At 32.8% G+C, this 144,179-nt stretch overlaps 1 protein-coding gene across 1 annotated transcript; it reads right to left on the bottom strand.

The window, feature by feature from the left end:
* Positions 1–40,885: 40,885 nt before the first annotated feature.
* Positions 40,886–93,004, bottom strand: LOC118190153 (homeobox protein SIX3-like). Its single transcript, XM_035360835.2, has 2 exons — positions 91,356–93,004; positions 40,886–49,864 (listed from the first exon to the last, which is right to left on the bottom strand). The coding sequence occupies exons 1-2, from the start codon at positions 92,288–92,290 to the stop codon at positions 49,528–49,530; spliced, it is 1,272 nt and encodes a 423-aa protein (XP_035216726.1). The 5' UTR covers positions 92,291–93,004; the 3' UTR covers positions 40,886–49,527.
* Positions 93,005–144,179: the final 51,175 nt, after the last annotated feature.

Genomic DNA, 144,179 nt, shown 5'->3' with positions numbered 1-144,179 from the left:
TTATTTCTAAGTTGTAATTCAAAGTTAGGCTAGGCATAACAAAAAATGAAATATATGACAGCGAAGCAGCATAATATGCATGTAATTTTATGAAGCAAAATTTACTGCAAATTAACCGAACACCTGATAGAGTCTTAAGAAAACTGTAGATGAATAAAAACAGGAAGGTATTGATTATGACTTTATTAAGGTTTGTTAATTTAAAACACGAAAAAGTACTGAAGAGTTATCTGCTTAAAGGGAGGGATGCCTTAGATGATCTTCTAAGAGAATTTATCTTCGTGTATAACTTCTGAGGGAATTTATCTCCGTGTGTATGAATACGACAAAGTATTCGTGTTACACTCTGAGAAAACCACAAAAACTCTCATGCAGCTAATCCATCAGCTCCCATCAGCCTGGATTTGAACTGGGGTTGAATTACCACTGCTCAACGATTTTACCGCCTTGCTGCTTGCTGGTGCGTATGATTTTTTTTTAACACGCTTTTAAAATGTTCCTCGCTACTTTGTCTATCATAAAATGTCGAGGGACCTAGTGAACTAAGCAGCGACTTATCACTGATATTTGAAGTACTTACAATGTATACTCGAGAAGGGTTAAAATACCCTTTCATTCACTTAAAGAAATAATCACAGTTGGCCCCCTTCTCGGGCTTACAGGAAAGCCTCCACTCTGGCTTTTAAATCAGGTTGAGAAAATAAGAAATTAATCTATTACTAACTAAAATAGACTTAGCCGAAGCTAGACACAAACGTCTAACGTAGCTGGCCCTTAATTGAAACTAGACGGTGATTATCAAAAGGCAGGTACAATACGGCCGAGCGTAATAGTTTCAAGAACTATGCAGCCAGAAGGCAAACACGCGCCACTAAGGACTCTTATGCACTCTTTTCCGAAGTAAGTTGAACTTCCTTTAAATACTACTTCTAACTCATTTGCATTCAACGCGATTCTAAACTAATTCTGGTAGGGAGTTATAAGTGGGAAGCAAGAATTGAAAGGAAATGGTTTCAAAATAACAGATGTAATCGTTATTGTGTGCCGATTTAATGCATCCCAAACACATTTGACTTGGACCTTGCTAACAGCAGCAGTTTCATCTAACAATTTTAACTAATTATTAATTAATTATTAATCTAACTAATTATTTCTGCATCAAGAAAAATCTATGATTAGAGCATTGTTCTGCATTAAGCGAAATACAGGGCCGGTTACTCTCTTGAGCAAATGAATGAGGGTGCCAGAACTTTTTAGCAGCAGTGAAAACGATGTTTGAATTTACAGAAAAGAGGTATAGATTGGTTAATTCCTTCCTCATCATGTTAACTCAAACTATAAAATATCCACTGCCCAATATCGGACTAAATTTGGGTTATACGGACAACTGTCTGGAGAATAAGTATTAAGTTTAATGGAGCACCAAATGTGCTAAAAGTTAATTTTAAAAAGTGTTCCTTGATGCTAATAATTCAAAAACTTCAAATACAGGAAAGCTAACAATTTATATAAAACTCTAGAAAACCTGTATTGTCAAAGGTACAAAGGTGCCTTGGCACTTACATCATCAGATGTGTGCAATTCTGATGGGCGATAGATGATAAAACGATGGATGATAAGTTCTTCTTAACGGACATGAATAATCTGAGAGAAGAAGACTTCACCACTGCTCCAGTCGTCAAGGTTTAGTTAAGGTTTCGGTTAGTTTAATTTTTGTATGGCAAAGCATGCTACGGCTATTTAGCCTAAGGGAAGGAATGCCTTCGTGGAGGACTTTCTAAGGAAATTGACTCGTTTTCATGTTACATATTGGAAAACCACAAAAACGTCCCTGCAACCAACTCATTCGCCTGGAATCGAACTGAAGTCCAACGACCTGTGTCCAGCAACTCTAGAAAATTTACTACACTGAAAGTTTGTTCAAGTACTATATATTCGTTCATCAGTTCCATTATGTCACAATTATTCATCATTTATCGCTTACATAAAATTTCGGAAATATGTTTGCTGTTTGTTTATTTAATTTTTTTTTTTATTCTTTAACACTTGATAAAATTAACTGCATTTTTAAAATTAATAAATTAGTTACGAAATAGCTAATTAAGTTACCTTTCTTAGTAATTTCAAATTGGTTTAAAATAAACTTTGCAAGGAAAGAACATGTTTTTCGTTTTGTAGCAAAGAATGTTGGCTAATTTTGAATTTTGTTGCCAAGTAATACAAAGTAATGTTTTTTAGCAATGTAAATGCACCTCATAAAAATTTAATCCTCCAATGGTGGAGTAATTAAAATCACTGAATACTGGTAATTCGACTTGAGTTCGAACCCAGGTAAACGGCTGGCTACATGGTTAGTTTCCTCCATGTGTAGCTTGAATACGAGCCAGTTTCCTTTAGAAATTCCTCCATGAAGGCATCCCTGCTTCAGACAGGTAACGACCCTGTGCGTTTTCATATTCAAAATAACCTAACCTATCTTTATCAAAACTGACTGAGAAACTTTATAGATTTTTCCTTATATGACGGGAAACTTCAGCTGTTTCTCCTAAAAAGTATCTTGCATAGGGTAAACTGCATTCGAATATCTCGTACTGGTGGCCCCAAAGCAATTTCATGCCGCCCAGTTATTAATTTTTCATTAATTATTTCATGTCGCCTAATTATGTAGTTATTGCTAATACAACACTTCAAAGATTTTAGTTATTTGAAGTCCTAGTTTACATTGATTTTAAAACCATTAAAAATGAACGCGTCAGAAAATCTATAAATGGACCAAATTAATTTACAGTGGGATATAAATCTTATTCAAGGATTTGAAGACGCAGAATGTATTAACCTTCCTTACTACTTGTGTCAAAAAAAAAAAAATACGTTCGTATACCAAATTAATCGCTTTACATTTGTGTGTGAACAGTCTATTTGCACAGTTGAAAAGGACCCTATTGACCGACAGCATTTACAATGAATGAGGAAGATAATTTTTAGTAATCTTTCACCAAGGCTATAAATTTTATGAGAACTGGAACGTTATCAAGTGTCAAGCCGTAGTAAGAAATAAAGAACTCGCATAGTTATTTACGTACAAACATATGTATTTTTAGTTATGCGTCAAAAAAAAAATTTCATAGATAAAAGAAGAGATTAAACTATCATTATTTATCCTCTCTGTCGAACAGGGAAAATTTTCTCCGAAAACTTAAAAAGTTTTCATAATTTGTTTATTTTTAGTTTCAATTAAAGTAAATTATTTAATGCTTAATTAAACTCGTTAAACAAATTTTAAATAAATGTCAGTCAGAAAATTTTGTATTTAGCTATCAATATGTTTGAATAACAAAGCTGTATGTAACAGAAATATCTTAAAGGTACAAAACTTCAGATTTCAGGCAGAGAACAAATGTAAATTCAATTTGTTTTTCTCCTTTGCGATGTTTTTATTATCGTTTATATATGTTTTGATAAATATTTAGTAAGCTGAATTTCAAATTTATTCAAAATATTTTTTATTTTGCTCATAAAAAAATTTTCATTTTGTTTTAAAAAAAATTAGCCCATCATTTGTTTTCAGATAGTGCAGTCCCCCTGCATGGCCACACTTAACCTCAGAAGAAAGTAAGCCATTAGTCAAACATATACTCCTACAAAATGAAAGGTCAACTACTGTTTGTCTATCATAAGAAAAGCTCTCGCCAGTTAGTCTGCAGCTGACTGTTGCCGTGGAAACGAGCCATGACCCATTTTCCGTACGGGTGTCTCGAAGACGAATAATAACTCTTTTTCCCCCTCAGCCAACAGTCGCCAAAAACAAAATAACAATAAAGCAAACCCTTGGTTCGCCCCTATTTGAAATATGCTAGCCTTGTTGCTATAGCGACCGCCATCCGCCAGACATAGTGCCGGGAGCTGTTCTTCTCGTAGACAGATAGTAGTGGCCGAACGAATAAGTTCTGAACGCTGGTAGTTTGACTCGGATTCACATTCTAGCCAGCCGATTAGTGGTAGAGTGGATAAGACCACTCCCAGTTTGTCCGAGTTTCGATCTTGCAGTCAGGAAAGGGTGCATAAGGTTTTCATTTTTTTCCTATGTATAACTTAAATTTGAAAAATCCTCTGACGTCCTCTGAAGATAATTTAGCCTTCCATCTGCTTTGTCTTTATTAGTTAATCCCCCTGACAAATCCCGATGAATAGGATAACTTGGCCGGACTTTTGTTTTTTGCCATCTGCGACATGACTACGAGCCAGTTCCTTTAGAAAGTTCTCCATAAATGCATTGAATCACTTCTCTTACGCAACAGATCCCGCATGCTTTGCTGTAATTAGTTAAATAAATGGCTCTTGGTTTCTTAGTTGATTATGACAAAGCATATTAGGGCTATTTGCCTAAAGTTAGGAATACCTTAGTGGAGGAAGTCTTACCTTTAGGTCTTACCTCTTTCTAAGAGAAACTGGCTCGTATACACGTTACACGTGGGTAAACCACGAAACTGTCCATGCAGCCAGCCTATTCACCCAGAATCGAAACCAAATCGGAACTACCAATGTTCAGCTATTTTACTCCTCGGCCGCTGGTGGGCACAGTTAAATAAATGAATCCACGGCATTAATAAAATACGAACTCTCTTTTGGGTGTATAATATAAATTTGAAATTTGCGTCAGGTATATTATTGTTCCCATTATTAAAGCGAGCTAGCTGTTCGTAAACGTTCTAATTATAGTTATATTGTTTCTTTACGTATAGGAGAAAATGTAAGGTAGAACTTTAAAATTTAGGGCTGATATGCACAAACATTCCTCTGATAAGATCATTTAGCGCACTGAAGTGTCTAATGTGCTTTAGGATGGATACCTTCGGGAAGGACCGGCCTGGACTTCAATCAATGGAAACTAGAGCTGTTTTAAGACTTTTAGAGGTCCTAAGCACATAAAAGATTATTGCACATGAAAGATTATTGCACATGCATTTAAAATATACCCTCTAAGGCTCACCAATAGTGGAGCGGTTAAGACTACTGGTGGTTCTATCCAGGTTCGAGTCTGGACGAATGGGCTGCCGAGAATTTTCCAACACTCTTTCCCTACCTCCAACCTCTCCAGAAGGCATTCGAAAGGTTGAAGAGAGTTGGGAGACCCTTGGATCGTCCCTGGGGTGTTCTACTTTAAAAATTAAGAAGCTTAGCAATTAACTAAGTACAGCCATACTTCAATCATCTGTGGTACTTACGTACATCTGTGGTACATCTGTGGTCGATATTATTTCCGCAAAAAATCACATCCAGACAGGGTAAACTATGATAAAAAAAAAAAAAAAAGTGTTATGTCGCAAAGCACTAACTTTACTTTCTCTTATAGAACAAGAGACAAAAACACGCACTCATAAACACATCTCATAAACGGAATGACGGGATAGTTCCTGATCGAAATGAATTGAAAATAAAATTATTGAATCTTCTCCTCTAAGGCTCAAATGGGAAAAAAAAAAGAAAAAAACTGTTAAGACTCTATTGGGCTCAATTGGCACAAAGCCGCAATTTCTATTGAACTTCAAAAGTTATGAGTCTGCGATCATCAGCCATAATCTTCTTTTTCTAGAATGATGATGAATTTCAAAGGATAAGCAAACGATTATTTTAAATGAAGTTTGGACCAGCGAAGAAAACGATCGAGGGAATTTCCCATGCAAAATGAGAGGTAAGGATGGGTATAAAATCGATTACTTCGTGTAAGTTCCCTTAACAATTTTACCATAATTGAGCAACCAATGGTAACCGGAGCCTGTCGTTTGATATTCTACACCTTGGCGAGAAATAACAGTCGCCAAGATAACCCTAAGCAGACTGCGAAGAGAACAACTTCCAATCTTTGGTAGTGAATGTTTTTTTTCTTCTCCCACCTTTTTTTCTATATTCCAGGTTTGACACCTTTTCTTCTACAGACACCCGTCTTTTCTTCTGTCTTCCTTTTCTCTGTATGAGTTCTCTTTGACAGAGGCACTTTTCCTATTCATTCTTGTTGAGATTTTTAAATCCGTCACTGCAAAAGTTGCATGTCCGGAGACGGGAAGAAAAATTTGGATGCATATGAACTCAAAATATAATCTGCAAGAGCGAAATAACGAAATTTTTATGAGCTGGCATGAAATAAAGAGTAATAATAATTTTTAGGGATGTTGTGATACTTTGCTGAAATTGCTCCCGTACTGTACATTTCTTTTTAAATTCGAATACATGGTTAAAAGTCTGTAAAAAATTACATTTCGGAATGTGAAAATCTTCGTAAGTTCCATACGAAAACGTTGATGAAAACATATCCTTGAATTGAAATTAGTATGACTGATGAATATTTCTTTAAATTTTATCCCTTTTACAACCATAGGCGACTGTCAGTCGTCGTTCGATGATTGAGACTGAGATTGTTCTAGTTTTCGTCAGGTACAGAAAATTAGGTGTTTTGCAGTAATGGTTAATGAACTATATGGTATATAGTATTATGTTAGTGGGAAAGCATAGCTTAAATTGCGCCGGAGCCTTGCTCTGGTACTTCAAATTTTTATGGTAAATATTTAAAAGCAACAGAGCCCTAAATAAAGGGGTTCCGGCACTTTTTTATGTAAGTGAAACACAGTTTCAGCAGACAGATTTCATTTTAATAATAAATTGACCTTAAAAATCAATTCTAACTTCTGAATGCATGCCTGTCTTTCCTCGGGGAAACAAATACTTTGACAGAGGTTTAGACTTTTAAGGAAAGAAAAGGCTCCACGTATATGTCAAAGGTTTGTTCGCGCCAGGAAGTGGAATGAATTTATGCCAGTGGACAAAATTGAAAATACTAACTGCCACTACATTGGCCATGCGCGTCCAGCGCTAGAGACCTTCCACTGCAGACTTCCTACAGACATTTGAACTATGCAACCAATTGAGGGAGACGAAAATTATAACTTGTGCAGAACTTACGATTGTTCTTATGTTGTTACAGATAGAATTCGGAAGTATTCCCCCCTAGTCGCATTCTCTTTGAGCTATAATTGCATAGGCAAAGTGTCGCGGTCAGAAAGCGTTGGATTCTTCTCTCTTTGTTTTCGAAGTTACGCTTCTCCATTAAAATTTCTTACCATACTCTCATACCGTTTGTAGCATTCTCTCTACTCTACTTAGCGACGCTTTAATTTTTTCCATTGGTATGCTGAGAAAGAATGAGTTTTTTCCTCTGATCTCTTGAAATAGTACATTACACCGTATATTCAAGGCTTATATTCAGCAGGAGGCCGATTGAGCTATTTCTCAGTTTTTTTTAATGAAATTCCAAGTCCAGCCGGAGCGCCAAATAAGACGAAGTTTTAAGTTTATTTCTTTTATTTAATTATTTATCACCAATTTAATAATTTGCTAAATCTTTATTTATATCTTTACATTTTATTGAATTTTAACTTAATTATTTTTAATTATTATTTAGTTTGTGATTTTATTAGTTATTTTATTTTTTCCCTTCTTCCTGACGGCGTTCCGTATGGCTCCAACACTTCCGATTTTAGAAATTAAGCTCATGACTTAGGCTTCCCAATAGCTTTTCAATCAAGCTTCATTTTTCATGAAGTTAATGAAAAAGGAGAAAATTATTAGATTACGTGTAGCCTTATGATTTTTATGCAGGCTATGAACAATTAAGTCACAGAGATATCTATGCAAGGATAGATTTACAGAAATTGGGGACTCGGAGCAGAAGATCTCACAACCCTCTCTCCTCCTTTAGAAGAATTTATTTAGAAGCAGGAGATATGAAATATGAGCAATGCCCTCCCCGGGTCTCGAAACTGTACCTCTCCAATACGCGTCGAGCGTGCTAACCGTTCCACCACGAAGACCTGCAGAAAGGAGGGAGATAATACTTTATATGTAACTGATGCGCATTATATAAAGTACTTGATAATAGACTCGGCTGTGAGCTATCGCACTTTCACTTGTAATTTGTAATAGGTCGCAATTCAATTTTTTTTTAATTGCCATTTAAAGCCAACAGATAGTTTAGTCAACATTTCTTACCATCGAAATTCGCTTCCATTCCTAATGTTGTAATTCTGAGGTTATATGAAAATGTTGCACTAATTTTAGTCCACTTCTGTGTGTTGATTTGATAGTGTTCACGATGGAAAAGATTGTCTTACAAATTAAGTACTTATAAAGCATTGCTTAGAGCCAGTTTTCTCAGTGACGTAGCTACAGAAATTAAGAAGTTTCTGAGGTTTCTGCTTCGCTATCAGTAACTGTAAATAAACTCCTCCTTTTATTATTTATTAATATTAATTATGATGATTAACAAAATACAGATTGACCTAAATGTCAGTAAGGCTCCGTTCAGATGGTGGTATAAATGTCATATATGGTTTAAGTGGAGCTTCGTTGCTGGGTAACCAAACCTTGCTACGTCACAAAAACCTAACATTTTTTTTTCATTAAAATTATTTAAAGTAAATAAATTATTTAAACAAAATTAAACGGAATTTTACCTTTACGCACACTTTTTTTTTTTTTTTTTTTTGTTGTTGTTGTTGTTTAAAGTTTATTTAAAATATAAGCTATTATATTTTAAATCGGGTTCTTGTTTTTTATGGGGGTGAAAGTGGAAAAATTAAAGAACTTAAAAATTCTTATTAATTACAAATCTTATTTAAGCCAAATTAATTCAGTGAAATTATTTATCGGTTTAATAATCGAGAGTATGATTATAGAGATGAAAAATCAGTTTTTTCTTATTGTGAAGTAGTCATTTCGTCTGTCGGTGTTTCCACCATGGAAAAAAACAATAACTTATATTTGCTTTAAAAATGGCAAAAATATACAGTAATTTAACAATATCGCTTCCCAATGACGATGTAAGGTAACAGCCTAGCTATGTTGCAAATATTGCTCTTGCCTCTAATTTTACCTCTTTAAAATTCCAAAACCAAAAAATAATTTAAAAAATTAATTTCATGTTTCAGAAATAATGCAGAAACATTTGGAAGCTTTCTGAAGGTAGAGATCTACAGTGCATGATCCCGTTCCCCCCATCTACAAATCAGACTCCGTATTTATATCAGATATTCTATCAGGATGTTCTTTTCCGCCTATTGTCAGTTCAAGTGGACTCCTTTTGAAGTGGCTGTCGTCAAGTAACGGGTTGAGATTTTCATTTCTACTTCTCGCTGCCAACATGTTGCTGATTCAGTGGCGTAGTTACAGAAATCAAGAAGTTTCTGACGTTTCTGCTTCGCTATCAGTAACTATAAATAAACTCATCCTTTTATTATTTATTAATATTAATTATAATGATTAACAAAATACAGATTGACCTAAATGTCAGTAAGGCTCCGTTCAGATGGTGGTATAAATGTCATATATGGTTTAAGTCGAGCTTCGTTGCTGGTAACCAAACCTTGCTACGTCACAAAAACTAGTTTAGGGGTTTTAGAATAAATTTCGAAGTTTCCAACTTTATGCTGACTTGGTATAAGAGTCCACCAATCAGAATGAACATGCAAAACCTACGCTCATAATAAGTTAATTCATTTGCAGATACTCCATAATGACATACCAACTTACTAGAAAATTGGCTCTAAGCAATGCTTTATAAGTACTTAATTTGTACGACAATCTTTTCCATCGTGAACACTATTAAATTGACACACAGAATTAAATCACTAAAAAAAAAAGTTGAATTACGACCTATTACAAATTACAATTGAAAGTGCGATAGTTCACAGCCGAGTCCATTATTAACAGAATGGATAAGAAAGCAGAACATAGGTGTTTTTCTAATTAGTTTTTCATCACTCCTTTCCCATTTCCGCATATGATTGAAACCGTACCGATTCATCCGTTGCTGTACCAATCCCCTTCATCAAAAACTCCAACTCACGGAATCTTTCCCATTTCATCCTCTTTTCAAAAGTCATTGCTGAGACAGGAACATTCAGTGATAAATGCTTGCTGGCTTTACAATTTACAGTTTGATGATTACGTCACTGTGAAATAAGTTTATAATGACGCAAATGAGTGAAAATGCACTTACGTTTTCAACCACCTGCCATTATTCTATATTTGCCATTTGATATTTTCATGCATGTTTGTTTAAAGCGTGATAATATATTTATTGAAATCAAATGTGGCTCATCCAGCACTGTAGATCATATACATTAAAAACAAATTTGTAAAATAAATTGTAGTATGAAATATAGGAAATTGGAAAATTAGCCAAAGTGATAGCAGTTAGGTCTACTCTTTTAACTCCTTAAGTAATTAAATAAGCCGCTTTGTTTGACGAACGAGGGGTTCGCTGTCTTAGAAGGTGACTTTTCGAAAAGAGGATGAAACAAGAAAAGGGTAATCTTTTGGGGGGGGCTTAAATGAATCGGCATAATTTTGAGCATAGGGTGAATCGTCTCTAAGCCATTTTGTCCTGAGGTGGATTCTGGATGTACATTTAATTGCAAAGATTTGCCCTATGTGTATCTTCGTTCCCTTAGAAATTCCAAACGAAAGTATCTCTTCTCAGGTAAATGCTATGTTTCCTAAAGTATTGTTTCCCCTATCTTTTCCGCACTAAGTTCTGAAAATTTTAAAAATATTTGTATAATTTTCCCCTTCTACCACTGTGCATAGTTTTTCTGTCCGAGGACTAATTTATCGGTAAATCTCGGATCTCGTAACATTTTCATGCTTAAGAATTTTCATGCTTTTCATGCTTAAGATTTTCATGCTTAAGAAACTAGGAGTAAGGGATTTCACCTTACTCCTATTATAGTTCCAGCTTGTTAAAAAACTTATCTAATGCTGATGGGCTCAATCTTTCGAAATCCGAGTTTTTTGTTCTCTTCTTCTGCTTTGTTCCTCCCATGTCCCTTTTGGAAACTGCTGTCACAACTCATTCATATGAGGTACTCCTGGGGCTTGACAAGGCCCCAAGGAGCTTGATACATCATGCTTGTCCAGGTCAGTTACTGTCAGATATCAGCTCAAATACGCTTCAAATACTGTTATGCTACTATTACTGCGTATACTTAGTGGGAAAAAGGTTTCTTTTCGAGAAATAACATTGCGATAATTACCAGTAATTTATCCATGACTACTTTTCATTTGTTATGCTCATAGTGTAACTGCATTCTCCGGAAATTAAATTATTCGCATAATTTTCTCTTTTCGATTTTCGGACGATAAAATTAGCTAAAAAAGGGTGGGGGGAATACTCGAGGAAATGCGATAACTCTCGCGTGCTTTATTCTGTTCAATTAAACAACCACTGAAATCTGAATAAAGTTATAAAGAATAATCAAAATCTGTGTTTTGGAAAACATAATTTCTGAAAAAGGCTCTAAAAACTTCTAAACATGCTCTACTGATGTTATTATTTATATATATTCCTGGCCTTGATCAGCTTTATTGGATCATCGTCAATTTAAAATGCTTTGGAAATAAATGAATCTGCATTGTTGGACCAATCGAAGCCAATTGTTTGCAAAGTTAAAATCTTTCTGTAGTTGTTGTAATGTTTTCACACACTCAGTGGTAACTGACATCAAGAAAAACGATAAGATACTTTAAAAAAAAATGCCTTATTGAAATCAATTTCATTTCTTGACACTTTACAGGAACATCGTGGTATCAAATGCCTTTATTAAATCCAAATTCCATATACTTTAAGCTCTAATCATAATGATCCGATCAATGTTTTTGCCGGTCTTTTATGGTCGTCCGGATGATTCTGAAGCAAGCTGGAGAGATTTCCGCGAGATGTGGTAATTTAGGGCTTCAAATTGGTTCGTTAGTCGTTCGAGGCAGGTGTCTTGTAACCTCCCTGCGGATCGGGATTCCCCATTCATTATCTCAATAGCAACACGATATCGGGGGCCTTCTGCATAGCTTACTTCTGAAAACATCCCACATAATGGGTTAGAGCTTTTCTGGATTGGGACAATTAGTTTGTCCGTCGTTGGTATCATTTGCAATTATTGGCAAAACGGAACCTTTAACTCTCGTCTTGAGCTCTGGAATGGATTTCGTACGCCATATATATAGTGTGGAGGTTGATTATTTAAACTTTTTCTTAATTAATGTACACTTCCTAATTTAATCAATAATATTGTTATATCTATATCTATATTATTATTCTTATTTAATCAATAATGTTATTATTAGTTCAAAGAGGAGTTAGCCCACAAAGGCTATTAGCCTCGAAATGGCATTTTGCGTTCGAACCATTGAAACTGTTGCATCACTTTCAAATTGTTGCCACCAGATATTATTACCCTGTACTACATTTACAAGAATTTTTTTTAATAAAATCTGAAAGCTTTCAGATTTTAAATTACCTCCTAAGGGGCGTTTTTTTAACATTTGTGTTACCTTTATTTATTAAATATCATGTTCTTCGCCCTTAAACCATAAAATTTGATTCAACAGTAATATAGCAAAATAATTTTAAGATAAACATATCTTTAGAATTTTCGATACACAGTATGGTACGCTGGAGATTTTTTTTTTTTTTTTTTAATGCAAAGTGTTGCCATTGTTCGCTTTGAAATCGTTGAGTTTGTTAATCAAAAATTCGTTAAAGTGTTACAAAATACGAAATCGATAATAAAACAAATTCCAAATTTGGGCTTCCAGATGCCCATATTCGCAGGAGGATTACGTCGTTCAAAATTTGATGGCTCGAGGTCAGTTGTTTTTTTCACAGTGCGAGAAACATTCATGCATTCAGGCAGATTCTTCATTATTTAGTTTCTTTAAATATAATACAGGGCGATAATATTGGGTGGCAACAGTTTGAAAAGTGAAACGGATATTGATGATGAACCAACGCAAAATCGCAAAACGAAAACAATAGTCCTTCAGGGACGAAGCCACTTTAGACTAATAAGTGATTATACAAATTTAGATGGTAAAGTCTATTTAAACACAGCGTTTAAAAACATATCCAAAAAGCCATATTATTTGGAATATTTATAGTTTTCATTAGTGGCTAAGGGATTCAACGCAAAATGCCAAATCATCAACGCAAAATGCCAAATCATCAATGCAAAATGCCAAAACGAAATTAATAACCCTTCTGGGCTAATGCCCTTTGGGCTAATAATGAAGAATCTGCATGAATGTATGTATGGTTCTGGCATTGTGAAAAAACAACGGCAGCTACAGCCATCAATTTTTGGATAACGTAATCCTCCACCTCAACATGGGCACCTGCAAGCCAAAATTTGGAATTTGTTTTAATGTCTATTTTATATTTTGTAAAACTTTAACGAATTTTTTATGAAAAAACTCAAAAATTTCAAAGCGAGCAGTGGCAACACTGTAAGGAATAAAAGAATCTCCATCTCGCGAGACTGTCTATGAGAAATTCTAAAGATACGCAGTTTTCAAATATTTTTAGCCCAAATGCTTTCGAAACGTGTATGCATGTAAATGGAAATAAACGCCCCTTTGGGAGTAAAATAAAATCTGAAATATCTATCTTATTATTCCAAAGGGGCAATTTGCCCAGAAGGACTATTAATTTCGTTTTGGCATTTTGCCTCGATTCAAGAAAAACGTTGCTTTTCAAATTATTGCCACCAAATATTATCGTCCTGTATTATATTTAAAGAAATTAAATAATGGGGAATTTGCATAAATTTATGTATGTTTCTCTCATTGTGATAATGTTATGTAACGAATATATTGTGTAACGCGATTATGTTTTTAATTATTATTTATATTATATTGTTATTTAATCGGTAATGTTATTATATTATTCATTAACTTAATTATTATTATTAAAATGATCGTTGTTATATTATTGATTAACTTACGTATTATTATTTTAATCAATAATGTTATTATTATTATTATTTAAACAATAATGTTACTTTAGTCACATATTTTAATGAATGAGGTTGTTTTTTCAATGTATTTGAAGGGGGTGAAGACTTCCATTTTGAACTTACTTTTTTGTAATACAAATAAAACTGTAAAATATTTCATGGTTGTCGTTTTAATTTTGTTGCCAGTAATATAAATTGTTAAATGTAGAAAAGGAAATGTTTTTATCAGTATCTATTACTAAAGAAGAACAAAATCAGGTATCCGATTTCAAACTGCTGCTTCTGATTAACTAACATACGACTTTAAAAACAAAAGCCCCGGAGTTATATTGATTACCAAAGTTGCAAATTAAGTAGTCAGACGAAAGCTGAAAAAGAAAGCATATATGAGAAAACAATACTGAAATATTTTACAAATGTGTTGCCAGAAAAGGTATGTTAAATTTTTGTAAAGTCTGTGTGTAACACACAATGAATAAAAGCAACTAAATTAAAACAAAATTATTAAAAAATTTTTTATTGTTATTTTTATTTTACTAAAAAATATTATTATTTTAGCGTAATTGAAATTTCCAAATTTTCTGTGCGACTTCGGAAACTAGAAAAGTGCATTTGTTGCCCGTTAGAAATGGAAAAAGAAGGAATCGCATAGACTGAGAAAAATGATGGAAAATATTTTAAAAAGAAACTGAAAAACTTCGAAAGTGACAAACGAACACCAAAGACTTCGAAAATCACAAAAGAGGTCTGAAGTATGCGAAAAAATTTACGATGCAACATATGTTCTTCAAGATGTTTCTAGTTGAGCTACTTCCCAGACAGCTAAATCCGGAGAAATGAGCAGAGATTTCACAATAACGGATTACCATTGGACAAACGTGTGGAGAATGTGAAAACTATGAAGAAAATGAATACTCGATAGGCCACTGCTGCTCTGTTTTTTTCAAACATGCTCTAAAGATATGTGTAGAAGAAAAAAAAGCGTTGCTTATTTATATTATTATAATATTGCAGTATTTCCTCGAGTATTTTCTTCCCTGTTTACTTCTTAGTGCTAAGTAAAGGAAGCATTGCAATACTGGAAAATTTGGGGTATCACATTTCAACGGAAATATATATTATAAATATATTTTGACTGTTCCCGAATGCATTTGGACGATTCTTTTACACCACGTCTGTAAGTACGGACAGAATAAAGGACTCTTGTTTCCAAAAGAGATTGCAAAATGGATTTAAAATAAATTTAAAATGGATTTTCTTTCGTAATGTCTATACTTGCGTATGTAGTTATGTATATCGCAGACTTCAAAAATGATTAGCCGTAGAACGTGAAATTATATGGGACTGCTATAACATCTAATTGCGCAGCTTTCTTTTTTATTGCAATCAGTACCAAACGTATATGTAGTACATGTGTATGTAAGATATAACAAAATAAATAGCGATCTCAAAATGAACATTCTAAATTTGGTGCTTTCCCTCCTAAATTCATCTGCTTTCCCAAATTCGAGATCTTTCTATGTTATGTAACGCTACTGGAAAAGGGCCCTTTTGTTTAACTAATGTTAGCTTGCCTCTACAATTACATCAGACTTAGTATAAATACTCTTGGAACAACAACTACGTCATTTTTCTGCTGTATTCCTTTCCTAGCTTCCATCATTGCAAACGTGTCTTCTTTGCTTTGCTTGTCCGTCTAAAATGATGTCGTCCCCATTAAGTGTAAATTGTATATAAGAAATTGTCGTAATTGTTATGATTAAAGAGTGCATTGTGTAGTAGTAGTAGTAGTAGTAACGGAGGACGTGGGCACCATCCCTCTACCATGACGGTTAATCGGTTCTGCCCACGTCCGCCCTTATCTAGTATTTATTAATAAATCAAAGGTTTTTACATTGCCATATAGTGTGCCATATAGTGCCATATTAAAAAATAAATAAAAATAAAAATCTTAAAGTTAGTATTTTATAGTCCTTCATGAAGTGTATCTTTGTAAGTAATTCTTAATAAAATGTCGAAATTTGTCCTTAGTAAAAAACGTTTGAAACTTATTCCCTCGTTCTTCTTCAAGAAGTTCTTCTCTTTCGCTCTTCTTCTTTTCTTCGTTCTTCTCTTTCCTTTAATCTTCCATTCATTTAATCTTCGTTAAATCTTCCTTTCTTCTATCTTAATTTCTTTCCTCCATTTTACATGTATTTTCTTCCTATATATTCTTTATCTTTTTTTTTATTATTTTAGTGTGTTTGGAAATTTGGAAATAAAAATTATAATTGGCTGAACTTAGTTTAGTATCAACTTCTTCCTCTCGCCCTACCACTCAGCCATCGCTATTGTGGTTCGAAATTATGACATGTATGTGTATATATATATGAGAATAAATAGTAAAGTTAAATTAAATAATTCTTAAATAATTCTCTTGTGCCACTGCTGCAAGGAATGAAATTTGAATTTAACAAATATTCTCTGTTCGTATAAAGCTATGTTAATTTAAGTTTATGAAATTTTAATTGCAGGCAAATAAAAGATTAATTATTACTGCGAACTAATTTACGATATCATTTCAATTCTGAGAGCATATGTAAGTTAAGAGCAAGTATCTAAAACCATGAAAAAATATATAATATTCCAAAAAATTAATCCCTCAAAATTTATAAAAAACATTTTTAAGACTAAATTAATTTGCATAAGTAATTAATTGTTGAGCAGGCAGGAGACAGATCTTATCAAGGCGAAGTTGCCCCCAATTCTAACTCTTCAATTACTCAATTCGTGTTTCGTGATCCATATAGGCATGGGTATAGTAATATTCAAAAGCAAAAGTAAAACCAAATGTAGTGAACTACTTAAAAAAGAAATTTAAACTAAAGGAATTTTGAGAAATTTAGAAAGCAAATTGACTGAGAATCAAAATATTAATTTAAAGTTAATTGCCAATGTAATAAGAGTAGAAAAACCAAAGTTTTTTAGAAAACCAATTTAGAAATTTGCCTATTTGAAAACTTCCCCGACACGAATTATGCATGTAAATCAAAAATAAACTGTATACAATCTATCAAAATCCAAAAATAATACTAAAAAGGCAACTAAATGGTAAGTTTTAATTTATAACTTACCTAGTAACTACACATTTGTATTCCAGAGAGTGGAGTAGCATTTGCTAAACTAAGTGAGATTGAGCAGTTTGTTAACTGTACAAATAGCGCTAATACAATGTAAAGTTGAGCGTAAAGCTGCCACCTGTGTGATCTATTATAAAAACCTATTCTGTAAATTCTTAAGTAATGTAAAATGCTTAACTGTGAATCATTCTAAAAATGTATAAAAAATTGAAAAAAATTGCTTAATTGTTACGGTATGTAAAAACTGGATGTTGTAAACTACTAAGGATTGTAAAATGTCAAAAAATGTTTTTGAAATAAAGTTCGATAAAAATTTTTTGAAGTAAAATTAAAAGTTGGAGTAAACATTTTAATTGAATTAATTTAATTTTAAAATTGAAAACTTTTTTATTTTTAAAAATTTTAAATCAAAAATTGAAATAAATAGAGAATGATTATGATAAGAAATTTTTTGTAAAAGACTGAATTTATTAAAACTGAAGTTCTACAAGTTTAATAAAAACTTTAACTAAATACTAGCCAAAACTAAGGAAAATTAGAAAAAGATAAAAATCTTCACTCAGGCTATAACTGAGCCTTTTGAAAAGAGTTGGCCCATCATTAGTAAAAGGAAAGAATCCAGTATTGATTAAGTATACATTTTTACAAATTGATTAATTAATATTTACAAGTATAATCCATTAATCTTCATAATCCTTCATTACCCTCTAGTTAAGGCTTAAGGTAATGTTATCATACCATATAAAGAGTTAAAAAATTAAAAAGAAAAGTTAATGCCTGCCTTTTTAATATAGAAATTAATAAATTGTGTTGGAACCTCGTTATTAACTTAAACATTAATTAGCTTTATTATTTCTTCCTTTAAATCTTCTATTTCAGTACATCGATCTATATTTTATTCTAATTATTTGGCTATAAAAAGTGTTACCTATTACTGTTTTATTCCAATTAATTAGTTTAATAGTTTCAAACTGGAAATTTCTCCTTTTGTCATATCTTATGCAAATTTGTTTAATCTTAATTTTTTTTTTTTTTTTTTTTTTTTTTTTTTTTTTTTTTTAAATTTTGGGGATTAATTTTTTGGAATATTATATATTTCTTCATGGTTTTAGATACTCGCACTTAATTTGCATATGCTCTCATAATTTAAATGATATTCTAAATTAGTTCGCAGCAATAATTAATCTTTTATTTGTATGCAATTAAAATTTCATAACTTAAAATTTAAATTTAAATTAACTTTAAATTAGCTTTACACGAATAGAGAATATTTGTTAAATTCAAATATGTAAGAAAAATAAAAAAATATGTAAAAGATTAAATTAGCAGCGTAAATTAATTTCCCTTCTCAATTCTAAAAATAGCAACATCTATTTGCACTGCGTTATTTCGAGAAAAATCTATGTCATATGTCTCTTACGTAATTCTGGTGATGTAAATTGAACTAAAACTCAAGCAGCTAACAATAATTTTACAGCAATACTAACTAGCCAATCAAAATGCTCTGAGAACCAAAACTAACTCAGTTTGACTTAAGTTTATTTGCTTCTTAACTCAGTTTGAACATTACGCATTTGCTTTCCACGCTTTGGCCTATCTGCACTACTGTCTGTCTGCTGCTGCTTTCTTGCTACAAAGTTATCAAAACTGTAAGCCTTTTGAAACAGTCACATTTAATGTGCCAACATGCATGTAGCTGAAAATAAAACTGAAGATTTAATCTACCTCCGCCTCCAAAATTTCTAGTCATTATCGATCAACACTTCTACGCTATCGAAATTCCTGCTCCTGAATATATTACAACTGAGTCGACAGGATACATGCCCTGTGCATTGGAATTCCAGTAGAAATGTCTGTAATAACCAACAATCTCTTCAAACTTCCATGTGAAACGGAAATTCATAATGGATAGCGAGTACCTGCAAGTCCAAAAGTGCTGCCTTCGCCCCCAATTTCCTAGTCATTATGGATCAACACTTCTACTCCATCAAAATTTTTGCTCCTGAATATATTACACACACACACACACACACACACACACACATATATATATATATATATATGCACCCATACCTTTACCCAGCTTAAAAGCCTTTACCTGGCCTTTATTTGGCAATCTTAGGTCTTTGTCACATGCTTCCAGTTACAGAAATGACGAAAATATTCATATTTTGACAATGTCAAATTGAAAAAAAAAAAATTAATTTTGGAGAAATAACGAAATCTAACTTTTCCTTTGGTCTCCCGGTGAAAAGTTTTATACTTGTTATGAAAAAATAAAATTATGAGAGGTTTGACTCCCATATATCAAAAATTGACTGGGATACTAAACTTCAGAATTTGCAGTTTGTGATGATATTTTCAGCTTCCATCGAGGGATCACTTATTTAAGTTAGAATAAATCAATTTAAATTAAGTGCAAGTAGCATAAAAATGAGAGTTCTGCGCCAGTGGCGCTGTGGAGCCAATGATGTCACACAGAGAGCGGGGCCAAGTGCAACGTCATCGTGACCATAATTTATTTGGTATTCGTAATTTTCAGTCAAAAGTTCTGCTCAAAATAAAAAAGATATAACAAGAGTATGTAGTTCTCGAAATCTCGTGGTAATTTCTCTACATACTTCATCCACAGCAAAAACTATATTTCTTTGCAATTTCATTCAGTATGTGGGGATACAGAATCGCATATTTCTTTACCAGCATCCATGATCCACATGCCTAAACCTCTGCACAAAATAATATTTTACGTGAAGAATGCCTCCTTCCCAGAATGTACCACACGGTCGGATTGCCCCCCTTAATTACGCCACTGGGTCTGCCCTCCACTGGATTAGACCTCTCGATTGCTAACCGGTAATGTTCTTTAATTACACCACAAAAGCAAGCGTTAAGATTAAAAAATTCTTTATAAATTCATTTTCATCAACAAATCATACGCTATTTGACTAACTTCGTGTGATAAATAGGGTTTAGAAAGCTACCCACTGTGCAGCTTTAATGAAAACTGCATGTTAAAGAACTTGAAAGCAAATCTTCATGTAGAAAAGAAAAAAGAAAAATATTACGAATCTACGCTAAACGCGGGAAAAGGGGGGATGGGAGTTACATAAAAGGCTATGAAACCGCGTATTATACTCGCTTCTAAATGGAGAAATCGCGATTGAAATCTCCCCATCTCTCTCTCTTTTTTTAAGAGAGCGGGACGGGCCAAGTAATTCGGTTTACACAGAACAGATGGACCCTCAATTCATAAAGATTATAAAACGAGATAAAATAATAAATGGTGACAGAAATGTGATGGATTACTTGATGATTTAGTCAAATTTTCCACTGCTTGTCAGAATAGCTTATATCTTCACTTGCTCAGCACTTTTAAAGGGGGGGGGAATTAACTGATCGACTTATTAGAGTTATCAGGAAATTCACCTGTTGTGGCATCGTACCGCTTTATGTATCTAACAAAGTTTATTTGTCTGTCTTTATAATTTTGCCATATGTAACAGAATTGCCATCTGCAGCTTTTGATTAGCTGCAAGAGAAATTATTCTCACTCTTTAGAGCCTCTTGCCGATTTGCATAAAAATTAAAAAAATTCCTATCGTGCTAATTTCGGATATAAATTTATATGTAGACCGCAAAAATGTGTTGGCAATAACACATTGCTTAAAAACTAAATGCTAGCTGATTCTGCAAATTATTTCTATTCCAAGCGGCATACGGATTTGATGTTAAAAATGTCAACTCCATTTTTCACCTCAAGCAGCGCTACATTTTGCAACGCAGCTTGTCAAGTATTGCAATTTCATGGCATAGCTTCTTTGATTTATAACCTGCTTCCAGTTTGCAACTGCTTAGTTTACAACTTCACAAATTACTTGTTTCCAGAGAAGTTGTCATTATACATAGCAAAATATTCTTAAACTGTTTTGAAAATTAAAACCTAATTGGTTTAACTATTTGAACAATTAAAAAACAAAATGCATTCCTAATAATTTATATCGCTATTTAATTTCTTAACTAATCACTTGCTCGGTTAGCATTCAGGCTTATTTCCAAAAACAGATACCTTGGCCGAAAAATTAAAATAAATAATGATAATAATAATAAATTAATGCTGATGCTGAAAAATAAAGAAAACATAAAAGTTTCCAACAGCATCGGAATTTCGAACATTTTAATTTATTAATTCCAATGACTGACATGCAAAATGTTTGTTCTCAATAGCGAGATGAGCATTACTGGCATCTTGTCAAAGAGAATAATTTATTTAAATAGATTGTAAGCACGTTTATTAAAATATCATTTTTAAAATATAGACATGGAACTAACATTATTCAAAATAAAAATGTCTTAGTTTAATGATGGCATATTTATATATTTGCACCCCTGTATTTGTATAATTAATAATTTAAACAAAACTTTAGCAGTTTTGCTCCACACCCATTTTGTGACTTATTTTCTAAAAACTGTAAAAATTCCGTTTTTGAAATGCATAAGTGTAACATTTTTCATTTGAAAGAATATTAAGTTTAGGCCTATAGTTTAGTATTATATAATATCTGAGATTGAATAATAACAAACTACTACTTCCGGGAGTGTAAAAAAGTTAAAAATTCATTAAATTGCCTCAATACGTAAAGTAAATGAAAACCAAATTCGAAATTCTGAATTCGGACTTGAAGGTCCACATGTTCGGATACAGAAATTAATGCGTTCTTAATTTGGCGGCTGTAGATACTATCATCTTTTTACAGTGCGGTGACTCACATATTCATTCACAGCCTCTTCATTTTATAACAATAGATAACAATATTGTTATAACTATAGATATTGTTATAACTTCATTTTATAACAATAGATATAACAATAGATTTTATAACAATAGATAACTTCATTTATAACAGATAGTTCGTCTAACTGAGAGCTCTTCTCATCCCAATGACACAAGACGCTGTGATGCGCTTGTGAGACACGAACTCAAGTTTCGGAGATATGTAATAAATGATTCAAAATTTAATCACAGAATCAACAGTATTGGTAAAATACCTTTTGGAACAAGGGAAAGATATTTGTGGGTAATAATTGTTATAATCACGTCTTTATGTTAGTATACAAATTCTTCTAAGTAATGACTGCATGAAAATGTTGTCGAAAGTTTGCACTGAGCATCTGTAGGATCCTTCATTGGATCAATAGCATTACAGGACAGTGCCTGTATCACCATAATGTCCTGGTATCTCGTATGCTTATTTTTGTCTTGTGCTCTCCTGCATCGACCCTTTTTAAATTTACAAAGCATTTTCTCACTTCTTTCTGTATGCCTTTGTGGTGTAACTGGAAGCACACTCGACATTTATTGGGAGGCCCAGAGTGCGAATTCCGGGGAGGATATTGCACATTTCCATTTTCCCGCATCGATAAAACCTAATGACTCTACAAAGGAATAATTTGCTTCATCACCCCACCCCTCATAGTCTAGTCAACGAGGGGTTTGTTGAAGAAAAAGTTTGAAAATTTTCTTTTCATCGGTTTTGTACGTCTTATGGGGCACTGAATTGGAATTTTAGGTCGTCTTCACAAAGAAAATTTAAAATAAAAAACTCAAGACTCACTTTTTTCAGCGTTTCACGTATGACTCGAAACCTAAGCGTTTTTCGAAGATGATCACTCTATGCAAAATTAAGTAGACAAATTTTCTAGGAACACTACTCCGCGGCTAAGATTCAGGAAAAGATTGGAAAAAGTAGTTTAATTCATATTGGAGACACCAGTCGAGGCATACTTTTCTCTTACTTGGTCAAATTCATGCAACTAGTTGTTTGCCCCTCTTCATCAACGTTATTTGCTTCACCATAAATCACTAATGATGAAACAGAATGTCCTTTTTGGAACTGTTACAGCCAATCAGCACCAAACAACTGAAATTTGAAATCTAAATTTTGTGTAATTTCATTTGCTTTTGAATGAATTATAGTTCCACTTAAAGGCACTTTGGAAGCGATTATTTTGATTACTATTTGATTCATTATTTTTTAATGAAGGAGTTAAGCAAACAAGAATTAGCGTAATATTAAAAAATTTACGGGACTATCTTTAAACATAGAACCTTCTTCTTCACATACGAAAATGAAAATGACGAAAGTGAAGCCAGTGATAAGATAAGGCTCTGAGTTCGCTCATACGATAGCAAATGTATTTATCTTCAGTTATGTATTTTCAATCAAAGCTCACTTTATATAGTCTGTCTTAACAAAAGCCCAAAAATATGCCCACAAAATTTCCACAAATATACTCTATTTTTTGAAAATGAAAATACTTTTATATATTTACAGCAGGCAAATCTTCCGATTTTAGAATCCTGAGTTTGAATTGACCTGACAAGACTAGCATTTATCAATGTCACTTCCTTGGAGCTTAGTGGACATGAAGTGCTACACATTTGCATTTAATTTGTGAAAACTCATTACAAAAATGGTGAGCGTTATGCACAGACTATTAAGAAGCATCGTGCAGTCTTTTGATGTGAAAATGCACCTAACAGAACAACAAATCGCAGATAAATAGAGAAATTTGAGGACACAGGTTCGACAGCAGACATTAAATCACCAGATTCTCGATGCAACCGGTTTGTTGAAGACATAGCTATTATGCATGAAATTGTTATTGCAAGTCCCAAAGAATCTGAACTTATAGAATAAACATAAAGAAACTAAAAGGAAAACTGATCGTTCCATTCATTAGTCACATCAACAAGCACTTAACCGCCCAACTGGTATAGAGGTTACGGTCGTTGACAGCTGTACCTAAGCGCCCGGTTTTGAATCCCAGAGAAGGTATGGATGTTTGTAAATGTATAGTGTCCGTGCGGCATGGGAGCACAAATATGCTGCGAACCGAAAGTCCTCTCGAGAGGTTGACGGTAGGGGAAGAGGGATGGGAGACTCTCGGACTCGTCTTCCCTGGGTCTCTCCATCAAAACTGGAGGGTGGGACGGAACTGATCTAAATCGCACTGTTACTTGCAAGGTGCTCAAAGCTGTTGCCAACGACAGCCGTAAACTTGCGCGTTCGTGGACTTAGGCTAACTATAGGTCAGACAAGTGAGCATTAATTAAGACACAATAACACGCCGATTTTGCGGTTTTGCAGCTGAAGATGGTGGTTCGGTAAAACCATCGAAACTAGTCCTGTGAAAATTTTCTAAATATAACGCTGATTTTTGTTGTTTGACTTCTGAAGTGAGCATTAGCAACAACAACAATAGGCACTTATGTGAGAAAGTGATTACGAATTTCATTGAGAGATTACGGTGTTGCTTCGTGGACTTAGGCTAACTATAGGTCAGACAAGTGAGCATTAGCAACAACAACAATAGGCACTTATGTGAGAAAGTGATTACGAATTTCATTGAGAGATTACGGTGTTGCTTCGTGGACTTAGGCTAACTATAGGTCAGACAAGTGAGCATTAGCAACAACAACAATAGGCACTTATGTGAGAAAGTGATTACGAATTTCATTGAGAGATTACGGTGTTGCTTCGTGGACTTAGGCTAACTATAGGTCAGACAAGTGAGCATTAGCAACAACAACAATAGGCACTTATGTGAGAAAGTGATTACAAATTTCCTTGAGAGATTACGGTGTTGCTTCGTGGACTTAGGCTAACTATAGGTCAGACAAGTGAGCATTAGCAACAACAACAATAGGCACTTATGTGAGAAAGTGATTACGAATTTCATTGAGAGATTACGGTGTTGCAGAACAAGTCGTAGAGGACATACGATAGACATTATTTTTCATTCTATTGGAACATTTGCCTGCTGTAAACATGTAAAAATACTTCCAATTATGTATTTTACTGGGCATTTTGAATCCGGCGCTTTTATTGGGACACCCTTTAAAAATAAAAGAAACTTTATAAGATGTCAGATTTGATAAGCAGGAGACATAAAGGAAAACCGCGAGTTTTATTTCTGCTCCAAAACATTCTTCTTTAAGACTTTACAGCTTGATATATTTCTCGCGATCAAGCAACCAGTTCAAACCCATTCAATACTAAAGACATCTGCATCAAATATACATATCATCTGCCTCGAAGTGTCACAATGGAAGGCCACATTGACAGTCTAATCCATAAGGATGAATTTTGAGCAAATAATATCATCGCATCGAAAAGAAATATTAGCATTTACTTACTTTCAATTCCTAAATAACCTTGTCTTGTCTGGCTTTGGCTTCATGTTCTCTCTTTGACTCAGAATATTTACAAATCAAACTTTTATATCCTCTTATGACCAGAAAAGACATTCAGATTGGATGGAATGAGACGCTAGACATTTTCTGATTAAAAGCTTTCCCTGAAGCATACCAGTTATTGTGCAAATGTTAGGATCAATAGATGCAGAAGGGACTTCTTTGAAGAGCCAAATTTACTTCAGTTAAGTATTCAAAATTGGCGTCCTTGTTATTTTTAACACCCGAAAATAGATATCAATATTTCCATTAAACGAATTTCATGTTCTGGAAAATTGAAATTGTTGCTGGCAATCTTTGTATAAGCCTTGTACGTAAGCAATCTAGGATAAAAACAATGCACAGCAGTGAATAATTTAGCCTTTTTTCATTAAAAATTCCGCAAAACTCTTCTTATGAAATTAATTATAATGAAGTTAATATCACGTTTTTTTTTTTTTTTTTTTTTTTTTTTTTTTTCCTTATCGATAGCATTGCTATTTCTAACAGATCGTTTTAAATATATGATATCGTGTAATTTACCTTGAATTTCTGGCTTATCGTGACTTTTTAGTTTAAAAGAACTTCGAGCGTTAAACTGGAATCAGAATGCGAAGATCAAACTGAATTTTCTGCTTCATTCTTTTATCCATGTAATATTCCCTAAATTTTATTACGACCCTTAGCATAATATTGCCTTAACATATCAACTGGTTGATATGCTGAACTATCGACTAGTAAAGTATTAAATTTCTATGTTGTTCATTGTTTGCTGCTCAGGAAAATAAAAATATAGGTTTTGAACTTATTATTATTATCATAATAGTGAAATAATAGTGAAAAACACTTCAGTGTTTAAAATTCAACATTTTTTAAAGCAATCTTATGTAGTGAATGTAGACCACTATGAAGACCAATATGAATATAGCGACTGTTAACTATCAATATAGTGAATCATCGTATGTATTATTCGCTTTATTATCTCTTCGCTGGTTTTATTCTTTTACTTTTGGAAACCAGTTGCGGTGCGTCTATGTCAGGTTTATCCGTCAAACAATGCGAAGATCAATCGATGCGGAAAAACTGTCGGGGACCACCGGAGTGTAAGAGCCCCGCGGGGACGAATAACAACCAAATTAAATAGATCAGCCTCCCCCTTTCCGGAGAAGGGGAGTTAAAAGCTGGCACGTGCCCGCTTTTAATCGGAAAGTGAAGCATCAAAAGATGCGGAGAGCAGAAACATCCGGCCTTGATTAGGGGAGTGACGGGAGTTTGCAGATTTAAAAAAGGGTGTGCAACAGGTATTTGTGGTAATCCATTCGATCTCAAATGGCATGTAGTCTTTCGATCCAGAGCTGGGTTATTAGGAGTTATTAGTTCGGCAGGGGAGAGATAAAGGGTGCATTTATAAAGCTTGAGCTGGACAGGCCACCTGCCAGAAAATCTCCTTGAATGTGAATAAAGGATTGGATGAAAAAGCGATATTTGTTTAAAGTATAGTAAACTAAATTGCATACTTTTATAAATTTCGAAAAATTAGAAGCGTGTTATATTTAGGCTATCTTGAAAGCTATATTTCTTGAGCACGAGGATTATCTTTAACATGGAGAACTTTTGAATGAAATAAACTTGTACCTGAGAAAAACTATGAAAAGCACGTGTATCATCTAGTTCACTCGATCACTGGGAACCGTGGCTGTTGTCACGAATGGGCCCTCTGGGAACATGCCTTTGGGGCTCACTAGCGTAAAGAGCATTTATATTTCGTTTCCGTAAGTGGTTATCGTATTAGAGGCCTCAGAACACTGGTTTGCCCAAGGGCTCATAATGCTGTTAAGACAGCAATGCTGGGAACAAGTTGTCATCTCCTCTGCACACTAATAAATTTCGAAAAATTAAAAGGGTGTTATATTTAGGCTCTCTTGAATGCTATATTTCTTAGGAGGAATATTTTCATCGTGAAGAGCTTTTGAGGGAAATAAGCTTGTACCTGGAAAAAAAGATGAAAATCACACGTCTTGTCCACTCGTTCACTGGGAACTGGAGCTGGTTTAAGCAATGGGCTCTCTAGGAACTTGCCTTAGAGACCCACGAATATAAAAGAGCTTTTAGTTTTTGTTTCTGTGAGTGGTCATCGTGTTAGAGGCCCCAGAACGCTGCCCAAGGGCTCAAAATTCTGTTAAGATGGCACTGCTGGGAACAAGTTGTCTTCCCGTTTGCGCTAAATTTTTCAAATTTTATTCCTTTCCTCGTACTGTTTTATTCTCATTACATGACGTTAATTAAACTAATTTCTTTTCTTAGTACCGTCTAGTTAAATTTTTACTTTTTCTCTCTTTAAATTTTATTTAACAATTTTGTCGATTTTTCGCAAATGAGAAAGAAGATAATAAGCACTTACATTGCTGATAAGAGAAATTATTGCAATATTCGTTAAATTCTTTCATCTCTTTTCTCTACTACACTTTTCTTCTTAAAACTTCAGTAACTTCAATCAATCCAAAAATCATTTTGCGCAGATTTGTTTCTCAAAATTTTTAATTAACTCTGCAGTTCCAAACTTTTCTTAATTCTTCTACAAAATGTTACAAAATGTTTTGATAATGCATTGTTTAACTGCAATTCTATATTTGTGTTATTAGGGCAGTATTCTGAAATCACTTATGAACAAAGAGATTTTATAAGTGCCTTCTAATCTTGTATCATCACGAATTTTTCTTTCGTAGCATGTCACACTACGTCATCCACATGCTTTCAGGCCTGTATCCTGAGAGAAGTTTTAATATCTTGATTGGTCCTACGTATATTACTTTTTTAATCTTAACTCCTGTATCATTTTCCAGATACAGAGATTTAAATAAAAACTTATCTTTTTGTGTTCATAGGAGGAAAAAGGTTTCTTTAAAAATATTAACTTTGAACAAGTCCGTTACAATTTCTTTAGGATCGTAGTCTAATATAATCTTTAATAACAATAAAAACGAAAACTTTCATAAGTTTATATATATATATATCCCTCTCTCTCTCTCTCTCTATATATATATATATATATCTTTATATATATATATATATAAAGATATACAGAGAGAGTATACAGTATATATATATACAGAGAGAGACAGAGATCCTGATGTACACCAAATAGTGTATAAACGGCATTATCTTAATAGCTTTTAAAATTTCATTTATTTCATTTATAAGGAGAGTTCAAACGCTTTTGACTCCTTCCTTTTACCATAATGTTACGTTTTTCTTCTGAAACCAGTTGATGCTTTATTTTCTTCCTTCACGTTTGTACGGGGTTCGTGTGGATTTGGAGTGAATAACGACGACACTTGATGAAGTATCGAAACAAACTTTATTTATCAATATTAATCAGGACAGCTCCAAAACACTTTTACAGTCGTCGAAGATCTACTATAAACACACTGGAACAATCAGCGACACAGCCTTCACACTGTCAGGCAATAACGGTGGAGACAGCTTCCTGCAAAGCACCCGACTCTGCTTTCCAGAGTACAGTTCCCGACTCTGCTTTCCGGAGTACAGCTCCCGACTCTGCTTAGTCGTTCTCGGAACTCCACGTACTCTCGAGACTCTCCACGCTACAACTTGTGATGCACTCGACGACACACAGAGCACAGCTCTTGATTCTCGGTTCAATCTTTTCCGGAGCTCAACACGCTCTCTCGACGATGCACTAACTCTTTCGGTGCACTCGACGACCCACTCCGCACTCGTTGGCCGACTGTCAACGCGATCGCTTCCACGGGGATTGACTCGCTAGACGAGACACACTCACTCGATGAGAGATGCACACACAAAGACTGCAGACCAGCAGGGTTTATATAGCCTTCGGCTTGAGTTCGGGAACATTCTGGACTAAACCGGTAAGAATTCGTTCCAGAAGGTTCTCCATCCGTCCATAGTATATCGCCAATTTTGTCGCCAAATATTGCAAATGGGCGATTTCTCGCCAAATGTGGCAGCTTTACCTTCCCTTGCCATTTTATGGGAACCCTAAAAGTGCTTTGCGGGGAAGCTACCTTACCTCGCTTAACATTTCGTAACAATATTCTAAAAATAATAACAAAAAATTTAAATTATTACTTTTTAAAAATTCGTTTGAAATCACCTAGTCTTTCTGTATCAACATCTTCGCACCCATATCCTTTGGAACTTTTCCTGGAACTGTATAAATAAGGTAGACTCAGGAACTTTATGGAATATTATTAGAAATGCCAGTTTCCAATTTCTTCACTCTTAAATTAAAAACTTGTATATTTTCTTTCTTAAAATCTTATCTCTGGCTTAAATATTTGTTTCTTGTCTAAAACTATGGCAGTATCAAGTTAACAGTGTTTCTGTTCAGATCTTTGATCTTATCAGCGTCTTTACGAATTTTTTTTTTTTTTTTAATTGATATTATCCAAAAAGGTATGCTTTCCTTATTTCTAGAACAAATTTGTCACCGGTAACTATACACAGCGCTAATCGGTTATTTATTTCTTTTTTAAATCTGAATAATCTTTTAATACATCCATACTCATTAAGACCAAAAATTATAGTGATATCAGCAATTAGTATTAGAAATTTTATTCAGATTAAAGTAGAAAGAAGTACTACTTAAGCAAGAGTTTGGGAAATTAGTGTTAGAGCTCGTCTGAATAGTCAAGGCCACGTTGTGCCGTGATTATTAGCAATTTGTGGCGTTGAGTGCTTCTAGCCATTTGGCTTGTCTCGCCGATTTCTTCTACAAACCAAAGCCTTGCGTTATATTACTCTGTGAGCTATTAGGCTAATCTAGCACATTTTATTTTGTTTAACGTTACGTATTTCTGTTAAGCCGTAAGTGCTTGGCTTGTGCAAACCCAATTTGGGTAATTGTTAATTTTACGTTCGAATAATAAGTTTCTTATGCACCCTTCTTCTGACTTTTATTTTTTTTCACAAAGCTAAAAGATAACTGTTCAATAGTCTTTTCAAAGTCTAAGAAAACTAGACTTTAAGCTTAAACTTGCATTGCCGAAGTTACACCTGTTTTGCACGGGGTAATACTGTACAAAAACTGAAAAGAAAAGCTGATAAATATAAAATTACACAATACTTTTTAACTCCATAATGGCACATGAACAAAAATGAAGAGATGACGAAAGTAAAATGATCAAAGACTTCCTCTTATTCAAGACATTCCATTGAGACTGCTTTATTTTACTTCATTCAAGATATTCCATGGAGATTCTTATTTATCCTAACAATCGATTAGCCAAACTCCTTAAAACATGTCTGGGCATTCGTCGGCGAAGTTTCTGGGAAGAATCAGGAAAAAGGATTCAGATTTGGCCAGACAAAATTCTTCGAAATCTTCCTCTAGGACTCAATAATTTAGTTCTTGGATTACTGCGACTTTTTGTTATTAGTACCCCAAGATTCACCTATCCCAACCTGCCTTCATATTTTTCCAGACTTAATTCCTTTTATTCTCGTTAGTTTTAACCTTTGGATATGTGTGATAAAAATCTATTTGTGCGTAGGTTTTTCCTAATTACGACAATTAAATTCAAAAGAAATATGCTCTCATATAAAAACACGTTGATAATAACCAAATGTGTTAAAAAATTGTAAGACATCTGTGGAAATATTAGGTATTTTTTGGAAGCAGACTGGATGAAAAATGAGCAACGCCTTTGCCGGGAATCGAACCACGGACGTCTGGAATACGCGCCCAGTGTGCAGATCACCACATCACGAAGGCATGCTAAGAGGGCGGGAGAAATACCTTATGTACTTCCCCTTTTAAAGGACAAATGGGGTTTTTAGGGGATCCCAATCGCCAAATCCTGGGTGTGGAGAGTCATCATCCACCAACCTTTTAGTTTGGGCGCCACTGTAGAGACATTAGGTTATTTTGAAGCAGAAGACATGAAAATGAACAATGCCCTCGACGGGAATCGAACCACGGACCTCTCGAATACGCGCCGAGTGTGCAGACCACTACACCTCGAAAGCACACTAAGAAGACGGAAGAAATGTCTTATATACTCCCTCTTTTAAAGGGGGACTGGGGATTAGGGGACCCAATCGTCAAATCCTGGTGGTGGAGAATTATTCACCACCTTTTTATCCCCCCCCACCTTTTTTTTTTTTTTTTTTTTTTTTTTTTTTAGTTCGCGCCACTGTAGAGACATTAGGTATTTTTTGGAAGCAGAAGAGAAGAAAAATAAGCAACGCTTTCGCCGAGAATCGAACCGCAGACCTCTGGAATACGCGCCCAGCGTGCAGATCTATACACCACAAAGGTACGCTAGGAAGGCGGGAGAAATATCTTATACAACAAGTGTATTTATTTGCAAATTACAATGTACCCAAATCAGGAGTTATTCTGGGCATGTTACCTTTTGTATATGTTTTGCTGAAAAAGGCAATTTAATGCCGAAATGCTTAAAAATAATGTTTAAAATGCTTAAATAAATTAATGCTTAGAAATGAACTACACAATATTGTAGAATAAATGGTTGCTTAAAAAACTAGTTTTTTAATAAAAAAATTAATTATCTGAATCACACTTTATCACACTTAATTCTCATAATAGAATGCAATTACCCAAGTTAGATTAGAACTTATATTATGTTCCGTATTATTACAATTTAAAGTACTACAACTGAAAACAATAGATTTATTTAGATGTATTGAATGGAAATTAAGCATCCTATCGAGTAATTGATTAAATTATTAAAAATAAAAAAGAAAAAGTAATATACGGTTAAAGAACTAATGTGCTTTGTTTTTTCCAAAATAACATTGTTATTCCACAATAAGAAAAATAGTATTGGGTTGTTTCAAATAAAATGGCCGTGAAAGGGTTTCATATGTTTTATTGCCTGTGAAAGAAAGCAGGCCGTGAAATTTATGGAACTTTTTTACCCCATGCTACAACGTCACACATGGATGATACAAATGTAGTATTTATTTCGTTCAAAGAGCATTAAACATTAAATCAGGCTTCGGCAAATGTTTTTTGATTGCGGGTAAAAAATGTGTGCATTAAGAAGATGTTTCAGGTCAATGATATTTTCATTTTAGAACAGTCTTTTTTAGTGAATAATAAGATAAATTTTATTGAGAATACAATTACAATATGCTTTCAGCTTTAAACATAAAAATTATTATTATAAGTGTAATTATCATAAAAATAAAATTTGAAAGATTTCATATTTTAACTGGCGTCCCAAAAGGGTTTGTTAAGGTTTTTTTACGCTTTTGCTTGAGCTTGCAGTCTACCAGTCTGCTGTTATAACCCCCCTCTTTCTTTCTTTTCTTTTTTTTTTCTTTTTTTTTTTTTTTTTTTTGGTCTTTTTAGCTTTATTATTAAGCATCCTTTTCTTCGCACTTACGCGATATTCGATTCAACAGCAAAATTACAAAAAAAAAAAAAAGAAAAAGAAAGAAAAAGAAAAAAAAAAATTGAAAAGTACCATAGCATATACATTTAGAATTCCCGATGCAGCGTTAAGTGTTGGCATACACTTTTCTTTTTTTTTTTCTTTTTTTTTTTTTTTCTTTTGTCAATCTTTTCTTAGTTTATCAAATAAATGTTCAGTTTTCTTAGTAAGGTGGCTTACAAACCTTCTTTTCTGTATCTTTTTACTACTAACGTTTTATGTGTTATTATTTATTAGATATCACGTTTTCTCACTTACGTCTCATAAACTTCAATTCAACAGAGAAATTACAAAGCATTTGAAAACAGCATATCTTTAGAATTTCCGACAGACAGTCTCGCGTGCTGGAGATACAACTGTTTTATTCCGTACTGCTCGCTTTGATATCGTTGAGTTTGTTAATCAAAAATTCGTTAAATTTTTACAAAATACGAAATAGATAATAAAACAAATTCGAAATTCAAACTTCGGGATTCCAGGTGCCAGTGTTTGGGTGGAAGACTTATATTATTCAAAATTTGGATGGCTCTAGGTACCGTTGTTTTTTCATAATGCGAGAAACGTGCGTACATTCTTTTTACTTAAAATAAATTTCGTGTGGGTAAATATTTGCTTGCATTTCTATTGCGTTGGAACATAAGCAATGGCTGTTTATGTTATGTTTAAAATTAAGCGGTAAAAATAAAATATATTGGCATAATGTTTTGTTTTATTCGAAAGGGAATCTTTCCGTCTACAAGATGGCGTATTTGAGTTTTTTGTCTAAGCTAATTTTTGTTATTTTTCAGATAATTAAAATGGAGTGCCAAGTCGACAAAAATAAGCATTTTCAACACCTTTTTGCGTTTAATGGAGGTGCCAATGCTGCAGAAGCTCCCCGAGAGATTTCTGAAGCGTGTGAAGAAGGTGCAATGCCTGAACGAACTGCAAGAAATTGGTTTGCCAAATTCAAAAAATGCAAATTTCGACCTCGAAGATGCTGTTCGTTCCGAACGACTAAATGAGTTTGATGAAGAGCGTTTGAATCACCTTCTGCTCGAAGACACGAGTCAAACCACTCGAGAATCAGCCGAACGAATGGGCTGTAGCCAAATGACCGTAGTTTGACATCTTGGTCTATCGGGAAAATCCAGAAACTCGGATATTATTGACTAATTTATTGTTTTTTGTTTTGTTACAATATACATTTTTAAATTTAAAAAAATCTGATGGGTACACCACATGACTTCCTTGTACGGAATATTAAATTTTACGCATTTTTTCTTGCATTTTATTTAAACTTATTAGATTGAATTAAACCTACTTCGCCGACAGCGCATAAACCACAATAGAATAAATGCATTCTTTAAAATTCACTTTGTTTACCATAGCGACACTCTGGCTCTAGGTTTACTTAACAGTATTATATTTCGTTCATATTATAACTTAGAATGCACAAAATTTATATCATTTAAAGAATTATCTAATCGTTGCCACATGTTCTATTCAAATACTATAATAAAGCTAGAACTATGTATAAAAGATATTAAGCAAACAAAACAAAAAAGAAACAGTTTTTCACAGACGATTGAGTATTTCTCATTTAATTAATTCAGTTCTCATATCGCGAGAAGGCAAAAATACATAAAAACTCAAAATATCTATATTAAAAATTACGAAGTAAATCTCAAACGCTTATTTCTTCGAAAAAATTCCAGAAAGAATTAAGCATGATTTAATTGGAAATAATAAATGAATGCGTTATCTTTGTTGTTGCGAAGCTAAGTTTCTCTAGATTGGCAGCAAATCCACTAGTCTCCTGTTTCAAATGTAAACATCAATGGCCGACATAAAAACAGGCTTAGCGGCAATTAAACAACTTTAAAATTGTTGATAATTCTCAAAATATTGCATACAGATATACTAAAGGCATAACAACCTTAACCGGAAGATAAAAACAACATAATTCAATCATTTTTAAAGCAAAAAATGTACAATTTACAAACATATAAAAGTAAAGAAACTGAGATCACTGAGCCGGGTAACAGAGTGGATATATATATAAATATATTTATATACGTTTGGTGAGGCCGATTGCAACCAAAATACGAGGTGCACATCTACATGTTATAGCAGTCTTATATACAAAATTTCAACGTTCTGAGGCTACTCATTTTTGAGTTATGCGAGATACGTACGTACGCACGTACGTACATACGTTCGTACAGGCGCCACGAAAAATTCTCTTCAGAATTAATTTTAAAGCAGTTTTATAATTTTTTTGGAGGAAAAGAGTATTTTATTCTGTCCTTACGTACAGATATCACGCAAAAACATCGTTAAATTGCATTCGATAATGGTCAAAATGGATATTTTCGTTGAAATATGCTGCCTGAAACTTTTCGTGATTACAATACTTCCTTTTTACTTCAAGTAAGTGTGAAGGAAGTAAAAAGGCCATTACTTATGTTTCAACCCAATAGATTGAACCGAATGTGGGCAAAATGGCAAAGCCAATTTTTTTGAAATCATGAATCGTTGTTTCCAAATCGATTTTTCTTTTAAATTATGTTAGACTGTATTATGTATATTAAAGTCAAACTGTGGGGCGCGCCTCCTTCGGGGGAGAGGGTGATAACTCTAAGTGGGAGGCGAGTATATCGAAAAGTCAAAAATAAAAGATTAATTTACTATAAGGAAGCAAAACAAAATACATTCTGACATAACAAAAATAAAATACAGATTTAACTTATAAGGTATTTCTCCCTTAGCGTGCCTTCGTGGTAGAAGCACGTTGGGCCGGTATTCCAGAGGTCCGTGGTTCGATTCCCGGCGAAGGCGGTTGCTAATTTTTCATCTCTCAGGCTTCCAAAAAATCCTAATGTCCTCTACAGTGGCGCCCGAACTAAAAGGGTTGTGAATGAGGATTCTCCGTACCCAGGATAAATATGAATACAAATATGAATGCAGATGGTTTTCATAAAAATCCATCAAATTGCCTATTGACACTGAGAAAACTGTATTATTAACGACTACAATAGCATATATTTGTAATTCAATGTATAATCCATATTCCATAATAGCTTTTGTTACTCGTCATGTTTAAACTAAATCTTCATAAAAATACAAACATGTTTTCACTGACCACCAGTGGTCCGTGAACCACCGGTTGGCCACCGCTGGTTCAAAAGAAGTGTTGATTACAAGGCAGTCTTGAGGGATCCATCATGGTTAATTATGTGCTGCGGTAAGGTCGCATAAAGGTCCTCGCCGGAAAGAGGGAATTTACCACCGAAGGAGGAAAAATCCTTGTAAACAGCGGGTTCATCCTTGTTCCTCGGAATCCTTGTATCATCACATGCTTTCCGCCCCTTTGGTTCATATGAGCAGAAATTAAGATTCAGATTGATTTGAAATCTGGAAACCAAGCATGTTGAATTTTTTTTCACAATATATGAATTTTCCATGAGCAGTGCATATTTCATCGCTTACTTAAAAAAAAAAAAAATAAATAAATAAATAAATAAATAAAAATAAGATCGTTAAAAATCATGGAACAATGCTTTTTAACAAAAGTATACTTTCTGCAGAACAGAGAAAAAATGGTCAACAAGTTTTAAACTTGTTTGAGCGAGATATGTCCAGATCGTAGTTGATTTAATGTGGCATTTGCCAATATTGAAATCGAACATGGCATTTATGACTATTATAACAATATTTTTCGGTTTTCCCCTCCCCCTAAAATATTTTTTGAAGTCAGTATGAATAGTAATGCATCTAGATTTTAGCACACATGTTGAAAAGTAATGCCATGATTATTTATTATAGTATAATTATTATAATTAATTAAATAACTGTGATAAGCATTTATCATTGTATAATTATTTTAAATAATTACTAAGAATTTTTTTTTTCAGTGTGTAATAATGTACATAGATTTAAGCTCAAAGATGAAAAAATTAATGTCATTATAATATAATTGTAATAATCAGTTACAATATTATAGGAATTCATTGTACTAATAGCATAATGAAAATTATATAAATAAACAATTAAGTAATTATAATAAAAATTGTTATAAAATATTTAATTTGTTTATTACAATTTATCATTAAATTATTTATATATAGCAAAATTAAGTTTTGAAAACACTCGTATTTTTACCAATAAATAAATAAGCGTACAAAGTTAAATACAATGTAACGAAACAGTTAATTAAAAATGATGATGATATTTCGGCTTATATTACTTAAAAGTAATTTTTGCCTTAATTCTGTGCTGTTTGAATGCTGTAAAAATAAACAAAGAAATATATCTGCTACATTATTCATGTCCATCCTCATTATTTCATGAATCCGAATGGCGTATGCGTCTTTGGGCTAATGGTCACAGTTGCGGCGGTCATACTGTAATAAGAAATGGACTCATTGTTGGCTTGCTAAATTTGGATCAGAAGATTTGAAGTACAAAACTAATATCGTGGTAATCGTCATTTCTGCATTGACTCGAATGAATTAAAAAATTTAATTGAATCAAATCCATGACTGTTATAAATTGATAGTTTGCGCCGTTAGGTGGCGCTCGGAACGTTTTGTCTCTGTTGACATTCTATAACTTAGTTTTAGTTTGATGGATGAAAGAAGGTGTTAAGCCTAACAATGATGAAGGAGTTGCCTAATAATAATTCTTGTAACCAATGTATTATATTGTAAATAAAACGTGTGTGTATTAATAACGAGATGGAATGATCACTTAACTCTGGAATTAATGCTCTCTGAAGGTAACGGAATGAGTTACTACAATGACAAGCTGAATAGAAGTGCGTACAGATGATAAATGTACATGTTTTAACTGTTTCGCTCCACTTAGGAAAAATAGTTAAAGTAAGAAAGCTTGGAAAGTGAGTGAGATTTTTAACTCACTGAGGCGTTTGAATGTTATATAAAATTTTAAGAAAAACGGTTTTTGCGACGATTCGATTGTACGAAAATCGTACATGTTTCATCACAGTGGTTAGGATGCTGGAAGCGACATATGTTCCGAGAAGGTTTCTTAAGTAACTTTTATGATGTTTTTAACTGTATGGTGGTTTTCTGTAGTTGATGATCTTCACTTCAACTGGTAAAGCTAATTAATTCAAAAAACCCTAATAGACGTGAAGCGAATAGTCGCTATGGCTGAAACAATGATAAAGTCGTGAGAAGGCCAAAAATATTTTTTCTTTTAAATAGAATTTAGAACAAAAAGGCACTCTCTTGTGTTACAAAGTCAGCCACAACTCATGGTGATGCAAGTAAATAGAATAGTCAAATTTTAAGTTAAAAGTTGAACAGTAGTCAAGGACTACACAATTAAATATTACTTGCTGACTAAGCTTCTAATAATATTTAATTTACTAACGGAGTATAGGAATCAAAGTGCAGGCAGCGATGGAACGCAAAGCCGAATAATTACAATTATCAGAGCTGGTAGGAAACTAACAACCGTAGCGAGCATGCGATGCAAGAAAAACACGCTCTGTTTTGAAATCCAAAATCCTCAATTTCAATACTGGCTACTCATTTGCATTGTCGTGAGGAATACGGAAAAGAGAAGTTATAGTAAAGGATGAAAAACTGGTTAATTGGTATAAAATAATTAAGATGCAATAGATACAATTTTTTTGCTTGACTTCTAAATTAGCATAAAATACTTTACCAATCATTATTCCTTTCTGGCATGAGGTAAATTGATAAATGCAGCAGGTATGTCGAAAATGCGTAACAAATTAGACAACCAGAAAATTACAATTTGGGAAGCAAAATTTTGACTCATCCTAAATACTATTATGATACTTTCTTTAACACATTACCATTTTTGTCGATTACCGAATGCTTTGTCAAACATGCATCAATTTTATCAGGCAACTGAAGACTTCGTCACTTCCCGAGACATTGATTTTAACAATAAACAATAATATATATGTAAGATAAAAAATATGAAAGCAAACTTCTAAATTTAATTCACTATAACCTCTTTTATTCTCTATTTCATTTGGGAACTTCATTTATTTGTCCTAAAAATAGCGCTTAAGAGTCTAAACTGCGTCATTCGAATTAATCATGCAATCTTACGTAACCCTTAATGCAGATGCCTCTTGACCAATCACCAAATTGCAAATCAAAACTTTTCTCTTCTCGTGCTTCCATCTTGCATAACTACTCACCTCAGCTTTGATCTCGACTATGCTAAGATGTAATTACGCTGGCTTGCTTTCTATCTTCAATTGCAAACAAAAATGGAATTAAATCAGCCTCGACTGCCAAGTTCTTTAGATATTACCAAGTTAACATTATTATCATACTACGCAATTAAAAATTCTTCTTCAATATGGATCTAAGCACGCATCAGCAGTGTTCCGGCTTTATTATTCCGGCCTTGTGCTTTTATTATTTACATATAGAAACGATCTTGCCGCAGTTGACAACAAAGCATTGATGCTACTAAATCTTACAATCAAACAGATGTTTTTCTTCTTTATTATTCTATGCTTTTTCAGTCGTTCTTAAAATCGACCATTTCATTTGCAACAATCCATTTTTTCCCTCCGATTACCGTATGTGCGACAGTCAATAACAGAAAAGTAAACTGTAGACACAGATCAGTGAAAATTCCCTATTTCTGTCATGTTGCTTTTCTTCGCCCATATGGAATGTGACCTTGTCCTCTGTGACCCATCGACTTAATCTTGCGGTCATTTGCTCTACGCGAGTGAGGGGAAGGAACATGTTGGTAGGGAAAACTGTTAAGTACAGTAAGATCCCGCTTAACGCGGGGGATACGTTCCATCAAAGTAGAGCGTAATGCGAAACAGCGCTAAACGAGGCTATCTTTACATGTAAATATTGGGGTTAGGGGAAGATGGCTAGGAAATTGGTTAGGTATTAAATTTAAAAAGTATATTTTTTTAATAAAAATAAAACCAAACATTTATTTCTTAAAGCCCAAATTAATACCACATTATTATTTCTTGCAAAAATTAAAACAAAATATAAATAACAAAACGAATATTCTTAAAAAAAAATAAATAAATAAAATTCTCAGTCAGTCATATTTAGTTAGCCTTCCGCGTTTTCAGTGTTCTGCCTTTTTGTGACAAAAGCATCTAATGTTGTTTGCCTTTTTCTTTTGCGTTGTTCTCTTAAAAGTTCTTCATAAACGGATAGAGCATCTTTAACACCACGCCTTACTTTGAGCTCCTGTCAAAATTCGGATCATTTTCAATGAATTGATCCATTATTTCAGTTATGGTAGACAAACTCCTTTTTACAAACGCCATCGAAAGTTCTTTTTGCTCTTCTTCTGAATCACTGCTGTCAACATTTTTGTTTTCCTTGAGCTCATCATTAGAAAGACTAGCCGCTGCTTCTTGAATTATTTCTTCGACATCTTCCACATTTACCCCTTCAAAATATGTCTGTACAATACCGCACCAAACAAGAAATACAAGTACACTCTTTCGGATATGTATTTGAAACCTATCGCTGCATAATATTTCGGGGAATCCCCGTATGCTGCGAGCGATTTCGTGGAATCCCCGGGTTGAAATAAAAGAGCGCTAAACCGAAACAGCGCTAAACGAAATAGCGTTAAGCGGGGTCTTACTGTACACTTTTTGCACACAAAAAAAAGTAGAATAGTTCTAGTATATCTCCTGTTCTACTGGGCCCGATTGATGAGCTTGCATTTTTCATGTCTCGAAAGAACGACTTAGGATATATAGTATTAGATTTATAGTATATAGCATTGTTCTAACACAGGTATTTTGACACAAAATTGCACTTTTCTGAAATGGCATACCGACCTTTTTTCCAAATTTCGGTTCTACGACTCAAATTATGCCAAAATGACAAGTTTTATAAAAATCGCACGAGTAGTTTTTAAAAAATCAGCTCTCAAAATTTTAGCTCATCAATGTTAATTGAATTTGGTATTTATTTATTCAAATTTCTTTTCTTTTTTATTAAAGTTACTTGATTCCATCTTTCATAGTTCGTTTCAAATTTAGGTTATACCCAAATAAAATTCCAAGCTATGATTTATTTTTAAAATTTTGAATTTTTAGAAATTCTTTTAAATTATTAGAATTTTTTTTAAATTATAACCTGTATAGTTTTCACCATCACCCTAAAGCAGATGTATTTCTAGTCATAGCTCCAAAGCATTTAAGTTTTATTCAAAATTTTTCGTGATGTAAGTGAATTTATGTATTGGAATTGAATCAACAATAACTCTCTTTTATTCCTTTATTTTGCATTTTAGTTGTAAATTTCAATGTATGTATTTACAAATTCTAATTAATTATTACCACAATAGTGCACGTTTGCTTTATAAATTTTATTTCATATTTCCTAGCAGATAATTTTCATTTATGTTCTCTATTACTTTATTAAATTATATATACATACATAAAACACTAAAGATTTTCGTGACCTCAACATTTTGCTCTGCGACTCTCTTAGGGGGTGCAACCCATAGTTTAAAAAATGCTTTCCTAGATTATTTTTTTTAAACATTAATACTGTTGAATGAAATACAACTCTTTCATATTTAGCGGGAAATATATATTTGTGTGCGGTCAGCATGAATTACTTGTAACATATTATACTGACTACCAATAAGTATTTGGACACCTGTGATAGAAAAGAAAAACTAACTTTATTCAAAATCAATAGCTGGTAGAGCCTCCACGAGAGGTAATTACAGCGTGGACCCTCCGGGGCATACTTTCCACAAGTCTTTGTATGACAGCTAGTGGTATTTTCTTCCACTCGGCTTAAAGAAGACATAGAAGTTTCTTCACCGATTTTGCACGGGTAGTGCACCCCTGAATTCGGCGATGCAACTTGTCCCAGAGGTTCTCGATAGGGTTCAGGTCTGGACTCTGGGCAGGCCAGTCCATTCGATGAACTCCCTTGGCACCATACCAAGCCTTGGTTAACGTCGAAACATGACAACTGGCATTGTCGTCCTGAAAGTAACAGGGGTCCAACCCGTAAAACTGCCACAACGTAGGAAGCACATTGTCATCCAAAATAGTGCAGTAGGCATCGGAGTTGAGCTTACCATGAATGGAGACCAAGGGTCCCAGCCCATACCAGGAGAAACACCCCCAGACCATAATTCCACCTCCGCCGAACTTGACTGTTGGCACAATGCATTCTGGCAGGAGACGTTCTCCAGGTAGACACCAGACACAGACCCTGCCATCCGAACGGTAAAGGGTGAACCTTGATCGTTACTCCAAAGAACCCGTTTCCACTGATCTACGGTCCAATTTCGATGTGCTTTGCAGCACAATAACCGAGCAGCGCGGTTGGACTTTGTGATTAAAGGCTTATGGGCAGCAGCACGACCATGAAAACCAAGCAGCTGTGTTTTCTTACGGATGGTATTCATTGAAACAATACTCTCGGATGGCTGTTGAAACTCCTCGCGGATGAGGGCCATCGGTTCGGTGCGGTTCTTCCGAATTTCTCTGGACAGCACTCGTCGATCTCTATCTCCCAGTTTCGTTGGTCTGCCGACTTGGGGCACATTCCGACAATCACCGCTCACCTTCCACTTCTTAATCACATAGGCCACTGTCGATTTTGGGTACTTCAGATCGCTAGATATGTCCCTTAAGGATCGGCCACATTTGTGATACCCGATAATTGTACCTTTCTGGAAATCAGAGAGCTCCGAACTGCGAGGCATCTTGCATGCGGCTAAAACCGATGCTGTTTCCTACACGATATATACCGGCGGAGTTCGTGAAATACCTTAGGATCGCAGATATCGTCATTTGCATAGGTGTCCAAATACTTATTGGTAGTCAGTGTATTACAGATTTAATATACATTGAAATAAACTGTATCAAATCTAGTTTTGATAAAAAGAAATGCATTTTCTTTAAGGGTTTATGCAATATTCGGTACAAATTTCTGAAGAACAAAATGCTTATTAAAATTTCTGAAATTAACATACTCGCATTTAAAATCTATCTTTATAAATTGAAATAAATAGAAAAAAGGAAAACATCTAAAAGTGTAATTCAGTCGAAAGACAGTTTCAGGAAAGAAAAATTCTCGAACAAATACTAGTTACATTCAATGCTCTTTTATTTTCTTCAATGTACAGTGTTATACATTTTCGGGCCCAAATTAATCTCCTTCCTTTAAAACTCTATAAAATGCTAGTTTCAAATTAATTAATATTTTACATGTGTATACATAAAACTATTTAAAAGTAATAAAAATTAGAACATGAAATAATAAAAATCTAGCTCTTCAGCAGAAGGAATTGAAAATTTATTTTTACAAAACAAAAATTTTTTACTCTAAAAAGATAACATAAATCTGGAAAGTGAACCAAGAAAAAAAAAAATTAAGTAATTTCATTAGTTTTATTTTATTTGCCGAAAACGCAATTAAGTTTGTATAACATATTCTTGGCCAAAATTGAAAGCAATGTTACTTTAAAAATATTATTATTTTAAAAACATTGGAAATGAGACATTTAGCTTATTTTGGCTTTTGTATTATTAATTGTAAAATTGATCAGAATTTATAATTTAAATTTGATTTTTAGTTTTTCTTCACTCAAATAGTTAAGAAGGACGAAATGTGTGTTCAAAACTCTTAATTGTCCTTGCTTAATGTTTTAAATAATTACCACCTGATGAGTCTGTTTGAAGCATTAAGCTACGAATCATTAATTTGCAGAATGTCATTAGTGTTTTTTAAAACAATTCTTTCTTATATTAAAGAAATATTTGAGTAATATTTTGTTTTAATTGCTTAATATTACTTTAATTATTTTCTTTTCACTTTCCAGGATTTCACATATCTTTTTATAGTAAATGAAATTGTATTTTACATATTTACAACTAGGGGATAGGAAAATAAATGAAATTTAAAAGATATTAAGTTATTCTTGATTAAAATGCATCCAATGTTTTATTCTCAGCCTTTTAATCTGCATAAAGATTAAGATACCATTATAGGGACTAACCTACTGATGAATTTAAATCTTCTTTGCCTTTAATATCAATTGCTCTTAATTTTAAACTAATTAAGCCAGTAGTTCACAACTTGTTCCGCCCTATGTTCGCTTTTTTCACCATCGGTTAGATGGTCATTACCACATTTTCCCCCTTTTTGCTTAGGAAATATTGTAATCGCGAAAAACTTTGGTTATCATATTATCATATTTCAACGCAAATATCCATTTTGACCGTTCCAGAATATATTTGGATTGTTTGAGTGATGTCTGTACGTACGTACGGACAGAATTCCAAAATGGGTTGTAAAATGGAGAATTTCAAAAGGTATTTTCTCGTGACTAACTTTTAATGCTGCCCCCCCCCACTTATATTTGGGAATTTTTTATACTCGTCATGGAAGAGGGAGGAAAGAAGTCCAAGAAGTTTGACTCCTGTACGACAAAAATTGACCGGAATATTTAATTTCAAAATTCGCTGTCTTTGATGCCATTTTTAACTTGCCTTGAGGATCAGTTAATTTAAGTTAATAAAGTTAGATTAATTCCAGAAAATAAGTTTAAATGAAGTGCAACAAAAAAGTCTATAATTTAATAGGCCTCGTGGAAAGTCCAATCGAAGAAGTCACGTTATATCCACATTAGATTTTTTTTAACTAATTTTATCGCCTGAAAATTGAGACGGGAAAATTCACCTTATACGATAGAATTTTGATCCCAAGAGAGGCATTTGAGGAAAGAAAGAGAAGGTGGCTGAAAGGCTCGGATTTCAAAGATGGAACACCTCAACAGTAGATAAGGCTAAATTGATCTGGAACGTAAATAACAAAAGTAAAGTGGAATCATAGGTTTAGGAAGTTTCCTAAGTCTGAAGACACTTGACATGTCCTGGTTGCTTAATGAAGAATCAAAATACATTTGCAATAAATGTAAGGAAAAATAAAATGAATGAAATACTAGTACAAAATTGCAAATACAGCCTAAATAAAAATTTAAATTAATAAAGAGAATAAATACCATTTACCAATAAAATCACTTCAGAGGAAAAGCTATATGCAACAGAGGAAGTGTTACAAATGAAATGGGGAAACATTTCCCAATAGAGCTCGTTTGAAAATAAAATTAATTAATCCTCACTTTTAAGGCTCATATGAAAACAAAACTGTTAAACTTTTTGGAAACAGTTTCATTTGGAACTCAGACATCCTAAAATTTAGTTTAAGGCAAAAAATATGACGATTTGTCCATAAAAACGATTGGAACTTTGAGTGCAACAAAAAGAACGTATATGATAATGGTGACGTTGCTTGAATGAAGAGCTGTTATGAGCTTGGCTTGGTTGCCTGAAGAAAGCTTATGCGCGTGGTTCTGGAGTCTGGCATATTCTAAAATGTGGCGCAACTTCAAATAAGGTGGTTGTGCTAATGCGTTAATACCGGTATTTTTTCCCTGGGCTTTATTTGACATAATTATATGGGCTGCATATATATCTTGTTATTTTTCGTATGTGTCACACATAAATAGAAACCAATTTCCTTTTACGAAACTTATAGGAAAAAATACTGTTTCAAAGAGGTAATTCAAACAAATTTTAATGTAATTAAATAATACAGTTCGTGTACTACTTAACCAATAGTTGTAAATTATATTCATAAGATTAAATTTTGGATTAATTTTTTTTGCTTGTACTACAAAGTAAATAATATTTTAGGAAATTTTTCCTCTTTGTCTTAAAGAACACAAAAGAAGTTAAGCAAGGGCGGGATGGGTGACGAAAATTTCATCGCGTTCAGATGCCTGTTTAACAATATTTTCCAAATTTTAAATAATTTCGACATATTTTCTGAAAAGATATCAATTTTATAACATTGAAATAGTGTATAACTATTGTGAATAAAAAGAATATATCGTAAGAAATTTTGATTGTTCTGATCAAGAGAAAAATTGTCTACAATTTTTTTACAGTATAAAGTCCGTAATCCGGACTCGTCGGGACTTCAGCGATTCCGGATTAGGGTTTTTCTGGTTTATAGATCATCGATTTAAATCTGGTAAGATGGCATGCAGAAATTATACAATTAAAAATGTGAAACCGTAATTTATGAAATAAAGAGCAGTTATGATCTAAAGGGTATCAAATTTTACAAAAAAAAAAAAAAAAAAAAAAAAAAAAAAGCTTACTATTTATTTGTTTACTTTATTAAACATTTCTTTCAACGCATGCGCATTCTTTACGCGAGTGCGTAAAGTTTGTGGATCCCGATTATGGACATCCAGATTACAGAATTTGTACTGTATCATAAAATCAAAACAGTTACATTCTTTGCAAAGAAACTTAACTTCTGAATGACATTCTCAAGGAAATGTTAAAAATGTTTTTCGTCATTCGAAAATAAGTTTCAGCTATTTCAGTACTATACTTATTGCTATAACATATACGTACAAATAATGAAACTAATAGTTGAAGGTTTCAAACTAGAGAATCAAATTACTTTAGTCCATTTCTTCATCAGTTGGTTGCACCCAGAATATGTACATAATTGATAAGAAATTCCGACATGATTCATAATTACTTCAACTGCATTAAATTTCTTTTTTCTTACAAATAAAAACAAAGCAGCTACACAAATTCATACATTAGCTAGGGAAAAGCAATTTTACAAAAATCTTTTACAGCCCTTATTACATCTAAAATAGTGTTCTTCTTCATTTATAATTCTTACTACATCTAAGTGTTCTCGGCATTTTAACCCGAATAAGAATAGTGCAGTGATGTGACATTTCCGCATAAGTGGCATTTGCGCACATCATTCTTGCAGGAACATGAAATTTTCTAACAAGTGCAAACAGTTATAGACAACAGGTGACACTATCGCATAGCCTTTCAGTAATAATCAATCATCCTTGTGATATTTCTTATTTCTTTCACAACAAAGACACCCGAAACGGCCGAGCATTCAGACATCGGCAAGTCGTCGGAACGCCTGAGTTCATTTTCTACCTGATGCTTCCACTCCATCACGTTTGTGCATGGCTCATCGGTTTAGGAAGACATTGGTTAAACGGCATGCTAGTCATTCTTTTGAAGCGACTAAAAGTAGCTCTGTTATTTGGATGCACCTTCCCTCTCCTTTGTTTAATGTCAACGTTTAGTTATTGATGCTCGCAGCTGCCATCCCGTCTTAAGGACAAACCGCAGACAGTGGGTGAAACCACACAAAGATTGCCAAGAGAGAAGTAATCAGTTCAATTAAATAGGTTATTGCTAACGCTGTAGCATTCTACTCGGCATGAGGGAAGGAAATCTGTTCCGTCAAAAATTCATTTATACGGGCATTTGAGACGTTTGAAAGAAACAGATTTTGGCCTCTACCGATGCGAAAGAGTTAAGAAATGTCCCATTCTTGCTCTGACGGTTGTTCTGAATGTTTTTTGTGTGTTACTAATTTAGAACTGTTACATAAAATGAATCTCACCTTAATTGAAACATGCAAAAAAATCATGCCATCAGTACACACAATGGGTATCTGCAGTTTTATGTTAATGCAAGTTTTAAATTAACAATGTAGAGATATATTAAAAGCAAGTCAGTTTAAAATGAGCAACTACTATACCTCTCGCTTAACAGTTTTAGAAATTATCTTTAACTATGTTAAAAATAATTGATATTGAATTTATGAAAATGAAAAAAAAAAATCTGAAAATCTTTCAGATTTTATATTACGCCAAAAGGGAAGTTAATTAACGTTTTGTGTGCTACTTATTAAATATCATGTTCTTCGCACTTAAACTATAAATGCAATTCAACAGCAATATCACAAAATATTTAAAAGAGCATATCTTTAGAATTTCCGATACGCAGTCTAGCGCGCTGGAGATAAAAATGTTTTTTTTTTTTTTTTTTTTTTTTTCGTACAGTGTTGCCATTGCTCGCTTTGAAATCGTTCAGTTTTTTAATCAAAAATTCTTTAATGTTCGACAAAATATGAAAAAGATAATAAGACAAATTCTAAATTTGGGCTTCAAGATGATCATATTCGAATGGAGGATTATGTTATTCAAAATTTGATGTCTTTATGTACCATTGTCTTTTCACAGTGCGAGAAACATGCATACATTTATGCAGAATGTTCGTTATTTAATTTCTTTAAATATAACGCAGGACTCTAATATTTAGTGGCAACAATTTGAAAAGTGATTCGCCGTCTATAGTGAATCGACGCAAAATGCCAAAACGGAATTAATAGCCCTTCTGGGAAAACTGCTCCTTTGAGTTAAAAATCTTATTTTCAAAAAAATATATTTCTATTATTTTTAATGTAGGTCATTTTAATTGTACATTATTTTTCTACTTTGAAAAAGAAAATCAGCTGAAAATTCTGATTTGTTTATATAATGCTGAGCGCAATACATATTACAATAATACGTGTTTGAACCCCCCCCCAAAAAAGGTATTTCAATATTGGGAATATAAAACAAAAATATCAAATACACTATTGAGGATTTCGGGGAATTAACTATGTAATATTTTATGCTCATAAACTAGTTGCAAAGATGTTGAACTTTAAAATACGTTGCATTTTGGGTATGTTTTAATCTTTTAAAGGTACGTGACTCCTTAAGGTATTTATCATTTTTTGTACGTTAACATATACGTATTGAAATACAATAAACATGTTGTTAAAATCTAAATCTGTGTAGTCCAGTAGCTTACAATTTTGTAAAGCATATTCATATTCCAAGTCACTGCTCCAAGTTATCGATAGGTATTTTTAAAAGTGCTATTTTATGCCGATCTGCCACTGAACTACTATACGACTACTATTAGCTATTCAGCAATGAATGTTTCTTGAGAGCAAGTAAGCATTCTGCTTTTCAATATGTGCGCAAATGTCACTAAGCCAAAAGTGCACGTTTTTTTCTCCCATGTGGAAAATTGCACTTTTAAGAAATCAGATAGAATTTCGCAAATTATGTCAACATTAGGAACAACAAAAATGTTGTTTCTCGAATCTTCGCATCTCTGTTGCAAAGAAAAAATGTTAATTACCCATTTAGCTGCACAATAAGGGCTTGAAGAAAGGTGTCCCATATAAATCCTCTGATTTGCATTATGTAAAATGTTAATACCTCTACGAATAACCCTTCTTTTTGCTCGGGGGGATTTATCCATCCCTTGCTCAACGCGAGTAGTTTTTGTATCGTGCCTGTGAGATGTTCAATGGAAACCTTTTTATTTTTGATTTCACCGCATATTTTTTATTTTTATGAAGTTAAAGAAATTACAAGAACAATGCCATAATCATGGGAAAACTACAAGTCATTAAAAAGACTAAAAGTTATGCACTTTATGCGGGGGACATTGTGGAAAGGGTGGAAGTCAGCATCGAAAGAAGATGACTGCTTCTCCCAACAATTATTCTAGCCATATTTATTCACGTGTTTTTCTTTTCAAATACATATAGCTAAAGGATGAGTTGCATTTTTATGAGACACCTTAAAATTACATTTTTTGTTGAGTACAATAACAGCTGAAATAATTTAAAACTAGGAAAGTATCTGAACTAACCCTTAGTTGGTACCATTTTTTTTTAAAAAAATTACCTCATGGTTCACATATTGCACTATATAGAAGTTTAGTTCTCATCAACTGGAATGCACCGAAGTGACACTAGACAATACTATATATACTTTAAAATCTGAAACTACTGTGCTTTCACAAAATGCTAATATCCTTGAATAGGTTTAAGACACACGAAGCTTGTGCACTTCAGAAAGCTTAAAATGCTTCTATGTAAGCTCATAAATCACTCGAATGTTACATATTCTTCAATCCATTGTAACTATCTTTACAATAAAAATATACCATGCGCAATCAACAGTTGCTAATGTTACGCATGGTTTATGCCCGCTGCGGCATGCAAATGGGACAAAGTCGCCGCTGCATCATAGGCAGACGTGTTTGTCGGGTAGACTAAGGCCGATGGGTAAAGTCCGGGTTCCGATTTGACCATCGCCATTACAGCTAATTCGTCCATCGGTTTAGTAGGGTTGAAGTGGAAATCTCGATTCATGTCATCGCCGAAATGGTGTCCACAGAGTGACGGCTGAGAAGATGCTGGTGGAGATCTTGCCGCTGCCGTGTGCTGTCCAGGAGACACGATGTGACTGTTGCCTACGCACAAATGGGGAGTCGACGTGCGAGTATGGTGACTGAGAGAGTTTTCACTGTGGAGAAAAAGAACGAAAAAAAATATTTTAGAAGAATGTAGATAAGTGATCACTTTACAAACAATGCTATTTTCACTTAAAAAATAACTGCAAGCAAAAGTTAAATCAAAGCAGATGTGAAGAATTTCGAAAGACATTTCTTGAAAACCCCAAATTAAATCTGCACATCAGAGATGTCCAACTTTTGTATGGTGATATCCAACTATGCGACTAGGAAGAGAAAGGGATTTTAAAAAAATCTGATGTGGCCGGTACATGACTTCGCCAATTTCAGTGGTTTAAATAGCAACGAGCTTTAAATAAAATATTACGTCTGGTTGAAACCTGAAATCACACTTGAAACAAAGGTTATTGTTTTAGAGTGTGATTGATTGCCTGAAATCCAAGTTTAAATATAGTCACCAGTCACCGGAGCAAGATTTAATAAACCTGTCTACCAAACTCTTATTTTAGCAATTCTATATCTTCCACGAAACTCCATTCAGAGTTCCAAGTAAAGCACTTCTTTTGGTTTACCATATATAGTCAAGATTTTGTATGTTGTTTTCAAATAAATGTGGATTTTTAATACCAAACTCAAGAAATTTTAGATTATGTTATAATATTTTTTCACAAAAATCTGTTCAGAGCTTCAAGCACCACTTCCGTTTTATCAATTTTAGCTAAAATTTAGTATGGTATAAAAATATTAAATACTAAAATTGAAAAATTTTAGATTTTATTTTAATATAGTTTTCCTTAAAAATTGTTATGGCCTTCATGTAAAGTATCACTTCCGTTTGCCCATTAAAAATTGTTATCAGCTTAAAGTACCACTGCCTAGTTTTACCCAAAATCTAATCAAATCTTTATGTGACTGCAGAAAGCTTAACTACGAAACACAGAAATTCCTAAAATTTTTTATACGAGTTATCGTAGACAAAAAAACTTTCAGACAAACATCATTCTAAAAATAAAAATGTGTTGTGGAAATCTTCATTCGTGCTTATTCTTTGAAAACACACTATCGAATTTTTGGATCGAAAACATTATCTCCCTTAATTTTTGATTAATTAATTAAACATCATGTTCTTCGCATTTACGCCACTTAATTATTTAATTTCTTGAAAAATAATACACGACGATAGTATTGGTGACAACAATTTTAAAGGTGATACAGCCGTTTATAGAGGAGAAAGCAAAATCCCGTTTCGTGACAAAGAGCCTATTCGGGTTAAGGTCCCACTAAGCTAAAAATAAAATTCAAATTAACTACGTACACTCTACGGTAGCTCAAAATGTCAAGAGATTTGAAATCCACATGGCAGTCGTCTGTCACTTGTTCTCCCAAGTCCGGCATTTTATGAAATTTATTAATAGTTATCTTACCTCTGATTTTTCACTCTAGCAGCAAAAGGGGTATTAAAAGCAATATATGACTGTGCTATAACAACAAAGAAGGTATTAAAAGATGTATATGATAGTACAAAAGAAGTATTTAAAGCCGAATATGACTGTGACTTCTTATTAGCCTGCATTCAAACACAGAACAGTTGTAGAAGAACCGGCAGGCCTAGCCATCTTATTAATGTGAGTACCGGCATTTATATAATTGTTATTAATAAGGTAAAGATTATCAAAATTCTAATATTAAAAACAAATATATATTTAGTTCAAAGAGACAATTTGCCCAGAAGGATTATTAATTTCGCTTTGGCATTTTGCGTCGATTCACTACAAGCCGTTGTTTCACTTTGCAAATTGTTGCCACCAAATATGATCGCCCTGTATTATATTTAAAGGAATTAAATAATGAGTAAATGTATGTATATTTCTTGCATTATGATAAAACAACGGCACCTAGAGTCATCAAATTTTGAATAACGTAAATCCTCCTCCGAATATGGGCATCTGGACCCAAATTTGAAATTTGAAATTTGTTTTATGATCGATTTCCTATTTTGTAAAACTTTAACGATTTTTTGATTAACAAACTCAAGGATTTCAAAGCGAGCAGTGGCAACGTTGTACAGAAAAAGCATCTTTATCTCCGACGCGCTATAATCTGTATCGGAAATTCTAAAGATATGCTCATTTTAAAATTATTTTGCGATATTGCTCTTGAACTGAATTTTATGGTTTGAGTGCGAAGAATATGATAATCAATAAATAAAGGTAACACACAAAATGTTAAAAAAACCGTCCCTTTAGACATAATTGAAAATCTGAAACTTTTCAGATTTTTTTTTTAACTGTCTTTTAAAAATAACGTATTCTAGTAGTAACATATGTTAAAAATTCCTTCCAGTGCATCATAACAAGAACTAGGGAGGGATAAACATCGCTTTTTAACTAATTTCAGGAAAACGTGAGAAATCGTTCCCTAAAAGAAAGGAAAAAACTCTCAAATGGTACGACATATGTGTTACATTTTCACGGATGTTTAACCCCCCGCCACTTCGCTGGACTGAAGTAGCTAATCTCCATTGGTGAAAGCGTCTATCCGCATTTTACGGATTATAACAGCTCAATGAATTACTTCCGTTCCTAGGAAGTGTATTTGTGTTTTCTATTCCGTATGTCTCCCCTCTTCTTAAAAACAAATATTTGGTTAATGGAGGTGATTAAAAAACATGTGCATTGCCCAGAGCAACAAGAGGGTTCTTCTTTCTGTGGTCAGCAAAAAAGTATTTTAGATACTAGTTTTGGGCGGTTCCTCAGGGGCGGTCCCTGATGTTGCCACCTGTCCCCGAATTTGTCACGTTTCTTAATAAGCAATCATTTAACTACGAAAAATGTGAACCCGGCAAGTAGGGAAATTGAAACTCTGTTTAGTTTTGAAGAAAAAATTTTAATTTAATAACATTTAAAAATAATATCCTTATGCTGCCTTTTTACTTCCTTATACGAAATAAAAAGGAAGTATTGTAATCGCGAAAAGTTTCAGGCAGGATATTTCAACGAAAATATCCATTTTGACCGCTATCGAATGCGATTTAACGATGTTTTTGCGTGATATCTGTACGTAAGGACAGAATTAAATACTCTTTTCCTTCAAAAAAATTATAAAACTGCTTTAAAAGGAATTTTGAAGAGAATTTTTCGTGGCGTCTGTACGAACGTAAGTACGTACTTACGTATCTCGTATAACTCAAAAACGAGTAGCCTCAGAACGTTGAGATTTTGTATATAGGACTGCTATAACATGTAGATGTGCACCTCGTATTTTGGTTGCAATCGGCCTCACCAAACGTATATAAATATATTTATATATATATCCCTCTGTTACCCGGCTCAGTGATCTCAGTTTCTTTATGTTTGTAAATTGTACATTTTTTTTACTTTAAAAATGATTGAATTATGTTGTTTTTATCTTCCGGTTAAGGTTTTTATGCCTTTAGTAAATCTCTATGCAATATTTTTAGAATTATCAACAATTTTAAAGTTGTTTAAGTGCCTCTAAGCCTAATACTTTTCTTGATGGCGGCCATTGATTGTTTACATTTGAAACAGCAGGATAGTGGATTTGTTGCCAATCTAGAGAAACGTAGCTTCGCAACAACAAAGATAACGCCTTCATTTATTATTGCGAATTAAATCATGTTAATCCTTTCTGGAATTTTTTCGAGGAAATAAGTGTTTAAGATTTACTTTGTAATTTTTAATACAGATATTTTGAGTTTTTATGTATTTTTGCCTTGTCGCGAAGTGAGAATTGAATTAATTGAATGAGAAATACTCAATCGTCTTTGAAAAACTGTTTCTTTTTTGTTTTGTTTGCTTAATTTCTTTTAGACATCGTTCTAGCTTTATTATAGTATTTGAATAGAACATGTGGCAACGATCAGATAATTCTTTAAATGATGTAAATTTTGTGCATTCTGAGTTATGATATGAACGAAATATAATACTGTTAAGTGAACCTAGCCGCCAGAATGTCGCTATGATAAACAAATAGAATGAATTTTAAAGAATACGTTTATTCTACTGTGGTTTATGTGGTTTATGTGCTGTCGACGAAGTAGATTTATTCAATCCAATACGTTTGAACGAAATGCAAGAAAAAATGCGTATAATTTAATAATCCGTACAAGGAAGTCATGTGGTGTACACATCAGATTTTTTAATGTAGCCTACGTTTATCAATGACAGTCTCAAGAACAAAAATTTAAGAAGCAAAATATGCCTTAGCAGAACACTTAAATCTCAAAAGCTATAGTTTTCGTTTATGGCTTATTTGATAGTTCAAGGAGATCATTACAAAACTAATTTTTTTTTTTTTTTTTTTTTTTTTGAAAACTGGAATTTGTAGTTGAGCCACAGTAGAATCTCAAATTTAGGCAAAAGTGCACAATGTTTTGATGACGTCACAGGTGCGCGTGCATTTCAGAGTTTCACACAGTTACAGGTGCGCGCAATTAGGTTATGACATTGTTCAATGCTATGTCAGAGTTAATGGCCATCGGTTGTGAGAGCGTCGTACTGATTTTGTTTGTACAAAAATAAATATAAAATGCCGAAAAATAAAGATGCACTACTAGAATACAGCGCAAGAGACAAGCGGAAAAATTAAAGAAAGAAGAAAATGAAGAACGTTAGCTGTAAAAAGCAAAGAACACAACAAGCGATATTATGAAAATAATGAGAAGAAAATAAAATCGACTGAAGTTCTAGGTTTTCAAATAAATCAAGGTGCTTCAACTTCTACCTGTTGCAATAATAAATCGTTAAATTTGAGTATTCTTCAACGGTCTCTGCCAAATAAAAAAATTGATCAGTTGTATACATGATACTTAAAAATGTTAAAAACTAGCCCTACGCATCTAAGCCCACCGGCCGTTTGGAACAAATATAACAATAGACAATCTCCCGTCATTTTCCCCCTTTTCCCCCCTCTAAAAAGTATCCATGACATTGTAGAGATCTATTTGATTGTTTTTGCTGTTATGTACTACTTAGTAAAGAAAGATTTCTTAAACACAAAATATACATTTATAGTTCTTAAGTACTTTTTCAATGATTTTTATTTAGAAAGCGCTTCTTGCAGCTCGCAACACTTGCAGTAAAAGAGAAGAAAACTCGCGCTGGTTTACAATATTTGAACAATTATAATATTTGGAACTTTATTCTTGAGATTGTGTTTTAAAATAAACTGCAAAAATTCAAAAGGGCCGCCCTTCTACGTTTCTGTTTTGTTTTTTCCAGTAATAACGTAAACGAAATTCTGAAATGCATCGTTCTTGACTAGGAATTCTTCCTTAATGTCACCATGATCACAATTTACTTGATATTCTTAATTTATATTCAAAATAAAATAATGAATATACATATAACAAACACCGGAATGAAAAACGTATAACAAAAGTATATAGCCATTGAAATCCAATGATTTCTTCAAGTACTTTAATCTACAGTAAAAACTCTTTTTCTTTTTAATTTAATTCCGAAGGACAATTTAAAATCTAATTATTCTTTACCTGCTTCGACGCAATGTTACTGACTTACTCCTATAAAATAATGTTTCGTGTTAAAAAATGCCGTCTCCTAAAAATACACCGCGTATGCTCTTCCCCTAGCTGTGCCACTTAATATGGTACATTTTAATGGATTTGTCACCATTAATGAGTTTAATATACAATTCAAAGCCACTTAAAATCAAATTCGTTCAATCGCATTATTGCATATTTCAGATTTAAAATAGTTAGGATTAAAAAATAGTAGGAGCTATATAAATATGAAGTATTTATATCACATTTACATTGTAGAGCTGCGTTCCATGTACCAAATTAAACTGGATAATAGATACTTTGACACTTCGAAATAACATTGCTGTTTTCCCTTTCCTGTAAAATTGTGTAGGTGATAAATAGACGTTTTTGCTATTCGACGGATTTAACAGTTTTTACATTTTACACTTAAAGCTTTATAACATCGAAATTATAACATAAAAATATTTATTTTTATTTATAAAAATTTATAAAATTTATTTTATTTATAAAAAGATTTATAACGCAAGAAGAATTATTTTACGCTATGAATGTTATAAAAATGTTAATTTCTTCGACTGCAAAATTTCTAACATTTGCTCTAGCCTTTGCAACCAAAATAAAATCTTAACGTTTAGGTTGGTTTATTGATTGTATCAAAGCACACAAGGGGTAAAAGGGATGCTTTCGTGGAGGACGTAAGGGAAGCTGACCTTGTATATATGTTACACATCGAGAAAACTACGAAAGCCACTATGCAGCAAGTCCTTTCGCCGGAATTCGAAACCTGGGCCGAACTGCCAGTGTTCAGCGACCTCACCGCTCGGCAGCTGATGGTCAGAACGGAAATTTCCGTTGGCAACTTTTTTTTTTTTTTTTCAATGGCGGGCTACAGGCGTTTATAGGCGTTGCCACTACTAAAGTAAAAAGTAGTGGTCTCTATTATGGAAGCATCTAGCAGGTGGGCCACCGTTCCCTCCTATGAATGGATGGATGTAATTTGCCCGACCCTTCATAGGAGGGATGGACAAATTACATCCATGCCTTCTCCGGGATTCGAACCCAGGCCCTTCGGTACGGCAGTCAAAGTCAATAACCATTTCCCCGTCTGGTCTGCTCCATTGGAATCTGATAACCGAAATTTTTTGCGATTACAATACTTCTTGCACTTCGTGCAAGGATTTGAAAAAGTACTTGCAGAAACGTTCAAGAAAGGTAATACGTAGTAAAAGCATAAAAACACATTTTCCACATGTAATTCTTTTTTAAATTAGTAGACCTCTTTTGTTGTTTGATGAAGTGTTTTACTGTTTGGCTGTTAAGTTACAATAAAGGTTTCGCCAATATTTTTATCTTCATCTATTCCACTAGATTCAAAAATACTCCATCTGCCTTTCGTTTTCGAAATTTTTTTAAATTCTCTTATGTTTCACCTTACACTTTTGTATTCTTAATTAAATGTCATACTTGTTGCAACATTATAATTTTAAAAACTTAAAAAAAAAAAAAAAAAAAAAAAAAAAAAAACTATCCCGTATTGCATTTTTGTGCATGAATGCTGCCAGTAGACAGATATTGGCAAATTCATCCTTAGCATACACAATTACGCAATAATTTATCCACTGTAAGTTAAACTTTGATATGGTATAGTACAATGCTGGCGGCGAAGCAAATCAAGTCAGCATAACCTTGTACTCAGTCAGGGCAGACATATTAAATTTCACCCAAAACAAACTGGCATTGGAATGTGTTTTGGTTTGCAGTCTTGAAACGCAATGATCAAAAGTGCTGAATTGATGCATCATTCGCACGTAATATGCTGATGAAAGGTTAATTCATTTCATTCACAGAGAAATGAAAAAGAGTTTACTTAATTATTTAAAGTCAGTAATTTCGGGAGGATGCACTAAAGCTGCAAGGCCATCAGAAGATTAGCGTAACGAAAATATGAAAACCTATTAGACAAGTAATTTGAATTATTAACATCTAATTGTCAGATTTTAACATTTAATTTTTTTAAAATTTCATTTAATAAATCTGAAAAATTATGAAAATGGAGCTTTTTAAAGCCTTTCTAATATTTTATTTACTAAATTTGTAAATGTTTTTCCTAATATTTCGCAGTATGCTATTGCAAAAAAATTAAATTAATTTTATTCAATGCAACTTACCTTCTGAAATGCTAACTTGAGAATAATTTTAATACTGATATTTTTTCTTGCAGAAAAAGGAAGACGGATAACTCATTATCCGTTTAAGGATTATCTGTCCTAAAGATAATCTTATAAAAAGTTATTTGAAACTGATAAATGAATAAGATGAAACGCTGATTATTTCTGACCCTAGTGGATGTTTCTGGAATGACTTTTAATTCTGTTACGAATTTATTATGGTTTTGACAATTTATAGAGGATTAGAATAAAATTAAAAGTTTAAATTTTCTCCCTGCTTTCAGCATGCCTTCGTGGTGTAACGGCTAGCACACTTGGCGCGTATTCGAGAGGTCCAGGTTCGAGTCCCGGCGAGGGCATTGCTCATTTTTCATGTTTCCTGCTTTTCAAAAATATCCTAATGTCTCTATAAGCTTAATACTAATCCAGGTCAGAAAATAAAATTTGAATTTAGTACAATAAAAATACTCTTAAAGAACGCTCTTTATGGTTTTCAAAATGTTCTTACAGAAAACATGGAACAACAGCTGCAGAAAAACACAAACAAAAAACACCATATTATTTGAACAGAACAACATTTTGCTAATGTAGTTAGTTCTTGAGGAAAGCATTAAGAGGACTATGGATGTGAATGTGAAATATCCAAGGCGATGAGGATGAGGCACTGAACTGTATAGACAAGACGTTAGCCTATTTAAAGGAATAAACTGGATTCGTATTCATTGACAATTTCCATTGTCCAAAAGAGCAGCTATCCGAGTTTCTTGCGAGATACCGCAATTAACATGCTTAATGGGGAGTTGCAGTGACACTTTTTAAGATGGCGTCTCAGTAGGAGAAGACTTTCTGGCATCGCAGCAGAAGGTTGTCTGTTTGGAACGGTAAAAATTTTAAATCACACTGGAGCGTGCACAATTTAAGAAAGATGTAGAAGTCTGACTCTCTCAAAGTTGCCGCTTTTCTGTGCAAATGTCCCGCTACAAAATGCCCTTTTCCGTCCCTGAAGCAACTGAGCTGGCAACTCATTTTTTGGAAACACTAGAAAATTAGATGCTATCCCAAATAAAAAGCAATTGTGGAGTTTGCAACCTATAACTGGGCAGAGCTAGTCAACATTTTAACAGAAATGTGCGAAAGATTCTTAACTGCGTTCCTGCGCAACTTTTGATCAGTCACACTGCAAATAAAGACAACTTCGGTGGCCATTCTGTCACGTAATTTTTTTTTTTTTTTTTCGGATTACTAAGCACAGCATTTATGTAACACCACTCTTCACATCTATCCAACGAACTTCGTGACGCTTCGCATGTACCACAGGTCATTAAATTATCACGACACACCGAGTTTGAGATGAACTTTACTGCGGCGTGAAGTGTGTATCATGTGATTTATGAATGTGAATGTGTGTCACATATCGAAAAATTGATTAAAAATTACTTAAGACCTGCATATAAATATCTAGGTACGCTACTATCTGAGAGCTCTGAAGATTTCAGTTTTAGAAAACCCATGAATTAATAATAATTTTAGAGAACTCAGTCGAAAATTCGAAGTAAAATTTATTACATGAGTGCTATTTATCATGATGCATAATCATACCACAGGTGAATGTGATGACATTGCCAACTAACGTAATCTCTGTAGGTCCTAAATTCTCCTTAAGTTCTCACAATTTTGCCGCTTCTAAATTCTACCTCCTAAATTCTAAAAAATTTGTCATGCCTTAATTTTACCGCTCGATGTTTCTCTATATTCTAAAAATTTTGCAGCCACTAATTCTGCCAACACCGTCTCTGGTGCTAGCTCTACATGTTGATATGTGTTGTGCTGATGTCATTAAAATACCAAGATACACGTACATCTAACTGATTAGTTAAACAAACATATGACCTACGACTGATGATATTATGATTTGTGGTGTGTAAAAACTGTTTGCTTTTAGACTAAATTTTCCTTCTTTTACTACTTCTTTAATTTTCCTCCCAACTCTTTATAACCCAGTCCTCTTTTCGATTTTGCTCTGAGCCCCTTAACAATAAAGTATTAAATGTCCTTTAAGTATAAGCTACAGACACTAACAGAAAGCCCACAAAAATGCTTAGTTACTTTCTGCATTCGCATTGCATCAAAAAATCAATTAAGCCCATTACGCATTAGGGAAACAGAATGAAAATAATAACCCAGAATATTTGGACTAAACAGCACAGGAAAGACTGCCCAGAACTGTGATATTGAATCTCAGAACAGACAGAGTGGTCCGTTACGTTATCTAAAAACTAATCCGTTTTATATTTATGAAATCATACTGCAGTGCGAAAGCTCTTGTCCAATCCTATCAAAGGAACTTTTTACTATAAATACCACTTCTATTACTGCGCACCATTTTTTTAATGCTTTACTTTGCTTCTGCTAGTCACGTACAATTTCCTGCCCCGCTATCGTCCTTTGTCTAAAAAAGATGTAAGCTGCACAAATTGAAGGCTGCATATCGCACCCATTACAAAATCACGTGAATAAATATTGGATCTTTAAAAGTGCTTTATATAGCAATAAAATAACGTTGAACTCACCACTTCTGTCTGAGAATGTCATGTTTGTATCTATGCATTATAATCCCTCCAGGTAATTACAACGCAGATAAATCTCTCATTTTTAAATTACCAATCCAACCATCTCATTATATACATACATTACAACAACCGTTTCTCTGGAATTGGAAAATGCAAGTACATGCAATTTAGAACTATTAAATGTCATGGATGACTGAGACAATTCGACTGTTCCTTGTAAAGATGCCGAAATGTAATATTTGTATAAACATGTTAATATTTAAATACCAGTTCTAAAAGTATTTAAGCAGCAGAATTTTCTAAGCCGGTTATTAAATGTCCACTTCTTATCCATTTTCCTTTTACTAACATACCGGTAACATTCTTTGAATCTCCTCAGCGCCCACCAGTGAGCAAAAGCTCCCACGCTGGAAAACTATCATTGCAAAACAATGTCAATTACAATAAATAAAAAGCAAAATATCATCGATAATAACGTTAATGATAATATATGCTTCTCTGCAATCTCCTTGAACTATTTTTAGCTGTTTATTTTGCTAATAAAAGATTATTCATTTCAACAATGTTCAGGTCTTCCTGTTCAACTAACTGACCTAGTTATTTAAGGAAATATTTGCGAACCCATACCACGCAATAATGTTATAATTTTACTTTTTTTCTCACTACAGTAATATTGATAAGAAATTGGCACGATAAGTAGCATCGTGACTCATTTATGCATTATCAAGAAGGGGAAATTCCATTAAAATAAATGCATAAATGTAGAAATGCCATAAATAAATTTACAAGTGTTTGAATGCGAATGAAAAAATGTCCTTTTAGTTGAAGAGCACTGTGAGAAAAGGGTTACCATTTTGATATGTTTATCCTTGGTTTGGTGAAAAAAGTCGTGTAAAAGGAGTAACAATCGATAGCTGCTATTAGAATAGTTAATATTTCAACTAACTGCGATATTTAAACCTCATAAACTGAATAAAGAGGTTTATACTTTTTTTTCATGAGCAATACGAGAATCTCCACTAATCATCTTACTTGATCTCAAACTCAAATTGCATGCGGGTCTAATGCACGATCTGTAAACAGCTCGAGTTTTTTTAACCAAATCAAAAATATTTTGAAGAAATTTTAAATTTCACTTGCTAAATATTTATCAAAATATATATATGCAAGATTAGTAATATATCGCAAAGGAAAAAAATAATTTATATATATATTTTTTATCTGAAATCTAAATTTTTTACCTGCAAGATATTTTCGTTGATTGCACTTCGTAATTCAGATATATTGACGGTTAATATATTAAATGCTTACACTGACATTTCTTTTAAATAATTCTTACATATTTGATTAATCATTAATTAACTTCCTTTAAATTAAATTAAAAAATATGAGAAATCTTACCCAGTGGGATAGCAGAAATTACAGAGGAAATTCATTAAGTGGAAGAAAACTTGAGAATAAACAATCAAACTTGAGAATAACAATCTAATATCTTTCTCTTATTAATACATTTTCTTTTGACGTATAAATAAAAACACATATGTTTGTAAGTAAATAATTCTAAACTACTTTATTTCTTACAACAGCTTGACACTTGATGTCGTTTCGATTTTAGTAAAGTTTGTAACCTTGGAGAGTAATTATTAGGAATGTTCTTATCAATTTTCAACTGTGAAAAAAGGCTTTCTTTCACACATTCTCAAATGCAGCGATTATACTCATTGTAACAATTCACAGCTGACCTTATTTATGTTTTGACAAATACGTATAAAAGTTAATAAAATCTCTATCTTCGAATCTTTGAATAGAATTAATATCTCATTGTTAACTTATTGGTGCGTTATTCATGTTTTCTTGCTTCCTTCTACGAAATAAATTCGCAATCGCGAAAAATTTCGGTTATCATATTTCAATGGAAATAGCTTTTCTCCAAAATGGATTGTAGAATGGATTCAAGGGGGGATTTTTTCGTGACGTCCGTGCTTATGTATATATGTATCTTGCAAACCTCAAAAACGATTTCTCATAGAAAGTTGGAATTTTGTGTATAGGACTGCTCTAACATCTAGTTGTGCACCACCCTTTTTTTACTGCAATCAGCGATACCCCTTATCCGGCTTAAAAATCCTCACATGGCCTTTATTTTAGCAGTTGTTTGTCTTTGTCATATAATACCTCTGATTACAGAAGTGTTTCAAATGATGAAAATATTCATATTTGCGAAAATCCCCTTTCCAATGGCGGGCCTAAACCGTGCACAGACGTTGGCCATTACTAAGACCAGAAGCGGTTGTCACTATTACGGAGGCACCTAATAGGTGGGCCACCTTTGCCTCCTAGGAGGGGAAGGACAAATACAACCATGCTGTCTCTGGGATTCAAATCCGGGTCCTTCGCTTTCGCAGTCGGCTCCCCTAACCACTACTCGTTCTCGCAGTCCTATCGTCAGCAGCATTAGAGACATTCTAACACATATGCCTGCTTCGCAAAGACCCTCACTCATCTGGGTGCCCGCTCATACGGGAATAGAAAAAAATGAGAGAGCAGATGTTGTCGCAAAGGAAGCAGCGGATTCATCCACTTTGCGAGAAGTCCCGACCCTTAGGCCAGTCTCGGACCTAAAGAGTCGGACATTCCATCAGCTCCTAAGAATATGGCAAGAACGTTGGGATCAAGCCTCCACAGGGAGACGTGTTTACAATCTTATTCCCAAGGTCAAGACAACAATCTAAACTAACAGCAATTACATGACGTATTTCCTCACTGGTCATGGGCCCTTTCCTTCATACCTCTGCCGCTTTGGCTTGAGAGAGAATGGTAACTGTGAATGTGGGGAGGAGGGTCATCCAGATCATTTTGTGTTCTCCTGCCCACACATAGCACTTAACAGCCTCAAGCAACCAGGAGCCAGATTCTGTCCAAATTGGTTCCAGAATCTACAAAGTAACAGATTTCCCAGCGGAAATTGAAAACAATAATTGACTACTGTACTAGCTATTACTCTTCTGACACCGGAAGATAGTAGTCATAAAAGTCTCTATAAGCTAGTTCAATATGTCAGCAACAGAGTATGTGATATGTATGTTCAATATGTAATTTTGTATTTATGCTGTGTCAGGTTCTCATACGTAAAGTTCGTACTGTATCTGTACATGTTTATATCTTTTATTTATGGTACCTAATTTATACTAAGGATCACGCCTACCTCAATGACATGCTTCTTGTAAACTTTAACTATCAAGATAACGTATATGTTGGGTGTATATATCAATAGGGGTGAGAGTATGTGTACTTTTATTTGTTTCGGAATATTTATGTATGTAAGTGTGTACTATATATCTGTATGAGTTTTTATTTATATGTATATGCATATATTTTGATTGTACTCTTCTTCAAGTGCCTTGTATGCCCATGTATATATTTCTTTGTACATTGTTGTACTCTTCTTGAAGTGCCTTGTATGCATATGTATATCTCTTTTTTGCATTTTATAAATGTCTGCTTAGCCGGGGCTGAGGCCTGGTAGCTAGTAGCTAGTGGTTGACTCCCGCCGAGTTGGTAACCAATTCTGCATGGATATATCTATACCTGGGTCGGAAGCCAACTCAGCGGTTTACCTCCCCTAACCACTATACTTTCTGGGCGGCATGTTTTGGTAATGTTAAAATTTTTGACAAATAACGAAATCTACTACTAATATAGTCACTCGGTTCCAATATTTACATTTGGGAAAGTGCTATATTTTGTACTAGTTACATTATGAGCTATTTATTACCTACACTTATATTTTATACTAGTTACGAAAAAATAAAATTATAAAACGTTTGACTCCCGTATGACAAAAATTGACAGAAATATTTAATTTCAAAACCTGCAGTTTTTGACGTCATTTTCAACTTGCCTTGAGGGATAGGTTATTCCAGTTAGAATAATTCGAGGAAATAATTTTAAACGAAGTGCGGCAAAAAATGTGTATAATTTAATAGGTCATACAAGGAAATCATGTAGCGTTCACATCAGATTTTTTAATGAAAATCAAAACAATATAAATTCGGACTTAAAATAACAAAAATCTTGATACCTTTGAAACACCGTATTTCACAGCGCGAAGACATTTAGTTTAAACATTATTTAAACTATGTTAATAAGTTTAAACATTATTTAAATGTCTTCGCGGACCGCTTAAAATTGTTTTGTGGCCATATGCGGCCAGCAGGTCGCTAGTTCGCAACTGTTGACTTAATTAATGGGACTTGAATTAAAATAATGGGTTAAAAATCAATATCACGAAACTTATTTAGTTAGAACTCCAGATGTTTGGAACTACAATTGATTGGGGGATTGGAAAAAGAATAATGTGACAGTCAAAGAAAAAAGAATAACTTGCTCTTTCTAGAAAATACTAAATAAAGAAAGAAAGAAAGCTGTTTTACTATGAAATTGTTAAATTTACAAAATAAAAATTTAAAAAAAATTAATTGGTCTGTTATTTTGAGAAAGTACATTTAATAGCAAAGTGCGAAAGTTCTTTGCCTATTACATAACTAAATACTAGTATTTAAAAATATTCGAATACCATTTCCTTTCTACTCAAAATAGGCAACATGAATTTAACGCACCGAAATAAGGCTTAAAAAACAAACATTTTTGAAAATTTACCTAATTTTAGTCATTTAGTTCATCTGGATCACTGGTTTCTCTATTTTAATGGGATTCCTAAGGATTTCACCATAGAAGTTCATGTAGTTTTCAGGTATGTGATGTAATACTTTGAAAACATCTAACTTATTATGTAGCTGATAGTTTTTGCCACTATATGCTTTCAAATTCGGAACATGAACATCCGCATTATCTTGTTTCTTCATATTGAAAAGTCAGCATCAATGGATTCAAACGCCTTAACATAACCTTTTATATTTTGGGCGTATGTAAGTTGCCTATATTTGCTAACGCTTATATGACTGTTTTATTCCCTGATCATTCCCGGTAGTCTTCTAAAAATATTGTGGCCACCAACCTTTGAAATCAAGCATGTCATCATTTCTTAGACGCTTTACATGGAAAAGTCGGTTTTTCGCTTCTTACACGTTGAAAACAAATAATAATAAGTTTGTGTTAACTTGACAAAACTGCAAGATAAATTGATTTATAGCTATTTAACACGCTGACTTTAGTATGCGGTGAGCGCGGAATAAAGATAATATTCATTGAATATGATTCTTTTTCCACTTAACGACGAAAAGATTACTGTGTTATTAATAAAGTAGGATTTTTTTTTTTCTTTCCCGATAGATTGCGCACATATTAGTCATACGTTTATCTTACTTTAATTAGCCATATTTTTGGAATCTTATTTTTTTTTCGAATCACTTATTTCATTATCCGGATCGCCCGCTATTTTATATACCAAGTAAAATTAATTTTGCTGTTTAGTTAATTTATGATTCTTTTTTCCCCTTTTTTTATTAAATCGGTAATATTTAATAATGGTATTAGATTGTCAATTTTATTATTTTACTTTAGTTCAAGCTGAGTGGAATTACGTAAATCCTACTTTAAACAATTACAGATCAATTAAATCCTACTGCAGCTACTTTAAAAACTATATTTTGTATAACTGAAACGAAAAATAAGTTCTTTGTTCCACAGAGACGGTATAGTGGTTAGGGGTGTAAACCGCTGAGTTGGTTTCCGACCCAGCTATAGATATATATCCATGCAGAATTGATTACCAACTCAGCGGGAGTCAACCACTAGCTGCCAGGCCGCAGCCCTGGGCAACCCCGGCTGAGCAGACACATTTATAAAATGCAAAGAAGAAATTTACATGTGCAGACAAGGCACTTGAAGAAGAGTACAACAATGTACAAAGAAATATACATGTACATACAAGGCACTTGAAGAAGAGTACAATCAAAGTATATGTATATACATATAAATACCAACTCAGATACAGATATATATACTCACTTAGTACATATATATTCCGAAACAAATAAAAGTATACATACTCTCACTCATATTCATATATACATTTATGCATATATGTTATCATGATAGTTAAAGTTTACATGAAGCATGCCATAGTGGTTAAGGAAGCCTACTGCAGTACCGAAGGGCCCGGGCTCGAATCCCGTAGAAGACATCGATATTTGTATATGTATAGTGCCCGTGCGGCATGGAGGCACGCTAAATATGCGGCTGGCCGAAAGTTCTCTCAAGAGGTTGGAGATAGGGTAAGAGGGGCAGGAAACCTTCTAGCCCGTTCCCCCAAGAGTCGTACTGTCACCTAAACTGTGCTGCAGGGTCTTTGTCAAAGACAGATGCAATCTCGCTCTTCTTGCCGCGCTGAATTTCGTGGACTTGTTCTAATGTTACTGTCAGAGAAGTTAGATAAGTCACAATAACGTAAGTTCTTTGTTTAATATATTGTCTTAAAAATAATAACAAAATAATGGGGAAAATATTTAGTTTTAGAATCTACGTAAAAAATAAATTTCATTTTCTAACATTTTGAAATAGAAACAGTTTGTATATTTTAACAATCAAAAAATATTAATTTCGCTGTTTAATTTCAATGGGGGAAAACGTATTCTATATTTCGTTTTACCAGAATAAACTATTTTATTTTTAATTGCGTAACTTTTGATGAAATAAAATACGCAAGCAAAACAAATAAATAAACTACCTCATTTTGCATTAAAGAAGCACTCGTTTGGCCTACGGAAAAAAATCTAATTCTGCCAATTTTTTTAATATTTAGATGGGTTATGGATTTGGTTAATAGGGATATTTAAAGCTCTACTGTAGTTTAAAATGCTGTTTCTCTAATGGTATATTATACTAGCTAACATCATAATTTAAAGTGCATCACATTGTGACTTGTCTTGGTGTTACTCTATGTGGACATAATATTTTTCAAGCTTTTCCTTATTTATAAATCATCACTTAAAGTTGTCAGATAAGTAATACTGCGTAAACAGCTGGCAAGCATGAGGCTTCCTTTGGCAGAAGTTTCTTGCTTAGTCTTCATTTTATAGTAATTAACAGGTATGAAACACGAGACATAAAACAGCAATTCTTCATTCGTTGTTTCTGCGCTAAGAAAAGTAAAACAAAGCCATGTTTAAGCCCTGCCTTACCTGGTGTCTTATTCTTATTAATTAGTCCAATACCAAATAAAAATTTGAATAGCAATTTTGAACTAGAAACAAAGGAACAGAGATCCCCCTGGGGAAGTTTTGAATAAATAGCCTGTTTAAAAACAAAAATAAAACAAACAAGCAGGAAAGAACATCTTGACCCTAATTTAGTTGAGCGATTGTATGGTTGATATAAGTCTTCTAATTTTAATTCAGTGGAAAACAAAATATCCCACTTCATACAAAATATGTTTAACAAAAATGGAAACGGAAAGATAACTGGAATGAAAAGAATAAAATGTGACTTATGGTGAAGACAAGCCAGTTTCTTTTCAATTAAATGTGTGAAAATCAATCACCTTTTCTACGGCAGTGGGAGCTACTTTATACCAAATCAAAAAACGCATATGAGCTATTTTGATATGCTTTCAATTCTTGCAATCTACTTTAGAGACAGATACAGGTAGAAGTGAGTGGTCGTACAGGTATAGTCCATTGGTCGTATAGGTTGTAAGGTTTTAATTTAAAGTAAACAAATTTCTTTTTATTTTATTACAATTAGTCTTTACAAGGTATAGTCCCGCTGCCCAACTTTGAGGAACAACGCCCAGTGAGCAGTCTGAGGACCTCACACTCTTCCTCTACCACCACTCTCGGAAGGACTTTCGGCTCGCCGTCTATTTTAAGTACCTCCCTGCTACACAGATAGTGTGCGGCATACAAATATTCATGCCTTCTCCAGGATTCGAAACCGGGCCCATCGGTATGACTGTCGGCTTCACTAACCACTATATCAGCTAGGCAGTTGCCTTACTGCGAATCTCATTTTTGTTTAATTACCATTATTTTGCTAATTCTGTTTAATTATATTTCTTCTCAAAACATTATACATTATGCATTTAGTAACAAACAATTTGCGGCGCCAATGCTTCCGTACTTGCTACAGCTGTGGAGAATCTTTGAGGAAATGAACTATAATTCAGATTTTAGAGTCTGAAGAATTCGAAACGTTCAGTACTTGAAATTAGGATTAAATTAAAGTGCATTTACTTAGAATAAATGAGAGTTCAAAGTAAAGAATAGGTAGGACCTAGCTTGGAGCAATTATAATAATAAACGAAAATTGAATATACGGAGTATTCTTAATTAAAGGCATATTACAGTTTCCAGAACAATTTTATCAACTATACAAATAAGCTAGAAGATGCAAATAATTTTCCGCAGGGCAAACGTAATGGTCCTTACTAGTGTTTTGCAGAATATAGGATTCGGTGAACCTGAGTTTTAGTTTTTGCAATAACATTTGTAATTAAAGTAGAGTCATCATTAGAAACAGAAATCATTTCATTTAAGATTAAAAATATACGTTTGTTTACTTTAGATGAACTTGTTTGTCATGAAAACCTAAATAAGCTACTCTCTCTGAAATGTTCTGTAGGAAATTAATATTGATAGGATGACAAGTGTCTGGATTGTCTTTCAACTGCAAATCATTAAATATTTAGAAGTCCTGTCAAACTTTTACTGGAGACTGTTATATTGCTTAGAGGCAAATGTAAAACATTCTATCTTTTGTGAATCTTCCACAGAATATAGGCATGTGGAAGCCCTAATTTGAATTTGAAATTTGTTTTATTATCGATTTCATATTTTGTAACACTTCAACCAATTTTTGATTAAAAAACTAAACGATTTCAAAGCGTGCAATGGCAACACTGTACGAAAAAATACATTTTTATCTCCAGCGCGTGAGACTGCGTATCGGAGATTCTAAAGATATGCTCAATTTAAAATTATTTTGCGATATTGTTCTTGAACTGAATTTTATGGTTTAATAAATTTAAAGTTTATTTTTATTATTTATTAGTCCAAAGGGGCTTTGTCCCTGAAGGACTATTGTTTTCGTTTTCAAATTTTGCGTCGAATCACTATGAATGTCCCTTTCACTTTTCAAACTATGGCCACCAAATATTATCGCCTTGTATTATATTTGAAGAAATTAAGTAATGAAGAATCTGCATAAATATATGTAAGATTCTCGTATTGTGATAAAACAACGGTACATAGAGCCATTCAATTTTTAATGACGTAATACTACTGCGAATATAGGCATCTGAAAGCCGAATTTTGGAATTTGTTTTACTATCGATTTCATATTTTGTAAAACTTTAACGAATTTTTGATTAACAAATTCAAGAATTTAAAAGCGACCAATGGGAACACTCTAGGGGGGGAAGGACCTTTTTATCTCCAGCGCGCGGAACTGTGTATTGGAAATTTAAAAGATAGGCTCATTTTAAAATTATTTTGCGACATTGTTGAACTGAATTTTATCGTTTAAGTGCGAAGAACATGATATTTAATAAATAAAGGTAACACACAGAAAGTTAAGAAAACGCTCCTTTGGACGTAATTTAAAATCTGAAACCTTTCAGATCTAGCTTGGTTTAAAAATTTTTATCCGACTCTTATATTCGCAACCGTTGGTCGTAGTCATATACATCTACTTACAGAAATATTTTAAATGGCGAAAGTATTCATGCTTTGACAGTGTCAGATTTAAAAGAAATTAATTTTGGATATTACGAAGTATAATGTTCATTCCGCTATACAGATTCTTATTTAGGAAAGTTTTCTACTCGTTATGAAAAAAAAATATATATATTTCACTCCTCTAATGGCAAAAATTGACTGGGTATTTAATTTCAAAATTTGCAGTTTTTGATATCATTTTCAACTTCTCTTGAGGAATCAGTTAATTAAATTAGAATAATTTCAGGAAATAAGTTTAAATGAAGTGCAACACAAAATATGCATAATTTAATTAGCTGTTAAATATGATGTCCACGTCAGATCTTTTAAGCTAAGGTGCTATTTATTATAACCCTCCTGTGAAAACTTCATATATGACAGGAAAGTGTGGAATGCATGTATAAATGCCCATAAGTATCTTCCCTTTCAATAAGTAGGCTTACAAGGCCCAAGAACTAGGCTTACAAGTCTTATCAGTAACTAGGTTTACAGGTCTTGTCAGTGACTAGGCTTACAGGTGTCTGTTTTAGGACCCCCAAAATTTTTTTATTCATTTTTTCCCTCATAACAAGAGAATTCGGTGTTGAAAAGCTTAAAGAATGCGCCTAATGCCTCAAATTACTTTAATCAGTACCCTGGTTAAAACTTACATAACATTATTTTCTGTGATTCTCACAATAAGTTCCTTTTTTGTACGAATTACTGCAGTAACACTAATGACATTTGATTAATAAACCCGTAATTATGCCAAAAATTGAAACAAATTTATTCTTTAATCGAAACATATTTATTGCGATTCTAAATCTTCTCTCTAATGCGCTAACAAGAATACAAATGCAAGAAATCCCCTTCATCGAAATTTCACATGGAGAATAAATGAATGAGTCTAGCATATTAAATAATGCTTCCAAAGAATGCTTTTTAATTCTTTATTATTCATATTATTTCTATAAACGAATTTAAGCAATGAGAAGTTATCGACCTTATCAATCTTTAAGAGGAAAAAAGAAAGATAAGAACAAAACTTTGAAGTCCATTAAATTTATTAATTTTTCTGAAGCTGTTAACATAATGTTTGTGATAGAAAATTGGAATAAATTTGCGTGTGTTGATTCAGTTACATTTTTTACCATTTTTGATTTCGAGAAATCTTTATACTGAAAACTGCTAAATGTTTTGCTTCCAGATTTTGAGAAATAATTAAAAAACTATCCGATAATTAAACTTTATTTTATTGACGTTGGCAAGCCCTTTCAATAAATAGTTAAAATATATTTCTCTTTAATTTATTGAAGGTAACGATTTATTTAGAGCTTCTATAATTTATCCTTTTAGTTAAATTAATAATAATGAATAGAGTTATTTTGCGTGTAAGAAATTCATCGCAGTTTTTAACTGTATGATGAATTTCTTCTTTTAGCGTGAAGCTTATAAGGTTGGATTGGAGGACGAGCCGGACCCTTGTCAATGAAAACCTTATGAGCAATGTAGGTCAGCTTATAAGGTATTTTCTCCATCCTTCCAGCATGCCTTCCTGGTGTAACGGTAGCACACTTGGTGAGCATTCGAGAGGTCCAGGTTCGAGTCCCGGCAAGGGCACTGCTTATTTTACACGTCTTCTGCTTCAAAAATAACTTAATGGCTTTACAGTGGCGCCTGAACTAAAGATGGTGAACAATAATTCGTCATCATCAGAATTTGGCGACTGGGTTCCTTATCACCAGTCGCGCTTTAAAAGGGGAAGCATATAAGGTGTTTTCTTCCTCCTTCCAGCATGCCTTCGTGGTGTAACGAAAGCACACTCGGCGCAGATTTAAGAGTCCGAGGGTTCGAGTCCTGGCAACGACACTTCATATTTTTCACAGCTCCTGCTTCAGAAAAACCTGGTGACTCTACAAGGTAATTAGAAGCTAATGATATAAATTTTCAGAAAGTTTTCGGACTAAGTTTTTATATACAGAGATAGGAAATGGGAAGAGAGATAAAAATTTGACACTAGTTCTGAGACCTTTTACAAGTAGAAAACAGCGGAAACTAATGAAACATTTTAACTACTTAGTTCCTAGAACGACGGAATTTGAAACCAACATCATTATTTGTGTAACTGATATTCATGTAATATTCCTTGCAACACTAACCGAATTCTTCAAGAGGTACCGATGCAGTAGAACCTTTCTTAATATCTTTAAAAATTGGTTCAAAATTTGGGAAATAAATAGATACGTTCTGGCTTGATTTGAAGATTTATCCGAACGAAAACAGTATTCTTGGAACTATTTTAGAACGCAGCAATGTCAAGTTAAAATTCATGTTCCGTTAGCATTTATCTTACATTTGCATAAAATCAGTGCAGTGTTGCTTAATAAAGGTACTTCAGTTCATTGGGAGAATTTAGATTGGGTGACCGTGGAAAGTTAGATCCATATACAGAGGTACAAGCAACATACATCCACCAATCTATTTAGTTTGGAATTTGTTACTTGAAGAGTAACAAATTCTCATGTTATTCTTCATGTGTATTGACGCTGCACCATGGAACCCTAAAGGGTCGTTCCCATTGGGGTTTATCTGAGCTAACGGACACAGCTGACGTAGCCGACCCATCTCCAAAACAGTTTTTTCCCATAAGGCAGCAAGTTGAAAAATCTGAACTGCAGGCATAGCGGAGCTAATCCATACATGGAGCTGACTCCGTTAGCTCAGATAAATCCCAGTGGGAACGGTCCTTAAGCATCCATCTTATTTCTCGGTATTCCAACTTCCAGTACTCAGCAGCCTCATTTACTTGGTTACTAGCTGCCTGATCCATCCATCAGATAAACAACAGCTATGTAATAAAAATCTTTTGTTACACATCTCACAGCGGCCTGTTGGTAGCCGAGTAAATAAAGCTGCTACTCACTGGAAGCTGAGTAAATAAAGCTCTTACTCACTGGAAGTAAGTTTCCAGTACCGGGGAACAAGATGGATGCATCGGTTTTCATGTTGCAACGTAACTTCGCAAGAGGAATAGCAAGAAATTTGGTGTCATGGCAAGTTAAAACATTAAAACATGGAGTATGGTGATTTCATAATTCAAACTTCAGCTGCGTATAAAAAGAAACTCGCACCTTTCCATTAGTGCCCCAGAGATGTTTGGAGCTAAAGCTTCAAAAACAGAATCGAAAGGTAGTAAAAGGTAGCACGTGACATTAAAGATCACATGAGTTTTTTTTTTTTTTTCGGGGGGGGGGACATTATAGATTCGCGAGGTCTTATTACCTCTGGTTTCATCGTAAATTTAGTCTCCATGAGTTCTGCAACTTACGGACTGTAATTCGATTCTTGATAATTTAGTTACGATGTTAGTTTCTGGCAAAGGCATTGCTCATTTTTCATGAATTTTGCTTCCAAATAACCTAATATCTCTACAACCTTAATTGTTAAAGATTTTCGGATAATATTTCTTTCTGATTGTTGAACTTATCTCACTTTATCAAATTCTCACTGTACTTCGAAAGCAGAGGTACTTAGATCTCTTTTGAAGAACGAAGTTCTTGATGAACATCGGTTCATTGTATATGTTATACAGCTGACTTATTATTAATTAGTGCAAGGTTTCTCATCGTGGTCGGTTTCGATATCCTGAGGGTGTCGATGCAGTGGCGTAGCTAGGGTGGGGCAAGGGGGGACATCTGACCCCCGGCGCAGCATTCAGGGGGCGCCAAATTGATGTTACGAAATTTTAAAATGAAATGTTTTCCGTTCTTGGCACAGAGAAATGGACGCAAAATCTTCAGTTGTCCCCGGGCGCTGAAAACCATAGCTACACCTCTGGGGGGCGATGAAATTTTAAAAGGCGTCATTGATGATTAAGGGTTCGATAACCGAATATGCACTGACAATTAATCGGCATAACCAAGATCCCATTGATTACCAAAAAAAAATATTTATTGATATAAATAAAGCTGTATCATGCAGTAAGGAAGAAATCATACAAACGAAGTATTAAGGAGAAAATATGCTAAAGACATTTAATGTATTTTAAAAATTAATAATATTTTTTATATACATTTTTCTATACTATGAGCACAATACAAGAAAGTAAAGCTCAGAAACACAAGAAAACATGATAAAAAAAATTATAAAAAATGCAAAACTAAAATGGAAAACAAGAAACAGGTTCAACATTTTTAAACGAGGTGATTTTTTTAAAAACTAAATTATGTAATTTTTTGGCAAACGTTAAAAACATTGCATTAATGAATCGCATTAATTAAAATTTTTGAACAATTAGAATCTGTAATTTTGTTTCTGAAAATTTGTTTATATTTGTAGTCAAAAATAATAATAACGCAAAAATAGGCAATTCAATATAATCTATAAATAAGTCAATATAAATCCATTTATTCATTCTTATTATTTATTTATTCTTTTGCAAACATAACAGGTTCTTACTCTTAACCTGTTATGTTTGCGTTATTTATTTTCAATTATTTGTATTATGATTATGATGTGTACTGTAATATTACGCAGAAAACTATGAGGGGGGTCGATGTTGAGAAACATTCCTTTAAAATGGGTCGACGCAAGCAAAAGTTTCGAAATCCGTGGATTAGTACATAATAGTTGCCAACCCATGCCCATTTAACATCTACAAATAAAAGCTGTTGCCATTCATCCCTCATAATTCATTTTTATAAATTTGCATATTATGAATATACATAAATAAATAATTCTAGTTATTAAAAATAATTCAAAATTTTGTTTGCTCGCTTTAAACACACATACAAATGCAAATTTACTTTTGCCAGACATTAAACTATATTCTCAAAAATCACATTACAGATTTCTGTTTTTAGATAAGTTGCTTTTTAGCAAAACAAATGTGATCTGCTATGACAATAAAATTATATGCAATTGTCTTATGCTAATTTTCATTACACTTTTTGGGAAGGAGGGAGGGAATACTCTTTAATTCATTGATAAAAACTCCCTCACGTAATAATGCATAATTTCAGCACTGTGAAGAATACGCCACAATTTTAGTAAGTAAATTAGAGAAGGCAAAATTTTTGTGGCGCAGTAGAGAATAATTTTAGGCGCCTATTAATAGAAAGTGCTCTTATTTACTAAAAGCAATTGTGGGTTTTCTTGCATTACGTAAAAATCACATTTGGCGAAAAGCAGACCAAAATGAAGTGGCAACCCTTTCCCACCATGCTGCAGTGAAGGGCTTCTTTTTCGAAAAGAAAACAGCGCTAAATGGTTTTCTTATCTCCATTCTTCAGAAAGAAAACGCACAAAACTGAGTGACCAACTATCTGCATCACTTAACAGAGAACATAAACAATCTCTCTGTTTTTTCCCCACCCCAGAACAGTTAGAGATTGCTCTGGAAAATCCCCTAGAGTCGAGGAATGAAATAAATAAGTCGGTACCCTATTATCACTACCTTTTTTTCCCCCTTGATTTTATTGTACTCATCTGTTTTTCTTTAAGTGAAGAAGTGGGTTAAAATTTATGATTTCGTAGTATCAGTCCTATAACGAAATCCTTAGGAGTCAGAAGCATAGAGTATATTTTTTTAAGTAAAAGAAAAAGATACGGTTAAGTATTTAGATACATTTTTACAACCTCAGTTGAAGAGGGAACAATAAACGCGACAAAAGAAGCAGAAGTTTACTATGTCAGAAGTGTATTTTTCAATTACTGCAGAAAAAATGCAGGATTTTCCCTCAATATAACAAAACACTATTTATCCAATCTAATTAGAGTGGGATTAATTTGGATAACAATTCTTTTCCAAATAACCTGTGATTTGTTTTATTTCACACAAAAATGGAAAGGATTCATTTTTGCACACATTATTTTCAATACATTATTAAAATAAGTTTATGTTTTTAATATGTAGGTAACTCTGCATATTTGAGACATGGGTAGACAACATGAACTAAAACAAAATTATTTGGTAGATGTATAAATGCTTATATGTATGCTTATAAACAAAGTATGAAATCCAGCATTCTACTATACTGAAAACTGGCCTGCAATGTCTGAAATTATTAAACATTTCACACATTGCCTATGTGCATTTCACACATGTGTGCCCATTTTACACGTGCATGTTATGGAATGTCAAATGACAAACAGGCAAAGCATGAAATACAACTGCGATTCTTTTCGAAGAACCGAAACTACTTACTAGAAGTTAATAAATGTAGAAAAACCAACATGGCTGCTAAGAAAGAACAACGGACTGCTGGATGCTGAATTACTATGATGTGATGTTTGTGGAAAACAAAGGTAAACTTATTAACGTAGAAGCCAAACAACAAAAAAATCAGCGTTTTATTTTCAAATTTTCACAGGACTAGTTTCGATGGTTTTACCGAACCATCATCCTCAGCTTATTTTGTTGTTTGGCTTCTAAGTTAATATTTGTTCGGCGTGATATTGTATCTTAACTAAAGGTAAACTTAATTGGCCTGTTAAAGAAGGAGTGAGTTGTTTCGCGTACTTCGTGAAATTAATTTGGCTGTTGATAACGGAGGCCGTGACAATATGTTAAGGGAACTTTAAACCAAATACAAAAATGTTATACGGAATGATATTGAACTGTACATTTACCTCTGTGAGCCACGTCAGAAGAAACAAAAAGATTATAAGGTATTTCTCTCGCCTTCTTAGCATGCCTTCGTTACGTAGTGGTCAGCACACTCGGAGCGTATTCGAGAGGTCCATGGTTCGAGTCCCGGCGGCATATAATCATTCTGTACCTCACCACGCACATAGGGAAAAATCCGCGCTTGTGACTGGACATAATACTTTCCGATGACATCATTTTCTCTTGGCGTATTGACACTTAGGAGAGATTCTTACGCATTCGTTTTCGTTGAACGACGCGCATGAATGACATGGAAATGATAAAATTATCGTTTGTTTTCTTTTAACAATAATACCAGACGAAACATTTTACTTGCAGCGTTCTGCCAATGGCTTCCTGTTTTATGGAATAATAAAATTATAAAATCCTTTAAAGATGTTGTTAATGCCAGACGCAAACTTATATATAAATAGCAAGTTCTAGAATTTAGTACAAAAACGAAAACACATTGGTTTACCCGACCATTTCGACCTAACTGTAAAAGCACTCTGTGCTCGTAAGTACGAGTATATTATTATTGCAATTCTGTTGCGTTCGTTTCCTTTCACATTGCAGAAATTATTTCTTTTGCAACTGCATATGTTATTTCCATGTCAGTGTCCATGTCTTTCCCAATTCTAATATTCCGTTGCCTTAAATGAAAGAAAAAAGTGCATTCAGTATTGTCGCTGAATTTAATACACGTGTATAAGGAAAGGAGCTTCCTTTTCTAATAAACACTATTTTACACAAAGGTACAAAGCTACATACATTAAAAATGGACAATAGTCATAAAGTAATATTATTCAATTTAAACATACGTATCTTTATTTCTCTAATACAAATATATAGTAGGCTAACTTTAAAGATAAATTTTACTCTTCCTGACTAACTGCAGATACAGTGAATTTACTTTGTATTATGTTAACTCACAACATTTTTGCTATCCACGAAAACTCAATTGTCTCATCTTTTAGGAGCATCTGCAGAGAATGGGTATATAATGAACATGAAATAATGAATTAATAATCACCACATCTTTACTATAAACGATTTTAAATTGAGTATACATTAATTAAAAATCTCTGCACCTAATTTTTAATACACATTTACGGATTTAGCCCACTAGAAGAAATAATACTTTTTCTCTCTAGGGGAAAAATTCACTACAATTTTTTAATGTAATTCACCATACTACAATGCCATAAGAAGTGTCATCTCATGGCACCAAAAATACAGAGCACGTCATTAACAGTAATAATCTTTTCGATACTACTATCAAAATGTAAACAAATGGTATGGAGGTGTACTCTCGAGCTTAAGCAAAGGCTTCCTAAGCATGCAGGAAATAATCTCATCGTAAGCCATATCCAATCCCGATGATGTATTTTTTCCTATGCGCGTGGTGGGGTACAGAATGCTTATATGCGTCCTCGCGAGGGCATTGCTTATTTTTCATTTCTACTGATTTCAAAAAATGTGATGTGTACACCACATGACTTCCTTGTACGGAATATTAAATTATATGCATTTTTTCTTGCATTTCATTTAAACTTATTGGATTAAATTAAATCTACTTCGTCGATCGCGCATAAACCACTACAGAATAAATGCACTCATTAAATTCACTATAGTTTACCATAGCGACACTCTGGCGCTAGGTTCACTTAACAGCGTTATATTTCGTTCACATTGTAACTCAGAATGCACAAAATTTATATCATTTTAAGAATTACCTAATCGTCGCCACATGTTCTATTCAAATACGATAATAAATGTAGAACGATGTATAAAAGAAATTAAGCAAACAAAAAAAAAAAAAGTTTTTCGCAGACTATTCAGTATTTCTCATTCAATTAATTCAGTTCTCACTTCGCGACAAGGCAAAAATACATAAAAACTCAAAATACCTATATTAAAAATTACGAAGTAAATCTTAAACACATATTTCCTCGAAAAATTCCAGAAAGGATTAAGCATAATTTAATTCACAATAATAAATGAAGGCGTTATCTTTGTTGTTGCGAAGCTTAGTCTCTCTAGATTGGAAACAAATCTACTATTCTGCGGTTTCAAATGTAAACAAATCTGCCCTCCATGTTATTTAAAAATTAGGCTTAACCGCACTTAAACAGCTTTTAAATTGTTGATAATTGTACAAATATTGCTTGCAGATTTATTAAAGGCATAAAAACCTTAACCGGAAGATAAGACCAACATAATTCAATCATTTTTAAAGCAAAAAATGTACAATTTACAAACATATAAGAGTAAAGAAACTGAGATCATTGAGCCGGGTAACAGAGTGGATATATATATAAATATATTTATACTATACGTTTGGTGCCGCCGATTGCAACCAAAATACGAGGTGCACGTCTACATGTTATAGCAGTCCTATATACAAAATTTAAAAGTTCTGAGGCTACTCGTTTTTGAGTTATGCGAGATACATACGTACGTACAGACATCACAGAAAATTCTCTTCAGAATTCATTTTAAAGCAGTTTTAGAACTTTTTTGGAAGAAAAGAGTCTTTTATTCTGTCCTTACGTACAGATGTCACGAAAAAACGTCGTTAAATTGCATTCGATAGCGGTCAAAATGAATATTTTCATTGAAATATGCTGCCTGAAACTTTTCGCGATTACAATACTTCCTTTTTACTTCGTACAAGGAAGTAAAAATACATAATGTCTCTTCAAGGTATTAAAAAGGGCATTATTGTGAAACCTGTGATTTTTCTGAATTTATTTCCTGTTGTTAGGTAGATCTTATTGATTTCCAGCTAGATAAAAGAATACGAGTTTATTATGGTATATATATATCAAGATCACCTCATTCCTTTTCATTTCATACATTGCCAGTAGCATATACATATAACTGGAATTAGATGAAAATTTGGTCTTTCTAAACAAAAATCAAGTACTAAAGCAGCTAAGATTAAGTAAGCAATGTAAATTAAGAAAATAAATCACTACTCACCAGGACATGGAATTTTTTTTAAAGTGAATTTAGGTCATATCTTTAGTAAAGTCTAGAATTTAAAGGAAAATCTTAAAACCCAAGGTCCTGGCTTCTGTTTCTACTTATTTATAAGTTATGTTCTTGCTCTAACCGCGTGCTTCAGAAATTAAATTATTCGCAAAGTTTTCTCCTCTCGATTTTCGGACGACAAAATTATTAAAAACAAAGGGGAATACGCGAGGAAATAAAATACATCTAGAGCCTGTTAGGTTCTTCGCAATTTAGACATTGTAGACGTTAGGAAATAATTTTTATAGTGGTAATAAACTGCAGTGTAATCTATTTGGTTAAACACAAATCTCTGAGAAGTATTACTTTCTTCTATTATCCTGCCCCCTGATTATCATGGATAATCTGTATTCTGCCTTACAACATCATCATTCCAGCTGCTTAAGAAGCATTTCTCCCTCCTCTAACCTGCCAAAACCGTTACACGCCCCATTTCGTCTTCATTCTCGCTGAAGAGGAAGGGCGGTGAAGAGAAGTGGTTGTTGCCAGAATTACAGAGGTTAAAAAGTCGTAAATTACTTTCTCCCTTCCGGATGAGGGTGGATAGATTGAAACCGATAGAAAGCGAACGATCTGTTGTTATTCTTTTCCCTTCGCTTTGGAACTAATGGGCTAGTTTGGGGAAAACTTGCCTATACCGAAACGAAAAAGAAAGAAAAATTACAGAATTTGTATTTTAAACTACAACAATTTCTCTGAATTTAAAACAAAGCGTTATTTTTACATAAAAGAAAACACTTCTAACCTGCAGTCTGTCCACGACATTTAAGAAAACTGCAATGATAAATTTAAAGGCAAAATTACAACTGAGATTTTTAGTCGGAATAATGAAATTAATGAATAATTTTAGAAGTGCCAGTGTCGGTTTTAGATTATGTTACAAATTCAATGCATTAGTTACAGTTTATTTTTTAACATTTACCATTAACATAAGTAAAAAATCTGATGTGTACACCACACGACTTCCTTATATAGAATATTAAATTATGCGCACTTTTTTCTTGCATTTCATTTAAACTTATTTCCTCGAATTTCATTAGATATTTATTTCTCATTCAATTAATTCAGTTCTCGCTTCGCAGCAAAGCAAAAATAATAAAAACTCAAAATATCTTCATTAAAAACTGAAAGAAAAACATAAAATATCAAATACAATTAAAAAAATTAAATAACAATTTTTACAATTAAAATTACAGTTTCTACGCAAAAACAAGCAATTCGTCCAGTAGGCAAGAACCAGATTTTTCGGTGCACGTTTCCTTTTGGTCCCGCTCGGCAAAAAGACACTGAAGTTGCAGAAACAGACTTAATTCATTATTCTGCTAAGTTTCAAATGTAAAGAAATATGGCTACCATGCTAAAAAAAAATTAGGCTTAGCCGCACTTAAATTTTAAATTATCGGTACAACTATTGCATTCAGATTAACTAAAGGCATAAAAATCTTAACCGAAAGATAAGAATAATATAATTCAATCATTTTTAAAGCAAAAAATGTACAATTTACCAACATATAAGAATAAAAGAACTGAGCTCACGTAGCCTAGTAACAGAGTGGGTGTATATATATATATATATTTATGCACTTTTGCAACCAAAATAGGAGGTGCACAACTGCATATTATAGCAGTCCTTTATACAAAATTTCAATGTTCTGAAGCTACTCGTTTTTGAGTTATGCGAGATACATACGTACGTACGTATGTACGTACAAACGCCACGAAAAATCTCTTCTGAATCCATTTTGAATCAGTTTTATAATTCCTTTGGCGAAAAAGCGTATTACGTACCTTACGTACTTTATTACGTATCTTACGTACGTCATACTTACGTACAGATGTCACGCAAAAACATCGTTAAATTGTATACGATAGTGGTCAAAATGAATATTTTGGTTGAAATGTGATACCCGGACTGTTTCGTGATTACAATACTTTCGTAAAAGGAAGTAAAAACAGTACTTAAATTCAGTTGCATACCGGCTTCGATATTTCCGACTTTTATAGAAATTCTGATCGCATCAAATTGCTCCAGAGTTTCAAATGAACTTCTGCCAATGGTGTAGCCAGAGGGGGCGATCCACCATGGACGGCACGTTTATTGCGCCGGCATTTTAGCGTGGAACATTATTTTATAGGAGTTAGTCCAGAGGACCGTCAAGGCAGGTAAATAACAATCAGATTTAAAATTGCCAGATGGAATCAAATTGAGAAGAAAAGAGTTTTTACAATCGATAAAGTATTCAAAGAAATCATCACGTGATTTCAAAAGCTACATACTTCTGTTATACATTTTATTCCATCGAAACTTTTGACTGGAAAATACGAATATCAACTGAATTATGATAACAGTAACATTCACAAGAAAGAAGAATTTTAGAGTTTTATTTTCGTCATTGCTAGGGAAATCGAAACAGGAACATGGGAGGGCAGTCCTTTTGATATTTTGCAGCTTATTCTAAACTACACTGTCCAAAACAAAGTTACAGATATTATTATACTCGTGCGAATTCTCCTTCCAATCTGTAATTTTTGCTGTAAGTATTGCAAGTTGGAGGAAGCATTTTCTAAATAAAAATCATTCATTTAAGAACTATAAATGGGTATTTTGCATTTGAGAAATCTTTATCTACCGTCTACATAACAACAAGAGCAATCAAATAACCTCTACAATGTAACTGACGGTTTTGCGAACAAAAAAGAAAGCAAAATAATAACATAATTTAAAATGTGGGAGTTAAAAAGTTTTGTTCAAAATAAACGTAGAGTTTTAATTTATTTCCCTACATTATATTATTTTAACGTAACTAACCGATTCCCTCAAGGCAAGTTGAAAATGACATCAAAAATTGCATATCTTGAAATTAAATATCCCGATCAGTTTTTGTCGTATGGAAGTCAATCGACAATTAATTTACTTGACAACATATTTTTCTAACTGTATATTTTTCTAACTAACTATATACAAATTATCTTTCGATTTATCAAGGCAAGTTGAAAATGACATCAAAAATCGAAATTTTTTAATTAAAAACCTCGGTCAGTTTTTTTCGTATGGGAGTCATCTGACAATTTATGTAATTACTTGTTTGCATATCAAGAGGGGGAGCAAATTCAGGCACGGCTTGGGGCGGCAAACTCTGGGACCGTCCTGGGCGGCAAAAGTTGGCTTCTATAACTGAATCACAATATTAGCAGAAAATGTTATATTCAGAAACAGTTTTGTTAGTTAAATAAGACTGTTATATTAGCTACACATTGCTTATCACACTTGACATGCAATGTACGCGTGTCAATGCGTGTCTCAATGGTAACAGCAAAATACACGGTAAACATTTAATAGTCAGGGAAAACTATCCCAATTGAAAATGTGATCACCAGATTATACTCATCCGGGATAAAAAGGCTTTAAATGGATTAGAAGTCAGAATGAAACAACAACTATGCCTAATTGCAAAAATTATCTTTTATATTTGGTTCATTTAATTTTTATAATATATCTAACTTCTTTTAATTTACTGTGCTTGCATTAATACTTTTATTTGCATTTTATTAAAATTTAATTGCATAGTTATCTTTTGATTATTTTATTTATTTATTTTACTAATGTTTCTAACAAACTGCTTTAAGCAAATCTAATTTCAGAAATCAAGCATCAGTTTAAAAAAATCAAAATAATGTTAAAACCATGTGAGGATAAGCGCAAGAATATAAGGATTATTAATTGGGTTGACATAAAACTAGAAGATTTAAAAAACAAATGGGCATATTCGAAAAAGGTGTCTGGAATATATCATTGCATATTTTTTTAATGTCAAAAAATTATACATTCTCATGTATCAAAACATAAAATTTCCTTTTTTAAATCGGTAATTATCTCAGATTAAATAGTCACTATCTTAACAATTCAATAGCATGATCAAATTGAATATATAACTAAACTTTGGAAAGAACTGCATTTAATTTTTTCATCAGTATCTCACAGATATGCTAGGTACCAGGTTTTCGTAGGAAACCCCCCCCCCAAAGTTACAAAAATAAGATTGTTGTTTACAGAATAGCTACTGAAAATTTGAATCAGTTTATGGAAACAGAACAGTATAAACCAAAATAGAAAAGTTCTATACGAGTGTCTAACAAGAAATAAAGGACTTTTCTTAATTAATTTGAAATAATATTAATTAAAAATTAATAATCTATGACATATCTCTGTTTGACCGTATTAAGCTTGTTAAAAGATTTAAAGAGTTTTCCAACAAAAACGCCGGACTTAATATACCCAATAAAATATTTCCAGAAAATGGAAAATATATTTACATACTTAACACAGGTAAATGCTCCAATTTTAAATTCAAAAATATTGTTCACCCCGTCTTACTCTCCGGTACTGCATTCTTTCGATGAAATTCGTAATCACTTTTCTCATATCTGCTTACTGAGGGTGGCTAATGACACCATGGAGGAAGACACTCCTTCCTCCATTAATGACACATTGAATTTCCTCTTTAAGCTCTTTTCTTGTTAGTCTTTTTAGAATTTCTAAGTTCGATTTCTTGGGACGTACCATAACACTGTCACACCCAACAGCCATGCTTTCAACAGACCGACTACATCAAGAGCGTGTGGATTAACGTCTGCTGTTGAACACGGGTTCCACAAACTTCTTTATTAATCTCTGAACTTTAGTTTCATTTGGTGTACTCAGGGCGATAGGTGCAGCCGCACCAGGAGGCAGAATTTAGGGGCGGCAAAAATTTATAAAACATAGGGAGTTACTAGGCGGCAGATACTAAAAATCGAAGTGTCGGCGAAGAATCATAGGGCTGCAAAAAGCCTAACATCGGCACTGGGTGCACTTTCACATCCAAAGATTGCACGAAGCTTCCTAACAGTTTGTGCATAACACTCTCTGTTTCTTGTAAAGAGTTTTCAAAATCAAAACCTTTCGTATTTTGTCGAACGTTCCATGTCTGCGAAATCAGCTGACAGTTATCAGATGCCAGTGTTGCCAGATCAAATCAAACTCAACATTCTGAGCTCGGAATATCTGCCTGTTTTAAATATATTATTTTTTAGTCCAACAGGGACATGAATAACATAACTAACATACGCAAAATGAATGTCGATATAACATCTTGAAAGGTTTTAATAATAAACCTGAATTTAAACAGCAAGTTTCTCAGTAAAAATATTTAAATATGTTTTTTAATAAAGTATTTGGAGGGGTGCATAAAGAGAGAATACAGAAGAGCAATAAATATCAAAAGGACATTTTGTGGCGTTTCTCTATAAAAGGAGAATCACTTTCTAAATTGTTGCCACCAAATAGTATCGCCATGTTTAAAGAAATTAAATAATGAAGAATCTGCATGAATGTATGTATGTGTCTCACATTGCGAAAAAACGACAGTACGTACAGCCATCAAATTTTGAATAACGTAATCCTCCACCCGAACATGGGCACCTGGACACCCGAATTTCGAATTTGCATTATTACCTATTTCATATTTTGAAAAACTTTAACGAATTTTTCATTAACGAACTCAAAGCGAATATTGGTAACACTGTACGGAAAAAAACATTTTATCTACAGCGCACGAGACTGTGTATCGGAAATTCTAAAGATATGCTGTTTTTAAGAATTTTGCAATGTTGCTGTTGAATTGAATTTTATGTGGTTTAAGTGCGAAGAACATGATATTTAATAAAGTTAACACACAAAACGTTAAAAAAAAGTCCCTTTGGGCGTAATATAAAATCTGAATGCTTTCGGATTTAAATGTTTTTTTTTGGGGGGGAGGGGGTTAAATGTCATTTTTAATTCCTCATGTTCCAAAAAATATGCCGTAACTTTAAAATCTATTGAAAATGAATAACTTTCATTCGGAGAAAAATAGCAGGAAAAAAAAAAATTTTGATTCATTGTGCTTTTCGTGAGGCCAGATATTCTGTCTTTCAAATACGGATTAGCATCATTTCTATGAAAGCGTTGTTAATGAGAAACAGGAACAGAGCGATTCAAATCAATGTGACGTTTCGTGGCTAACTTTGTTAGAGCATCAGCTGTATCATTTCCAAAATTTCCACTCCGCGAACATAAGCAAAATGAATGTCGATATAAAATCTTGAAAGTTTTTAATAATAATCTGAATTTAAAGAGCAAGTTTGTGAGATTAAAAATACTTAAATGCATTTTTTTAAAATATAAAGTATTTGAGGGAGGGCATATTAAATCCGGTGCTTTTGTTGGGACATCATGTATTTAACCAATACATATTATAATTAGTTCGAAATAATGGATATAAAATAACTAGATGATAATTAATGCACTCTGCAAAAAAAAGTGCTTAAAAAAAAGGTAGACAGTAGGCAAATAGTCATAGAAAGAGTTGCTGAAAAATTTATCCCTTTCCGAGCGTCAAAATATGAGTACAGCTAAAGCAAATAACTCAGCATACGCTTTGTCTAAAATTAAATTCCGTAACAAAATTTATTTGCTATAAAAGAATAATAAATTGATATTAATAAAAATATAGTTTTTATAGCAATTTTAACTTCAAAAGTTAAAAATAACTGAATTGTTAACTTCTGTTATCAGTTTGCAGCTTAGCGCGAAATTTCTGCAATATTTCATTAGAAACTATATTTTTTGCATATAACCACAAAGTAAAAAATAATACAAGCGATTAAGTTAATAAATAATAAGATAATTTTTCAAAGAATTTAAAGGATTTTTTAGATTTCAAATTGAATAACAGCACTTTTGTAGGTATTATGCATAAGAAAATGAAAAGAAAGTAATGAAACATTTAAAATTTAAAAGAATTTAAATTGAAAAGAAAATAAAGTAGTTGAAATTAAAATAAACTCTAAAACTAATGAAAACTTTTTTTTTATCTATATTTCTTGCAAAGTAGAAATTATTTTGAATTTCAAAAGAAAATAAAAGAAGTTGAATTTTGAGAAGTATCAAACCTTTTATATTAATCAATGGATTTTAAACGTCTATCAATGTACGTAGATTGTTAATACTCAGTTGCCAAAACCTTTGTTTTTAATTATTAATTACAACACTAGGGCGTACTACTCGAAACTTTGTCAAGATTGTTTATTGAAACTGCATGATATTAGCTTGGAATTACAGCTTCATTAACTCTGTTTATTGCTTGGACTTTTGACCCTTGATTTCTGTTTCAACATCACCCAAATATTTTCAGCTGGATGAAGATCTACCTTTGGGGCAGGCCATAAAACTGCTAGAGGGTGATGGTTGAGGGGATGTTGCGCCCCGGGCTGCGCAATTCTGTAAACAGCGGTTTTCGCGTGAAACAATATTTTTTTTTTTTCTTTCATAAGTATTAGTCATGTGGATCGTACTCTGAATTGCCATACTGAATTCCGTCCCCGTTTAGTTGATTATGACAAAGCCCTTTAGGGTTACTTGCCTAAGAAGGGTACTTTCGTGGAGGAGTTTCTAAGGATAACTGGCTCTTGTACAGTTACACTTGTGAAAAATACGAAAACTCCTATGTAGCCAGCCCCTTTGCTTAAAATCGAACTCTAGTCGGAACTTACCATTATTCAGCAATTTTACTACTCGGCCGCTTATGAAGGGGGGGGGGGGCATACGGAATTAAACTGAGAGGAAAAATAGTTTTTACTGTATTTAAGGAATTCATAGAAATTACCACGAGATTTCAACTGCTACATACATTTGTAATTTATCTTTTATTGCGAAGAAATTCTTAAATGCAAATATAGAATATCAACTAAATTATCACCGCGGTCAATATTAATAAGATTTTCTCATTAAGAGAGAAGTATTCCAGAGTCTTCTTTTTCTCACTCCCCCCCTTTTTTTGGTATTTCTATAGAAAAGGCAACAAGAACGTGGATTGGATTAATATTCAATTATGGCAAAGCACAGGGCTATCTGCCTAAAGAGAGGGATGCCTTCGTGGAGGACTTTCTAAGGTAAACTGGCTCGTATAAACGTTACACAATGGGAAAACCACGAAAATTCCCATGCAGCCAGCCCGTTCGAGGGATTCGAACCTCGGACCGAACTACCAGTGTTCCGCGTCTTTACCGCTCGGCCGCTGGTGGGTCCACAGGAACGTGGAAGGACGATCCTTTTGAATTTTTGTAGTTTCATCTAAAATATAGTCCCCATATAGTGTTCCAAATACTGTAATACTGTTGTTGCTTGTAGAAAAAGCTTTCTAAATAAAAAATCATTTAAGAAATATTTATTGGTGTGGTGTATTTAATTATGGCAAAGCACACTAGGGCTATCTGCCTAAGAAGAGGGATGCCTTCGTGGAGGGCTTTCTAAGGGAAACTGGCTCGTATATACGTTACACATGGGAAAAACCACGAAAACACCCATGCAGCCAGCCCGTTTGCGGGATTCGAACCTCGGACCGAACTACCAGTGTTCAGCGACTTTATCCTCGGCCGCTGGTGAGCCCTAAGAAGTATTTAAAAACTACAATGTTTATTTTGTATTAAAAAAAAATCTTTCTATATTTTCTATGTAAACTCAAATGGAGCAATCAAGGAGACCTCTACAAGGCCGTGTATGGTTTTGCGGAGAAAAAAAAATAATAATAATATTTTAAAATATTGCAATCAAAATTTTTACTCGATAATAAACTTGCAGTTTTAATTTACTTTTCTAAATGCCGTTTTGACAAATTTTTTAATAATTTATTTCTATATCAAGAGGAAGGCAAATGCAGGGACCCCCCTCCCATACAGCAAACTCAGGAGCTGCTCAGATTGGCAAAAGCTCTAGCTACGCCCCTGGCCATAAAGTCGACTCACTCCATGTGCTGAGATGTTACTACATATCATAACTGTGGTAGAATGCTTTACTACTGCTGTAGCAAAATATGGTTTAAATATTTTATTTGTAGGGGTGTCGTATAGAGGTGATTCTTCATTAGTTGACAAAAGCCATTTTGATAGCGAATGAAGCGACTTGCAACTGGCCTGGACTCATTAAATGAACAGCATGTTTGAAACTTCTGTCTACATTTTTCACAATTTTTAAAGGCATAGTTTATGAACAAAAAGTATAAGATTTCGGCCATCTCACATCACACTTTTCTTTGACCTTCCTTTACCAGTCTTCCAGATTTTCATGAAATTGAAATTTCTAATGCATCTACTAACAACCAAATGATGATAATCAGACCAGTAATGTGCTGGCAAGAATATATTTCATTACGCTATGCATTAATTTTAGCTCTGCAAGTAATTGATTAACTTGTTTGCAAACCATATTCTTAAATTAAATGAAAAAGAAATTAAGAAATTCAAATTGCAACGCAGACGTTTCAATGTCGGAACTTTAAAGCAAGAAATATCAATTTTTATAAGTAGAGAGTGTGTTTAGAGAGGGAAATATAATATATTTAATTTTTTATTCGTTTATTCTTATGAGCCATTTTTTCCTTTCTGAATTTACAAATAAGTCTGTTATTTTAAAATGATTTTAAAGTTTTGAATTTTATGAAAAATTATCATTAAAATAATGCCCAATTTATTAAATTATAAGGTAATTTTAAAATATGATAATGCATTTCGGATACATGTATTCAGGAGATGCAGAACTTTTGTACGAAGCTGTAATAATTTACCATTGCAATTAACTGTCTGATTGAATTATATAGTCAATCAAAGAGTATTTTCTTTCTAAGATTTCCGAAATATTTACTAAAATCAAAGGGATATTTTGGGCTTTTTATTACATTCTTTGTTAATTAACAATTTCGGATCCAAACTCGAAAAGCCTTGCCTATTTCTTTTCACTTAGTTCGTCTTTTTTCACATTTCATTTTACACTTTTATTGAATCTTTAATTGTTCTCCTTTCTAAACAGGTAAAACAATTACGCGAAATCGAAAATTTAATGAAATTGTCACAAAAATAAAAAATTATGATCATGAAATATTAATTACTCATTATTAATGTGTAAATAAATTTTAAATTTATCTATAATTTCCATCAGATAATTAAATTATATCCTTTGCATCTCTAAAAAAGAGTGAAAAAAATTTTAGACATAATTTAGATTATGCATTTTGTTAAGTTATGGTGGGAATGCGATGTTTTATGAAGCTTATGACATTTTGAAAATATTAATTTAAATAAAATGGAATTGAATTCCATGAAACAAATAATTAAATCTTTTAATTTCTGCTAATAATGCGGATATGATGAGATGAATTAATTCTATTGATTCTATCCTTTGTTATCTACAAAACAGTTAAACGTACACTTTCAATACTCTTTAAGCGATAGCAATCCAAATTTTCCTGAAAGAAATAAATGTCATAAAAAATTTTTTTTTACTCAGATATTTTCATTTTATCTCAACGAAAGGAATAGCTAGATATAAATAGAACAATAAATATACTTTTTCCTGTAATATTACTTGAGTATTTTCGGGATATCCTAATAATTTGAGTTAACACGCCGAATAATGATTATTCAAGGAGTTAAAGCAACAAGTAACAGCCTAATTTTCATAAATTTGCCCCCAATTTTATGAATATTACGTTGATTTTTGTTGCTTTAACTCCTCCAATAATCAATCTTCATAACTTCTAAATTTATGTTTCAAATATGAGATAAAAATTGCCGAACAAACTACTGCTCTTAATATTTAGACTGCCATAATTTAAGTATTATGAAATTAAATTTTTACTACAATACAAAAAGAAATGCAAACATTATATAATTTTTTTCAAAGTTCCCATTAATCTAAAACCTTTTTTCAAAACATTCAAGTGAAGTGTATTATGTATACTCATAAACACACACACATACATATATATATTATATACACTGAAGATCTACAGTTAAGTTAAAAATAATTGTCCTTAGTATCGAAAGCACAAATTATCACCATTTTCAAATTAAGAAAATTACAGTTCGTTGAATTTAACCGTTTCGTTTAATATTAACAAACATTCGTTGAATTATGCGTTTGAACTTAACAAATTCGTTAAATATTAGTCTATTTTTGATTGCACCACATAAAAAATCCAATTTAAGAGAAATATATAAAACATAATTCACCGAATATTAAACTTTTTTAGAAATAAACAAACATTAAAATATTTCTATTTGCTTTACTTTTCGCCGATTACATCAATCATGGACATAAAATATGTAACCATATACATGGGTACACATGTAAAGCATCTTTCACTTGTATAAAATATGTTAACTATAATTATATAAAATATGTAATCACAATGTTACATTTAACCGTGTGAAATATGTAACTATATAAATGATGAAAATAAATGTGTAAGACTAAAAATGTCATTGCGTAAGAAAAAATAATGTAAATACATACACAAATTCCTAGTGATGTAAAATGTATTTATCTCAAGTAGTCTATATGATTAGATGTTAGATTTGGTGCTTAATATTCTAAAACATCAGATTATATTCTTTTGTATTTACGTTACATGATACTATTTAATATCTACTTTAAACTTTTCACATATGAAAAAATTACATATATGAATTTGCACATGAAATTTGTACCCCCTCGTGTTTTGCTCATAATCAAACAAAACGTCCCAAGTGAAAAAAACTTGAATGTCGAAAGTTAACGTTTCTGTTCATTCACTAACGTTCCCACAGCGATAAAATCTCCTGCATACCATCATAGACATAAAACAGAAGCCTATTTTAAAAAAATCTTATTAAGAAATCAATACGTTAACATAACATACTGTTAACATACTGTTTATAAACAAAAACCGTCTGTCATTCTAATAATATCTCTAATGATGGCCGTTGTGAAAATATATTTGCTTTATATCTGTGGTCCGTACATACTATATCATAATACTATTTTCTTTAAAAAAAAAGTATGACAAAAAGCGTAACAGATTAAAAAAAAAAAAAAACAATTAATTTTCCATACCTCCGGTAATGATGAGGTGTTCTATCTCTTTGTCTTCTGTTTTTAAACCAATTGCTAACTTGGGTTAGTGTGAGACCAGTTTTTTTAGCCAATCCTCTCTTTTCATCTGGCGTTGGATATCTGTTCTGCTTGTAACAATCCTTGAGAGCTATCCTAGACTTCTCTTTGAAACAATAGACTGTTTCTTCACCGTCCCAAATTGTCTTAGGCAAAGGAAACTTTCTCCTCAATCTGTACTTATCCACAGCGCCAAGAGGCCTGCCTCGGATTTTTTCGGCTTCCCTGTAATGGGCTTTGTACCACATTTGCTGAAGATCATTGTGATACTGCGGATCAAAATTGTGGCTCTCTAAGATGGCGTATAGGTCTTTGTAATTTCCCCGATGGAATGCAACTAAAGCTTGACCACGCAGTACAGATTCGTTGCCTCTCAGTAGTTCACTTGGTGGCAAAGACCATAGAAATCTGGCTAGTCTGTCAATATCCCTCGCTTGTTGAAGGGCCTCACACATGCAGGCAACCTGCTCAGGAGAGAATGTCAAGTTCTGGCCGGACAACAATTCGCTCAGTTTCGAACTTGGAGACTTGGTGGCACAATAATCAGAGTTACCGCTTCCTGATCGGTTGTTGGACTCACCATTATTGCTGCTGCTAGTACTGTAATCGATGCCACAGTTAGAAGTAGTTGCAGTACCACTGTTGCTGCCACTAATTGCACTAGAACGGTTGTGAAGTGAGCCGGAATGAACAACTGCGGTAGGGCGCCTCGTGGCGCCGTGCTGGCTTCGGGTCACTGCCGCGATGTTTGCTGCGGAGATGCTGGCTGAACTAGCGTCGATGGCTTCACTTTGAAACCGCATGGATTGAGGTGTTTGCTGCCTATTACTGGTGGAGCCGCCACAGCAGGACGAATTTTCCGATTGCAGTCCAGCCATTGACTGTTTCAGTTTTTTTCAACTCAACTGAAATTTATGAAAAGCTGAAAAATTTCTAAACATTCAGTTGACTAATAACAAAAACAAAAAACGTAATTCATCCCTTTTTTAAATTTGCATTTCATATGGATATATTCCCTTCACAATTCTGAGAATCCAAATCTGGCAATTTCTTATTCATTTTTAGAATAATTTATAAATAATTAACTATTTAACATAGAGGCCACAATTTCTAAAATTCACCTACGTATGCCAAAAACACCTCACAAACAAGAAAACGAAGCTCCAAGCGCATAAATATCATTGCAACTAGCTTCTTAAACTTTGCAATTGATTCTTGAAACGCAATATGCCCTCGTTTGCATTGTGCTGCACGTTACGTAGGACTACCCATTACTTAACAATTTATTTCTTTTCGTCCATTCAATTTACTTGTAAAAATCTAACCGAATAAATTCTTTTCCTTCAGTCAATAAGCATTCCAATCTAACGCTCTTAATTTGCACAAATAAAAAAGAAAATCTTTTATACAGATGGAGTGAAAAAAAGGAAAAAATACAAAGTCCACAACTTAACACCAACGTTAAAAATCATCCAATTATCCAAGCAGCAACGTTTTGAAAATAAATTTTCGAGGCAGAACGCGGGCGGGCGAAGATGAGTAAGAACCGAGCAAGCAAAGGAGTCACAGTTTAATGATGTAGCCGGTATCTGGTTCGAGATCTGGTTACGCCAAGCACACGGTGGGACGAGGCATTATAGCCCTCGCAAATGATGGACGTGTGAACGGCGATCAGTTGCCCGGGTTGCCGTTTAATCCGTCGTCGCCAATCGATGCTTTGGCGATCAGGGCAAAAGCTAGACGCCAAGAAGTGACAGTTTCGCGGCTTTGAGATGCAAATGCGAACAATTAGCAGCATTCGAATTATGAAATAAAAAATTAAAATTAGTTTTTGTAAGGAAAAAAAAAAATTGTTGATTCTGAAAATCTACAGACATTTTCTTATCAATTTTTTTATTGTTATATCGTTGCTGTTATTATTACTCGTGATATGATAATTTGCGTAATAAAATATTTGTCGTCGTCACACAGGTTGTCCGCACATTTTTTAGACGATATTCATTGTATTAACAGAAATATTTTACCTAAAATATTTGTGTTTCAAATGCTTTGTTTGATAACCTTTATTCTGCACTATCTTTCTACGCCGTAATTTCCAATGTAATAAAGCCGGAATAGTATCGGAAGAGGTATTTTATCGCATTCGTCTTGAACAGATCTCCAAGGAGTCCAAGGAGAGTTGTAGGTCAATGTTTAAACAATCCGCTTTTATAAAAGTCCAAAAACACTAACGTTTATGGGATCCAGGAGTTTCAGAAGCGATATGAGCGAAAGGTGTGACCTTGATATCCGTTTCTTGTTCATTTTTTCCAAGAAGTTAACAGTGGATTTTGACGTGTGGCTGTGCTTTGTTTAATGCAGTTCTATTAATTGATAGAACTGTGGGTAAAGAGAAGCTGTTTCATATTTGAAAACTGGGCATAAAATATGTTCCTGATAATATGTGGAGTTTACTTAATATTTTTCCAACTCTCTTCATTTCTAATTTGCGTTATGTGAAAAACCAGCAACATTAATAAATCCTTTTGAATATTAATTTTTATCTAAAGGGGCTTTGTCCCTGAAGGGTTGTTGTTTTCCTTTTGCGATTTTGCGTTGGTTCACTATAAATGACCGTTTCACTTTTCAAACTGTTGCCACCAAATGTTAGAATCCTGCATTTTATTTGAAGAAATTAAACAATGAATAATCTGCATAAATGTATGTATGTTTCTCGCATTGTGATAAAACAAGATGCCATCGAACCGAAATACTGAAACAACGGTACCATCGAAGTACTGAAACAACGGTGAAGCACCCAAACAACAGTACCATCGAATTTTGAATGACATAATCCTACTGTGAATATGGGCATGTGGAAGCCCAAATTTGAAATTTGCAATTTTTTTATTATCGACTTCATATTTTTAAACCTTTAACGCATTTATTCAAGAATTTCAAAGCGAGCAATGGCAACGTTGTACAGAAAAAAACATTTTTATCTCCAGTGCGTGAGACTGTGTATCGGAAGTTCTAAAGATATGCTCAATTTAAAATTATTTTGCGATATTGCTTTTGAACTGAATTTTATGGTTTAAGTGCAAAGAACATAACATTTCATAAATAAAGGTAACACACAAGACGTTAAAAAACGCCTCTTTGGACGTAATTTAAAATATAAAACCTTTCAGATTTTTATTTATTTATTTACTTATTATTTTATTTTTTTAAGTATGCTTAAGATTTTTTTTCTACTCTTAGATGATAGTAAATGGATCTCTTTTTATTTCAGTCATTCAAATATAGCCAGGATTCATCTATTGTAACAGCATTTTTCCATTTTTGTCCGGATAAAGGTTTTTCATAGAGAATTTCGCAGCGCATTCTGCGTTCTGCAATATGTCATGGAAAAGTGTGTGTGTATGTATATGTGATTATGGCAAAGCCTCGAGAGCTTTCTGCCTAAAAGGGAGAGATGCCTTCGTGGAGGACTTTCTAAGGAAACTGGCTCATATACAGTATCGTGGAAAAGGAAGATGCAGATTAAATTTTTTCGGCTTTTATGATTCAATTCAAATTAATGAATTTGTTTACAGTTGACACTGAGCATTTTAATGATTTTGCAACTATCCTTTGAATTGGCGGATTTTTTTTTTTTTTTTTTTTTTTACATTTAATATTTTACTTTTGCAATATTAAAAACAGTCCGGTTTTTTAGCTTGTATACGTATTTTGAACAATTTTTCCGCTTGAAACCAAATTGATTTTTTTTTCTTTCTTATTAACAATATTACTTGTCGTAGTTTTAGATATCGAAATGTCATTGGTTTCACAGCGTTTTTTAATAAGTAGATGCGAATAATTTACTTTGGAAAGAGCACAAACATAGACTTCAAACCACTGCTTCTTTAAAAGCGCCATTTTGCATGAAAACAAAACTGTCAGATAGCAGTCGATGATTTCTACTTTTAAAAATATAATTGCAGTTAGAAAAAATGTTGCACCCAGGGACAGACATCCCCTTGCTCCTCCCTAGCTACGCCACTGCACTTCTTAAAAATTGTTACATTAAAAAAAAGGGCGTTATATATATATATATATATATATATATATATATATAATCAGGAAAGTTAACTCCATTTTTTAAAACAACAACTGAAAAATAAATTTTTTGAAACGAATAATGGTCTTACTCCCCTTTAAGACAAAATATCTAAATTTCATAGATGTGTTTCCATACGACAAAGAAATCACCTACCTTGAATTTTGTTCTACTTTTATACTGCAAGTATTTAATAATACATAAGAGTTATATGCTGTCCTCTACGTGAAATCTTCCATTTTCAAGGAAAGATATGAAAATTAAAATTGTATGTTTAGAAAAAGTTTTGGAATTTGCTATTTAACTTTTCTCGTATTTAGAATCTGCTGTTTATAACACATATTTATATGTATTATAAACGTTCTATAATCTATATATAATCTGTTCGTTCCATAATCCGTACAACACATAGTTTGCTATTTCTAATAGAAAACAGAAATCCAGTACCACAAGCTTTGTGCTGCAAACTTATACATATTATGCTATTCATAAACATCTCAATGTTAATATTTCAAAACGAATACATTTATTTCTTGTAAATTATTAGCAGTTCAATTATAAAAGAAATTCCCTGGATATATAGTTAAAAATCGAAAATTCACGATACGTGGAAACCGTACTAATATGTTTCGCAATAATAAATTAATTAAAATATGCTTCGTTAACAGAGCTTCGTTTATTTAAATTATTGAAACTTATTCATAAAATTTTATTTAACTTATTAATAGCTAACTTAGACAATACAAATTGTTTCTATAGCATCTGAGCTTTTAAATGATAAATATGTGAAATAATAATTAAACAAAAAATTTGATTCTCATGTTTAACAATCTTACGTACACCAAAAATTTAATTTTTCTTTTTTAAGGGTAATGAAATTAATGTAAACTCGAATGAAATTAATGAAATCTGGATTTCGTTTTATTATCGATTTCCTATTTTGTAAAACTTTAACCAATTTTTGATTAACAAACTCAATGATTTCAAAGCGAACAATGGCAATGTTGTACAGAAAAAAAAAAAAAAAAATTATCTCCAGCGCGTGAGACTGTGTACCGGAAGTTCTAAGGATATGCTCAATTTAAAATTATTTTGCGATATTGCTCTTGAACTGAATTTTATGGTTTGAGTGCAAAGAACATAATATTTCATAAATAAAGGTAACACACAAGACTTTAAAATAACGTCCGTTTGGACGTAATTTAAAATCTGAAACCTTTCAGATTTTCTTTTATAATTTTTTTTGCTTTCTTTTCTTTTATTTTAACAGATAAGACTTATCTTTTGGTCTTGATTTGAAATCAAAAGTCGCAGTGCAACCTAGCTCTTCTTGGTTATGCACTGAAGTTTAGATTCAAAATTTATCTTCATACCTTTGTTTATATTCAGCATACAACGGCGCAATTTAACACGTGATATTTGCTTTAACATCCAGAAAAATGTAATCAGTACTACAGCAACACTAGGTATGATTTTTTTCCCCTTGGAAGTTTTAATGAAATCTAATGCTAGTTATCGTGTTATTAATGAGTATCCTAAAAGTATCTAAATATTCCATGCATTATTTTTATATAATGCTTAATTGTTAGAATTATTAGGATTACAAAATTTTAGAATGTAAAAATTAAAACTTAATTATAGTAGTTGCATTATTTTAGCCTATTTTTTCCTGTATGTTTCGATACTTGTAGAGTCATTAGGAGTTTTGATGATGGAGACGGGAAATACGAGCAATTCCCTCGCTGGTACTTGAACTTGGACCTCTCGAATAAACGCCGACTGTGCTACCGTTACATCACGAAGACATGCAAAAAGGAGGGAGAAAATACCTTATATACTCCTTAGAGAGGTAGGGGATGTTCAGTACTTCCTCGGGAAATGCATATTATTTCAGAATTTGTGAAATGAGTTTTAAATTAATTTTAACGATTCATTTTTAACATTTAGTGACATTAAAAATCTATGTCTATTAATTATGAAATCGATTAACAGTGATCGCCAGGCAGTTGGCGTTCTTGTTTAGGGTTGGTTATGTCGTGTGTTTATGTTCGTGTTCGTGTTTGTTCTTGTATGTTTTTGGTGTTGTCTTGTCTTCTTTCTTATATTTTAGTTTTTTTTTTTTTTTTTTTTTTTTTTTTTTTTTTATTAATACTCAATTATATCCAGTACCTTTGTTTGAAATTGGACTGGATGGAGCTCTTTACAGTCATAAAACCGTCCTTGAAACGGTTAGGTGAACTGGGCGACTGGAGATTAGGCGACCGAGTCGCCAAATCCTGGTGATGAAGAATCATCATCCACAACCTTTTAGTTCGGGCGCCACTGTAGAGACATTAGAATTTTTGAAGTAGGAAACACGAAAAATGAGCAATGCTCTCGCCGGGACTCGAACCTGGACCTCTTGAATACGCGCCGATTGTGTTACCGTTACACCACGAAGGCATGCAGAAAAGAGAAAGAAAATACCTGATATAATGAGAAAGAAAAAAGTCATACTGACATATTGATTTCATGATCTCTTGTCATTTTCAGATATTAATATCATTTTTAGAATGCCCATGTCATTTACAGGTTTCCCCTTTTAGACGTTCTTCTGCACAATTTTTGCTTTTCGTTCAGTTTAAAATTTTTCCTGTTATATAAATCTAATATAAAAAAGTGAAAAAAAATTTTAATTTTCGAGATCAGTTAGAATTTAATATATGCAAATATGTTAAAAGAAAAAGAAAGGAAAGAAAAAAAAAAAAAAAAAAAGGAAAATGAAAAGAAGAAAATAAAAAAAAAGGGGGGGAAAGGAAATTAAAACGTAGTTAAATAAGAGCTCAATACAATAAAATTTTAAGTAATTTAAAAAAACTAAGGTATATCTCAGTAGTCTTATATATTATGTAAGATAAGTTTATATATCTCGTAGCATCCTTTTTCACGTATTGTGCCATGAGATAATAAGACAAAATAGCCATATTTCTGGTGAACCGATCTCGGAACACAAGAACTCAGAATATATTTTACAAGATATGTAATACCTATTTTTATTTTATTTCTTTAAAAAAAAAACTCTTTATTGTTTTAAATTCTAAATGATTCGGAAAATTTATAATTTTTTTTTATTTCCTTTTCAATATTTTCTATTATTTGTACAAAATTACAGTAATTCTCAGCGTTCATGGATTTAATTGAGCTAATAAGATAAAAACACTTAAATATTAACCTTAATTTTCAACAGTTCCTTAACTCTTCATTTTAATCTGGTTATTTTCACAATGTTATCCTAAAATTAGTTGCTGCTTATAATAAATTACTCTGAATTGCGCCATTGCAAAATTAATGCATGTCATATGATTCTTGCACAGTGTTATTGACGCAGATATATACGTAGGGTTTTGACTAATATAGATTTCAAAGGAACCGAAACTTAATGTTAGCTAATAGGGACAGATCTAAACTGAACCTAAAGCATTCTAATGACGTATTTCATCTTGGACATGTCGCAATCGTCCTCCACTTCGCTGTAAAACTAATCGCTGTTTTCCTTAGTACAACATCCTTAAAATGTGAAATTCAATCAACAAAGAAGGCATAGGACGCATATTTATTAAATGCATCAAAAATATTTGCCAGCGAGAATAGAGAAATTTTAAACGACTACAGCTACTTCTTTATGCATCCGGTATCATCGTTTACAACCATGCCATAAACATCAGCCCTCAATATCTAAATCATTTAATATATTATTATTATTATTTCTTGATTATATAGGCTGAGGTTGCGTAAGTCATACCCAATAAGACAAAATAACTGTAAATAGTTGGATCTATGAAAAAATAAAAATTATGTGTGGTAATAATATGTGTTGTCGTTGCTGATATTTATTACAATAAAATTACATACAGTACTCTTGGATAAAATTAACAAAACTTATGAAACAAACTTAATACGACTTGGACAGCCAGTATTCTAAGTCGCATACCACCTATAGGTTAAGTCGTACTATGTTTAAAATTGGACAAGTATAATAAAACTTTTCTTTTCTCAATTAATTTATTTTTGCAATGAATTACAACAATGGTCAAAAATATACGTATATTTTAATTTTTTTTCAATTCCAGCACATAAGTCGTGTACGCATCCTTTGCATTTTAAACTCTGAATCATATTCCCTTCGCGGTCTTCCTCACAAATATTACCGGGAGGTGACACGATGTAATAAGGTTGGCTAAGGGATAACTCGGTTTTCCGGAAGAGGCACAGTTGGCATGATATTACGCCTTATACTCAAAATGTGCCACTTAAGCTGTGGTACGACTTTCCCAAACTTACCCTATATATATAGAGAGTAAGTTTTATATATACAAATATATATATATATGTAAGATATAATAACAAAATACGATTATTGCTTTAAAAAATAAATGGTGACCTCAAAATCAACATTCTAAATTTGGTGCTCTCCGCCCTAAATTCATCTGTTCTCCCAAATTCGAGATCATTCCAAATTACATAACACTGTTTAAAAAAGCTAACTGAAATTAATATTGACCAATCATAGCTTAGAATACACTCTGCACCTACGAAGTATAAATACTGAGTCACGAGCACTACGATTCCTTTTTTCCTGACTTCTGCCATGCAAACAAGTTCGCACCGCTTATGCTTATTTTTATTCAACTATGATCGAAAAGTAATTTCTCTGCCAAAGGAATAATTTATGTTCCTAAAAATAAAGATGGTGATTCGCCGAAATTAGTTTTGTCAACGTGTTATACCTGCCTTATCCACCCAGCCATGTCTACAGCCAGAAGTTAAAAGTATCGGATTCATGACTGCGCACTTAGTATATTATATATATATGTATATTATCTCTTAATTATGGACATAAAGAGACTAGAAATAAATTTATAATCCCCATCCTAGGACCGTAAAATTTAATTTCAAGACGTGTTTAAATTTGTCATTAAATTAATTTTTAATTTATTATTTCAATTCAAAAGCGTTTCGCTAATTTGTGAGTAGGTTAAAAAAAAAGTTTTTTTGAATTTACAATCAAATGTCGTCTTGAAAACACTCGCATATCCATTCCCTACGTCTCTGAAATTTTATACAGTAAAGAATAAAATTAAAAGCAAAAATTAAAAACAAAAATTACACGTACTAGGCGTTAGTCTATTTTTCTGTATATTGCCCTCGTATGACATTTCATTGCATCTATTTTTAGATTTTATTTTAACTTAGGTCATAACATAATCGAGTAATAATAATAAAAAATATAATCTTTAACATAATTGTAAATCATAATTGTAAATTAATTTATGAATATAGGTAAGTATATGTAATTAATTACACAGTGAAAATAAAAAGTACTTCAAAATTTTTCTGCGTATCCGGACTTAAGAAACACGAATTTAGATGATAACATCCACAATGAATGCAGCTTTCTCGCAATAATAAGAAAGATAAGGAGAAAACACTTTTACGGGCGCAATCTCTTGGTCCAGAAATGACGACAGATATTTCACTTAAACAACGCATTCGGTATACAAATTGATATATTTACTTCTCAGAAACATTTGGCATGAAACATTTAGAGTTGAATTTTTAACTTTTTCATGCATTTATACTTCAAAAGAAGGATAATGACTACACATTACATTAAGAGTTAGAAGGAAAAACATGAAATTTAGTTTATATTCCTTACTGCTATATTATGTGCAATTTGATGAACAAAAGTGCTTTTTAGCAATGTAATTATTTACATATGTGTATGAATATACTACTGTGTGAGAAGCATTTATTATACATTGCTGATACATGCGTAATATAATTAATAAAAATCATTTTAAGTTTCCATATTTACAAATTAAAAACCACTAAACTAGATATTGGATTTAGCTTATAAAAACAGCTAAATTTCTTTTTTACCTGAATAATGTTTGATAATTATACTAATATGTGCATAATTAGCGTAATTAGTTCAAATTATTCAGCTGGAAAGAAGTTGAAAATAACATAAACGACTTGATGTCCTTTGCAGCTAAATTGTTTTAGCTAATTAAATTAATACGTGTATATTTGTGGGTAATTGTCTAAAATGACAAAACTTTTCATATTTCCTAGTTATCTCTGGTTGTACCGATATCACGATTACAAAGATACGTTACGTTACAAAGGCATGCGGATCGCAGCTGCACGGAAAATAAATTATTCTGGAGGCAATTTCTGTCCTTTTGACACTGACCTAATATACTTCATAATTTTCTATTGATCTTCTCTTCAAGAGTTTTGCTCCTATTTTTTTCTTATATGTGCATATAATTACTTTCTTCTTCCTATTCGATGTGGTCAGGTTTTGAATCCGTTTGAAACGTATCTATTCGTAGTGTTTCCTAACATGTCTTATACAAAACCCCATATTAACTGCAACGGGAAAAACTACTGCAAAGACACAACCAATCAAGCTTACAGTATCTATTTCAATTCTTATTTAGTCTATTTCAATTCTTTTTTAGTTTACTTTAATTCTTTTTAATATATTTGAATTCATTTTTAGTCAGTTAAATCCTATCTTTCTAATGTATTCAATATAATTCGTTGCGTTTTATTGCCGCCAGTGCTGTTGAAGATAGCGTACTGCTGATCAATATAACGAAAAATATTTAAGTTGTACTTTTCCAATCAGAGTTGTAAAATGAGTCTTTGAAAATAATATTTTACTTAATAAGGTTTTTGACACCTTAACAATGGAAGCAAGTTTCTTACTAGAATAATTTATTATCTTAAATTTGTTTTTCTATTAGAAATCAAGGTAGGCATTTAAAAAGTTAAAAATAATATTACATTATTGCAATGCACACTTTATCAGACAGAAAAGAAAAGGAATTAAAAAATATTTATGCAATATGCTGCTGAGGATGTAAAATTACCAAATGAACAATTGGACAAAATTTCGATGATTCAATTTGGATTTTAAATATAAATTGAAATGAAGGAAAACAGTTTTGAACATTTATAGAATGTAGAATTTAGACCTCAGCTCTAAAGTAATAATAATAGCTACGAGAAAAATGGAGTCCTAAGTGGTGGGATATTTTGAAAAACACAGGAATCAATATAAATGAAACACTCTAAATCAGTAATACTTATGAAAGATTCATAACTATAAATTTTCACATAAAATCTTAAAAAATATACATGACTATTTTATTTAATATAAGATGCTTTTAACATTTATTAACATTAGCTAATAATATTATTCTTTGATTATTTTAATGATGATAAACCAAGAACTATATGTAGTGAACTGTATTAATTTCAGTCACTGAAGTGTATTAATTTCCGTCAAGTACGAATTAAGTAGTGGTAAGATGCGAATGAAAAGCTTTATGGGAAACTTTTAAACATTTTATATTTGTGTTTATAAACCATATATTTTTCTCAAATTTTACCAAATGTCTTCAATACACGATTTAACATTTCTGGGATTGATATTTTCACTTTTTATCTAACTGAAACGAAGAGTCCTTATGCAAAGTCTGCGCAAAACACTCTATATAGAGTCTTTTTATACTGTAATTATAATGTATTCTGTACGGTTTGTTGAAAAAACTCTTTTCAGAGTCTCTATAAAAGGACTTTGCAGAAAGTAATTTTATAGAGACGCATAAACTATAAAAACTCTATATAGACTCCGTATAAACTATAAAAAGACCCTCTGTAGAGTCTTTTTATACTGTAATTTCACTTTACTCTGTATAGAGTGTCGAACAGACTTTATACAGAGTCTTTATAAAAATTAGAACGAAACGAAAATGACTGATTATTTATAATTTCTTCAGTAATCATTTATTTTAAACCTGAAACTATTTATAACGCTGTGAATGGATGCTATGAATCAACCTCAATTTTCAGTCTTTTCATTATATTTGAATCAAATAAACTGAGATAACGTTAATGATTAATATTACGGTATGACTGTGTACTTGACTATTATAAAATTATTATTTAAATTAACCAGCTATTTGTAGTTTACTATAAGACTATACTACAAACTTTTTTTTTATATTATTGACTTTACTCTTACTATACACTTTACTACTTTCCGTTTCCTCACCAAAAATGTAAATGAGTTACAGGGTATGGGTATTTAAGCTGAGGTTTTGGGACTACCAGACAGCGTGTGTTTCTCCCCTCGTCGCCACTTTACATAGTTACTCGCAGTTTTGTATCTACTCGGCTTGTATTATACATTAAAATTTGATATGCCGGTTACAGGATTTGAGCCAACTTAGATTTGATTTCACTTAATTATGTAGTCTTTGAATACGCTTTCTTTGAATACTAGTTTTTGTTTTTTAATTTTGAATTTGACTGTTATTTTTGTTGCATCGTCACAAGCTGTGATTGATTCTATTAGCACAAGAATATTTATCTTCTAAGCCGTTTTAAATAAAAAAAAGTTTGTTTAAAGCCTTTCAAGTCTCTGTAACTACTTCAGAGACATTGATGATTTGCTTTACATCTTATAGGAAATTAGAACCAGTCAATGTCCCCAAAGCAAGTAGTTTTTTGGTTTTTGGTTTGGTTTATTAGATTACGGCAAAGCACTCGAGGGCTATCTGCCTTAAGGAAGGGATGCCTTCGTGGAGGACTTTTTAAGGAAAACTGGCTCGTATACACGTTACACATGGGAAAAACCAAATCCCCCAAAGCAAGTAAAACTGTCCACTACTGTTAAAAATATTAAGTGAAAACTAAATTAGGTGTTCAGCTGACAGTTAATGCAATTCTCTTTAACATATGTTATTAAAACTTTTATGTTTCGCTGTGAGAAAGATAATATTGATTAAATTGCTTGAATTCATACAAAATGCAGAAAGACTAGGCTAAATTTGCCAAAAAACATTTTACATCTCTACATTTTTTTAGGCTTGGTAAACGCTCACTCGATAATCATTACTTTATTTTATAACTGATCGTATCAATTGTGAACAGACAAAAAGGTGCTTTTATAAATTCTACTTTTGCACATGACGTTTTGTGATTCACCTAAAACATTTTGGTAGCAGACGTCACTAACTATGTAGCTAAAAAAAAACTGAAAATCAATAACAATAAAGTCTCTTTGAATTTTACATATTTACATATTATTTATTTTACATACATAGGTAGTAAGCCCGCCAGATGAGCGGGCTGAAGCCAAAGCAAAATTTATAAGTTCTATGTACCCATGAAAAGCAAATGTATAAGAACATTTCAGTATGAATGAAATAAGTTTATTCTTTCCAAGCAACAAAAAATTCGTAAAGAAATTTTTTTGTTGCCAAACCAGGAACAGTCATTTCAGGTTAATACGCATACGTATGACGTCATGATTTAAATTTAATGTAATCTAACAACCTTTTCTCAATATCAGTAAAAGAATTAACGTGGCAATCGTGCCAGTTATACTAACCTGAAACAAAAAAGCTGCCGAGAGCAGCTATTTATTTAAATTGCTGACATTAACGAAAAATTCTTGACATACAATGACGTCATGCGCAGTCATGCTTTCTTGAACTTCAGAATATGACCTCATATTAAAATAACGTGTTTAATGTTTGGTAATGTTAGTTTTATTATTATTTTATCTTTTTTGATGAAATCGCATCATTTTGAATAGTTTCATTCTTTTAGAAATTTGGTTTGGGCAACAGTTTTTCATTCAATGCTTTGTATACTGGACTGCTGACTGGTGAAAATATGAGATAAAATATTTATTGCTTCTTTCACTGTTTTTAAGACACTAAAAAGTTTAGCATGAATTTTTTTTTTCAACGGGAAGTTGGTTAATTTATTTATTAGGATAATTAATATTTGTATTAAGGTATATTGCTTATTTCATGCTGCTTATTTTCTTTTAATCTTTGGAAACGCACATCGCAATCTTATTCTGACGCGCATGTGTCTTGCGAGGCACAACAGACAAAAATTTCCCTTTTTTTTCCCTCTCTCTCTCTTTTTATTAGCTGATGGCAAAGAATTTGTATATTATGAATTCTGATATCCACAAAGCACAATTTTGATTGGTTATTGCTTTCTGGTGGTTTCGGCAACAGTTTTGCATTCATTGCTTTGGATATTGGACTGCTGACTGTTTTTTCTTGAAAATATGAGATGCATTGCTTATTTCATAGTAATTCTCTCATCTTATGTTTTAATTATATATAATTTTAATTATATAAAAAGTGTTGCATGATTTTTTTTTAGGAAACAAAGTTAACTTCCTTTATACCATTTGAATTTTTAAGATTTTGCAGCGGGAAGTTGGTTAATTTATTTATAAAGATAATTAATATTTGTATTGAGGAATATTTCTTATTTCATTGTAATTTTGTTAATATGTGATACATTTTTATTTATTTATTTTTTGATAAAGTTGTTCTGAAGAGTAAAATTCTGTGCAGGTTTTAAATTTAATGTCTGGTGTTCCTTTTAGACATTTGTACGGTACATTTAAAAGCCAGACGAAGGCTGGACGCGTAGCGGCTAGTTGAGAAAGAAAAATCAAATGATCAAATGAGATCTGCATATTTTAGATCTAGATAAAGAAAATGTGCGTTAGTTTAACAATTATTGGCCTCTAAAAGCATCCACATGATAAGCATTATTCGTCTGCAAGCTTCTGAATATAGAGAATGAAATAATAAATAAAAACATTTAAAGAAGTTATAAACAAACAAGAGTAATATATTGCAAAAAAATCTGTGAAAATCTGTTTATTACGAGTGCAATAATAAGAATAACAAGCATAATAACATAAACTAAATATTTACACATTATAATAAGATTAAGTATCGTATAACATTCAATGCAAGCTCCACAGCTCCAGGAAAAGAAAGATTCTGTATAAAATAATCTTGAAGTAAACATCGGAAACAGAAGGCGATGCACTAGCCAACGATGGTAACCCAGCCCTCCCACCTCTCCTCGGAAAGTCAGGTCTCAATGGCGTACTCCCATTGGCGAGGAAATCCAATAATTCAGCCAATCGCGTGGGGGGCATCGTTTGTCACATGCTCACATCTTCTCTTGTTCTCTGGAAAGATAATGCTTTGACAGTGGAAAATGGTCTTACGAACTTAATTCGGGCAAACTTATCACAATACTCAACCAATTTAGAGGCCATAATAGTCACCATACGCGGAGCAGAAATGTTTATTTTTCGTTTGCTTCTATTTTTAAATCACCGTATTGTAATAATAAGCGAAGAAATGAAGGAGAACGCTGAAGATGTTTAATTAGGAGATATCAAAACAAAGGCAGTCACATGCATACGGAAATGTGATGTGAAGGTCACGTGTTATGTGTGGATGAAAGAACATGTTCAAAACTCTGTTTTAATGAATGTTTTCTTATTTAAAAAAATCTGATGTGTACACCACATGACTTCCTTGTACGGAATATTAAATTATACGCATTTTTTCTTGCATTTCATTTAAACTTATTGGATTGAATTAAATCTACTTCGCCGACAGCGAATAAACCACAATAGAATAAATGCATTTTTTTAAAATTCACTCTATTTGTTTACTATAGCGACACTCTGGCGCTATGGTTCACTTAACAGTATTATATTTCGTTCATATTAGGTTCACTTAACAGTATTATATTTCGTTCATATTATAACTCTGGATGCACAAAATTTTTTATCATTTAAAGAATTATCTAATTGTATAATAATTAATAAAGCTAAAACGATGTATAAAAGAAATTAAGCAAACAAAACAAAAAAGAAACAGTTTTTCATAGACGATTGAGTATTTCTCATTCAATTAATTCAGTTCTCACTTCGCGACAAGGCAAAAATAAATAAAAACTCAAAATATCTATATTAAAAATTACGAAGTAAATCTTAAACACTTATTTCCTCGAAAAAATTCCAGAAAGGATTAAGCATGCTTTAAATTGCACTAATAAATGAAGGCGTTATCCTTGTTGTTGCGAAGCTACGTTTATCTAGTATGGCAACAAATCCACTAGTCTGCTGTTTCAAATATAAAGAATCAATGGCCGCCATTAAAAAAAGGCTTAGCGGCAATTAAACAACTTTAAAATTGGTGATAATTCTAAAAATATTGCACACAGATTTACTAAAGGCATAAGGCCTACCAGCGGCCGAGCGGTAAAGACCCTGAACACTGGTAGTTCGGTCCGAGGTTCGAATCCCGCGAACGGGCTGGCTGCATGGGCGTTTTCGTGGTTTTTCCCATGTGTAACGTGTATACGAGCCAGTTTCCCTTAGAAAGTCCTCCACGAAGGCATCCCTCCTCTTAGGCAGATAGCCCTCGAGGCTTTGCCATAATCACACACACACACACACACAATACTAAAGGCATAAAAACCTTAAACGGAAGATAAAAACAACATAATTCAATCATTTTTTAAAGCAAAAAAGCAATTTACAAACATATAAGAGTAAAGAAACTGAGATCACTGAGCCGGGTAACAGAGTGTATATATATATAAATATATTTATATACGTTTGGTGTGGCCGATTGCAACTAAAATACGAGGTGCACATCTACATGTTATAGCAGTCCTATATACAAAATTTCGAAGTTCTGAGGCTACTCGTTTTTGAGTTATGCGAGATACGTACGTACATACGTTCGTACAGACGCCACGAAAAATTCTCTTCAGAATTATTTTGCGAGAATTATTCAGAACTTAAAATTATTTTGCGATATTGCTCTTGAACTGAATTTAATGATTTAAGCGCTAAGAACAAGTTATTAAATAAATAAAGGTAACACACAAAATGTTAAAAAAAACGCCCCCTTTGGACATAATTTTAAATCTGAAACCTTCAGATTTTTTTTTTTTTTTTTTCTGTTTTTTTTTTTTTTATTTTCAGATCGGTTTCAGATTACGTGATTATTTCATAATTAGGTACTTAAAAAACTTATTTGTTTAAAAAAATAATTTTTCACCTAATTAATGTGAGATTTTGTAAAATCAGTATTCTGAGTAACTATTTTTGCAAAAATTTACGCAATTATTTTCAAAATTTTTAAATTATTACAGATGCTCAAAAATCATTAATGTGCTCATAAAAATAAATTTGAATTCCGGTGACGCAAAACATGTGAATTCCTAATTTGAATTACTAAATTATATCATTATTCTATATTTTTCTTTTTGAGTATGAAAATTAACGTCCGCGGTTGCCTAAAATACAGAACCTTATGCGTATTTTATTGTACTGTTAGTAGATGCAAAACAGCCTTCATCGTTGTTTCCTTAAAAAAGCTATTAGAAACTAACTTGGCGATCATTTCAATCTGATTCAGGAAATGAACTCATAGTACGTTTATCCTGCCTACGCTCAGTGCTTACAGAGGAATCCGCCTACACCCAGTGTCTACTGAATATTTTTTATAACAATGTCATTAATTCAAACGAATTTTTTTATGAATGAATACTTTTCTATATTTTTATAGCTTCAATCATATGTGTCGTATTTCAAATAATATAGAAACTGTGAGATGCGAACTTTACATTCAAATCTGAATTAGCATTTTTTCTAAAAGAGGATTGTCATTCATTGAACAAAGTTCAGTGGCACTTGCGCAAATGACACTTGCCCGCAAGAAGCATTCATTGATCAATCAGCAATATTAGTTTATATAGTTTAGTAACAAATCCGCAGAGAACTACATGTTCTTGATTATATTCCGATAACTTGGAACTTAAAAGTGACTTGAATTATTAATTTGTTTTACGAAAATTTAAGCTACTGGACTGCATAATTAAGAGTTGTAAAAAAATGTTATATTATGTAATCATAAAGAATGATAAATAATTTAAGGAGCCACACTCGTTTAAAATATCAAAATATCTTCAAAGTAAAACACGTTTTAAAACATTTTTATAACTGGTTCACTGAGAGTGAAATTTTCGATATTTATTTCTGTATCTCTAATAATGTGTTTGCTACTTTTACTTTATATTTCAAATATTAAAATATTTCAAATAAAAGTTTCAGTTTTGCTTCAGTATTCATCCTTCATTTAACTTTAGAATTCACATTAACATTAAACTGTCGATAAAGATTGTAGCTGCAGATTCCCCATGGTTCGCCTTTAGACGTTGGGTGAAATACGTTATACTTAAATGCTCTAAAAAAAAACTCAGAAAGGCAAAAATAAATAAATAAATAAAACAAAAAAATCTTTCCAAAGCTTTCAGATTTTACATAACGCCCAAAAAGGAGGAGGGTTTTTTTTTTTTTTTTTTTTTTTTTTTTTTTTAACGTTTTGTGTGTTACCTTCATTTATTAAATATCATGTTCATATCAAATATCACTTAAACCAAATATCACTTTAAATCACTTAAATCACTTAAAATCAAATATCACTTTAAAAAACTTCATATCAAATATTATTAAATATCATGTTCATATCAAATATTAAATATCATTTAAACCATAAAATTCAGTTCAAGAACAATATCAAAAAATATTTAAAAAGAGGTTATCTTTAGAATTTCTGATACACAGTCTGCCGCTAGGAGATAAATTTTTCCGAGTACAATGTTGCCATTGAGTCGCTAAGTTTGTTAATAAAAATTTCGGTAAAATTTTACAGAATATTAAATAGATAATAAAACAAATTCGAAATTCAAATTTGGACTTCCAGATTCCCATAGTCGAGTGGAGGATTACGTTATTCAAAATTTTATGTCTCTAGGTAGCATTGGTTTTTCACAGTGAGAGAAACACACATACATTCATTCAGATTCTTGATTTTTAAATTTCTTTAAATGTAATGTAGAGCTCTAATATTTCGGGGCAACAATTTGAAAATTGAAATGCCGTTTTATTGTGGACGACGCAAAATGCTAAAATGAAATTTCTGGGTAAATTGCCTATTTGGACTTTGAGAAAAAAAAAATTCTGAAAGCTTTCAGATTTTATATTACGTCAGAAAGCGAGGGCCCACCAGCGGCCGAGCGGTAAAGACGCTGAACACTGGTAGTTCGGTCTGAGGTTCGAATCCCGCGAACGGGTTGGCTGCATGGGCGTTTTCGTGGTTTTCCCCATGTGTAACGTGTATACGAGCCAGTCTCCCTTAGAAAGTCCTCCACGAAAGGCATCCCTCCCCTTAGGCAGATAGGCCTAGTTTGCTTTGCCATAATTAAATACACCACCACACCACCGTCGGAAAGGGCGTTTTTTTAAAGCTTTGGGCGGAACCTTTATTTAATAAACATCATGTTATTCGCACTTAAACCATAAAATTCAATCCAACAACAATATAGCTAAATAATTTAAAATGAGCATATCTTAAGAATTTCCGATACACAGTTTCGCGCCCTTGAGATAAAAACTTTTTACCCCCCCCCCTTACATTGCTCGCTTTGAAATCATTGAGTTTCTTAATCAAAAACTCATAAATGCTTTACAAAATATAAAATAGATAATAGAAGAAATTCCAAATTTGCACTTTGAGATGCCCATATTCGGGTGGAGACGTACGTTATTCAAAATTTGGATGGTTCTAGGTACCGTTGTTTTATCACAATGCGAGAAACATACATACATACATACATTCATGCAGATTCTTCATCATTTAATTTCTTTAAATATAATACAGGGCGATAATATTTGGTGGCAACAACTTGAAAAGTGAAACAACGCTTATCGCGAATCGACGTAAAATCCCAAAACGAAATGAACAGTCCTTCAGGGCAAATTTCCCCTTTAGACTAAAAAATGTTAGCCATCTTACTCAGAAAAATGAATATTGATATGATAAACTGAGAAGAGATTGAGAAAAATATGAAAATGCCAACACTTAACGCTGCATCGGGAATTCTAATCATATGCATCTTTTAAAAAATTTTTAATTTTGTTATTGAATTGTGTGTAGCGTAAGTGCGAAGAAAACGATGATTAATAATAAAAAAAAAAATAATGAATTAACATGAGTGAGTGCAAGAACAGACTGGTTGACGGGAGCTCAGTGAAAGCTTAATTACAACCATAACAAAATCTTTTGGCCGACCTTAAAAGCCGAAACTTTCAGATTTTTTTAAACTTGTTTGGACAATAAAGCAATCAAGAAAAATTTCTTAAATAATTTTAAAAAATTATAAATATAATATATTGACAAAATTTATGAGCATATTGTATTCACAAATGTAAATTGAATGTAAAATTTTCCAAATAATATGTTTTTTAATTTCATCCGTTATCTCAAAATCATTCGAGATATTTGTATGCAAGCCATTTAGCAAAGCATAAGCATAGCGACAGTGACAGTACTCATTGATATTAGCATTTGTAAGCTCGATAAAGTGTTCTTTTTTCTTTTTCTTTTCTTTCTTTCTTTTTTTTTTTTTTTTTTTTTTTTTTCAAAGCCCAAAAGGCGTTAGCCCAGAAGGGCTATTAATTTCGTTTCGACATTTTACGTTGATTCACTATAAACGGCGAATCACTTTTTAAATTGTTGCCACCAAATATTATCGCTCTCTATTATATTTAAAGAAATTAAATTATAAAGAATCTACATAAATTCATGTATGTTTCTCGCATTGCGATAACCAAATGGGTGTCCGCCGGTAACATCGCGGCAAAAACATCGCGGACGAAAACATCGCAGAGAAAACAACGCAAGGCGAAAACGTCGTGATACAAAACATCGTGGGAGAAAACATCGCAAAGAGAAAATATCGCAGTTCTAAAACATCGCGGTACAAAATATCGTCGTCGAAAATAAAGCGGTTCTAAAACATCGCAATTTAAAAACATCGTTGTCGAAAATATCGTGGTAAAAATAAAGTACCTACAAATCATCGCATGACGATAACATCGCAGACATGCTTTTTTTCAAGCTTTAATAATTGTAAATGGATATTCCTATAATGATTTGTGAGCGCAAGATGGAAAGAAGGACAATTTTTACTTTCATATTTTTTTATTAACTAATACATTTTTGCTGATAAAGTAAGAAGGAAACTTAAGCATAGAAAATTAATGCAACTTATAGCACTTAACAGAATTTTAAACCGACATAGTTAACAAACAAAAATCATTAATAAATTATTTTTTTAAAGTTTTTACTGATAATTTTTCATGAAAAGTAGAATCTAAAAAAACCCTGAAAAAAGCATGTCTGCGATGTTATCGTCATGCGATGATTTGTAGATACTTTATATTTTACCACGATATTTTCGACGATGATGTTTTTAAACTGCGAAGTTTTTGAACCATTTTATTTTTGACGACGATATTTTGTACCACGATGTTTTAGACCTGCGATGCTTTCTCTTTGCGATGTTTTCTTCCACGATGTTTTGTAGCACGACGTTTTCGCCTTGCGTTGTTTGCTCCGCGACGTTTTCGTCCGCGATGCTTTCGGCTGCAACCAAAAAAATGGTACTTGGAACCATCAAATTTTGAATAACATACGTCTACACCCGAATATGGGCATTTGGAAGCCCAAATTTGGAATTTTTTTTAATCTATCTCATACTTTGTAAAGCATTTTTTAGTTTTTAATTAAGAAACTCAACGATTTCAAAGAGAGCAATGGCAACACTGTATAAGGTATTTCACCCACTTTCCTTGCGTGCCTTCTTGTTGTAGTGGTTCTGCATGTTGGGCCGGTATTCCAGAGGTCCGTGGTTCGATTCCCGGCGAAGGAGTTGCATATTTTTCCTCTCTCCTGTTTCCAAAATACCTAATGTCTCTGCAACTGTGCTTGAAAAAGAAAAAAAAAAAAAAAAAAAAAGAATCTGAAATGTTTCAGATTTTAAATTACGTCCAAAGGGGCGTTTTTTTAACATATTGTGTGTTACCTTTCTTTATTAAATATCATGTTCCTCGCACTTAAACCATAAGATCCAGTGCAACAGCAATATCGCAAAATAGTTTTAAAACGAGCATATCTTTAGAATTTCCGATACAGAGACTCACGCGCTGGAGATAAAAATGTTTTTTCTGCACAACGTTACCATTGCTCGCTTTGAAATCCTTGAGTTCGTTAATCAAAAATTCGTCAAAGTTTTAAAAAATAGGAAATCGATCATAAAACAAATTTCAAATTTCAAATTTGGTCTTCCACATGCTCATATTCGTTGGAGGATTACGTTATTCAAAATTCGATGACTCTATGTACCGTTATTTTATGACAATGTGAGAAATATACATACATTTACGCAGATTTTCATTATTTAATTTCTTCAAATATAATGCAGGACTCTAACATTTTATGGCAACAGTTTGAAAAGTGAACCGACATTTATCTGTCCGACGCAAAATGCCAAAACGAAAGTAATAGTCCTTCGGGACTCAAGTCCCTTTGGACTAAAAAAAACATTAATATCCTTGATACCAAGCCAGTGTTTATATATAGCTGTGTCTGTGTATACACTATTTCAGATTTAGTGCTTTGCATAAAGATACGAACAGCTTTATAAGAACTCACACTTTTTTCATAAAGTTGCGAGCATCCGTATTGAAAATTCCTTTTTGCATAAAGGTGACGAAGATTTGTTTCATCTCCTGCTTAATTAATAAAATAAATAATGCAAACGAAAATCATATTTGCATAACGATGCCCGTACCCTTCTGAAAGTTACTTTTTTTTCAACTTAAAAATTGATTTTCTTAACTTAGCTCCCACTAATCGAGTATCTTTATGAAAATTTCTGTCATTTCGAACAGTGGCCGACCTTCACAACGGTGCGGCATTCTTATCACAGGCATCTTTATGTAGCGATCTTGCTAGTTACACCACAGCTTTCGAGATGGAAATTTAACAACATATTTTAAAGCACGGGAGTAGCTAAAGGGTGGCGTAGGACGCGGTCCATCCCGAGAGTCATATTTTTAGGCGAGGTATTTTTTGTGTCAAATAGTATTTTATACGGCAAAAAACAAATGGCGAAAAATAATGATATTCTAAATTGCCATACAGAATTGAGAAGAAAAGAGTTTTTAATTTAGATAGTGTTTTAAGAAATCACCGCCTGATTTCAGCAGCTGAATAATTCTGTTATATCTGTTGAATGCAGATCTGTTGAATGCAGATCAACCAAGTTACGATTACGGCAACATTCGTAAAAAAGAATACCTGTTAAGAAAGAAGTAATTCAGAGTTTTATTTCCGCTATTGCATTGAACAAGAACATGAGAGAGCGGTGTCTTCCTGTTTGCGCGGTTGTCAAAAACGTTCCTGTTTGCGCGAAATCATCAATCTTCATTACCCCCCTTCCAAAGGGGTTCCATAATGAGGGGCCGACTGGGCGTTGGCCTCTTCTGAAATGTAGGAAAGCAAAAATTTTTTAGATTTAAAAAAGAATATTTAAAAGAAATAATCGAAAGATATTTACAAAGTCTTTGTATATCTTTGCATAAATGAAGTACTGTATTTAAAAGGGAAGAGATGTTCAAACTCTGCGATGATTTTGGCAATGAACTAAAAGATCGTTTCCTAAAGTAAAAACAGTAATCTTCCGAAATTCTGCATAAAAGTGAATTATAATAAAATCTCAGAATATATATTCGTTACGAAAAGAAGGGCAGATGAGAAGAAAATATACCTCGAATATCAAGGCAGCTTCTGAGAAAGCTTTGTCCTAGCTAAAAGAGGCTTTTTTCTCCTAGCTGTAAATTGTCATAATTCAGAAATATAGCATCTGAATCTCGATTGAATGGACTTGCTTTACTTGCATTCGTCGGAATATTAAAATATGTTAACAGAAACCATTGATAAATTTATTAATTGTCAAAGGTAAATTTGTTAGTTTCAAAGATTTAATTCAGAAATTCCAGAAGTATAGCGCACGATTCAGCAGTGATTGTATATATTTATCATACTAATTTAAAATAATTAATTATGTGTATATACTTGTTAGTAATTATTGACAGTAAATATAAATAGTTAAAGAGTATATTTTAAATCATTAATTTTTATATACTCATCTGTATTTGTATATAATGAAATTGCTAATTATTATCAACTTATTAACTTATTTGATATTATTTCATTTTAAAATGCTCTTTTTCTAAATCTCCTATTCATTTAGCTTCTTTTTTAAGAGAAACTGTACTTTGTGAGTCCCTTTCAATTCCAACTGTAAATACGATTCGCAATTTAATTTATTCGTATGGTGGCAATATTAAAAACTTCGGACACGCTGGTTCAACAGTTGTAACTGAAGAGTAATATCTTTAAGGCAAATATCAAACGACTTTAGTTTACTCTGACGATGTATATTTAAAAAGTGGAGAATTTAGTATTCGTCGAATATTGCGATATTCTGATAATCCCTTAAAATTCGTGCTTTCGAAATCTCTGATAATCCCTTAAAATGCATGCTACGATTAGAAAATTTAATAAATTTGATTACAGTGTGACGTTATTAGGTTTAATCAATGCAGCAAACGTGAAAAATATGCAGTGCCCTCCCCGAGTCTCGAACCCTGGACCTCTCGAAAACACGTCCGAGTATGCTTCCAATTAATCACGAAGGCATGCGGAAAGGAGGCAGAAAATACCTTATAACTAAAATTATCAATTTAATAAGAGAAAATTGAACTTTCCTTCACACTTTTTCAGGCTTAGGACTGGCAGTAAAAATACTGGCGTGTTTAAAAGTTGTGTGATGTTAGTCACTTTCCTTTAAAAAAAAAAAAAAAAAAAAAAAAATATATATATATATATATATATATTATTATTATTAAGTTATTTTTAGAGAAAATTTTCATATGTTTTAATCGAATTTTTGTAGATAAGAAAGAGATAATAAGCACTTTCTTATATTTTGTGATGAGTAAAATTCTTGCATAATACGCTGGATTCTTTCCTCTTTTTTGACCACACTTGTTTTCCTTCTTTTCCTTTCTAAATTTACATAACGACGATCTATAAAATAATCACTTTCTTTAGCTTCGTTTTTCAAAAATTTTATCAGTTCTAGAGTTTTAGGATGGATTTTCCTAATAACAGAATTTAATTTATGATGCCATCCTTCAACAATATTATTTGTCCTGTGCAATGTTTCATTGCAATTCCACATCTGTATAGTTACGACGTCATTTTCAAGCCACTGCTCAACAAAGTAATCATAAAATGCCTCTAATCTTGCAATACCAGGTGAACTTTCTTGTATGCACAGCCAACCATCATCGACACATTTCGCGGGTATGTATGCAAGGGATGCGCACATTCTAAGATGGGTTCTAATTTCTTCATTATGCCTATATTCGTTAACAAGTCCCAAGTCTTGAATCTTTTTTCACAGACACTGATTTAAGTGGAAATAGAAACCTCTTATATTTAAGAAAAGAAAAATATTTTTCAGCGAAATTATAACTGCAATTTGAAAATCCATCACAATTTCTTTAGGATCCCAATCAGAAATATGATTTTTATTTAAATGAAATAATCTCTAAGTCTGCTTTCGCTTATCGGGAAGTAAGCAAAGCAACACAGGAACAACATTAATCTCGTTAGAGGTACTTCCAGTATCAAACATTGATAGTATAAATTTGAGAGAAAAGCTCTGAGCAAATTTATAAAATTTCCATCCATAAAGAAAGTTTTGCCGCTTTTCATTGTTTCCCTCTCCGTCTTTCTTGAAAATACCAAAATTCGGCTATCTTTAAATCATCGAACAACAAGAAACTAAAGTTATCATCCATTGCTAATAATTCATTAGGAATTTGTAAATCTTCCATACATGTAGCTTCTCGATCGTATCCTTCGGCACTTTGCCTAGATTTGTATAGAGCTGTTTTAATACTTGAAAACTGCGGAATATTGGTTAATATGTCAAAGCCTTGATTGTATAGTTTTCCAGTTTCTTCATTGTAAATTTGAGAAAGTGGAACATTTTCTTCGCTCTCGTTTTTGCTACAAATTTTTTTTTTTTTTTTTTTACTAAAGAATGTGCTGTATCAGGTTGACATAAATGAATTTTTTCTTCTAAAATAACTTCTTTCTTGGTCTTAATTGAGGCTTTGCAGCTTTTAGTTTTTTCATTTATGCAAATACAATAAACTACATTTTCCTTATTTCTATTCCGAATTCGATATTGATAACCTCTGTAAAGGGCTAAAGGCTTTTTCCTTTTAGTTTCAATAATCTCTAAAACATCCATACTGATTTAGATACGAAAAATAACAGCTAATAATAAAGATTTTAAAGTGGAATGAAACTAAAGATTTCGAGAGGAGCCTAAACTAAGACACGTCTTCAGTCTAACAATGTCAAGAACGATGACTAACTTATTCACAAAGAAACTGCCCAACTCTTCTTAATGACTCATCCTGACATCCCCTGAGGAACTTTGGGAGGGGGACTCTACTCCCAGATTTCGCGCAAACAGGAATCGCGGAAACAGACCTAAATCGAGAGAGCAGTCCTTTCGAATTTTTGCAGTTTAATCTAAAATGATGAGGTGACATTTGTATAAATAGCGTTCCGCGCAAGTGACATTTTCGCACATCATTTGTACGGGAATATGAAATATTCTAGCAGTTGTAACCATTTATGGACAACAAGTGACATTTCCGCACAGCCCATCAGAAGCAATTAATCACCCTTGCGGTTTATTAACTTGATTTTAAATCATGTCTATTCCTACTCTGAAGGTAGATTTCTGATAACTATAATTTTCCTGTTTTCGTGAACGATTTGTCCAAAGAAATTAACCAGAATAAAAACATTTTAAAAAAAATTGACCATTTGTGCAAACCCTAATTGAGCTTAAAATGAGCAAATACTAAGACTATCGTCTAAAACTTTTAGAAATTATCTTTCAGTTTCTTAATAATTGATTTTGGAACTACGGAAGTGATGGTTTTGCCAACAAACACAACAGCAATAATAATAATAATATGAAATTAAAAAATGATAATTTATGTCCCAGTATTTCACTTGGAAAATGTTTGCAGTCATTTGTTTCTATCCCAAGAAAGATGACAAATTCAGGGACAGCCACGATGGCAAAAGTTCTACCTATACGCCACTGTTTTAAAGTTAACTTTTCTTCATTATATACTTTTAAATCATCGTTTTTTTTAGCCCAACAGTCCTTTTTTTTTTTTTTTTTTTTTCATTATGACGTGATTATTATTCTTTTATTATGACCTATACCTTCAAATACATAGATATTTACCATGTTCAGTTATAGATCGCATAATGTTTTTGTTGTATTCTATTAACTAAATGTTTCAATTTCCATAATTATTTCCGCAACAGATGGTACTACCTTCTCCTTATCTTCACTCTTTTTGAGGATAACTACAGCCGTGGCGTTTTCTTCATAACATATTTCTTTGCTCCTGACGTTTTTGTCTAACCCGCCATCTTAAGCCAGCATAATAAATCTACAAATCTTCACCTCTCTCCTGCTGTTAACCGGTCGTCTAGGGGGACTTTAATGCGATTTTCCGCGAAGGGATTGTTAATTGTGGGAAAATGTCCACTTCCGCAGAGTCCGAGGGAGTAGGTTATAGGTATTGTGTCATTTTCTCTCACTTGGGGGTTTTGAAGAAGGTCAGGGGTTTTTCTTCCCAAAGAAACTCCTTCAGTCACATCCTGGGCAGTTTCACAGTATATGTGATCCCGTACAAATCCCCTCAGTTTTAATGACTTCACCATTAAGAAGATAAGTGATAAAGTTCACAGTAGGGAACTATTCTAAACACAGAAGGAAACTACGCTAAACACGGTAGAGAACTACTCTAAACTGTCCAATGATAAATGGATGTGAAGAGTTTCCTTCTGCTTTAAAAAAGCAATCAATTAATTCCACTTGCAGATAAGGACTTCTAAAGACACAAATAAAAAAAAATTACTTCTCCTTTTGCCATTGCCATTCTTGGGTGAAAAAAAAGATACAGATTCTTTAGTGCCATTTGTGACTTAAATTATTTGTTTTCGTTAACGTGGATATATTTAATATTAAACACATTGGATTATTGGATAACATAATTATTGGATATTTTCTAAATACATTTCGAACTTTTTATGAATGCCCATTTCAAGCAGGATCTTCAAGCACATATATATATCGAATATTAAACGAAATTTAAAAATAAAAATCTGAAAGTTTTCAAATTTTAAATTGCGTCCAAAGTGGCTTCTTTTTTTTTTTAAATTTTTTTTAACGTTTTGTGTGTTACCTTTATTTATTAAATATCATGTTCTTTGCACTTAAACCATAAAATTCAGTTCAACAGCAATGTCACAAAATAATTTTAAAATGAACATTCTTTAGAATATCCAATGCACAGTCTCGCGCGCTGGAAATAAAAAGGGTCCCTTCCCCCCCCCCAGCGTAACGTTTTGCCATTGCTCACTTTTAAATCCTTGAGTTTTACCCTGGAGTACTACAGTAGTTGCTGAGGACACTAATACTATACTGGGAAACTGTATACCCCCATAGAGTAAAAAAAAAAACATTTTAATTAGGTTTGTATTATATATACTCACTCTTTCATTAATAATGACACTTAATTGCAATATTGACTATTACATTGATAGGATTTTTCTGAACAACTATGAGTTTCATTTGCATTTTGGACATTAATTTTATATATGTTGCAAACAAATTCTTTACATCTCTCACACTTTACTGTAGTTTTCCTGTCATTTTTTCTCAGCCAAACACTGCAACGTCCTGCTTTCTTTTCACTCTTCAACTGTGCAGCTTGTTGATTGCCATTTGAATTGTCCTTCTGTGTACTTTCAGTTCCCAATACTTCATTTATCACCTGTCGAACTTTTGTTTGTAATGTCGGTTTCACTGATCTTATTTCAATCCATGGAATTACTAGTTCACGTCCTAGTTGCAAAAGAAAAGTTTTTCTTGGTATGGTTTGCTCTCCTTTTACAGCCATATTGGTATTATAAATAATAGCAGCATTCACCGCAGCTATATTCATAAGTCCATAGAACACACATAGAGGCCATCTTCTAGTCTTTCTTGAGCAGCTGTATGTAGTGAACTTTCAGTTCTGAATGATAAAACACAGAAAAATACTATATTATGCTTACATGAATACTACACTGGGGAATAGAGTGCCCGTTGACTGCAATTATTCAGAAACACAACCGTCTAAAACAAGTTCAAACCTGCAACTGAATAGATGTTTGTGAGTTAGGAGAATACCTGCAACCACAATCAGACAAGTGCTCCCATCTCCTGAAAATCAGAAAAACTAAATGATCTGGGGATTTAGTTAATTTCGCCTTTTCAGACGTGATATTCGTGTTTAGTTAATGGCTTTAATTCCAATCCATTCCTTCCTAACACTTTTCCAATTCTATTAACTAAATGTTTCAATTTCCATAATTATTTCCGCAACAGATGGTACTACCTTCTCCTTATCTTTACTCTTTTTGAGGATAACTACAGCCGTGGCGTTTTCTTCATAACGTATTTCTTTGCTCCTGACGAAGAGGGACCTGTACTTTTTTCCGCGTATCTTTCTTTTAAACCAAAGGGGCGGTAACCCGGAAGAGCTATTAGTCTCTAAATTGTATTTATGTCGTTTCAGTATAAACGGCGAATCACTTTTTAAATTGGTGCAACCAAATATTATCACCCTACATTATTTTAAAAGAAATTAAATAAAGGAGAATGTGCATGAATGTAGGTATGTTTCTCGCATTGTGAAAAAATGACGATACCTACAGCCATCCAATTTTTAATAACGTAATCCTCCACCCGAACCGGGACAAATGGAAGCCCGAATTTTGAATTTCGAAATTGTTTTATTATCTATTTCACATTTTTTAAAGTTTAACGAATTTTTGATCAACAAAAATCAACGAAATTCAAAACGAGCAATGGCAACACAGCACAGGGAAAAAAAAAAAAAAAAATTCTATAACCAGCGTGCGAGACTATCTATCGGAAATTCTAAAGACATGCCGTTTTAAAATATTTTGTGATATTGCTGTTGAATTGAATTTTATGTGGCTTAAGTGCGAAGAACGTAATGTTTAATAAATAAAGGTAACACACAAAACGTTAAAAAAAGCTCCTTTGGGCGTAGTATAAAATCTTAAATCTTTCAGATTTTTCTAGGTTTTATTTAATTATTTTTTTAATGTAGGCATATGTATAAAAAAGGTTTTTTCTAAGAACAATATTTCAAAGTTTTATGTTCAAATCCTTTCGAACTGAAAAAATCGTGACCAAAAGTTATGGGACACAACATAGACTGCAAACATACGCTTTAGTAAATATAATGAAAGCATTTATGACGCTATTTTGCATCAAAAAGCATAGCAGACACAAAAAATGTCTAAAAAAGCTGTCTTTTTGAATTTTTTAATAAGATTTTCTTAGAATTTGTGTTTATATTTCTTATATATATATTTGGTTATTTCACAGTTTTATTATAATCGCTTCTTCAAGAAAGCATATGCAATTAGAAATTCATGAATTTGCTCTTAATTTTTAACAGAAAAATAGGAAGTTACAAGGCTCTTATTTGAAATAAGCAATTATGATTTCAGCAACTTCTTTCCGTTTCCTCACCATAATGCAAATCATTTAGACAGTATTTAAGGCTTGGATGGTTAGATAATATTTAAGGATCGTTTTTGGATTGTAAAACGGAGCGTGTTCATACCTCTATCGAGCATTACGTTAGTTCTTGCCAGCTGTGATAAATTCGCAATTATTCGGCTTTGCTTTATTACTGCCGACAATTGAATTTAATACGTCGGTTAGAAGTTCTGAACCAGCTTAGATTTGAACTTAATTGTGTAATTTAATCATAAATTACTATTCTACGTTTTAAATTGGATTTTCACTGTTATTTTATTTGCATCGCCACAATATGTGGTTGACTTTGTTAGCACAAGAACGTACATTTATGTTCAAAATTCATGTTTAAATAAAAAGGTTTATTTTAAACCTTTCCAAGTCTGTATAGTTACTTTCAGAAACGGTGATAATTCACTTTACGTCTTTTAAGTTTTTGGAATATTTAACTTTTACCAGACCACGTAGAACCTAATAAAGGTTATCGGGAAAAAAAAAAATAAATAAAAAAAAATAAAAAAAAATGAAAAAAAAATATAGTATGATATGTAACAGAAGATGTGGACATACTGTGAATTTTAATTATATCAAGGATTTACTATAAATTTTAAATCATGGAAGCTTCCATAAGAAAATGATCTTTGTAGCATTTGTGGAGTAGTATTTCCTGAAGTTACTTGAGTCATAAGATAGTCTAGATTAAGGAATGCGCACAGGAATTCAGTAGCACTTCTCATCATATCTATATCGCTTTTTTTGGGGGGGGGGAATAAATCTTTTAACTTTTTTTAACTCAGCTCGCTGAAGAATATTTCAGATATTATTTTTTAAATTAGCTGTGAACTTTAATTTTAATAGGATTGTACTGATTCTATAACAATGCTTAACTAATTAATAATCAATGATTGAACACATTTCAATGGATTTTGCGCTTTAAAAGTTTTAATAGGCTAGGAAATAACTCATAAGCAGGTTTGAATGCATTTAAAAAGGTGATAGTTTTAAATAAAAGTACAAAAACTTATTGAACTAACTGATATAACGATAACTAAACTGTATTTTTTCCCAACAATTAAAATAGATATATATATTTCTAAAAATATTTACAAATTTTGCATCTAAGGCAATTTTCCTACTCTTGATTTTTAGCAGTATTGCCTCTATTTATTAACAGCAAAAGAAAAATACTATTTTTCCGAATAATAGTGATTTTTTGTTTACGAGCAAAAACTGTATTTACCTGAAATACATAATTTTTGCCAAAATACTACTCGAAGCGGCGTGGCATGAAAAGCTCCTTTTCAATAAACTTTTCCTAAAAAACGCCCTTCTTATACCCTCTCCCCTTCTCATGCCAGACTTACAGACGTCGCAGAGCTGTATTTTGTCTGGGTACAGCCAAACAGCTCGTGAAATTTTATTTTATGGTGGTTGAAAAACGCACTAGAATGCGCCGAGTGCACCCTGCTGGGCCAGCCTCAATTACCAGGTCCCGAGATGGAGCTTTCTGTCAAAAAGATCAGCTCGCCCAGTTGCTGCCCATTTTGCGCCATACGTCTCCAACGGCAGGGGATGGGAGAATAAAGAGAAAAGATTTCCGAACTATTGGTTGCGTAGCGTTATTCTATAGGGTTGCATTAACATTTGTGTAGATTTGCAAACGGGTTATGCCTTAAAAAAAAAAAAAAAAAAGTATTGGTATCCCAAACGCAAGGATAAATTAAACTACGAACTATTTTATTGGAATTAAAATTGGATTTTGAACGGATAAAGATCTCTGTGCTCTATTTTTCTTGTTTTATCTCAAATATACATATTTTGAAGAAGAGATAGCAGTGAATTATTGTTTACACAAATAAATGCATGAAAATAATTTACACATCACTGCTCTATTATCATTATTAGGTACTTTGTCCCTGAGGGACTATGGTTTTCGTTTTGCGATTTTGCGTCGAATCACTCCGAAAGTCCGTTTCACTTTTCAAAATGTTGCCACCAAATGCTATCGTCCTGTATTATATTTCAAGAAATTAAATAATGAAGAATCTGCATGATTGTATGTATTTCTCGCACTTTAAAAAAACAACGGTACCTAGAGACATGAAATTTTGAATAACTAGGCCTCCACTCAAATATGGGCATCCGGAAGCCCAAATTTGGAATTTTTTTTATTATCTATTTCATATTTTATAAAACTTTAAAGAGTTCTTGATTAACAAACTCAACGATTTCAAAGCGAGCAATAGCAACACCGTATTGGGAAAAAAAAAAAAAAAAAAAAAAAAATTATCTCCAGCATGTGAGACTGTGCATCGGAGATTCTAAAGACACGCTCCTTTCGAATATTTTGTGATATTGCTGTTGGATTGAACATTATGGTTTAAGGGCGAAGAACATGATATTTAATAAATAGAGGTAATACACAAAACGTTAAAAAACACTCCTTTGGGTGTAAATGGTCTCGTGAGGAATTGAATAAAATAAATTGCATTTTACTTTACTATTTATGTTGCCGTATAATTCAGCGCTTCTTAAATTCTCTTGTCACTTTTAATAAGATGTCATTATAATTTCATGAAAAGAAATTGGAAAAAATTGCACCGCATGCTTAATTTGGAGCAAAATTAAAATTAGATTAATATAATATTATTTTACAGATGCAAGGCACCCTCGTTGTAACAAAAAGATTAAGGCCACAGTTAAATTTGGTTCAAAAACCACTCCGGGTTATTCTAAAAATAAAGGTCTACCCCCCCCCCAAAGAAAAAATACTCGGGGTAAAAGAAAAATGTTACGTCCTTTAACACTGAACTTTGAAGCCATTTATATGCATTGAAGTAAAAGGAAATTATAAAGCAAAATTTCATATATAATGCGGAAAAAGAAAAAGACGTATGTTTATGAAATTCAGAATTACACTTCATGTGTTCATTTATTTATTTAAATAGCAGCTATGCGGTCAGCCTTCGTCTGGCTTTTAAATGTACTGGAAAAATACCTGAAGGGAACATCAAACATTAAATTCAAAAGCTGCGCAGAATTTTACTCTGCAGAACAAAGAAAAAAAAAAAATAAATAAAAAAATAAAAAAATGTATTACATATAACAAAATTACAATAAAATTAAATAAAATTGCTATTAATATAAGAAATAAAATTGTAATAAAATTTTTATATGTAAAACATTTAAAAAAATGTATTACATATAACAAAATTACAACAAAATAAGCAATATCCTTTAATACAAATAGGAATTATCCTAATAAATAACCAACTTCCAGTTCCTTTCTCTCAACAAACGTCTAGTATCAAAAAAAAAAAAAAAAAAAAACATTAAATTAAAAAAATTTCACAATTATCGCGCTCATTTTTCCAAGTGGCAACAGTGCGATTTTTCAACATTCAGCAGTCCAGTATACAATTGAATGAAAAACTGTTGCCAAAACAACATTTCTAAAAGAATGAAACTATTTAAAATGATGCGATAAAATGGAACTAAAAAAAAATCCGATTCGAATTTTGAAAAAATCGCTTCGAAGTGCGCCGGCTCTTGTCTAAATACACCTACATACCAAATTTCGTAGCTCCTCTGTGTTTATTAGCTTATGCGCAGCACGAACGAAAAAGACACAAAGACTCTTTCTTTTATTATGTGTAGAGATTACCATACTATACTTGAAAAATTATTCTTTCAGTGTTAAGCGCATTATTCGAGACCGTGTTACTTTCATGTAGTTTCAGATAACCCTCGTTAATATATGAAAATGCAGTACATTGAAGAAAGAGCATTATGATAAAAATAAATACGTAGTGTTTTTTGCCTCAGGAATGGTAGCTATTTTCAGAAGTGAAATAGAAGCAAAAATAAGTTAATTAGACAGTATTATTTCTGACATTATTATATTTCTATAGATTTCTTTTTCTATTAACATATCTGCTAGTTTTGTTCGTTTAATTTTTAAGAATTTTTTTTTTAGTTTTCGGAAGCGAACACACTTTTTACAGCTGTTTACGTATATTGTTTGCATCTATGAACATCTGATCTTCTCAAATTTACATATGTTACCGTTTTCTTCAGTTTTAGTATGCTCACTAATTGAAGCAATTAAAGAATGCTCAAAATGATTAAATTACTATTTTCTATATCATGTAAGCAAGCGATCTCAAACACAAACTGCATGTAAGTCGAATGCTCGATCTATAAACCGCAAGGAAGCCAGATTTGTTTTTCCACTAATATATTTTTTTAACAAAATAAAAAATATTTTGGATAAATTTTTAATTTAGCTTGCTAAATTTTATCGAAATATATATAAGCAATAACAACATTATTGCAATAGAAATAAATTCAAACTTATATTTATTTTTTAACCAACCAGACAGAATAGTGGTTAGGGGAGTCGACTGCGATACCAAAGGGCCCGCATTTGAATCCAGGAGAAGGCGCGGTTGTAACTGTCCGTCCCTTCGTAGGAGGCAAAGGTGGCCTAGTAGGTGTTTCCATAATGAAACGACCACCGCTACTGGCCTTAATAGTGGGCCAACATCTGTGGACGGCTTGGGCCCGCCACTGGAAACAAATATAAATAAAAAAGCATTTATTTTATATCTGATAAGATAGACTGATCCTAGGATGCTGACTCTCAGTACAAGAAACTTGAGAAGACTTCATAAAACTCAAGAAGAATTTATCTATCATAACGACCTCATTTGCCATATAATTGCTCTACGTTATCAAAATATTTCCGTCACACAACTGCTATTCTATCTGAAATCGGAAGTTTGGTAACTGCACTACGTTTCTGATGGTTACACTTTGTAATTCAAATTTACAGCTAAATATAAAAATTTCAGACAAACATTTATTTGAAATAATTCTAACGTGTTTAAATAATCATTAAATAACTTACTTTTGTTTAAATTAAAATTAAACAAATGATGAAAATTTTCGAAGTTAATAATTCCAAACTATAAACAGTGACGAAATTTTGGCTTGAAGAAAATTTTTCAAGTGGTACAAAACTTGAGAATCATTTATTAAATATTTCTGTAACGCATAAATAAAAATACATTTTTTTGTAAGTAAATAATTATAAACTTCTTTATTTCTTACTATAGCTTGATGCGTTTCGATTCTGTTAAATTTGTAGTCTTGGAGAGGAATAATAAAATCTGTATCTTTACATCTTTGAATAAGATTTATGTCACACTCTAAATTAATTAGCTCCATTTACAGAGTTTCTTTTGTAAACACGGACTTCAGATAACTAAAATCGTAAAAGGTTTCCAACACCATATTTGCAACAAATACTTAATTGAAATGCATTCACGGGTCGCATAAAATTTATTCGGGGCCCGTCAGTTTGACACCACTGTTGTAAGCTCCTCATAAGTATGAAATATTTACTCATATAATATTCTTAGCGGCATCTCAGTTTAACGGTGTCAAGCACCAGTGTGCCTAGGTGCAAGATTCTAACCCTAATCGAATTGAAAGTTACGAATTAAATTGTGCCAATAATTTAGATAAGTTATCTTAAACAATGATTAAATATCAATAATTTTAAAATTGAATTTAGCATGCTAAAAGGGGGAGAAGGGAAAAACAAAAGCTGCTGAGCTGATGCATAATCCATAAGGCAAATACTAATAACCCATTGCCAGTAAGTAATAATATATTGCTTACACAAAAGCTATAATAAATAAAAATGCAAATAGAAATATTACATTAATGTAAATACAACGCAAAATGTGTAAAATATTCAAGGACAAAGCATAATAAATTACATTTCCATCTCAATGCAGGGGTCTAAATTGCCGTTGGTCTCTTTTTGTTGGCCATACTAGTGTAATTATAATTGCAGATTCTGTCTTCAGAGTTCGAGATATTTCTCATTCTGGAATTTTCTGGCCAAGTGGTAATAGAAAGTGCGCAGTTGTACAATATTCAGCCCCTCATGGAAATATTTACACGCTCAGATTCATTACTTTTTGGAACAAAAGTAAGTTCTTGAATATCGATGAACTGCCAAATCTGTCAACCCACACACCATGCACTAAGATCTCGAATTTTACAGCACACGCGTCTTTCAGCGCTGCACAAACATTCCCCCTCCGTCTCTTTTCGATGGGCTTTTCTTTGTGTCGCGAGTCCTTTAAAGTTCGAATTGTGGGAGCCCCCCTGACCGTAAAAGCCTTCGCACCTCTTTGTTAAGTGTACAATAAGTACACGCATCTATTCATACAGTATAGAGAAGTACAATAACATAAAGGGAAAAAACACAAAATACTCACCCCACTGTCATTCCCCTCACTATAACATGTTTGACATTATGTTGAACTAAGAATTTTTCGTTTTTCAATCCCAAGAAAACAGAAGCGGTAAGTTATCGCTGAAATGAGGACATGGGAAATAAAACTGAAAGATTTAAACTTGGCAGTTGTTTGTCTGTTTGAATAATCACATGCTAAAAGTTATTTATATTAAATCACAGGTTATTGAAAATTAAAATAATTAACACCTACCTTTCATTAAAAATAGAATTTTTGAAACACTGCGGTAAGCAACCTCAGAACTTATTTTTAGAATATTCTTCCGTATTCCCCGCCCCCTTTTTAGTCCAAAGCGGCAATTTGCCTTGAAAGACTTATTTTCGTTTTGGCATTTTGCGTTGGTTCGCTATAAACGTCGGTTTACTTTTCAGATTGTTGCCACCAAATATTATCGACCTGTGTTATATTTAAAGAAATTAAATAATGAAGAATCTGCATAAATGTATGTATGTTTCTCGCATTGGAATAAAACAACAATACCTAAAGCCATTAAATTTTGAATAACGAAATCTTCCATCGAATATGGGTATCTGGAAGGCCAAACTTGAAATTTGAAATTTGTTTTATTACTGATTTCATATTTTGTAACATTTTAACGAATTTTTGATTAACAAACTCAACGATTTCAAAGCGAGCAATGGCAACACTCTACGGTTATATAAAAAAAAAAAAAAAAAAAAAAAAATCTAAAAAGGAACATTACAAAATCTACTAATGTTAATATTGATTTCTACTACATTATCAAATGTAATAGGATGTAATTTATCCAGAATATGTAATTTATCTGAAGTTTATCCAGGACTAATTTTTAATTAGTCCTGGATAAACTTCAGATAAGCATCCCAGTACCATTTCTTTAAAGAAACTTTTTGTGCTACTCTTTAGACTTCAAATCATTCATAAATAATTAGAGAAGGCGAATGTGCAGCTGATTCGGCTAAGTCAGGGGTCCCCAATCTTTTGACTCTAGAATATCTGTTGCACGGCGGGCATTATTTACTTTTTAAGGTGAATTTATTTAAAAATACATACACGTAAAAAAAGAGGTCGGTCGCATTTCGCTTTGTGCTGATATCTGTGTTGGATACAATTTCTATTTCATTGAAAATGAGAACTTTCACATAGAATTTTAGTGAAAACTAAAACATTTTTATTGTGATCGCACAGCGGCGGGCACACGTTAAACGATCGGCGGGTGCCATGGTGACCACCGGCATAAAGTTGTGAACCCCTGGGCTAAGTAGTAGACTGAATGTCAATTCCTGTTTACTTCGCTGTGATAGGTTGGTTGTTGTATTAGGCTGGCATAAAGTTCAACAATTAGAACGGAAAGGTTCGGGGTAACTTTCACAAGTAGTTTTCGACGGTTTTTCTTTAATTAATAAGCCGGAAACAAACACTAGGTGAACGAATCCGTTTTAAAATTTATAGAAGTTTGTTTTCCGAACACATTGATGAAGAAGAAAACTATGCGGATATTTCTTAAAACTTCAAAACCTGGGGCTAAAAAGCTACGGAGAGAATGAGCCATGAAATAGGGTAATAATTCTTCAATAAACATATTTATTTATTCATTTGCTAATGCCCGGTTTTTAAAATTAAGTCTTCTTACACCATTTGAGAAAATTCTGAACTACTTATCAAGAAAACAATTGCATTTAGTTCTAGTGTGCAGAACTAGTTCTAGAAGTGCACTTGTCTCATTTTCATGTTGACAGGTGAAATGTTTAATTTCAGTATGGGAACGTTCAGACGAGAGCTTTATGTTCACATCTGTTGGTACATCATTGGTAGGCAAACAACAGTCGAACATCTGTTGTTAGGCAACCAAGCATTGCTGCCCAGTGCCGGCGTTAGGCTTTTCCCCGCCCGGTGCAACCACTTCGATTCCTAGAATCTGCCCCCCCCAGTAATTCGCTAAATTTTATCAAATTTTGCCGCCCTTAAGTTCTGTTTCCTGTAACGTTGCACCTGTTGCACATGCTCTGGCGCCGGCCCTGTTGCTACGTCATAGAAACGGGTAAAAGGATTTTGCCAAAATTTATTCATTGTTTAAATTTATGCTCACCTGATATAGGAACCAACAAATCAAAGCAAAACTAATACATCCGGTAGAGGATTTTACTGATTAAGCTGCACATTCACGCATGCGCAACTTTATTGTTCTTGACTGGCTATTCCACAGGCTTGTAGAAAGTTAACGACTTACGAAAATAAAATATTGTAATAATTATACTATTCTTTGAACACTCCTTATCTCGGAGACCTCCAGTACTTCATCGTTTCTAATAAGAAGTATAATTTTTGCCGATTTATTCAAAAAAGCGCCATTATCTTTCCCATCTATATCTAATTTATTTAATATTTAATGAACCTCAATCAGCGTATAAAAAACTTTAGGATTTTGTTGTTTCTAGAAGCTGGTGTGTGTGTCCTGTAGATCCTACTAGATTGGGTTAGATTAGAGTTATCGCTTTAATCTGAACCAAATGACTAAGTCTTAAGAAGTTTAAAATAACCTTTTTATTTAAGCCTTAAATTAATAGAAAGGCACTGATTGTGCAACAGATGGACCTTCGTTACTTGTGGGTATTTAAATTAACATAATATAAAGTTAAATTCAATTATTCAAATATAAATAACATCGTCTGGGACTACACATATAATATACTAGTTACACTCTTTCAAATAATTGACGGCGCGTATTTAAACGTCGGCTAGCAAGATGCTAAAGCCGGAATAATTTAAGCAGAGCTAACGATAGTACGTAAATGCAACGCAAGGCTTCTAGAAGCTTTGGCTCTAAAACATTCACACCCTCGACTTAAGTACACCACAACTAATTTGCATTCTGGCGAAAACTAAGGAAAGAAATTAAAGTTCAGATCATAATAGCTGGTTAATTAACATAAAACCCTACAAATTCTGAGAATAATATTTAATGAAATAAAGTAATAATTCTTAATAAGCAAGAAACAATCAGTTTGCAAATGATCTGCGAATAAAAAGAAAAATTCACATTTAGATAAGATGACTTCGTTGATTTTATGATAGCAAAGCACTCCAGGGCTACCTACCTAACGGCAGGGGTGACTTCGTGGAGGACGTTCTGATGGAAATTGGCTCTTATACACGTCACACACAGGAAAAGCCACGAACATGCCCATGCCGCCAATCCGACGGGATTCGAACTCGAGACCGAACTATCAGTGTTTAGCGAAGTTACTGCTCTGCCGCTGGTGGATTATAGACAAGATGTTGAAGTAATATTGTTCACATTATAGAAATAGGAAGAAGTATAATTTTAAATTCAAAAACTCATTAAATCATTCATTAACTTGTTCGGTTATCTAATTTGATATTTTTTATGTAAAACTGAAGTTAAATTTGAAAAGAGAAATCTGTATTATAATATAAATTATAAACTATTATACATTAAAAGAAATGAAATGATGTTAAGAAATATTTTCAATTCCTTCTTTGCTTACATTCTGTTCTCCTCATTTAACATTCTCCTCATTTACGTTCTCCTCGTTTACCCTGTCTTTATCTCTCATTCTTTTTAACAAATTTTAATGTTAAAATTGCATACATTTTTCATTATTATTTTATGTACTGCAATTAATTAATTTTATTATTTCCTTATTCGCCATCGCTTGTAGTACAGTTCCTTCATTTTCTTGGTAGGACTACACTGAAATATGTACCTCTTACTATAAAAAGTCTATATAAAAGATTAATTTCTATTTACATATTAAATATACCCTATTATTATAAAAGAATATTTTTTATTACTAACGTAAAATGCAATTATCGAATTGATGTTGTAATGTAGCTCCTTCATTCAAAATTATTAAACCTTGTTTTGTACCTGCAGCATTTTAAACTTATCATAATTTTAAAAATGCTCTGATTATTTTTTAAATACTTTTCCTGTTCCATCTCATTTAGATGTAAAAATAAGTTTTAAAAAAATTCCTCTTCCCTATTTTATAAGAGGGAGAGGGAGATGGTTTAAAAAAATAATTTCCCTTATGTGTTTTACAAAAAAAAAAAAAGGGGGGGGGAGGGAGAAAAGGAATAATCTAATAAGAAAGAATTTTGCTTTAAGAGAGTAAAAAATCTGAATTAAAAAAAATATTTAAAAAATTGCCTTCTGCAAAGATATTACCTTAGGAGAAGGGACGGAAGAAAAGATGAATCTCGAATTTTCAGACGTTCCAAGTCCATTTGGTTATTAGTACTTAGGTAATTGGAAAGTTACGTGGCTCGGTATAGCAAAGGTATAGCAGAAGGGAACAGGGGTTATCATGTTACATTCCTAGAACATAAGTAAAAACAGAAAAACGAGAAGTATAATAAATTGAAAAAAATGTTTTCCGCGGTACGGGAATCTATTGCACTATAGTATGCATTTCTTTTTCATCGGAGCAGAAATTTCTACCTTATTTTCAGAATTATAAACAATTGCTTTTTTATTAATATAGCTATAATAATTTAGATCAAAATAGGTTTGTAAATTTTCTGTCATAGCTTCAGTTAGAAAACTGTAATCAGAAATCGAAGTTACACCGTATACTTCGTGTATACTTGAATTCATGTACATTAATAAAATTTACACCGAAAATTGAACTGATAAAGACTAATGTTGTGCTTCGTTAATTGCAGCTTTTGAAAAATGAAATAGAAATAAAACGAAAGGGTTTACGGGGGCCAAAAACATATATGTACTTGAAAAATGCAATTGAGAGAAAATGTAAAAAAATGTGAACACGACGTTCTTAGAGATTGTTGCAGTAATTAAATTTTTTAAAAGATTTTTCTTCCTTGACAAGCAAAATGTCATATTATTCAAGTGGTCTCAAACTGGTTCCGGTTTATTTAATGATGGCAGCTTGAGGGCTATCTCGCCTAACGGGAGGGATGCTTTTACGAAAGCTTTTTTAAAACAAACCGGTTTCTATACACGTTACACATGGGGAAATTCACGAAAACTTCCATGCAGCCTACCCGTTCGCCGGGATTTGAACCCCGAACGAACTACCAGTGCTCAACGACTTTACCGCTCGGCCACTGGTAGTCCGTCTCGAACTGGAGGCAGATTTAGGCGGCAAACGAATACATTTCCCATAAGTCGATTGGCATTATTATTACATTAATAATTATAACAAAAATTGAAAAAAACGTGTAAGATTTTAATCGTTTGGATTTCAATTTTATATTATTTTTATTACTATTTAAAAGGAAAGTGAGTAACTCCCCAGATGGAGCTATAACGTACGTTGTGATATAAATCTTATTCAAAGATTTGAAGATACAGATTTGATTAACTTTTATTCTTACTTGTCAAAAGATAAATAATCTCAGTTACAAGTTATTTCAAATAAGTATAATCGTGCACTAAACATTACAGCCCTGTATTATATTTAAAAAAATTAAATAATGAAGACTCTACATAAATGTATGTATGTTTCTTGCATTGTGATAAAACGATGGTACCTAGAGCCATCAAATTTTGAATAACGTAAGTTTCCACCCGAATTTGGGCATCGGGAAGTCCAAATTTGGAATTTGTTTTAGTACCTATTTCAGATTTTGTAAAACTTTAAAGAATTTTTGATTAACAAACTCAACGATTTCAAAGCGAGCAACAACAATACGGAGACTGTGTATCGGAAATTCTAAAGCTATGCTTATTTAAAAATTATTTTGATATATTACTGTTGAACTGAATTTTATGTTTTAAGTGCGAAGAACATAGTATTTAATAAATAAAGGTAACCCACAAAACGTTAAAAAAAAAAAAAAAACTCTTTGGGCGTTCTTCAATTTTTTTTTTTTTTTTTTTTTTTTTTTCATAGTTGAAAACGGACAAGTCTAAAAAATAGGAAGCAGACTGATAAATGAGTATTCAGAATTCATAATGAAGATATTTCTATTAATTTTCCCCCAAGAATATAATTTTATCAAAATCGAAACGCCATCAGGTATTCTAGTTGAAATTTGTAGTAAGCAATAAAGAAGTGTATAGTTTTTTACATTTACAATTTTCTATACGTTAATAGGCCCACCAGCGGCCGAGCGGTAAAGTCGCTAAACACTGGTAGTTCGGTCCGAGGTTCGAATCTCGCGAACGGGCTGGCTGCATGGGTGTTTTCGTTGTTTTCCCCATGTGTAACGTGTATACGAGCCAGTTTCCCTTAGAAAGTCCTCCACGAAGGCATTCCTCCCCTTAGGCAGATAGCCCTAGTGTGCTTTGCCATAATTAAATACACACCGTTCTCTACATTAATAAGTAAAAGAAAGAGAATAGAGGTTATCATTATTTACACTCAAGCTGTATTTCATTTAGAAATAGTTCGTAAGTTGTTTATTTTTTTAATAAGTTTTTAGTGGTTAATTTAACATATTAGAATTTTTTGAAATAAATGTCAAAATTATTTCTGAAATTTTAAAATTTAATAATTAGCCAAGTATATTTGAATTACAAGGTTCAACCAGCAGAAGTGCTTTGCCGATGCCAACTTTTAGATTTCAGGCAGAAAATAAATATAAATGTGATTTTTTTCTTTGTATGATTGTTAGCAAACATTAATATATGTTGAAGGTTTAGGAAATAAAATTTTAAATTTAGTTCAAAGCCCTTTTCAACCCTTCCGGCCCGCAAGTAATTTAAGTTTGAGATCACTGACATAGTTAACTTGGATATAATAAAAATTTTGCTGCATTCAAATTTATCATTTTCACTCAAACATCGTTTAATGTCTACATTGGATATGTAGAAGGCATTGTACAACTAACTATGTGATGTATCCAGTATAGTGATGAATCCATGTCTCATCCACAGTAACGAATCGCTGCAAAAAATCAGTTGGGTTTGAGATGTTCTAATATCGTCATGAGCTACAGTTTTTGATCCTAAGTCAGCAAACGTGGTACCCATCTTGCTGACAACTTTCTCATACCCAAAATATCGGTTAAAATATGATATGCTTATTCTTTGGAATAACAACAGACTTAAAAACCTCTGTCAATTTCAATCGGGGATCATTCACAATGGTTTTGTTAAGTTTTCTAAAGATTTGATTTGTAGTGGCTGATTTCGGTCTTCCAGAACGCTTCGCATCCAGAATGCTTGTGCGACCACGTTCAAAATCTGCAACCTATGTTTTAACAGTCGTACACGAAGGAGCGGATTCTCCCTCCGTACAGTGTACCATCTAGCTCAGTTTTAATATCCGTTGCAAATAAGCCTTTTATAAAAAATAATAATAATAATAATAATAATAATAATAATAATAATAATAAAATAAAAAAAAATTATCACAGCTCACACTTTAGTTTTCTCCATCCGCGGTTAAAAACAAAATTTTAAAGAAAGTTTCAAAACAGCACAGTATAATAGCAACAAACACAAATTCTTTGAAATACGCAAGAAGTATTAAACAAAGACGGTACTTTGAAGTGTCTTTGTCAAAGTAACTGCGGGAGCATTCATCTCTAGGTGAGGCCGTTAGCGATAAAAAATTCTACCATATACCACTAGAATGGGGTTTCAAAATTGAAAAATAATCGAAACTGCAAGATTTGGAAATCAAGTGAATTAATTATATATATTGGTACTGGATACTTTGTGTAAGTTATTAATACAACTGTGTAATTTTGAAGGTCACTATACAGTTATTCTTATTCCCAATTTTTGAAGTCGGAAAAACTGTATTGAATAGCAAGTAATTATTGTTGTTGAGTGTAGTATGCTCGTATATTCATGTTTGTATGCGTTTGTCATGTTTGTATGAGTTAGCTTAACGTTTCCATGTATTTTTCTGGAATGAATCATTAGACCAAAATTGTCACAGCATGAAAGTTTAGTTTATTTTATACCTTTCTTGAAATGGAACCAAAGGTATCGTCGAATTTTTGCTTTGTTTAATTTTGTCGACAGAAATGCTTTTAGTATTTACGTAATTTTACAACAGTACAAATATCTTCTTTTTTGAATAATATTAACTTTGTTAAACAAATACGCAAAGAAAAAGTAAAATTTGTTCTTTTATAATCCATTTAATACGGATTTCTTCCAAATCATTGGTTCTCAACCTGTTCTGTCCTTTCACTATTGTTGGAAGATCATCTTCCGTCTTTTCCCAAACTCAGAAAATATATGTGATTTTATATTTATGAAAATATATGTATGTATATTTCTAGATTTAGATTGTTTTTAACGTCTTTTTATAAATTAAACAATAAAAATATAGAAAGTGTTAATAAATACCAAAAACTGAATAAATGTAATTTTTTATATTTCGAAACTAAAACTATTTAAGATCTAAATAAAATACTATTTAAGAGCTACTAAAAATACTATTTAAGAGCTAAATAAAAGGCTCGCTGCATTACCCCCTAAAACTATGAAACTCTCCCCGGAGGGAATACCCCCTGTTTGAGAACTCTTGGTCTGCAGGAAGAAAAATTATATCTGGAATTTTAAAACAGTCGTATCTTTTTGGGGTCTCAGTTAATTTAGACATTTGGAATTGTGCTACACTAAAAGTTTTGAAATCATATTTCAGCAGACAGCTAAAAATGCTGCACAGCGTTCAAAATTTAATTTTCGTCAGCAATACCTCTCCAAATATAGGGGACATTTTTTAGTTATTAATATTTTAGTAGTACTTAAAAAAAGCACACGCAAACAATTTTTATTACTGAAGAATTAAAAAAAGAAGTATTCTAAAAAAAGAAAAGAAAGTATTTAAAAAAAAAAAAAAAACTGCTTTTCTGCATTGCAAACTTCTCGCTTGAAACTGAATACAAGAATTGTTCGCTTCTACCAAGCTCTTGTTTCTTTACGGGGGAAAAAAAATCGAACAGGCATCAATTTGTATTGAACATCAACGCGTCGTTACAGGTGCATTTTCTCTCCGTTCTAGAGCCAACACCAAACTGAGCATCTGGGAATAACAGAAGAAAACAACGAAGGGAAGAAGGGTGGAGTAACGAAGGGTTTTTGTAACTCGATCCAAGATGTCGGAAGGAAAAACGTGGCGTACGGTGGCTTGATTTATGGAAAGGAAAAAAAAAAAAAAAAAAAAAAAATCCATTCGGGAAACGATTCTCTGGAGCTTCCGAACAGAAACTCGTCGCCTTAAAATTCAAATTTTTTACGACATTCAGATCAGATTTCTTAAAATTCGAAGGAAAATACTGCTTATCCTCGAAGTCTAAATTTTCTGCCTTAAGCGCGCTAGTTTAGTAATAATACAGTAAACGCTAGCCAACAAAAGGTTATGCCGTTATCAGTTGCATTTGTAGTACGCTTTTTCGAATTTTATTTCATTCTACTAATTGGAATATCAGTTGAATGAAACATGACGAATTACTAATAAACTGTTGCGCTACAGCATTAAAATTAAATAATTTAAAAAAGAGAATTTATCAAAGTTAAAATTATAAATTAAATACATTATCGATACGTTTAACATGGAAATTTTGCATAAAGAATGTTGCATAGAGTAACTTTACAATACATTAACGATTCTTACATAAATAAAATTTTAAAAAAAGAATTTCTCCGCAAATAAACTTTGGTTAAAGGAACAAATAATAATGATAAGAAAAAGTACATAGCAAACAATTTTACACAGCATGAAAGAACTTTGCACTTCGAAATTTTACATGAAAGACTTTTTGCATTAATAGTCCTTGCATAAATGAACTAACAAATAATGACTATTCTGTGCAAATATTTTGTAACAAATAATTCATTTCTTCTAATTACATATGAATTATCGGAGATTTATGAGTGTAAATTTTTCGGTTGGTGAAAGCCACGCACTGTTCTAAATTTTTGTAAATGCGAAAGCCACCAACTATTCTAATATGTCATAAGTATGTAAGACGCCAACTGTTCTAAATCTTTGCAAGCTTGAATGTCACCACCTGCACTAAATTTAAGAGAGAAAAGAAAGTAGTAAATTTGAAAGTAGTAAAGTAGTAAATTTAAGAGAGAAAAGCATTAATTGGTCGAAATTTGTGTGTGATTGGAGTATTACTGTTTTAAATATTTATAAATGCGAAAATCACCAACTGCAAAACATTTTCCAAGGTACTTGGCGGGTCCTTGGGGGCCCCCGCAGTATTTTGCAGTCTGATTAGCTAGTGCAGTTAGACTATAACAACATTACCTATGGTTAAACATTTAGTGTCCATTGTACCTCAACCTGACGTCACTTGTCATCGGAGTTTGAGCTGTTTGATAAACCGCTGAAGAAGAATCCAAAGAAAAGAGATGTCCTGGTTACACACATGGTAAAGTACTTAAGTTAATTAACCAATTTTCATGACTACTCTACTATAACGTTTGTTTTTTGCTAGCTCTTAACTAGGATTCAAACTAGATTGATGAGTAATTAATGCGAGGATTCTGAATGTCTTAAATATAGAGCTTTTGGAGCTCTACATTCCAGGAGCACCTGTAGCTTTGTTTTATATAACTACCCAGCTCTGCCTGTTAACCTCTTCGCTTCTAGCGTATCATATAGACATTCGACGACAAAATTAAGAGAATTTGCAAACTATACCTAATTTTACGAAAAGTATTGAACCAAAGGTACTAATTATGACAAAGAATTATGCAAATATTCACAGTCCAACACGGATACGAGTATGTTCCGATAGTGTGTGGCAGGCTGGATTTTAAGGGTGTCGTACGTGGAAGGCAGAGATGCCTAATAATGTGTCTGTATTTTCAGCTACTTCAAATTCCTACATGTTCTTGTAAATAAATTTTATTAGTATTTTCGAAAGCCTCTTTGATGCACCTTTAGAGATACAGAACTATTAGATGCAAAAGAAGTTAAGAGCACACGGGAGGGTTTTCGGCGATTTGTGCACTCGTAATCTTTCATAACATTTACTTGTCTCTCACCTGTCAGGAAAAATGAGTAGTCACGAACGCATGGATGACGGAATGAGATGGATAATAGTTGGCAGACTGGAGGTAGGCCAATCAAAAGTGGCTATAGAGCTCAGTGTAAGGCCCAATGTCGTTTGCAATTTGTGGACACCGGATTCATATTGAGATGACCTAGACAAGGTCGACCAAGATTTACAACGACGAACGAGGATAGTTATTTGGCACTTCAGCGTGGCGTTGCAGGAATGCTACAGCTTCACAGCTCTCTTGTAAGCTGTAAGATGATGCCAATGGAACCCGAGGTTCACAGTTAAGAGTTGTCCGAAGGTTTTGTGAGATAAGACTGTATTCCAGAAGACCCGCTGCAGCACACAAGAGAGCGAGTTTAGCGTGCTGCAGACAACATGTGCCTTCGATCAGACTTCAGTGGATTCCCGTGCCTTTTACAGATGAGTTCAGATTCAGCCCTCAACTGCCTCCTGTCCAGTATGCCGCGAGGCTGAGTGACCGTCTAGCTGTGAGAGGGGACTACACCCAATATTAAACTCACTTTACATTCGATATCTTAACCTGGATTTTAGATATTTCTGCACTATGATTTTTACTGATAATCAGGCGTACATAAAATGACTTTCGACTGGTACATCTCTCTCTCTGTTTTAAATATATGTTTCATACCAAATTTCATTAAAATCTGTCCATTAGTTTTTCAGAAATTTGACAGAGTCTGCAAATTGTCTTAATTTTGCACACAACTGTATGCTACGACTCAGTTTTCCTCTGCAGGCCCACCGTACCAAATGTGATACGGAAGCGAAGTATTACTGACGGCCCACTGCATCGTATTTGACACACTGAAATGGAAAGTTTTATAACAAATTTTAAATGCGTATTAATTATATCAGAATGTTGCGAAAATGTAATGTAAAATTGTTGTGATGAATATTATTTATTATTTTATTCTCTCGGTTGAGCCGACTAGCCAAGACTAAGTCGACAGGCATCTCAGCAACTCACTTTGCACGTCCCCGTCTTGGAAAGAATATAAAAATAAATTCCATTAATAGAGGGCCCAACCTCGGACAGCAGAACTAAGTCACTTAAGCATTGTCAGGCAGACCGGGCCACCATTCCTGGGTGCTAACCTACAATAGAATACTTTCAGTTCAGTTTCAAGCTTTTCTTTTTCAATCATTAAATATGCTTCAGGGGTCAGTACTATTTCTTCTGTAGAATGTTCATTCCTAAAACTAGCGAAGCATTTCTTGTTTAACAATTTAGCAATTAGCTGCTAAGTGTTTAGTGGAAGAATATCTGTGCATTATATCAATACATAGTATAAAGTCTCATATTTCCTTAGCTTCTAAAAGAGCTAAGGAAATTCTAGCTAAAGAGAAAAATTCTTTGAGTTTCTTAATTCTAAAATAGCAGTTTTGAAATTTGTTATATATTCGTTAACTTTAAACAACACACTAATTTCTCTGGATTGCATTTAGTGCATATTATTTCAACATGAGGCATCTGATAAAAAAGCTCTAACCAAAACTTGAAATTATCATCATATAGTTTTTTTTTTTTTTAAATTCCTGTTGCTTTTGCAATAGTTTGATCTGCATTTGATGCTGATTGAATTTCAATAAGGCAATTTTTTAAAGGTTGCAAATTTTCATGAACTCTGTTTATGGTCCGTATGATGAGTGAAGAAGTACCACACGCGCGGAGTAAAAAGAAATCACGTTTCCAACAACATGCCAGAATTTCGGCACTGCAAGAGCGACAGTGCTCTTCTCGCAACCCGGTTCGCGTGTTGTTTTCTGTGCGCGTATGCGCAGAACAGCCAAGCACCACGTTGCTGGAACTGTAAAGCGCGCAGTTCCAAACAAAGAATTTCGTACCTTTTGCACAAAGTAGGGGATGGCAACTGACATTAAGCTTACGGATTATGTATTGTAAAAGTATAAAGAAAGAATTAAAGACTAAAGAGCACATTATATTAAATATTAAAAATAATAATAAGTGGTAATAGGGGGTGCTCCAGTTCCACAGTGCTTATTACGAGCCGCCACTGATCTTGAGTTCATCTTCGAAACAAAGTACGAGTTATTGCTTTTACAATAACATCCGAGAATCAAATTAAAAGAGGAAACTAATCTAAGGTTTTTTTTTTTTTTTTTTTTTTTCAATAGTATTTAGAAAGACTTATTTTAGTCAAATTTCTTCTGAGATCGAAAATCATGCCCGAAACCAAAACCGCAGCCGTTGACAATCCGTGCTACATACGTTCTTTGGTTTACTTTCTTACATTGTTTAAAAGAGCATTGCTTATCAGCATAACATCACACTGATCATCGCGCTTACGACTTCAATTTTGAAAAAAGAAATGGTTCATTACAGTTCCGTCTGCAGAGACTTTTTGGTTTTTCTTAAAGCCGTAAACAAGCCACTGAAGAGCAGAAATACACTCTGCATACACACACACACAAGATAGTTATATATTTTTCGTTTTACAGCAGTGCTTAAATTGCGCCGGAGCCCGGCTCCGGTACTTCTCAAATTTTAAGATAAATTACAATTTTAGCCGGAGCGCGACGAAGCCCTAAATAAGATGAGCTCCGGTACTTCCTTTTATAAAACTGAACCACAATTTAAAGAGAACAAAATTTAGAATTCCTATCGTTTTAGTTTAACAATAAGCAGACTTTGCAATACTCTATTTCCCTAGAAATACGAACTCATGGGAACATGAGACGTTTAAGTAAAGTTCCTTCACTCACATGCGGAAACCTTTCCCTTTAAGAAGAGCAATAAATTTGGGGGAGTTTGATTAGGAACGCCTAAATTTCTCGCCATGCCATTGTATCTAGTGTATTGTTATCGATGCTTACAGTTAGTTATCCTCGCAGTAAGCCAAATTTGTGTTCTGAAATGTGCGTTAAGTGACAGCGAGTACAATAAGAGTGAAATACTGAGATAAACTGCTCAAGCACGTTCTTTACATCGTCTTCCTACAGTATCCACTAATGGAGGGGGGGGGGAAGCGTAACCAGCAACTTTTCATTTAGGAGTCCGATTCGGGACTCATTTACCCCTGACACTCATCTGCTTGATGGCTATAATTATATCAACAGAGAGCCGCCGTCAAAGAGAGCGTTCTCAGAGCGTGATTTTTTGTTTCCACCCACTCATACCCTCATTCTGTTTCGCACTGGAATTTTCATCAGCTACACTTTAAGTATATTTAATTTTTGTGATGATAAAAGAACTCCCCCTTCCCCCAACGATCAGAACTCAAATTGGGCCGGAACCCACCGGATGTCGGCTCCGGTGCTTTTTAGTTTTTGTAATAAATCATAATTCTTGCCGGAACGCACCGGAGCCCTGAATAAGAAGGTTGCGGCACTTCTTTTATGTAGTTGAATAACAATTTCAGTAGAAATTTTATCTCGAAAATTTTATTTTAACAATAAAATTATATTAAATAGCGTATTAAATTTCAATTTATCTCTTTACATTTTTTTTAATTTTAATTAGTTAATTACTTCAATCTTTAATTATTTCAATAAAGAATAATGAATTATCTAATAATTATCAATTAAATTATAATTGATTAATTATATAATACTTATCAATTAAATTATGATGAATTAATTATATAATAATTATTGATTAAATAAGAATTTATAAACATTAATTAAATAGCTATTAATTAATTTGATAATAATTAACTATTTGATTTTAAAAATATTAATGAGTTTAATAGTCATTTTATTTATTTATTTACTCTTGTTTCTTTCTGCTGACTGTCTTCCATAGGGCTTCGGCACTTCTAATCTTAGAAATTAAGCCCTGGTTTTACACTACTGGGCCGACTGACGAAAATTTTCAACTTGCGTTTTGCACGTCTCGAAAGCGCTAAAGATATATATTAGATTTATATATAGCATTGTTCAAACATAGGTATTTTGACACAAAATGACTTTCGGCAAGACAAAATGTTGCTTAAATTTATATTCTTCCATCAGAGGCGTAGCTAGAGTTTCCAGCGCCCGGGGACAACTAAAGAATTTGCGCCCCTTTCTGCGTGCCAAGAATGGAAAACATTTAATTAAAAAATTTCGTAGCATCAATTTGGCACCCCGGGGCAGATGTCCCCCCTTACCCAACCTAGCTATGCCACTGTCTTCCACACTTCCAGCTATTAGTAATCAGAAGGCATTTAATATTGGCGGATTTGATTATCATTATAGAATCCTGGTGGGAAAAGTTGGCTTCATAACAGTACACGTTATTCTCTTTTTGTACAGTTACTGTAACAGAAATCATCTACTCTGGCTCTAGTTATATATCTAGTCATAATAATATCATTGTCATATGCAAACTTATCAGCATACTTTGAATTAATTAAAGCCAGAATTGTCATGCAACCTCTCATTTTTCAAGCAAGTATTTTTAGCATTTGACTTCTTATAAAAAAATAATGGCAATTTCAAATCTAATAAATGTTTTAATTCTCTTGACTGACCATTGGTGCTATGAAAATTCCCTTCACCTCGTCGACATCATTTACTAATTCACCTTGATCGCAGACATAACAGACTCCAAACTGAGATAAAGGTCTTTTCGGTGATCTCGGACACTATTCTTTCTAAACAAGTTTGATGGCTTCCACAGTGTTAAAGTGCCCTTCCGAAACTTTCTAATTGTCATCTCAAATGACAACTGGAAGGCTTCAGTGCATTTTCTAAAGATTGTTCTTGTATACACTTTCTAAGCTGACAATTACCTGTTGACCTTTCTCAGCAGAAAAGTTGTATCGGGACATAGACATTAATTTACAAGAAAATCATACTGATATTCCAATTTCTCCTTTAGATCTTTCAGCTTTTCAA

Source organism: Stegodyphus dumicola, chromosome 12 (genome assembly GCF_044657685.1).
Source record: "Stegodyphus dumicola isolate Sdum_Otavi_A_Nest chromosome 12, ASM4465768v1".
NCBI classification, from domain to species: Eukaryota; Metazoa; Arthropoda; class Arachnida; order Araneae; family Eresidae; genus Stegodyphus; species Stegodyphus dumicola.
Note: the sequence above shows the minus strand (reverse complement) of the source record. Positions and strands in the feature narration are given on the sequence as shown.

Excerpts from the sequence above, each read along its gene's own strand:
- LOC118190153 (XM_035360835.2), bottom strand. The coding sequence starts at position 92,290 with ATGGCTGGACTGCAATCGGAAAATTCGTCCTGCTGTGGCGGCTCCACC. Across the intron at positions 49,865-91,355 it reads ACACCTCATCATTACCGGAG|TGAAAACTCTCTCAGTCACC; the intron begins GTATGGAAAATT and ends TTTTCTCCACAG.